This window comes from Ctenopharyngodon idella, chromosome 2 (genome assembly GCF_019924925.1).
Source record: "Ctenopharyngodon idella isolate HZGC_01 chromosome 2, HZGC01, whole genome shotgun sequence".
Taxonomy (NCBI): Eukaryota; Metazoa; Chordata; class Actinopteri; order Cypriniformes; family Xenocyprididae; genus Ctenopharyngodon; species Ctenopharyngodon idella.
The window spans coordinates 523,774-667,952 of NC_067221.1; the positions used below are offsets into that span (position 1 = coordinate 523,774).

Genomic DNA, 144,179 nt, shown 5'->3' on the forward strand with positions numbered 1-144,179 from the left:
TTTTCAAAACTCTTCACACAGTTCTCCTAACCAACTTTCATCTTGGCACAGAGGTTAACTTCACATTCAAAATGCACCAAATCTACCAAAACACTTCATGCATGTCTCAAATCAACTCATTCTTCCAGAACACTAGCAAAGGTTTTCACTGAGCAAACACACTTTGTCACTCATAAAACATCGACCTAAAAACACTAACATCAGTTAGCATTATACAATGACACTCTCTACTGCTTATAATTCACTGCACTGATGTTACATGGCCCATGTTTACATTACAGAACAAAATGATTCCTAAGTTTCCCCTTTTGAATTGATGGTGATGAAATTGAAAGACTAATGCTTGCGTAGGTGTTCAGTTTCATCTAATTGTTTTGATAGTATTTGATTTTTTAGATTCAGAATATATTTCATAACTATATTACTGTAGAAATGTAGCAAATTTCTGTCTTATTCAGTTTTGTATTATGTTATTGTTTTAAACTTTAGTTTAACAGTTTTGAAAACAGTATGTAAGCATGTGCAAATTGGCCTGTACGTACGAAGAGTTTTGGCAGTTGTTGTGTCTGAGTGAGAAAAGAATTCATGAAATTTGAGAGGTGTAGTCATTGAATGCATTTTGTGCCAAAGCAATGATAACTGATCCTCAGTTTAGCCCACATAGACTTCTGTTGTGCTCACTGTGTGAAGAGTTTTGCAAAAGTGACCTAAGTATTGAGAAATGTGTCCTAGTGTCTGTAAAAAACTGTAAGTTTGGCTCTGATGGCTGCACCACTGCTGGAGGGCAGCACATGAGGACCCTTTTGCAATGTTGATCCTGTGAGACAAACAAATAAAAGGCAAAACATTGCTGTTAGGTGTCACGGTTTGAGTTGTGTTTTGTTCTGTTTAGTTGTATACTGTATGTCTAGAGTTTGTTTTTCTTTAGTCACATGTTCTTCTTTGTTCTTAGTTTTCCCGCCGCTGGTTTGTTACTATGGTTACTGATTTGATTAGTGTTTGAGTTCAGCTGTGTCCTAATTAGTCTCATTAGTCCTTCTGTTCACGGTGTATTCAAACATAATAAAACCATAAAATAAAGTCCAGGCCTGGTCCTCTCTCATCCTTCACTGTCGTCGCTCCCCTTTTATGCTTCCGGAGCTCCTCCGTGAGAGATTCGAGGCCGGTGCGACTCGCAGCTGATCCTCGCGCTGTTCCCTCACGGCTCTCGCCCGCCCTGCTCGTCACAATCTCAAAGGAGATCAGGTAACACTTTATTTTAAGGGTCCAGAATTATGCATGTGTTAAGCACAAACACACTAGTAATTAATGATTAACTTAATATATAGTAAGGGTATATTAGACATTATTTAAAATGTATTAAACATTTGAAGGATCCACATTAATGCAATAAATAAGCCAAAATATACTAGTAATTCATGATTAACTGAATGTACAGTAAACGCCTATTATTTTTGTGTAGTGAAGGGGTGGATTCTGGAATCCACTGCCCCTTCAATAAATATCTTTTGAGTTGTTAATTTAACATTTATCTTTCTTAATATTAAATTATTTGAATGACTTCTTCAACTTATGTTCAAGCATTTATTTTCCTTTTCAAGCACTAGAAAATAATTTTGAATATTGTCTGTACCTCTCACTGAGAGAAAAGTACAACTTATCAGTATGTTTTGGGAAACTTTCCTGTTTATAGTTGGAGCCTGGGCCAACTTCAGCCTTGAAGAAGCTGTGAATCATGTGTATCTGTGTATGTGCGCTAGTGTTCTGTGTGTAGGTATGGTATTGGTATCAATGGACAGATGGCATTTGGCCGGAGACCTGAAGACGTCATGTCATGACCCAACAGGACATCCAGTACCTGAATCCAGGGTCCCCTCATCAGCATCCTGACGAATGGAGATATGCTTCTGACTATCTGTCCATGTGTGGAAGATTCCTAATCTTGTCTATTCTCTCTTAGCCAATCAAAATCACTTTTACCTGAGTAATGAAGTAGTTAGTTGACTCTGTTAGAGTATAATTGTTGTGGAAATGTGAATGTAAGCAGAGCGGCCAACGAACTCCTTGAGAGACTTGAAGCTGGTTTCTGGTGATGAAACTGCAAACTATTCTTCAGTAAATTTTTCGTAAATTTATTTTTTTTAAACTCTGACTCCGGGTCTTCATTCATCATATCTGGTCTTTTGGGTCTTTAACTGTAAAATTCCCATACAGTTAATGGTGGAGAATGCGGGCAATCATTCTTCGGTGATATCCCTGGATAAACAATAAACAAGGTAGGAAGCTGTTTTATTATTTTGTTAGGACTGTCTGAGTGGAAGAGATTGGGGAAGGAGAGCGGCAGAGCTTCACTTAGACGTGAGTGAGGAGTACCGTAGATCTGGATTCGGAGGCCAGGGAGGTACATTAATTATACTAGCTTTATGATTTTGCTGATCATTTAGTTTTGATGGTATAAGAAGTCGCTGAAGCCACTAAACGGCAGGCAGCGCATCGACGCACTCCAATACAGGGACACAAGTGGTGTATCTATACAGAGATACGCCTACAGGGAGTGTAAAGCACTGGATAAAGTAGATCCGGTGACACCGTGAACCTGACTCTCTCTTCCACATCAGATAGGGGTACCCCAAACTTAGTGATTCAGGCAGTTAGGGATAAAGCTATTAGTTAATTACAAGATATAAATAGATATAGGGTTTCTTGTTTTCCTGGGATACATCTGTAACGATTCCGAGAAAAGTAAAATTTTGTGCCCTAATTGGTTTGGACCAGTATATGTGACTGTGATTCTGGAGTATACTTTGCAGTTTCATCACGCAGAAGCCAAAGCTGTGTTTTTCAAAGATCACCGCCTCCATCTCTTTTCAGGTGAGTATTAACTTGGACTTAGATATGGCTGACAAATTGAGTAACTTGATCAGTAACTTGATCAGTCCTGATCCAGATAAAGAGACAGAAATTGTTAGTCAGGGTTTTGATTCTGATTAGAAAGTTAAACAACAACCTGACTGGCTACAAACAAAGAAAGAACCAGAAAAACTAAAATTTTTAGCTGTTTGTGCTTATTCATGGATTTGTAAAATGGGCGGGGTGCCATTAACCTCTGATGGAAAAATCCCAGAAGTAACTGAGGGATGGTACAATTTGATTGCCAAATGTGATAAAGTGACAGAAATTTCTGGTGTTAATGAGGGTTTTAAAAGTAGATCAATGTTATTGTGACAAAATTAATGTTTTTGTATGAGAAAGAACAAGAGAAAAATAAGGTCATAAGATTGAAGTCTTAAGAAATTCCTTTTGAAGAAAATATATATTATGATAATTTTTATATTGAATAGACATGTAGAGGTTGATGTAAAATTACAGACAATGACTCCAAAACATGTGAGTTGCAAAAATATATAAAAAGTAAGTAGGGATGATTGGATGCTCTGAAAGAAAATTTCACTTAATGGGGAAAATATTTGAACAGTCTCAAGTTTGTTTTCCATGTGATCAGCACAGCACTACTGTAGTGTAAAGAACTAAAATGATGTATTTCTAAATGTTTGGTTTTTGATGGTCAATGTGACATAAGACGGTTTAAATGGCAAAAATGAGACTGCCAGTGTCACTGAGACTCGACCAGATTGGAAATGTGTAATTTCTAAATCCCCTGATATGTGGGTAAAAGACAAATATAAAAATGATGTTTATTCAAAAAATGCATGTCAATTCTGGCAAAGTCTTAAGCTGGGCCAGAGTCAAAAGATACAGTGCCCTCAACAAATACTGGCACCCTTAGTAAATATGAGCAAAGGCAGCTGTGAAAATAAATCTGCATTGTTTATCCTTTGGATCTTTCATTAAAAAAATTCACAAAATTCTAACCTTTCATTTAAGTAAAACAATTGAAAATGGGGGGAAAAAGCTCATTATGAAATAAACGTTTTTCTCTAGTTCACGTTGGCCACAATTATTGGCACCCAATTATTGCAACATCCTTTTGACAAGATAACAGCTCTGAGTCTTCATCTATAATGCCGGATGAGTTTGGAGAACACCTGAAGAGAGATCAGAGATCATTCCTTCATGCAGAATCTCTCCAGATCCTTCAGATTCCAGCTCCATGTTGGTGCTTCTCCTCTTCAGTTCACTCCACTCATTTTCTTTAGGGTTCAGGTCAGGACTGGGACATTTTGTGCTCAGTGACACATTTTTGTGTTGGTTTTGATGTTTGTTTTGGATCATTGTCCTGATGGAAGATCCAACCACGGACCATTATTGGATTTCTAGCAGAAGCGGTCAGGTTTTGATATTTTATCTGTTGGTATTTGATATAATCCATGATGCCATGTATCTGAACAAGATGTCCAGGACCTCCAGCAGAAAAATAGGCCCACAACATTAAAGATCCAGCAGTATATTTAACCGTGGGCATGGGGCACTTTTTATCAATGTGTGCACCAAACCCATCTGGTCCCGTTTGAAGTTCCAGTCGTGTCTGACAACTGAATATGCTGCAGATTGTTTCTGGATGAGCGAGGAGGATTTTTATTGAAACCCTCCCGAACAACTTGTGGGGATGTAGGTGCTGTTTGATCTTTTTTTTTTTAGGCTTTCTGAGACTCAAGACTCAACTAATCTCTGCAATTCTCCAGCTGTGATCCTTGGAGAGTCTTTGTCCACTCAAACTCTCCTCCTCACCGTGCATTAGGACGATTTAGACGTGCTTCGTCTTCTCGTGCTCGTCTTCTGCTGGGTCGTCCTGTCTCCTGCTTTCTCGGTGGTCTCTCCAGCCTGTGTGTCTGCTGTCGTGTGAGCAGATACAGCGAGAGCCACCAAACAGTTTCCTCAAACTGTCACCAGTTACTTTGACTGTTATTTTTGGTGTCTCAGGTTTCACCCTGAATAAACTTGTTCTTTTGTTCACCGCAACTTGAGTCCTCCTTTCATTCACCTCATGACAGGGAGTGCGCTGTGATTGGATGATGGTCTGTGACAAATATACTTCAGAGATATTTTACTCATAAGAATTTCTAGGGGTGCCATTAATTGTGGCCAATATGTATTGGAGAATATCATTTATTTCATAATGTGAGTTTCCCCCCACTTTCAATTGTTTTACTTCGATGAAAGGTTAGAATTTTGTGAATTTTTTTGAATGAAAGATCAAAAGGATTAACAATGCAGATTTATTTTCACAGCCGCCTTTGCTCATATTTACTAAGGGTGCCGATATTTGTGGAGGGCACTATAGTAGATAAAGTCTGATGTTACAATTTTATGAAAATTCAGTGTACTAGTCCCGAATGCCTCAAGCCCCTCTCTCTCTCTCTCTCTCTCTCTCTCTCTCATTCTTAGTCAGCTAAATGCTACTGTCTGAGCCTGTGTCTTTAGTGATAAGCTATTTATAGTGAATCACAGTGTTTCAGTTGAAAATCATAGACATAGAGATGTTAAAGAAATGATTATCACGAAGAGGGTAATTTGTTAAATGTGTCAAAGTAAAACTGACTTTATGAGGTCTTCAAATACAAACCTTGAATGATAGAAGGTGACATTTTTAACTAATTTATAAATGACCAGTAACTTTTGTCTGATCTTTGTCACCACCATGTGCAGGGCCGATGGCTCCGGTCACAGATGTAGCAGAACACTACACTGAATGGACGGTTGTGATAACTAAATTCACTGAGTATAACCTCAGTACTGATACGTTTCTGCTTTGAAGATAAAATACATAAAACTCACAGATAGACACAGATATTGTGCAGATACTTTCAGTAGGAAACAGTAGACATTCATGTTATTTTAGAGGTGGTTTGTGACATACATAATGAATTAATGCTGATGGGAAATGAGGAAATGTGCGATCTCTACTGAATCTCTTAGTAACAAGCTTTTGAAAACAGAGTAAAAATCTCCCACATCCACTCAATCAGGGAAGAGTTTTCTAACGGCAGAAACCAAACCATTATGATCCTCAGTAGAAGTGCTTCAAGTTCAATCCTTCATGACTGAAACTTTAAAGAATGCATTAAAACTGTATTGTTTATCATTTCAGCTATTATAATCTTTTAAATCATCATACGTGAAATATATGCATCACGTGGCTTTTGTGTTCATGATCAACATGTTAATGAAAGTGTTCATTACTGTCATTATTTACCATTAAGATCAGATGTGTTTGATTATTCTGCTGTGAAAAACTCTAGTGTTCACCATATCTGAACATCAATTAGGTTTTCACCAATATTAATAGATATTAACAACATAATTAAACATTTGAAACACACATTTGTAATGATTTGTAAATCTTTAACAGAATTATACTTTATAATAAATAATTTAACAGAATTATAACAGAATTATACTTTATGATAATAAATTATAATAACAGTTATTATACTTTACATTTATCACTTCATCAAGTGTCAGTAATTAGAATCAGAGTTAAATTAGTGAACATTATTAAAGCAGAGCAGAATCAAACTAACTGACGGATCGATGTGGAGCTTTGAGATTTTGTTTTCAGTAGTAAAAGTTGCTGTAAGGTTTTGTCTTTATTTTGCTCTCACTGCATAATCATAATTATAATTAATTGGTAAACTTACAGAATGACAAAATCTGAGTATTATATCACTGTACACATTTTCCTTTCTAGAACACTTGAGGCTCTTTTTTTTTTTAAGTGGTTTTCTATTTTGAAGTTTGGTTTGCTGATTGCTGATGCGGTTGCGTGTCCATTAAGTGTAAATTATGTTTAATGCATATTTGTTTGATGTTTCCGGAGTGATTCAGGCTATAAAAGAGCGCTGAGCAGCTCATAAACACCATCATCTTCTGATGAGCAGCGTCTTCAGTCCACAGTCTGATTCCCGGTAAGATCATGAGATCATCTCATCGGTGAGTTTATATCATCAACTGTCTTTGTGTTTCAGCCTCTGGAATCACTGTGATCATTTGTGCTTAAACTAGTTTCCTTCAATGAACATTGTGTGTGATTTCAGTACAGCGGATCCAAATGGAAAAACTACAGTTTACTTCAGTTGTCGTAGTTGAGCCGAACCAGTTCTGAAAGTTAGACTGGTTTTTCACTCAAACTATCATTGTTAGTTAATCGTGTCCTTTCAGGTAATCACAGTTTCACACGTTGTATCAGATCGTTTGTCTGTAATCTCAGTCATTTCCTACATCAGATCAACAAGCTTTAAAATGTGTGTTTTTACAGTGTAGCCGAATGAAGAGCTCTTCAGACATGTGAAACATCTGTCAGTCTGTGTGCTGCTCCACAAACCTTCTGCTTCGACTCGCTTTGACCTGCAGACCAAACACACAAACTACCTGTCAGTAACGTAAGTTCTTCAAGATTTATTCCTTCATTAATAAACCATTGAACACTTACAGTTGAGCTGTACTGAATATTCACAACAACAGCATTCTTGTGTTATTGTTCAGATGGAGGATTTTCAATCTTTAATCTTACATTTAATGTATTTTTAGCATTTTAACATCACACACATCTCCTCTAAAGAAAATGTAAAGCAAACTGAGGAAACTGTATTTCAACAATCACACAGAAAACATGTTATGCCATATAATTTTTCCTATTGTTTTTATCAAAGAAAAATATATTTTTACAATAGGAAATGAATGCATGTTTTTTAACTAATGACTGGTTTGTTATTTAGTGCTGCCTGTCAAGAGTTCATCAAACAATGACAGAACAAAACACCAGCATCAACGGATCAACTGGAGTCAATAATCACAGTGAACAGACACGTGAGCAAAGGGAATTGATCAGGAAACTTCTCTTTGCAGAGCCATTATTCATCTGGATCATTTCAGTCATTGAGATTCCAATCATGATCTTAACTCTGTTGGCGTTGTGTGCTCTTATCAAATCTCAGCGCTCTGCTTCAGTTTTTGTTATTCATCTGATTCTTTCAGATCTGATTCAGATCATTTGTAAGTTAATGATGACAACTAAATGGACACCAGCACTGCAGGAATGGTTTAGTGAAATCAAGTTATATAAATTGATTAGTGCATATTCTTATAGTTTGATTGTGGGTCTGTATTTTATGGCTTGTGTTGCTTTTGAACGATATCTTCTGGTTTCTCATCCTATCTGGTACAAATCTCATCATTCACTAAAAGTCTCCTGTGTTATTTCTGTGATCATCTGGTTTGTTCCTCTGATCTTTGCAGACATAAACTCCGATTATCTGTATTCTAACTATATGCTCCGATCGATCGGCTGTTTTATCCCCTGCCCGATAATCATTCTGTGTTTTGTTGGTACTCGTCGCGGTCTTTCACACGCAATATCTCTTACTTCTCTAAAGCGACAATTAATTTTGGGAAGTTTGTTCCTGGTGCTGCTGACTTACTCATTTCTCATTCTCCCCTATGTAATCCTGCGTTTTATTGATGCGATTTTTCCCAAGTTGGCGGACAGTTTATTATTTGTTAAAGTTTCTTCTTTTTTTAAAAACCTCCTGTATCTGAACCCACTCGCTGACTGTTTGTTGTACTTGTTCATGAGGCCTGATGCTGGTGATTTAATGAAGTTTGATCACTGCTGTTGTAGAACTGACACAGCCGGGATGAACATACGATGCTGTAGGATCAACGTTCCCGCAGTAAAACAGGTCCAACAGTCTGCTGGATCCTCCACACACGAGCAGGTTTCAGTGTGAACACTGATCCAGCATCAGTTCTGATCACTACATCAGTGCAGACGCACACATACACATAAACACCCTTTATTCTGACTTCATTTCCCCGGTAGACTGACAGATGAACAACATAACGGATGAACAACCCTAACCACTTCCGGTTGAGTGAACGCTGGCGTTTCTGACTGCCGCTATTGGACTATTAATTGGACTCTGTTTCCCTTGGTCTTTTGGAGTTTTATTGATTTATTTATTTTTATATAAACATTTGGATTATGCACTGGCTCATTTCCTGGATACACTCGCTGTGCCGCTAAACTCTCGTCAGCACAGTTTGTGTGCTTTGCTCAGATACAGGACTGGTTTTCTACTTCGGGGATTTTACTGTTTTGGACTGAACTACTCAAGTAAAGTTTTCATCAACACTTCACCTGCTACAACCTCACTACCTACTGGCCTGCGAGCCCTCGCTGCTTGGATACTCTGTTGACTTGATCTGCTTGATATACCGGTGAGTAAGCCTCCACTTTCTGACCGGTGTATTCATAAAGATCAGTGGGCCGTAGGGGCTGGGTAGTTTTTCACCAAAGTCTGCTCAGTCCCGAACCCGACTGTCGACTGTTTTTATTTTTTATTTTTTGCAGTGTTTTGGTGTCGCAGTGTTTAACAGGCTGTGTAAATGGGTTGTTTTTGGCTGCTTTTTCATTTCATTGCCGTTTTAGCAGTTTTGCCGTTCATAAGGCTAAACTCACACTACTCATCTGCTCTGATGTGCATCGGCACTAATAGGAAGCATTCTTATACAACTTTGGAACTGCTGAGTTTAAATTCAACCTCCCGTTTTCCTGCGGAAACCTACGAACTTTGTGCTGCTCTAGGAATTGTACGCCGCCCTCGTTATATTCATCGGGGGTCCCGTCGTACCTATGAGAAGTCTTACACTTGCCATGAATCCAACAGCAGTATTACATCATTCTGGTCAACTACTCGTCGTCGTGCCAAGAGATCGATGGCCATGGGGGGCGGTAACAACAAGGACCATATTCGCTCGTTGGAATACTTATCTATAAAAACTTTATCAGCTTCATCTGAAACTCTGGCCTCCTCTCCTATTAATATGGCACTACTTAATGCCAGGTCTCTTTCTAACAAATCTTTTATATTGAATGACTTTTTTAGCTCCAAGAACTTGGACTTTCTATTTCTGACAGAAACGTGCTTAACCAGAGGGGATGTCATTCCTCTGGGAGAACTGACTCCGGCTAACTGCACCTTTAAAAATTCCCCAAGATCTGTTGGCCGCGGTGGCGATCTAGCTACTGTGTACAGAAATCAATATCATTGCAAACTTTTGCTGGTTGATGGTTTTTCAAGTTCTGAAGTGCAGCTAATGAAGATCAATCTAACATGCCCTGTGTTCTGTGCTCATTTACAGACCGCCTAAATATAATAAGGAATTTATTGTTGAATTCTCAAGTTGAATTCTCGTTTAATCTGACACCGTCTACTCATATAAAAGGCCATACTCTTGATCTTGTACTAACCTCTGGTTTTGATGTAACTAATCTTGAGGTATTAGAATCTGGGATCTCTGACCATAGTTTCGTTTTATTTCAATCTCTGCAGCTACATACCACCCTTTCAGCCCCTGTGTGCCGGCACCTTACCCGTGCTTTTCATTCCTCCACTGTCATGCAGTTTGATGAGATATATGCTTCTACTTATCAGTCTCAAATCACAGAAGTTATAACTAGTACTGCAGACACCGCACAGTTGATAGAAATCTTTAATACTACTTGTACTGACATCCTAGACCAGGTAGCCCCTCTCAAATCGCTGAGGTATAAAAACAAGTCAAACACCCAGCCCTGGATTAATGATCATACCCGTTCCATTAGGCAGAAATGTAGGAAAGCAGAATGCAAGTGCAAGAAAGATAAACTTAAAACAATATCAAGTCACTGTCAGGACTGCAAAATCTAATTACCTCTCAGAAATAACTGCTAAAAATGCCCATAGACCCAAGGTAATTTTTAATACAATAGATACTGTTATGAACCCTGCAATGGTTGGCCATCCTACTGCAACCCCTGGGACATGCAAAAAGTTCCTTGAATATTTTGTTGATAAAATTCAGGATATTAGAACACAAATTGTGGCCCCAGCTGTGACTCCTTCTGAACCTGCGTTGCCTCTAAGCTCTTTCAGGCATTTTGATCCCGTCTCTCTCAATTGGCAGACATAGTTTCATCATTGAAACCTACAAACTGTCCTATGGATGCCATACCATCGCGTTTTCTTAAAACTGTTCTTAGGTCTGTTGCCCCCATCATTTTGGCCATAATAAGCAGCTCTCTGGTGAATGAAATGGTCCCTGCGAGCTTCAAACATGCTGTGGTACAGCCTCTCTTGAAAAAAAAACTCATCTTGACCCAGATGATGTAAATAAATATAGGCCTATTTCAAAGTTACCATTTCTATCAAAAATTCTAGAAAAGATGGTTTATTTACAGCTCTATTCTTATTTGACCACTTTTAGTATATTCGATACATTTCAATCAGGCTTTAGGTCACTTCACAGTACTGAGACTGCTTTGCTAAAGGTGACCAACGATATTCTGTGTTCCTTGGACACTGGTGATGGTGCTATTTTAATTCTTTTAGATCTCAGCACGGCATTTGACACGATAGATCATTTAATTTTGTTAACTCATCTTGAGAGAGTGGTTGGTATCCAGAGGGTTGCCGTTTTTCTCGTATCTCAATCGGCGAACCTTTTCTGTCAGCATTGGTAATCACAACTCATCCTCAACACCGATTACATGGGGCGTCCCACAAGGCTCCATTTTGAGTCCCTTGCTTTTCTCTCTTTATATGCTTCCTCTAGGCTCTATCTTTCAGAAGTATGGCGTCTCTTATCACAGTTATGCAGACGATACACCACTTATCTTCCTGTCAAGCCTAACGATGGTAGCTCCTTAAACAATCTCACCTCCTGCCTTGAGGAAGTAAAGTTGTGGATGTCTGAAAACTTTCTCAAGCTAAATGGGGATAAAACTGAGACAATTGTTTTCGGCTCTTCATTGTGTACTAATATTGTAAATCAGTTAGATACTCAGTCTTTAACCTTGCACGACAGAGTCAAAAATCTGGGTGTCATTTTTGATTCTGACCTACTATTCGATAAGCAGATAAGTGCCGTTATTATGCACTTATCACTTCACGATTGGACTATTGCAATTCCTTATATGTAGGTTTGCCTAAATCCACTCTCCATCACTTGCAATTAGTTCAAAATACAGCGGCTAGACTCCTAGCGGGAGCAGGGAAGAGAGACCACATCGCACCTGTTCTCGCTTCCTTGCACTGGTTACCAGTTGAATACAGAGTCGAATTTAAGGTTTTACTCTATATTTACCAAGAATTGCATGGTCTAGCACCACAGTATATTGTCAATCTCATTCAACCATATTCTGCAGTGAGATCTCTTTGCTCATCAAACCAGTTGCTTCTCTCTGTTCCTCATTCCCATCTAAAGAAACCAAGGGCGAACAGGCATTTGTAACTTCAGCCCCCAAACTGTGGAATGCACTTCTTTTCTCTGTCAGATCCTCTACCACATTATCCACATTCAAATCTAGGTTGAAGACACATCTTTTCTCCCTAGCCTATGGTGTTGCTTGAGAGATAAAGGGTTTTATTTTTATTGTAGAAATCCAATCTGTATTAGTATGACTTGTTGATTTTAAGGCTTTTTTTCTCTCTCTCTTTCTCTTGTTTCTGTTACTGTCTGTGTCCTTTCTTTTTCTCAAATTGTACAGCACTTTGGTTCAACATTTGTTGTTTTTAAATGTGCTTTAAAAATAAACTTGACTTGACTTGAACATCAAGTAGTTTAATGTCATATTCCTGCTTGTCAGCTAATGTTCATAATGCATGTACATTTATCATATGCAAATAATTACTATTCATGCTATTAAAAAGATAGTTCACTCAAAAATGAAAAATGACAATTTACTTGTCCTCATGTTGATCAAAAGAATAACTTTTCTTTCTTCTGTGGAATATAAAAGACAACATTTTGAGATTTTTTAGTCCATATATTGTAAGTCAGTGGACAGTTTTGGGTGAACGATCCCTAAAAACACTTGATTTCAAGTGCATGAAGTATATCAGAAGTGTACTAAGTTTATATAAAATATTATCCAGTAGTTATTAGTAATATTGTTGTGTTTATAGAAGTGTTTCATATAGCTGACTGTATCATATCGAGTCAGAGACTGTCCTGTATTCTCTCTTTTCTATCATTAATATAATTAAAGAGCTCCAGTTCTCCTGTATCTGTTTCTGTCTGTGTTTGTTTGACTAATAACAGCTGATCTGAACTGTAAGTGGAGAAGATCAAACCACAGATCAAGATGGAAAGAAAGATGGCAGATGGTTTTCCTGAGAAGATCCATCTTCAGGTAATGAAATCCTGCTGGTCACTTGATGTCAGCTCCAGTACACTCACACTGGTCATCTCACACATGAGTTCCTCTATCTGCGCTCTAGACCCACTACACTTCTCAAAACAGTCATGAACTGCTTATTACCAGACGTCCTGAATATCATTAATCAGTCCCTACAGCAAGGAGTTTTCACTCAAATTGTTAAAACTGCAATTGTTAGGCTGAAGCAGTAATCTTGATTCTTCTGTGCTCAGTAACTACAGACCAATCTCTAATCTTCTTGGTAAAATAACTGAAAAATTAGTATCCATACAGCTCAATAACTCAAAATCTCATTGCCAATACACTAAATCAGACATTTCAGTCTGGCACCACTGTTTGACAAGTCAAGCCCCCTTTTCAAGGATACTTTAAAGAAAATGGACATGTGGAAAACAATCAGTCATACCCTTGGAATAAATGATTAAAAGTATTAACGATGAGATCATTATTCCAGGCTAGCAAACAGTGTAACATTAAATTACCTCAGGTATCAGCGCTAGTTTCCACAACATTGTCTTCTTTTGAAACTGCAGTGAAAAAGACCAGGTGTTGTTTTTATTCCACTATATTGACTTCATCAGCTAAATTCACTGTTAGATTAGATCGATTACACTAGCTATTCACTGGAATCACAGCACGCTGAGGACATCTGCTGGTTAAAGCATGTAAATGTAAAAAGAACAGCAAAAACATGTTGAATGACGTTCGTTGGTGTGGACGCAAATATAGTTATCGTTCTTGGTGTGAACGGGCCTTAAGACTATTCTCTGCTCTTCAAATACAAAAAATGTCAGCCTTTATGAACATAGCGTTTCCTGAGAAAAGAAAACGCTGTACTTATTCAAACATCAGTTCTTTATGTAAGCAATAAGGTACGAGAGGCTGTGCTGTATCGTGAATAAGTCAGTGCCTGCAACCCCTTCAGCCGTGACTTATTTAAGATACTGCACAGCCTCAAGTACCTTATTGCTTTTATAAAACGGTTACCACACAATACAAATACTAAAGCCAAAAATATATGTGTATAAATGAAACTTTCATGAAGTAAACTTTCACTAAAAGCCTTCCTTCCGCCGGAAAAAATAGTCCCTGACCGTGAACAGCAACAGAAGTTACATTATTACTCCATTAGATGGCGGCAAAGACTGTCTTTATGAGTGTGTCAGTCAGTAGTGAAGACTTTTATATTGAAAAGACTGAATTGTTTTGAAAGCAGAACAAGACGCAACTGACAAATACTTTGACTAGCGCTGTTAGTCACATGAAAACCCCTTAACTGTTAAAAGGACGAAATGATACATCAGACATTTAAACAGATTTTTTATTATGAATATAGGACTGACCTGAAGGAAAATACTAAATCTGAATGCAGGTATAAACTCGCTCACTCAATCTCTTTCTCACTCTTCTACATAATACTGTAAGATTCAATGAACAATATCAACTGAGAACATACAGTTTATGTTGCTAAGGGTGGTTGCTAAGGGTGTTGTGTAGTGATACACATAACCGTTGGGTGAAGCAGTCATAGCCGTGTTTTATCGTGAATAAAACAGCTATTGACCAATCAGAATCAAGGACAGGAACTAACCATTTTACATTTACCCTTGAACTGCAAACAAGCAGAGATCTCCAAACTGTGTTCAGCTCATTCTAAATGGAGGTGGGTGGAGTTATGAGGTTTGACTGACAGTTTGAGGAGCCAATGGAGTTTAGTCACAGTTTCTTTCAAATGCTTTTTATTTGTAAAACCCACATACAGACGTAAAGGACACCAATAGCATTAATTTTATAAAACAAAAATGACGAAATATAGAGATACAAGGTTTCGGCCCGACAGCGGTGAAATATTTTTATTTGTAGCATATATATATATATATTTGTTTATTTGTATTTCCTTCTCCCCTCCTTTGACTCCAGAGGGAGCAGTTTGAGCTGAAACAAGCAGAACAGCAGCTGGTGAATGAAGCCTCATGAAGAACTGAGGCTTTCCCTGATTGTTCCAAGAAAAGATTTAAAGCCTCGAGCGTGTCGAAAACAGTGCCATCTTGTTTAGTAAAAAATAAAGCAGCCAAAACCCTGTGAAAGAAGCTTCGTCGGACGAAACAGCCAACACACACTCCATTGATAGTGTCATGTTACATGCACAAATAAAAGCCTAAAAGTGTGAGTGTGTGTGTGTGTGTGTTGAATTTCTCTGTGATAAATTAATTTACCCATTAAACTGTGGCATTAAATTGCATTTTCTGGTGCAAATAAAAACACATAACTGATGAGGATAAGAGGGGTACGGTGGCTCAGTGGATCCCACAATCCAAAGACTCCAGCTGATCTTCATCTGAGAGCCTGATTTCCATAAGCTCTTTCTGTGTCTCTTGTTGAAGAGGTGTTAATGCCTGCAGTCATTCAGAGTCCTGCTGAGATCCTCACACATCTCACCAGCCGCTCTCCTGCTCAAACACTCCCTCAGCAAACATGATTCTTCACTTAAACTCATTAAATGACCAACACACGAGAGAGGCGAGGCGCAGGAGTGTGTTTGTGCTCTTCACAGCTGACACCAACAGATGCTTATTAGATGAGCTTATGATTGCAGCTTCATCTCTTCTCTGATGATGAGGGCGGAGCAACCTGTCACTCACATGAGATCCACCAATAGCAAACCACAACCATCCAATCAATTCCCCACGGACAAAGTTGACAAAATCAAGCCCCGCCCTACATTTGTTCTTGTTTGAGAAGCGTTTCTCTCAGATATACGACACAATAGAGAAGAACAGACTAGCGTGACTTCTGTTTCATCCTGACTTTAATGTAGTACACACTGAAACTAATAGATGTATACTTGAACTAGTATGGTTTGCTACTCCACATTAAAGAATGACAGACTTGTGCATAATCTGACTGACTAGTAGCTGAACTGATGAAGACTGATAGAGACACGCCGCTGAAGAGGATTGATCTGTCCAGAAGATTTATGAGTATAAATATGACTGACCACATGGAAAAAGATTGATTGATGGTGACCTTTGACATTGATCACCCAAGCTCAGCTCGCCTTATGACCTCAACTCCCCCTCCCCTGCTGACCTTTGACCTCTCACATTCTGAGTTCCCATGCTGACCTTTGACCTCCCATATCCGGTCACATCTGTGCGCCTCAGGCTTCACATCTACTCCTCAGTTTATGAGCTTCTGTCGCTGTGGTCATGTGAGAACGGTTTGGAATGAGTTCAATGAAAAACTGCTGAAAATAAGTCAAGGAATAAACAAGAAAATTAATCACAAATTTGAGTAAACTTAAATGAACTACATCAGTATATGATTTTTGTGTGAGTCCCCAGAGAATCAGCCATAAGGTTTTGACTCACTTTCTGAAGTGTCGTTCTGTAAAAATCTAGAAGTAATCATTTACAGCGCAGTCGTTAATGAACACTTTCCATTAATGTGACGTAGCCCTAATCTCCGAGCAGGACTCTAACCCTGGTCACCGGCAAGGGAGGCAGGCACACTAACAAGGAGGCTAAAGACCGCACTCTCTAGTGTTAGTCTCTAGTGCAGCTCTGAGGTCGGGGAGTGAGGTTTACCTGCACAACTCTCTGCCAAATGACCTCCGTTACCATAGGTGGAGAAACTGCTGTTTCTGTCTTCTTTTTTTGACAAAAATTGTGTTTATTTAAACGCAGAATCGTCTCTTTAAGACCACAGAAATGGGAGACTTTTCAGACGTGCACTCCAACTTTGCCTCAGTGTCAGATGCAAGTCAAACGGGCACGGAAAGGGTGGTGCAGAGCCTTCAGCAGAACAACAGTGAACGAAGAACAGAAGATAGAGCCTATGTCAGTGTTATCAACAAGACCGTTTTGAGTGGATCGCATTGTGTGCAGTCAAAGAAACAACAAAGAATGTAATTCAGTTTTTTCTGATTCCACTTTTATTTTGAAAGATGTGCGTGAAAGCCGGTGACGCTTCTGTCAGATGCTGAGAGAAACGCCTTGTCCTTATTCAGTATCTGCGGTCAGTTGAGATGTTGTTAGGCTATATGTCAGTAAAACATGCTGATTTGTAATTTTTTAATGCACAAATAAATGTGAGCACTGTGCATTTGTACTAAAAGATAGGTGCTAATTTTGGGTCAATTTGTAAAGTATACAAACAAAAATATATTTAAATGCATAAAATAACTAATTTTACATTCTGACATGTGCTGTTGACTTCCGCCCTTGTTCACAGAAGAGAAGACATGTTTTCCTTTGTTTAATTTAGGATGCAAATGATTATTTTGATAACCAACATAGAAAGTTAAACATTCAGTGTTTACTTTTTTCAGTTTCAAGGTTTCGAAACAGACAAACTCAGAATTGTTGAAGATTTCACTGATTATAGGCTATAAAATTCAATGAAGATTGAATAATCTTTGAACTACAGCATGTAGTTATATTTATATGTCTCATCCATGAACCCCCAAACTATTGGGGGTTTTGAGGACCAGAAGCAAGAAATGGGCAAGCTGAACTTAGTTATAACTTCAGCTATAGTGTGAGCCTCTTTAATATGCCTGTGGAGGTGAGGATAAAAAATGGTCAAATTCACTCAGAATTCCATGATCTAATTCACTACTATCTCAAATACAATTGAGTACAAATTAACCGTATTCACTTGTGTTGTAGGCACTAAAACAGTCCAGTACATTATAGTCAAACTCATTTTTATGTTGAAATAATGAAGATTATGAAAAAACACCTCTGTCCATTACACTAGTCCTGGTCATTGATGGTGTCCTCCCCCACAGTGTCCATTCACACACCAGAGGTTCAGCTGAGCTCCTCCCACTGACCATCATCAATGAACACTCAGAGTCAGACTGAGAAGAAGCTGCTGAAATGGAGTTTGTTAAAGAGGAGAGAGAAGACATGTGGGATTCCTGCAGAGTAAAAGAGGAAGAAACTGAGGAACACAGAGGTTGGTGATCATTCTGAACGCTTACAGTGACTGGAGCTGGTGTGGATGTGATCGTGAGTGTGTTAAAACAGAAAGAAACACATATCGGTCGTATAAACAATAGCAGAATGTCCACGTGTGATTTAAATCAACATCCTCTAACAACTGCGTTCTGTTTTTGGAGACAAAAGACACACACAGAATATTGTTACTGATATATATATATATATATATTGTTTGATATACAGATTTCTGTTGGCTTTAAATCTGCGCTGTGATGAAATGTAAATAATATCGCATGTGATTCTTCATGATTTGTGAATTCAGCTGACGCGATTCTCCGAAATAATGCTCATGTTTCTCATCTGCTTCCAATAAACACTAGACCGAGTCAATACAAAATGAAAACTTTCACAATCGCCTATTTTTCACAGCTCTGTCCCTTTTTTCTTGTGCAATAATGACAAGACGATCCAAACAATTAGATAAATCAGTTTATAAGATTAAAAATAGCTGTGGCTGGATGTAACCGATCGGCGAGAGTATATCTGATGTTTCAGAGACATTTTCATTCAATACTTTATGTCCTGCTTACAGCGTCTGTTCTTACAAGAATAAAGTTCAACATAAGAATATTTTATATAAATACCAATAGGGTCTACGTTTTTTTTTTATCAGTTTCATTTTGATAAACATGACACAATATAACATCGCGACTACATGAAAGAGCTTTAACTGTTATAAAAATACAGATTTGTGAGCAATACAGTGGAACTGAAGTTTTCAGAATAAACACGAAACACACGTGATCGTTGTCATGCGGTGAATCCGGCCAATCGTGAAACAGCTGTGTCGTCATCAGAGCTCGTGCAGCCGCTCTTGAGATACTGCGCAAAATGAACCAGCCGGCTGCTCTCGAATCGCTCTCGCGGTACTTTGATGCCATACGTCACAGTCACATGGCGTAGGACTGTCTCAAGTAGGACAAAATTCTTAACCGGCATGCACTGCTTCAAGTCAGCCGCCGATCGGTCTGTGCAGCGCTGCTTCAAGCCTCTTAACTTCACTGAACAAGTGTAGCATCAGTTCTGGCAGCTCACGTCAGTCAAGCTTGCATCAGCTGATCCAAATCTGCCTATAAGAATACGACGCCTATCACAGCGTCCCTATATAAGGTCCATCAGTATTATCAGCGGCTTTGTCGTGTTGCTGACAAGCTCATTACATGGCGAATAAGATGTGCAGGGCTGGTGGTACTCCAGGACAGGTTTGACAACCACTGCAAACTGTGTGCTAATCGTCTGTCATATTTGACGATAGTGATCCTGACAGAACTGTGTGTTTTGACATCTTTCACACTACAGTTTCGGTCAGTTAACCCTTCCTTGAGCGCCTGACTTCTCTTTTCTGATATGTGGAACTGTTCATAAATCTGAATAGTGAAGTACTACAACTGTGTCACAATTATGTTTAGTTAGTTTCTGTTGTCCTTTGTTCTATTTTTCCCGCCTCTCTTTAGTTGTCATTGTAATTCATTAAATCAGCACAGGTGTTCATCATTATTTCATTCTATTTTTTTGTACTTAAGTTGCTCCTTGTCCTCTGTTCGAGGTCCGGTCACTTATGTTTATAGTGTGTTGCTGCTACCTTTTGGATTGTTTAATTGTGGATTACTATTAAATTTGTGTTGGAACTTTATTCATTTGTCTGTTCACACACACCCGTGACGACTCATAGAAGGGTTCATCGACTGAAACTGCACTGTGAAAGTTTCCGGACATCAGACTTGATCTGAAACAAGTAATTTTGTATTAATGCAGTTTACTGGAAATAGACGTTAAAAATGAAAAATGTTTATTTTCCAGATTCTTGACTGATGGACAAGGTTTTTTTTTTTTTTTTTTCAAAATCTTTTTCAAAAATCTTGCTGGGAAAAATTCACAAATCTAGCAGATCAAGGTGACACTGGTTTCAGTCTTCTAACTGACCAACTTTTGGAGCTATACATGTTATAAATTTAAGAGTCATTATAAAAAATAAATTGGTTTCAGACTGGAGGACTGCGTCTCCTGAATTCACAAATCATGATGTGATACTTTCTGCATGTCTACCACAGCGCACCTAAGATTTATAGTCAAAAGAAAGTTAATTCTCAAACTGCAGTTTGGGTCACTTATTTAATCTTTATTTCAATTTCCAGTTGAATTGATTTTTGAGAGAGTAAATTTAATTTCTTCCTTTCAGATCCGATGAAAGTGGAAGAGGAAAGTGAAGAACCGAGTGAAAAGGGAGGAGAAGAATTGAGTGAAGAAAGTGAAGAACCGAGTGAGGAAATGAGTGAAGAAAGTGAAGAAAGTGAAGAATTTAGTGAAGAGGAAAGTGAAGAACTGAGTGAAGAGGAAGAACATCAGAAATCTCAGAATGTCACAACTAGAGCAAAATCTTCTAGCTGCTCAAAGACTAAGAATGTGTCACAGAAAAGAACTCAAAGAACGAACGCTAAAAGGTCATCATGCACCTGCCGTCTGTGTGGAAAGAGTTTCACATGTAAAGGAAGCCTGAAGGATCACACAAGGATTCACACTGGAGAAAGACCTTTCACATGCAGTCACTGTGGACGAGGGTTTAAACAGAGCGGAAGCCTTACAGAACACATCAGAATCCACACTGGAGAGAAGCCTTACACATGCAGTCAATGTGGGAAGAGCTACAGACAGAAAGGAAGCCTTGGGATGCACATGAGAACTCACTCTGAAGAAAAACCGTTTACGTGCACTCAGTGCGGGAAGAGTTTTACACTGAAACACAACTTTAATCTTCACTTAAAAACTCACTCCAGTGTGAAGCCGTTCATCTGTCTTCAGTGTGGAAAAGCTTTTAGTCAGGTGTCACACCTGAAAATGCATGAAAAAGTTCACATCGAAGTGAAGCCGTATCACTGCGCTCCATGCGATAAAAGTTTCTTAACGAATTCTGATCTTCAAAGACATTTAAAATCATTCAAGCATACTAAATACAGGTCGCTAGAAAGATTCATGCTCCAAGCTCAAGCCTCAGGAGCAAATGTGTTCAATTTCTTCTAATAGTGTCATTGCCTGCAGTGTGGGGGACGTGGGTAATGTGTGTTTTCCACTGTCTTCCGTTCGACCTAGCTTCCAGTCTGTTCCATTGATTGTTATCCACCTGTTGTCCATTAATTATGTCTTTGTTGGATCTCTGTACTTTTTGAGTTTTCTGCCTTTCGTTGTCCTGTCATCATCAGTGTTCAAGAACTGTGAAGTCTGAGTTTCTGCGAGTGAGTTTGTATTATTTAATATTATTTGTATTATTTTCTTGGGTTATTTGTCTCTGTGAGCGTCATGTAGCAACATGAATGTGTTAGTTCAGAGTTTTAACAAATAATTAAACGTGTCTGTTGCTTTTTTTAATGTTCAGGAGTAACAACACTTTTAAATGAATAAAGTTACATGTATGTTACAAGATCAGTTTCTTGTTTCTACAGCTTAAAAGTTTTAAGTCCAAAATCAAACACACACCTATCCTACACAATTGGAGTTAAATTAAAACAATATTCTGGCTCTTCCAAGCTTTATAATGGGAGTGAATGGGGCTCCAGATTTTGAAACCCAAAAAAGCACATCCATCCATCATAAAAGTAATCCATACGACTGCAGGGGGTTAATAAAGACCTTCTGAATGGGGTTTTTAAAGAAAAATATCCATATTTAAAACTTTATAAACTATAATAACTGGCTTCGGGCAAACGTTCGTATGCGAGTTGAGTTCAACGGGAAACGTGACCGCTGACCCGACACATGACTCGACAAACTTAAGCTTGTTTTTTCTTATACTGATTTCTCTTTAAAAATCCTCTTGTTTTAGACTTGTAATTCATGACTGGTGTTTTGTTTTGCTCTATATACTGCGCTTCCACATTCGTCATTAAGTTCCAGAGGAAATCGTTCGACTGGAAGAGATGCCCACCAACACTGGAAAAAAATGGACAACTAGTGGACAACATTAGTATTATAGCCTTCATCTTTCAGTTGAAATGGCTGACAGTTCAGAATTTGCCGTTAACATTCTGAGCTTTGTAGATAAATTAATCTAAGCTTGTATGAACTTGAAAAGTTTGGACTTTGTGCACACAAGATTTAGGCATAATAAGTCATGGGCAACACCCATAAAATATGCCAGATTGTATCTGCTTAGGAGTCAATGACCAATAAATCTTAAAAAAATAAATAAATGCAGTCTTTATTAAATGGATAGCTCAATGGATAGAATGTTTGTAACCAAGCAGATCTCGCCCAATATTGAGTACCACAGTATTTTTTCCCTACTATGATAGTCAATGGGGGCCGAGATCTGCTTGGTTACAAACATTCTTCCAAATATCTTCTTTTGTGTTCAGCAGAACAAAGAAATTCATACAGGTTTGGAAGTAAATGATGACAGAGGAATCCACAGTCGTAGAGCACTAACAGGCACAGGGTGCTGAACCTCAGTGTCGTGTTCAGGGTGTGCTGGAGGAGACTTTATGACATTGTCAGTACAAGATCTTGACCAAAAACTGATGCACCTCTCAAGGAAAATAAATATTGTGATGTTACTTTCATCAAGAGGAGCATCATTTTGTGTTGTTTATGTGAGTTTTCTCTGTGTAAAGTTTGTTCTGTTCTAATGATGACTGATATTAAGAAGCATCTGCATAAATTCACAAATCAGCCTGATGAAATGAAAACAGAAGGAATGAAGTATTTTCAACAGAAGAAAATGTGAAGTGAAGTCAGACTTCCTGTGGCACTTTGAACGAGAAACTTCTGTTAAAATGAAAAGGTTTCAGATGCTGTTCAGACCTGGGTATCCTACACAGAAGGATTGATGTATAAAATATCTCTGTCAGGGGCGAATGAGTCCGGCTCTGTTAAAGCTCTGAACCCCAGTGTTCACACCAGATCTGCCCACAGTCAGAGACAATCGGCGCAGTGTTTCTACAGTCTGCTGAAGGCTGGAATACACCGAACAGAAGAGAGAACACTAGTGTCTTACACTCTGACTTCATAAATGCTTACAGCTCCAGAGAAATAAACTGGACCCCCACAATCCAAAGACTCCAGCTCATCTTCATCTCAAAGCCTCAGACTGAAAGAATGTTTCAACATTTTCAAAATGTGTTTTAAGTTGCTTCAGATGCTTTATTTTATTTATTTTTTCAGTGTTTGGGTAGTTACTGTGTTTCTCAGCTCCTGGGTCAGATTTAACCCAGCGGTTGAGTTATTTATCGTGGGCTTTTCACATCCTCTTCAGGAGAAAGATTCTCAGGTGCATTTCTTCAGTAAAATACAGGTTTGTGTACATTTTATTTTATCTGTAAAATTGTTACTGTGCTGGAAATCATTTTATTTAATGCAAAGCAACGTAATCGTTAAGCGAGTGTTGCATTAGTTTTTTTGTGTGATGGAAACACATGATGCTTTGCATGAAATTAATTATTTTATTCCTAAAGATGGTAAAATTAAACAGTTTGGATGTTAAATATGTTGTTAAACATGAGTTCTTCTCTGGAAACGGGATAACAGAGACTAGTCGATTACACTTGAATTACTGTTTTTATTTATACTTCTGATGTTTGTTAAACGAGTTTAAGTGTAGGCAATGTTGTATAGCCTACATCTATAAAATGTGCTATAGTGTAAAATATGATACTCACTGAAAATAAAGGAAGTTATCATGCTAACCAGTGGTTGTGTGGAGTATTTTACAAAAGATTCAAGATCTTCTGAGCACTAATTCATGTATAAAGTAAACAATAAGCTAGTATTACAGTAAAAATGAATTAATAAAACCAATCCATTATAATGGGTTAAATAAATTTGCTGGGTAAAATTAATGTGTTTTGTCCAACTCAGATTGGGTTGTTTTTAACTCATTGTTTTTTAAAGTGTATAAGATGATTTTTGTGTGTGAGTCCAGAGAAACACAGAAGGTTTTGACTCGTTTTCTGAAGTGTCGTTCTGTAATCATCTAGATATGACGTCTACAGCACCTCTTCCCTCAGACCAGCAGCACGTAGCGGGGTGTAAACTTCTTCAATTGACTTAATTCTAACCCTAACCACATTACTGTAACTCACCCTCATAAAGGTAAACTACAGTATAGATTCAGTCATGTGGCACAGTGAGAACATTTACTGTAATGACAGCAAACTTTGTTCTATAGCATAAAACCTCAAGGCCGTTTCATAAATTCATCACAACTTTGAATAACACACTGAATAGATACTATTACAAACATGGATTTATGTTATGTGTCATGCACAGAAGAGGACAGACGAGGTGAGTATAAAACAAACAGTTCTTTATTGCTGGCAAATAGTATGCTGAGCAGGATGTAAACTGGAAAAGGAAACAGGCACTGAAACTGGATGGTGAACTTAGCTGGAGTGGACCATGGTGGAGCTGGCACTTCAGGAGGCCATGGTGAAAGAAAAGTACATTTCTATAATGTGCTTAAAGTGCTCTATTTTCGTGCACTAATTTTGTACTTAATATACTAAAAATTCTTACTTCTTAAGATAATCTTAAGGACATCTAAGTGTATTTTGAGACACCATGAATATGAACTAAAATGTACTTTTAATATACTATCTCTGTATTTAAAAAATGTATTTAGATACTACTTATAGTACTACAAGTGCTAACTAAATATATTTTTTAAATACAGATACTTTTAATCCATTTTAGTTCATATTTCATGGTGTCTCATAATAGCACAGACATCACAATGTGTCAATTCTGTCTGAAATCAGAGATGTTACTACTTGAAATTAAAGCCATACCCTATTTTTCCTCAACATCTTTGCTTAATTGACTGCTAATTAAATTTGAAAAAATGTTAATATCTTTTTATTGTATCTTCATTAATACTTTTTGATACTTGCTTACTCTCACTCAAAACAAAACATACCAATATTTCAATCTCTTACTTTCAAATGCTACAGCATGTGCCCGGGCATCAAACTTTTCGACAACCAGGTTTTGTTTGTTTTTTTTCACTTGCGATAACTGATCATATCTTCATTAATACTTCTTGAGAATTGCTTATTATTGTTTAGAACAATACTGACCAATATTTCTATCTCTTATTTGCCTTTAAACACATAGGCATGTGCTGGAATCACTGCGGCACTGATGTATACTCTACAATTACACAGCACTATAAATACAATATAGCTAGATCTAAATCTGGAGGATCTCTTGTATCATCGTTATATATATTCATATAACCCAGCCCTAAAACTTGCCATATGGTAATGCATTGAGACATAACGGTATGACTATGTAAATCTGCTTTGACGGTATCAAGATCCACCGCTCAGCGAATTCTGCATCGAGGTGGTCTCCATGGACATCGCCCCAGAAAGACACCACTCCTTACCCAGAGACACCGGGATGCGCGCCTGGCCTTTGCGAGGGGTCATACCCCAATGACACCATTGTATGTGGTTCGCATACAATGGTGTCAATGCAGGCAGATCAAAAACATTGTTGAATATCAAATGTCAAGTGTCCCCAACTAAGCAAGCCAAAGGCGACAGCACCAAGGAACCCAAACTCCATCAGGTGACGTCAGGTGATAAACATGGTGATAAAAATGGAGAAAAAAAAACTTTGTGAGAAACCAGGCTCAGTCAGGGGTCCAGTTCTCCTCTGGCCAACAGCGGACAGTGCATGATTATTAACAGTGCAAGCTCAACCTGCCAGAGAACTGGACCTACCAGCAGGATAATGACCCGAAGCATACGGTGCGAGTGGTCAAGCAATGGTTCAGGGACAACAACATAAATCTTCTGGAGTGGCCAAGTCAGAGCCCTGACCCGAACCCAACTGAGAATTTGTGGAGAGAGTTGAAGATTCGGGTCAGGGCTAGGAAGCCATCCAATCTCCAACAACTGGAGGCTTTTGTGAAGGAAGAGTGGGAAACATTCCACAGCAGACCTGTAGAAATCTTGTGGAGACCTACAAGAAGCGTTTGCAGGCCGTCATTAAGAACAAAGGCTTTTCTATTGATTACTGAAACATTGTAATATAAAGGGCATGAATAATTCTGAACATGGTGATTTTTGAATATTTGTCAAAAACCCATGAAATGTCATATTTCTTGAAATATCACGTTGTTATTCTCTCAGTTGTTTGTCACATAATAAATACATGAAAGTATTATGAAACTCATTCATCACAGAAGACAACTAAAAATACCAAGGATATGAATAATTTTGATCACAACTGTAATTCAAATGACTTGTCAAGGTGATAAAATAATTATGTAAATAATACAACTTGAGTGCTGGGTTCTTGTGATGTGCTGTGCAATGTGAAAGAAGAGAGCTGGAACTGACAATACTCTGTTTTCACATTCTACTCAACAAGGTGGAAGTGGGCGCAGAAAACTCTCAATGATTTTAACTGATACAGAGGGCTACTCTAAAATCTGCGTCCAACAATGGCAAAAATGTTCTCTATGTGGTTCCGATTCAAGAAAACCTTTCAACAGATCCCCTACCCTATGATGCTCCTGATGATGATGATTCAGGTTACAGACACTGAGGAGTCATTTGGGGTAATTCATATTTTTATACTGCTAAATATTGTAAAATTGTCACTTACATTTTTTAATGTTAGGTCTTTTAATCTCTTAAATGTTTGTTTTACTTACAGACTTGCCCCATTTGATACCAACTGATTTACTCCCAACCCATGCAAATGTATGCATTGACAGGTTGCATCACTTGCGTTTTTGCAAAACTTTCCAAAAATGTTAAATTTGACAACATTAAACTTCAAAACCTGACAGTCACTTTGTTTTTGGAAAAAGAAATAGTCCCAGGGATGACACCAGTAACAGTCCCCATCAGACAGAGGAACGTCCTGGACCTGTGGACTCATCCGAACAAGCAGGAGCTAATTCAAGCGGTATCCTTTTATGAAGTGTAACATTTATTATATTATACTTACAGGTATAATGGAACAATGTAGGGGGCTTATTTATTCATGTTCACGAGAGAATGGTTGATGTGATTAATATTTTCTTTTTTCCTGATCGCAGAATGGGTGAGGATTTTAGATCCACGCATGGCGTCTGTATTCTTCTGCAGGATTTTGCTGAGAGAACAGAGCCAGGCAAGTTTCCACTCGGATTTAAAAGACATCCCTGAGGACCAAGAAAGATCCATATTGTCTTTTTACAAGGCACAGGGCGTGAACTGAGCTACTCCACTGATTTATGAAAATCCAAGCCTTTCTCAGGTATTGTCTTTCTATTTTAGATTGTTGCAGTATTTCTTAATATATTCTTTCATAATATGTATTTGCAGAAAGTCATTTCACTCATGTCACTTATGTTTTATAGGAGATGCTGCAATTGGTGACGGGGTCAATAGACACCTCCTGAGTGTGACTACTGAGAAGTTGAGGACTGGTTTTTCTCTCAATTTAGGTATCCATTCTATAATTGTGTTCAATATCATAATTTATGAAAAAAATGTCATGAATATTATTAGATTACCATTGAAATTTTTTTCCCAGGTGTAACACTCCTGTTTGAGGGTGAACAGGATCACCTTATTCCATTCTGCACTTAAACTTATTTGTTGTTGCTGGTCACATGATTGGCCACTCATTTCTTCAGTGGCCCTCTGCTGCCTGGGATTAGCCCTGCCATAATTCATGTGTTGGTTGGTGGTGCCATTGAGACTGCAGAGATTCATCTGAAGGACTGTCCTGATCTGGATCAGAGGCATACTATCCAGTTGGTAGGTGCAGAACATTTCTATCATTGTAATCTGAAAGCCACCGGAAATGGGATTTCAGTAGGATGCTGCAACATGCTGTGAGTGTGTTAAACTTTTAATACCTATATTATTTCTTACCTTGTTCATTTTGACTTCACTGGTGTTGGATACACTGATTGCTGCACTGCAGGTGTTTATTCACACATTAGAGTTCAATCCATTCAATCCATAGGGTCTCAGATCCATTAAAGTGCCCCTATTATGGATTTTTCAAAATTACCTTTCATGTAGTATGTAGGGCTGGACTTGGATATTTGATTATTCGTTCGGTGGGTTGGTATTCGATTTTCAATTTTGGGATTCGAATTTTCAGATTTTTTCTTTTTTTCCGCACACCTGGCATCCCCCTTGCGAAATGGTTCTCATTCGCGCTTGAATATGTTTGCACTATAAAGTCTGGCGAAATACAATACTCTTTTTTACAATTATCTTATATAGCCTACCTGTTTTTAATAGGATGGACAGTTAAAGGAACCCAGCCTCGTTATACTTGATAAATATATTTGCTTCTTCTTAGCCTACTAAAGTATTCCCTGCAACTGGAGTATTCTGTCTAGAGCGCACAACTGCATGAGCTTGCATGGACAGAAGAGACTGAGTCCGACTAGAGCCAACGGTGTGGAAGACATCGAAAAACTAAGTCGGATGACACTCAAAAACGGCCCAACACTTCCTAACGCCCTGACCGTCGGCTTGATGTGTACAAAACTTTACATTTTTTGGGCATATCTCAATTCATTTTTTTTTGTGCAATTTGAACCAAAAAACAAAGAAACAAACATACTAAATCAATTAAGTTTACAATCCCAATTCAAACCACATCCATATGTGGTTTTCTGATCTAAATCCAGAATACATCTTAGTCTGACTCTGAACGCTCAGATCAGGTTTCAAGTATTTGTATATATCGCTTGTGTCATTACTGTGGCAAATAATGTAGATGCACAAGATATTGATAACACTGAATTAATGTACTGTATTTCATCACATGCAAAATGAACAGTCAGTCCTCATAAATTATATTTGAACCCAAATTGGATTTGTGTACGGTGTGAACAAAGCCTAGGGCATTAGGACATTCAGGATAATTTTATCTTCCTCGAAAGTTTTAGTACATGCTTAAAAACCCTCAAGCAGCCTTTGGGACAAGTGTGGGCAAAATAGTGTTGTTTTGTTTTTTTTAAAATTACTTTCCTTAATCTGAGCGTTACAAGACTTGGCCATGTGAATGGGCACCCATATGAAATGAATAGGAAATGCTATAATTCAGAGCATTTTTTTTTTATTTGTCCAATAAAAATCAATAAATCCAACACAATGCAGATCATACATACACATAAATGAAGGGGTGAGCTATACAACATTCTCAGTGTGGCACACACACACACACACACACACACACACACACACAAAACATGTTGTACATTGTTTATTTTTATCAGTTTGTTACCATTTACTTTTATTGTGTTATTGTTCGGTTTATTGTTTATTCTTACCTGTTTGGTACTTTTTTGAGTTATTGGAATTTAATGTTCTTCTTGAAATAAATTATTGCTCTGTCTCCTACTTTGTCTTTTCCTTATAGCATGGTCATATTTGTCTGTAAGCATATTTTGGCATCTCTGTATAGTCTCACTCAACACAAATGTTTTTTTTTTATTATTCTACAATTTTAACTTGTGATAAAATCTAAAACTTAAGAAGTTAAGTTCGTTACAACAATGGTTTATAGAGTTCAGCCTATATGCAGCCATTGAGCACTACTGCCATACAGTGGCCATAGATATTTTTGCTATTTTTGTTATTTTTATACCAACATATGACACTGTGTAATGATTCGTCACTCAGGCTGGGATCCATTTGCAGGCTTTTATTAAAGGAAAGCGTGGTTCAACAGGCAAGGTCGGACAGGGCAAACAGGAATGGCAAGGGACAGACAGAATCGTAGTCAGGGCAGGCGGATATCACTCACAGTCCAGATAACAGTCAAAAGGGTCCAAGGGCAGGCAGCAGAGAATCGTAAAAGAGAGGCAAACATTATCAATAACAGGCAGGCAGACAATACAAGAAAACGCTCAGAAATGTACACCGTGGCAATACAAGACTTCGCGAAGATGAGAAGTGAAAGAGAGTCCCCCCCCCCCCCCCCCCCCCAAAAAAAAACAAAACAAAACAAAAAAAACAAACAAACATAAATTGATAGTTTTTATTTTAGATAGTGATATGACATTTATTTAAAAAAAAGAAAAAAACTGGAATCACACCTGAGACCTTCGTGCCCAAATTTGTCCATGAAGGTACAATAAGGGGTTCTATGCGAAGGCTGCTCGAGGGTTAAGAGCACAACTGTTTTATTGCATTTTGCCCTGCAAAACCTGCATGATAGCAGACTCATACTCAGGGTGGATGTGGTAGAACTTGATATCTCTGTGGCTAGAACCATGATTGTGATCATGAGCTTCAACCACAATTGTCAGCTTCTCAACTGATCTATAACAATATACATTTACAACCATATACAAACATTTACAAACATATTTTATGATGCATTGTAAAGTTACAAACAATAAGCTCAACTTTAGCTTTAGTTTAAGAATTGTTTGAACATTTTGGGTTCAAATAGTAATTGGTGAACTCCCTAGAAGTCATCTACACACTAGGTTGGGTATCATAGTATGTCATTGTGAAAGTAGTTACATCAATTGAAGACCCTTTTGCAGCCATCTGGGACTCTTTGACTCGCAATGAAATTCTGACTGAATAAAAAAAAACTCTGTAAAGCAGCATGAAGCTGTCAGACACAATGAAGCCACCGCATATGTGTTGGATATTTCTTTGTATAGAAATCATGTAGGATCTTGAATGAAGTCTGGCTTCCTGTGTCCCTTCAGATCAAGTTATGAAGTGTACTGATAGCAATGTTAAAAATGCATAAAATAAACATTAAATGCACAAATTTATGGTAAATGTAGAAGACATATGCAATAGAAGTCGGTAACACTTTAGAATACTGATCCTTCATTAATGAATAACTACACAGGAACAAATGAGTAACACATTATTAACACTCTAGTAACTACTATTAACTAACAAGAAACTCTGATTAATGAATTAGTAAGTAATAGTGACCAGTTGAAGGTGGTAGTTCACTATTAGCTAATCAGTAATTACTGTTTTTTTTTTCATTTCTCCCAGAGAACTACTAAGAACTACTACATACAGGTTCATAATTAATGTGAATAATGCATAATGTATAACTAATTTTAAAGTAAAGGTCATGGTAACCTACTAGTAATGACAGAAGTATTACCAAATTACTAATGATTTGGATCAGTATTACAAAGTGAGAAACATGATAACTCTCTAGTAACTACTGGAGTCATTGTGAACTTTTGAGGTTTTTGTAAAGTATTGGATAGTAATAACTCAAGAGTTACTATATAACTCTAAAGTAACTACTAATTATTTGGATCAGTATTCTAAAGTGAAGATCATGGTAACCCACTAGTAATTACTCAAGTGTTACCAAATACATCAGAAGGAATTACTGTACAAAACTGTACAAAAAAATACAAAAACCTCAAAACAATGACTTCAGTAGTTACTAGAGAGTTATCATGTTTCTCACTTTATAATACTGATCCAAATCATTAGTAATTCCTTCTGAAGGATTTGGTAATACTTTAGTCATTACTAGTGTGTTACCGTGACCTTTACTTTAGAATTAATTATACATTATGCATTATTCACATTAATTATGAACCTGTATGTAGTAGTTCTTAGTAGTTCTCTGGGAGGAATGAAAAAACAGTAGTTACTGATTAGCTAATAGTGAACTACCACCTTCAACTGATCACTATTACTTAATTCATTAATCAGAGTTTCTTGTTAGTTAATAGTAGTTACTAGAGTGTTAATAATGTGTTACTCATTTGTTCCTGTGTAGTTATTCATTAATGAAGTGTTACCTAGAAGTCTGTCATGCCTTACGAAAAAGAAGTTTATTCAAGTGTGCTATTAGTATATTTCTTTTAAACTAAAAAATAAGAAAGTATACTTTCAGTCTACTTTTTATACTTCTCAGAAATATACTTAAAATTGCACTTAAGTATACTTGACTTATACTGACAGAAAGGTCTAAGTATATTTGGCCTATACTTATTCTCAGTCTTTTGATTGAGATATACTTAAAAGTATAATTAAGTATAGTAAGTATACTTGGCTTGTAGTTGTGTTTAATCTCTTGATTGAGTAGCCTGTTAAATAGTTTTTTCACATAGTTTTACATACTGTCTGATAAACTTACATTGTTTAAAAAAAAATTAACTTATAAAGAAAACATATTTTTATGTAGGTTAGTCCACCGGTAGTGTACATAGGAATTTACCTGCCATTGACTTGTGCTGCATCCCAGTTAGCCTACTTTTGAGTGTGTGGCAAAAGATTAGACAAGCTTTGGGACATACTATCATGTCATACAATTGCGTCTTTGCTCTCTGTCACATCCTGACACACATCCTGTCACCGTAAACTGGCCTGTCAATCATCTTAAAGCGGACCTATTATTTTTACAATATGTAATTTAAGTCTCTGGTGTCCCCAGAATGTGTCTGTAAAGTTTCAGCTTAAAATACTTCACAGATCATTTATAAATCCACATTGTAAATACCCATTTCTGACTACAGTCAAGATCATGCTGTTTTCGCGCATGTGCCTTTAAATGCAAATGAGCTGCTGTGCCCCGCCCCCTCTCTACGATCACAGTTCCTGCATCAATCTGATTCTCTGCCAAATATTAACAAGACATCTGCTTGGTTTTGAATAACATCTATATCACGAACACTCTCATGGATAGCATAGTTCTTCTTTCATCATTAAAGTTTATTATTTCCACGCGTTTTAAAGCTTTATCAGTTTAAACTTCTAGTGGATCGTTTTCTGAGCGCACTTATCTGAAGCACACGCACACAGACAGCTGGCTGTCAGACGTCAAGTCTCGTGAGTAACTTCTCTTTCACAGTTTTTGTTGTTTTTAAACTGTCAAATACACACAAGGTTCTTGTTCACTGTTGTCGCTTGCAAAAACAAAATGACAGCACCGTGGGTATTATAATAAGGTCCCCTTCCTACGTCACTAGGGGAGCGAAATCTGAGCGGCTCATTTTTTCACACGCTTGCAGAGAAAGGCTTGCTAAAACAAAGTTACTGGGTTGTCCTTTTTCACGTTTTCTGGGTTGGTAGATGCACCAGAGACCCGATTATAACACTTAAACACAGAAAAAGTCAGATTTTCATGATATGTCCTCTTTACATCTTCCACATTTCATTTCATTTCCTACCGTATCAGAGAAATGCAGTACTAGCACGTCTGCAGTCGCGGGTCTTTCATGCAGAGAACTCTCCTCATATTAATCCATAATGATGCATTTAAAGTCGGCATGAAATCAAAATTGACAATTCTTATTTTTTTATGGAATATTGTAGTATTTATTATCAATAATTTATCCGTGCACTTCATTATTTTTTTAAAATTCATGTGCCCTCATAATCTTTAATCAAAAACATTAACCTCCCCTCCCCCTTCAAAATGACTCATCGTCTCTTCCTGTCACATGCTATGGCGTGAGGGCGGAGCTATCTGGAATTGCCAGCAGATCCAGTGACGTATGGGGTAAATGCTGTCGGTGAGGTTAGCTTCAGTTGAGCGTCACACTTAACTTACGCACGAGCGTAAGGGTCAACTTCCATAGGAACAAACCAAAAACACTTGCTCTTACCTGCTTGCTCCGCGCCAACGGACACGCACCGTCAGTCAGTCACTCTCGCGCGCACTTTCTTGCTGTTTAGTGCCATTAACCATCCTCCTCATCCTCAGTAAATAAAGTTCTTACAGTAACGTGAGGGTGCTGCTCAGAGTGAGTCCGGTGGAGATAAATCCCCCACAGCTGACTGCAAATGGGCATTCATATCTGCCTCCATTTCGTTAGCAACGCCCAACTTCCAACGATCCAATCAATTCCCTAAGGACGAAATCAAGTCCCGCCCTCTCATTTCAGATGCCGTTTCACTCGGATAGACGTCACAGTAGAGAAGAAAAGACAATTGCAACTTCCGTTTAATGCCAACTTTAAAAGCCAATGGCCAAACGGATCTTAAAGGTCCCATGGCATGAAAATTTCACTTTATGATGTTTTTTAACAATAATATGAGTTCCCTTAGCCTGCCTATGGTCCCCCAGTGGCTAGAAAAGGCGATAGGTGTAAACCGAGCCCTGGGTATCCTGCTTCGCCTTTGAGAAAATGAAAGCTCAGATGGCCCAATCTGGAATCTTCCCTATATGTCGTCATAAGGGGAAAGGTTACCTCCCCTTTCTCTGCTTTGCCCGCCCATGAGAAAATGAGCTACTGGCCTGCGAGGCGAGCGCAATTTTTTTTTCCCTCGAGAGGCATCATGGCTTGCAAACGAGCGAAGCATGGCAGTTGCTCAGTGTTTGGATGTACAAATGAACACCAAAGTATTTTTTTAGTTCCTTCATCCGAGCCTATGAAGAAACAGTGGGTTAATTTTTTATTTTTATTTTTTTTTTTACGTTTTACAGCAGAAGCCGACAAGCGCCCTTGTAGTTTGTGTACAGAAACCGATAAGTCTGTTTTAGCGAATCAGCACACAGTATTCAGGTCAGGTGACAAGGCTTCTAGTCACTTCAAAAAGACACGCTAGCTGAGGGAAGTTTTGTCAAAAAGGTAGTGCTGGAGATCAACTCAAATCCTGGATTCTTTTCCAGGACTGTTTTTATTTTATTTTCATATTTTATTTTGACCTGTCTGAAAAAAATAATTTCATAGAATGAAATATTATTTCATAATAGTAATAATAATAATAATACATTTATATTAATTTAATTTATTAATTTATTATAATTGATTAATATTATACATTTTATTTTTTTATATATACAGTTTATAATCATTCCTGTTTTTAATTTTTTTTTTTTTTTTTTTTTTTAATTACTGTCATTTTGACCAACACTTTGGGTATTTCAGTTTTTCCCCATTCAATGAGATACGAGTCTACAGGTATGACTGGAAAGTGAGGGTGCTGCCTAATTCATATATGGTTATGACAATGAGAACACTTGGACTAAAACTGATGCTTGCCGTGTGATACGTTTATTGAAAGAAGGTTTATGGAAGAATTCAAGAAAAACATTTCTTCCTTTTTAGTTTCCATGAAGTCTATTAACATTTCCAATTACATTGTTGATCCAGTTGATATATGCTGAAATCTTAGTATACACATTAGGACTGTTATGTGAATTGCAGAGATGGCCACCAAAAGATGTGACACCAACAGCAGTTTCTCCACAAACCAAAGGACCTCCTGAATCCCCCTGTTAAGAAACACAGGTCAACACGTCACTAGTGAAGCAAGTTCCCGCATAACCATAAAGTCTGTGAATCATCTTTTGTACATACTTTGCAGGTTCCACCATGGCCATGTACACAGATCATCTGTTGTTCAAAAAATTCATGTTCCCATTTTTTCTTACATTCTGCCTGATTTAATACAGTCGTGTTTGCCTCCATTAGACAATTGCTTGTGCCTTGGCCATTGGTCTTCATGCTTCCCCAGCCGGCAACAGCACAGAGAGTACCTGCTTTGATGTCTTCATCTTTCTTTGGTAATGATATCTTTCTAACTTCTTTTTTTAGTTTGACTTTTTTCTTTAGCTGTAATTAAAAAATGCAACCATTTTTAATAAACAATCTTTTATAAAAATCTTTTTAGTTCATTGTATTATACTGTTGTTTTTGAGGTTAGTACAGAAGCTATAAAGGCCAAGTTGAGGCTTTTTTCCCCCCTATTTTCTGCTGAGAATAACCACAAAAATGATTCAGTGATTTTTCAAGTTTTCTGCTTTTTTGCCCATTTTTTGTTGCTACATAGAGCAATAAATTAATAATGTAGGAAACAGACTCAAAGAGGCACTTGGCCATTTCCATAAAAAAGGATTCAAATCCCTTCATTAATTTTTAAAGCAAGAAATTGCAATAGAAATTAAAGATAGTGGTTTGTGGTACTGTTTCATGACCAACAACTAAATGTATTACAGGTTGGTACCTTCAAAAGCATGATGTCATTCTCATCAGTACTGGTATTATAGTTTGGATGTGGGATGGTGGACTTCACTTTGATGTGATCTGATCTCTTGCTGTTCCTCAAGTCATGAGCACCAACCACAACCGTCAACTCAAATCTGTTGAAAGAGCATATTGGAAATGGTCATTTATGTCATAACTGATATGCTGGTTGCACGTCAGTCATTATCAGTCAAAAGTCATTTTAAGTCAACATTGCATTTCACACTAAACGAGCTCTTACCTAGTCGAGCAATGTGCAGCAGTCAAGACATACTGATCAGAAATGAGAAATCCACCACAGTGATGTTGCCCATTTTTCTGAAGAGAAACCATGTAAGGCCTGGAATGGGGTATGGCTTCTCTCCCATTCACTATACCCACATTCACATGAGCTGAGAGAGAGAGAGAGAGAGAGAGAGTGAGAGAGAGAGTGTGCTGTCAGTCAACTTAATCAGCACATACCAATTAAACCTCTTAAAAATCATCGTCATATGCTGTTAAATAATCAGTCTCACCAGTGAAGGTCAGGTGTGGCAGCAGAGAGGCCAGCAGGAGCAGAGAGATGATGATGATGGTCATGATGAAGAAGACAATCAGTGAGCTTTCACTGGCTAAACACGGTATAAATACACGTTAAGGGTGGGTGGAGTTTCTTTAAAAAAAAAAAAAAAATGTTGTATGAGCAACACGATTAGAAAACATTGTTCATGTTGTGGTCTCATTGAAGCCACAGATGGTTTGGATGATAAGAACTGAGAATGTAAGCATGCATTTTGAATATTGTAGAATAACCGTATATATCATTAACTGATATAATGTTAGTATACGAACTAGGGGTGTAGCAGTACACAAAACTGACGGTTCGTCACATACCACAGTTTTAAGGTAACGGTTCGGTACAGCAGGGATTGAAAACTAAACATAAAATTGTCAGAAAGTGTCAGATGTGTTTATGAGTTAAAATGCACATGATGTTATGGAACACAGACTCACAACAATGTTGTAATGAATGAGAGAGTATGTGACGAACCGTCAGTTTTTTTTTTTTTTGCCGCACAAAAAAATATTCCTGTCACTTTATAATATTAAGGTAGAACCACTGTACTCACATGAACTGATTTAAATATGTTTTTAGTACATTAATGGGTCTTGAGAGAGGAAATGTCATTGCTGTGAATGCAGGCCTCACTGAGCCATCGGATTTCATCAAAAATATCTTAACTTGTGTTCTGAAGATGAATGAAGGTCTTACGGGTGTGGAACGGCATGAGGGTGAGTAATAAATGACATTATTTTCATTTTTGGGTGAACTAACCCTTTAATGCCCCTGGTGCAATGTGTCAAGGATTACTAATGGAAGAACCTCTCTGTGAAATGAAGTGTGATCACACCCGTGGTGAACAGAATCGCAGTGAAGCGCCTCTTTGTGCTTGTGGTATTTGCAAAATGTGTCACTGCATTTTTACTACTACTCAGACCTATTTAAGATGTCTTTGCAAACTAGGATATTTCTCATAGGGCGTCTGACCACATTTGATGAGATCGGCCCCCACAGGAAACCAACCCTGCTGAGAAGGGTCGATGCATCTTTCCACTGAAAGTGTTTGGTGTTTGTCACATCTGACTAATCGATCAAGATGTCAAATTATAATATGATCTTCAAAAATCCACACATACAATCAACAGAGTGTGTTAGAAAATAAAATGTTTATTAATCAAGGTCTTGCTTCACACCTTCAAAAATGCATTTTATCCAAGGCAGAAATTTGGAAATTTTGGTGTAGAAATTCAGCAATGTAGGTGAGACACTAGCTGCAACTTTGCCGAACACCACAGGTCCTCCAGAATACCCTGAGAAGTGGAGAAAGATACAGGCTGTGAATACATTTGAACTGATACACTATTTGTGATTTGTCCAGAATATATTTTATACCTGACAAAATCCTCCACGACCACCTGCACACACCATTCTTGCTGCGGACAGCACGGATGCGGACTACTTGTATTTATACTGCTGAAAGTGTACAATTTCTTCTTTGCCCAAACTCTGGGCAATTTCCCTCCACGAATTATTGCACATCTGGCTGTCTTTATGTTGTTTTAACGACGGACTGTAGAGGTGCGGGTAGAGATGGACTTCTTCACACAGCCTCGCTTCAAATTCGATGTCCATGTTGTTTTTCCAGCGCATGTGCAGTATATTACAATATAGTACAATATTCAAATCATACATAATTTTTAAATCAAGGTCATGTCTGAGAGAGTGCATGTATATTTATCAAAGAATCTTGAAAGAATAGTTTCCTCAAAAATCTAAAGCAGCACAGCTGTTTTTAACATTGATAATAATCATAAATGTTTTTTGAGCATCAAATCATCATATTAGAATGATTTCTGAAGGATCATGTGACACTGAAGACTGGAGTAATTATTCTGGTATTAACTGGTATTTTTCTCTGCAAAAGGGAGGCCCGGCCCACTACTAGTTACTTTATTTATATATTTTTAAATGACTGCATAAGACGTGAATAGTTTTACTCCAATTCTACAATCAGATTGCTACAAAACTCTTATTTTTGGCATATCTGATTTTAAGTCACTTTTTTTCTGTAATTTGAACACCTCAAAAACATTCGAATTACATTACTATGTGAAATTGTAGATACAACAGATATCTGACATCACTGTCTGAATGATTGCATTTCATCACTTGCAAAATGAACAGTCAGTCCTATAAATCAGATTTAATACCATATTAGATTTGTGTACAGTGTGAAAAAAAGCCTAGGCCCTAGGGGATTAGGACATTAAGGATCATTTTCTCTTTTACATTTTTTAAATTTTTAATACATCATTAAGAGCACAATTGTTTTATTGCATTTTGCCCTGCAAAACCTAGCTAAATCATTAACCTGAAGTAGCATGATGTAATTTAGCAGACTTTCAGCCTCAGGGTGGATGTGGTAGAACCACAACTGTCAGCTTTTCAACTCTGTCAAGATGATGAAGAAAACATGTATTTTAGAGGTAAATACCCTAGTAAAAAATAAATATACTAAAATGTATTTGAAATACACTTATTTCATGTAAAAGTATACTACATTTACATATTTATGTAGTTAATAAAAATACCCTGCAATTGTACTTTTGGTATACTAAACTGGTATACTTAAAGTCTGCTACATTGGAACAACTAATTTTGTATTTAGTGCACTTTAACTGTGCAGAAATAGTACTGAGGTCCAACTAAAGATATACTGAAGTGTATCTGATTGTGCTAAAGTGGAACTATTGCAAGTATAATTTAGTTACACTTTAAATATCTGGCATTTAAAGACTGATATTATACAAATATCATACAATCATTATCAATATTGACATACAGTTTTTTTCAACTGCTTACACACAAAATCCTTACATGTCACACAATTTCTGAAACCTGACACTCAAACACTGGTGTCAAAAGTATTCACATTCATTATTCAGGTATAGATATTCAAGTATAGATACTGGGGTTTAAAAAGACTTCTGTAGAAGTTGAAGTATCAACTCAAGCTTTTTAATCAAGTAAAAGTGTAAAAGTACTGGTTTCAAAACTACTTAAAGTATAAAAGTAAAAGAATGTAAGGAAAAAAATGCCATTAAGGACAAAAGCTTAGGCCGCGCCACAGGGGCCTATTGTGCACTACCCCACCTCCTCCAAAAGACATTTTTCTAAAGGCCATAATGACTATAATGTTATATTAAAATGTTAATGTTGAAAAATTTGGGATGCACTAGGCTACCCGTTTTTACCAACCTCCTCGCTGGTGCTTGGTTGGGACATTTCGCTCGAGTTCTCTTCTTGAGTCTCTGCCACGGACATCTTCGTACTTGGCTACATACGTCTGCTATGTCCAGTGTTGGGGGTAATGAGTTAGTATAGCCTACTTATCACAACATTGTCAATCGCATTGTCAATCGCAAACTCTAATTTATTCAAACGTCTCTCTACCAAACTACCTACTGTAGCTTAATTTGCGGAGGACGAAGAGAAAGCACCCTTTTGATAAATGAGCCAGTAGTAGAGAAATAATAACTTTTAAGAAATAATCTTTATTGAGTAACGACCCCAACACTGGCTATGTCCTCCTTGCTGGAGTGTAACGTGATTTGTGTCATGTGCAGGTGCGATGGATCGCGTACAAACCAATAGGATTTCGGAATGGTATATGTTTATACTTCTCATCCAACCACAATCAAATTCACTCTATCCGGATGGCGCAGTTTATCTGGATAGGTTTTTTTTTTTTTTTTTTGAACGATGACAAGCCGGAATGAAAACAAGCCGAAGAAAATAGGAGTAACAAGGCTATTTTGAAAATGTAAGGAGTAGAAAGTAGGCTGAAAAATAATTACTCCAGTAAAGTATAGATACCCAAAATTTCTACTTAAGTAAGGTAACGAAGTATTTGTACTTCGTTACTTGACACCTCTGCACTCAAACACCAGAAACACACACCAAATCTGCAAAACCATACACCAATTCTCGACCTTTGACTCAGTTTTCAATTTCATAAAACACTTTTTACAAAACACAAAATACAATTCTCTATGTAACACACAAAAATCTAACAGGAAGTATATGATTTCCTTTTTCAAACACAACCAATCAAAATGCCACACCAATTCATCAGTGCCTGACATGTGCAAACACTTATTGCATTACTTAATACCAACCAATCATGGCTTTAGAATAGGCCTATAAATAGGCCAAAGGTCAAGTTATAGATTTTGAACAATGGATGCAAACAATGCAAACAGAGTAAGGGGAGTTGGAGGGAGAGCCAGAGGATGAGGCAGAGTTCGAATTAGAGGAGAAGGAGTACAAAGAGGAGCAAGAAGAGGAGGTGGAAGGGGAGCAAGAGGAGGAAGAGGACGAGTTGGACAGGGAAGAGGAGGAGGAGGACAAAGACACTGTTAAATGTGGCTAAAGTTAGACCTACGTGATCTGATATGCTGCATCACAAACAGTTTGTAATGATCCATTTTGAGAGTTATATTTGCTCTGTGAGCTTCTCCTGCATTGTTTATGCCTCAGTGTGTTGGAATGGTGAGCTTGGGGGCAGGAAGCACAAGCTCATTTGCATTGAAAGGTACACACACCAAATCAGCGCATTTTTTTCAAAACACCGCTCTTCCGTTCCGATTAGAACATCAAACAGGTTCTCCCCACTCAGTGACGCACCCACTGAGAATCCTGTTGAAAGTGCTCTAGTTATTGGCGATTCTATTACACAGAACGTGAAAATAGAGACACCAGCCACCATAGTCACATGTTTGCCGGGAGCCAGAGCACCTGTCATTAAAGCAAATTTAAAAGTGCTGGCTAATGCTAATCGTAAATACTCTAAGATTATTATTCACGTCGGCACTAATGATGTCCGACTTCGCCAGTCGGAGATCACTAAAATTAACATTAAAGAGACTCGCAAGTACAATGTCAGACACTGTAATTTGCTCTGGCCCCCTTCCTGTTCGTCGGAGTGATGAGATACTTAGCAGACTATCATCACTCAATGGCTGGCTGTCTAAGTGGTGTCCGCAGAATAATATAGGTTTCATAGACCATCGGAAAAGTTTTTAGGGCAGACCTGACCTGTTGAAAAGAGATGGTATTCATCCCTCCTGGGATGGTGCTGCTCTTCTCTCTAGTAATATGGCACATAGTCTTAGAGCTGAAACATGACAAACTGGGGTCCAGGTCAGGAAGCTGACAGACTGGCTAAACCGACCGTCAGCTAGCTGTCTCACGTCACAGAAATCAGATAATTCCCAACACATATTATCACATAGAGACTGTGTCTGTACCCCGAATTAGTAAATACAAAAAACTCCCCAACCCATTTAAGGGTACAAATTTAATTGATGTTCAACAAATTAAAAACAGAGATAATACTAATGAACAAACAATAAAGCTTGGGGTTGCTGAATATTAGATCCCTTTCTTCAAAAGCACTTATTGTAAATGATATTATCACAGACAATAATCTAGATTTGCTGTGTTTGACAGAAACTTGGCTAAAACCAGACGATTACATTACTTTAAATGAGTCTAGCCCTCAAGGTTACGATTATTGACACAATCCTCGTCAGAAAGGCAAAGGGGGAGGTGTTGCTGTAATTTATAGTAATATCTTCAGTATTAGTCAAAAGTCTTTCAAATATAATTCCTTCGAAGTGATGATGCTTTATGTAACGTTATGTAAGTTGACATTTGTGCTGGCTACTGTATACAGGCCACCAGGACACCATACAGACTTTATCAAAGAATTTGATAAAGTCCTTGTTGTTGGTGATTTTAATATCCATGTAGATAATGATAAAGACGCTTTGGGATTGGCTTTTATAGACATTCTAAACTCTATTGGAGTTAGACAACATGTGTCAGGACCCACTCATTGTCGTAATCATACTTTAGATCTAATATTGTCACATGGAATCGATATTGATGCCGTTGAAATTCTGCAGCAGAGTGACGCCATCTCAGATCATTATCTAATCTCGTGTATACTACATTTAGTCAAGGCTGCTAAACCGCCTCCCTGCCACAAATATGGTATCACTTCTACCACTAAAGATTGCTTTATAAATAATCTTTCTGATCAGTTTCATCGCCTTAGCATACCAGATAGTTTAGAAGACCTCGATGTTGCAACAGAAACTATTGACTCTCTCTTTTCCAGCACAGTAGACTCAGCTGCTCCTTTGCGCTTAAAAAGGATTAAGGAAATTAGTCCAAAAAGAGAGCAGCCAGAAAAATGGAGCGCAACTGGAAGAAAACAAAACTAGAGGTTTTTCGCATTTTATGGAAAGAAAGCATTTTTGCATACAGAAAGACCTTAAAAACTGCTAAATCTACTTATTTTTCAACTCTCTTAGAAGAAAACAAACACAATCCTAAGTATATTTTTGATACAGTGGCTAAATTAATGAGAAATAAAGCTTCAACTTCTGATGTTTCCAAACAGCACAGCAGTAATGACTTTATGAACTTCTTTACTTACAAGATTGATAATATTAGAGAGAAAATTATAACCATGCAACCGTCTACTACAGTATCGCGTCAGACAGTGCATTGTAGTGTCCCTGAGGAAAAATTCAATTCATTTACTGCTTTAGGAGAGGAAGAATTGTCTAAACTTGTTAAATCATCAAAATTAACAACATGTATGCTAGACCCTATACTGACTAAGCTATTGAAAGAGATGCTTCCAGAGATCATAGATCCACTTCTTAATATCATTAATTCATCTTTATCACTAGGATATGTACCAAAAACTGGCTTTTAAGCTGGCTATTATTAAAACTCTTATTAAAAAAACACAACTTGATCCTAGAGAATTAGTCAATTACTTTAATTTGAGGCCGATCTCAAATCTACCTTTTCTGTCAAAAATACCAGAAAAGGCAGTATCATTACAACTATGTTCCTTTTAAGAAAGAAATAGTATCTGTGAGGATTTCCAGTCAGGATTTAGACCGTACCATAGTACTGACTGCTCTCATTAGAGTTACTAATGATTTTCGAATCATACCAATTCACAAAATTAACGGAATGCATAGCTGATATAAAAAATTGGATGACCAGTAATTTCCTACTACTAAATTCAGAAAAAACAGAGATTCTAATTTTTGGACCAAAAACTTCTTCACGTAATAACCTAGAATACTGTCTAACACTTGATGGCTGCTCTGTTAAGTCTTCGTCGTCAGTTAGGAACCTGGGTGTGCTCTTTGATACCAATCTTTCATTTGAAGGCCATGTTACTAGCATCTGTAAAACCGCATTCTTCCATCTTAAAAATATATCTAAACTACGACATATGCTCTCAATGAAAAATGCAGAACAGTTAGTTCATGCGTTCATGACCTCAAGGCTAGATTACTGTAACGCTCTACTGGGTGGTTGTTCCGCTCGCCTGATAAATAAACTACAGCTCGTACAAAATGCAGCAGCTAGAGTTCTTACTAGAACCAGGAAGTATGACCATATTAGCCCAGTTCTGTCAACACTGCATTGGCTTCCTGTTAAACATCGTATAGATTTTAAAATCTTGCTAATTACTTACAAAGCACTAAATGGTTTAGCTCCCCAGTACCTGAGCGAGCTCCTAATTCATTATAGTCCTTCACGTCTATTGCGATCTCAGAATTCAGGCCAGCTGATAATACCTAGAATATCAAAATCAACCGCAGGCGGTAGATCCTTCTCCTATTTGGCACCTAAACTCTGGAACAATCTTCCTAGCATTGTTCGGGAAGCAGACACACTCTGTCAGTTTAAATCTAGACTAAAAACGCATCTCTTTAACCTGGCATACACATAACACATTACCAATTTATATTTTCAAATCTGTTAAAGGATTATTAGGCTGCATAAATTAGGTCAGCCGGAACCGGGAACACTTCCTATAACACCTGATGTACTCGTTACATCAGAAGAAGAATGGCATCTACGCTAATATTAGTCTTTCTGTTTATCCCGAGGTTTACCGTAGTCAGCCGGATCCGGGCCATATCCAGATGAGATGGAGGACCTGCGCCTTGACACGACCACAACGCAGCCCTGAAGTATCAGCAGAGATTGAGTCAACTAGATCATCCACTGTGAGGGCCTCATCGACACAACAGCCAGTGGCACAGATTCTCAAAAAACTGTCCATACCGGCGTGATGAATACGATCCTCAACTACATGGAACTGTGTTAAATATTTTGACTGTTGCAATTCCAATCAGACTTATGACCTGTAAAGCTGCCTAAATCATAATAAAGCACTGTTCGCTGTTGGACCCCCGACTAAGCCTGGATTCTCCCAAGGTTTTTTTCTCCATTTTTATCACCTGTTGGTCACCTGATGTCACCGGATGGAGTTTGGGTTCCTTGCCGCTGTCGCCTTCGGCTTGCTTTGTTGGGGACACTTGATATTCAACAGTGTTTTGATCTGCCTGCATTGACACCATTGTATGAGAACTGAACTGAGCTGGACGATGACATCACTGTTTTCTCCAGTGCTGATATATAGATAAATTAACTAAATTTATAACTTGATTTTTACATAGGAATGACTCAATACTGAATTTATTGGACAATGACACCATTTTCTTTAAGAGCTGCTGTGCAGCCAAAATGATATACCAGTTATCACTGTAAAGCTGATTTGACACAATCTGCATTGTAAAAAGTGATATATAAATGTGACCGACTGGATAGATAAGACTCTTATTCCCCGTCTGGGATCATGTAGAGCTTTTTGAAGCTGCACTGAAACTGACATTTGAACCTTCAACCCGTTGAACCCCATTGAAGCCAATTACATGGAGAAAAATCCTGGAATGTTTTCCTCAAAAACCTTCATTTATTTTCCACTGAAGAAAGAAAGACATGAACATCTTGGATGACATGGAGGTGAGTAAATTATCAGGAAATTTTAATTCTGAAGTGAACTAATCCTTTAATTGAAGAAGTCATGCTGTTTGAACTGGAAGTAATTCGCATTTATTAAGATTAGGATGTAAGCCTGAAGCTTTAGAGAAGTGCTGGAGAGTACATAGAGCTGCTGGTATTTGGAGAGAGTCATCTAAGAGCAGAGCTTTATCATCTGCTAACTGACTATAATAATTATCTCTGTATAGAGGTACTATCACTTACCTTAATGCTATTGCTGTTCACATCCAGCATTTTGACCATATTACAAAAGGGGTCACCAAAGCCAATTCTCTGCAGTGCTTGAAATAGACATTCATGTTCTAGCGTATCAAACTCTATATAATCTAAAAATAAAATGAAACTTTCTTTTTGAAGTAAATGTGAATAATCTAACATATCTAACTTTAAACCTATGTTGTTTGAAATATGTCTGTTAGGCAGAAATCCTGACTGTGTTTCATCAGTAATGGAGTTTAAGCACATTTTAGTCTTTTAGCCAGAACTAATGCTATTATTTCGCTGTGTTTTCCCTAAAAACCTCTAGTAGAAGGACTGGCGGACTTCGGCTGTGTGTATATATGCCTCGATCCTTTTAAGCTGATTAGATAGACCATTTGAATGTGCTTCTTCTGAACTTCGTTTATAAAACATAATTTGTCGCTTGAATTCTGCAATCTATCGAGATGCAGACATGTAAGAGGCTGACAATTAGCTGAACATATAGCCTACTAGTTTAATTAGTGACACTTAGCCTACATTTTAAAATCTGTATTTGAATATGGAAACATGATACCTTATTCTACAATATTTCTATGATTAAATCACTGACAGAGACTCCTCCCCCATCAGCCAATCACTGTGTGCATAGCGTGTCAACATCATAATCCACCATAAACAGGCACAGGGTCAAAAACACAGGCAAACAATCCAAACATAAAACAAGGTCCAAGAAACACAGGCAAACAAGGTAATCTATAGAACTGGCAAAAGATCAAAACCATGAAACTGGGAACCAGGAACGAACGCTCAGACCCAGTGAGGCAGTATCTGGGGTGGAGTGCCCTCTGGTGGCTGTTAAGGGCACTCCAGCGGGTGATCATGACAAATAAACCAGAATTGTTTTCTATAGATCTTTTCCTTATTGCTCACAAATGCATGCTAAGATTTTGACTGCATTTACTGTAATTCTTCAATTCTGACAGAAACTGAAAATGTGACATAAACCATTAAATATGATCAGAAACTACTTGAAACGGTTTAAAATGTATTGGTATCAGACAGATGCTATTCCACCGAGTGTGTGTGTGTGTGTGTGTGTGTGTGTGTGTGTGTGTGTGTGTGCGCGCGCGCGCCTGGACTTAAACATTGACAGAATTAATTACATCCTCGGTTTAGAATTCTGAGACCCACAAGACTGAATAGAAGAAATAACTAAATGCTCACTAAATAACTCAAATTAAATGACATTTTTCTACAGCTTTTTAAAGTAATGCAATGTTAGCCTAAAACTTCACAGTCTTTTAAAAACACTTGTTTGATGTTAATGAGCTCACACGTCTGTCTGAAACATTGATTCACATTTACTTTTTCTGATATTGTTTTAAATAAAGCTTGAATACATCTTGACTTTTTTTGTTTTTAGTGGTTATTTTTAAAAAGGTTTTTAAAGTTGTATGAAAAACTTTCTTTGATAAAAACCCTTGATCGCTCTGTTTACCAACCAAGACCTTGTTTCAGGTTTTAAAGCTGCACTATATGTAACTTTTTTGTATTCAGATTTTACAAAATTTATATGAGCAAGTACATCATTAATCCATTTTCCAAACCGTGTTTTTGCCTTATCCTGAATCACTACGGTACACCTACAATAAGTGTTTATATTGGGACTATTTCAGACCGGTCGGGTCGGCTCCGCTGCGGAGTAGCACAGTACCTGCGTGACTCGACATAGACATAAACAGAGAGAAGTAGTTCCGGCTACAATGTTCTTCCGCAAGACGCATGCAGTTCTGTTTATCAGTCGCTAGTTCAATGGTGTTGCTTTAAAGTTTAAAGCACATTGTTCCAACATTTTCCCTCCAGAACACATTCCAAACCCGGGGTCATAAATTCCTCCATAGGGGGTGAATGGAATAAACAGGTGTCCAGAGGGAGGGAGGGAGGGAGGGAGGGGTGATGCATGGTTTATGAGGGTCATCAATCAGATTCAGTGTCCTTTAATCTCTGTCAGAGGAGCTCATGTTCACTACAGATGAAGTCTGAAGAGTTTATATCAGTTAACCTCAGACACACAAATAAACCAACAAACAATTATATGATTAGTCAGTATAAACTGAAAATGACATTTCTTATTTATTTATTTATGGAATGCAGCAGTGCTTTTTTTTAATAAATGATTTATTCATCATCATCATCATCATTATTATAAACACTGAATTGTTATCTTGTGTTTGAATGAACAGATACAGTAAAACACCAGTGAAGGACTGAAGGTGTTGTGAACAGACCCAGTGTGAGTTATAGGAAAACACACTCCTGAAACTGGCTGGTGTTTATGAGTGTGTGAGAGATATCTTGATCTCTGATCTCTGGATGAGAGCCGTAGATCCTCACAAACCGTCTCTTGTTTTCCCACTTGTAAATGCGTCTCTTATCAGTCCGTTGACACTCTTTCTCCATGTGATCCATCTGTTAAACATCAGACATGAGACTCTTACTGCATTACAACACTGGACCTGCTGAAGGAGAAGAGCTTCACAAACTACATCTGCAGGGTTTGAACTTCTTACACTTAGTGTTATAAAGAAATCAACCCTATCTGTTAAATACCAATATGTGATCTTTTCATTAATTCATCGTAGACTACATTTTTTTCCGTTATTTACTTGGAAAGAAGGGAAATGAACCTAAGAATTTTATATATTCTGGTGCGATTGAAGATGAACATACAAAAAATATAAAATATTTAATATATATTATATGTTTATTCTAATTAATGTTCTCTTTTTAATTGATGTTGTCTTTTTATATATATATATATATATATAATTGGAAAGGCAGTCCAGGAAGAGATTTCATTGGCTAATCGATCAGTTTAGCCCCTCCCACAGCCGCTCGTCCTAAACGCAAACAGATCCTGATCATCAGACTGGAGAAGGAGCCGCTGGATGAGGAAGATCCCGGAGGAACACCCGAAACTCTCACTGTAAGATGGAGTTTGATAAAGAGGATCGTGAAGACACGAATGACTCTGAATCATGCGGAACTACAGATGAAGAAACTGAGGAGGAAGAAGGTTGGTGGTCCATTATTGACTCTTCGTTAGAGAAGAACATTCAGAGGAACTGTGAAATCAGTTTTCATGTGGATTTACCGAAACACGAGCGATAGATAAACGTACGCGTAATCTCTACAAGTTTAATACTTTCCTTTCAGCAATATTATAAGTCTTTTTTTTTATGGCTGAATGTGATCTTCAGCAGCAGTACATTGGTAAATAAAGTCATGAAGTATGTAGGCTATTATTGAAGTTGTTTGTTTTTGTGCGTTGAACTCTGAGGAAATGTGAGAGTGAAGAACATCTGTTACAGAAATCCACATCTGTTTCTAACTGATTCTTGAGATACACAAAAAAGCCCTCTTTATGTTAAAAATAAATAAATTCATCGAAATAAAAATACTTAAGTTACATCTAAAGGAAATCTGGATCTCAGGACATTCATTGCTTTTATTTTTAATATATTTTGTTAGTACTATTTAAATAAATGCTCTATACTTGGAAAACACATGTAATTTAGGCGGTCACAATATAAAACTGCCAAAGTGTTTAAAAATGGAACAAATTCAAAAATACACATTTAAATTGAAATGCAGAGATCTGTAATATATCAAACAATACATAAAGTAAGTCTTGAATTATATTTTCCGTAAAAAATGCCTATCCAAGTTGTGTCCTCACTTTGCGTCAACTTCGTCAGGATTTTTATAAAAAAAAAATTATTTTTCCTGCTCATTGTGGATCTCACAGTAGGACACACAGTTTATAGTTTTTTATATTTTATACAAACCATACTGAAGTCTCTGCAGTCTCAGCTTTAACATGTCAACTCCGTCATCCTGGTGTAATAGTTTCTGTAAATAGTTGTGGGATAAATCTGGGCATTTTTGATATGTTTATTAAGGCAGATACAACTGAGAAAGAAAACAAAATTGCTCAACTGTACAACACATAGTTAAGGTGGAAAAAAATTCAGTTTTGCCAACTCCATCAGACGTCAACTTTATCAAGTTTTATGTCTGATGGTTGATGTGTTCCTCTAATGTTGTTTCATGATTCTGTTTACATATACTCTACATCTGGACAGTATGTGTCAACTCCGTCAGTATTTAACACCATCAGGTGAAGGTTTTTGTTATTTTTGAAAGTAATGTCTTATTCTTTTTTCAATTTATTGTGTTAAAGTATTAAAACTTCAACTGAACTACATGATATATGTCTGATTTATCTAAGAACATTGGTTATATATGTTTAATATTATAAAGGAGGGTAGAGAATTAAGGAATTTAGGAACTGGATTGTTCATAATAACCCAAGAAAAAAATGTAGAGAATTTATTTTTAGTCACTTGTCTCCTTTACTGAACACCATTATTACTGAAGACTTTACACTGTTGTTGATGATCAAATTAAAATAGCATGTTTTTTAATGCGTCTGACAGAGTTGACACAAATTAAGTTTCGAAGTGAATAAATGTACAATTTTAGAAAAATATTTTCAGAAAACCTGTTCCCTTAGATGGTTCATTAGCTGAGACCTCTGTCTACAAATAGTTTAAAATCAGTTTAAAAATGTGTTATTAAATAATAAAAATGAACTTCTAAAACATGTTTTGTCCCTTATCTCAAGAATCAGTGTTCTAACAGTTTCTCTAGAGAAATAAGCGACCCGGTGTGATGACAAATCGTATGGAATGCCAAAGCTGCCCAAATAATAATAAATAAATATGCAAAGAAAACTTTATTCATAATCAATAAAACTGCATTTGGCTTTTATGTAACGCTCATGTTTATTACTCGTTCTATCCTTAACGGCAGTTTCTAAAACACTTAACGTGATTTAATGCATTAAGACAGTGATATATTCAGTACATAAATAATATACAGGCAAGCAGAAGAGCCCCGAATATGAATGAAACATGCTAAGCTCTTTGCTTCTGCTTTCCTGTACATAATAGGTCTATATCTTATTTACACACATACTTTAATCCCCATTTAAGAACTTTAAGCCACGTTAAGCATTTTTTTTATGCAAGGAAAATGTTTAATGTGCAGTTGAGCTTGTTGTGTTCATATTCTGGGCTCTTCTGCTTGATTGTACATTAAGCTTTTTTAATAAGTTGTGTACTGAATTCAGTTTATTTATGTCTGCTATCAGATGCGGTTTCTGTTCATGTGTGCCAAGACATTTTAGAAATCCCAACCAGATGAATTTTTAACTCCATGTCTGAGATAAAGTGTATGTATGGTCACCATATTTACATACAGTTACAGTGAAATTAAAGCTGCTGTCTGTAACGTTTTTTGGTTAAAAATGATCCAAAATCAGTTTTTGAGCAAGTACATAACCAATCAGTGTTCAAATCTCCTTACCTTAGCCCGATTCACAACGGTAAGCTGTAATAATGTTTTCAAATTTGAGTGGTTCGGGTCAGTTTCCGCGGGAAATACGAGTGTGCTGCCGTTAGTCTTTGCGTCATTACATCACGTCTGTTTACATAAAGAAGGAGTCGCAGAAGCTGCAGGTGGCGGATCATTTGTAGCCTTCCGAGCTTCACGCTCAACTTCAGTAGGAATGAATTGAAAACACTCGCTCTGCTCCGTGCCAGTGGACACGCACCAAGCTTATGTTTTCAGTGTGTCATCGCCATCAAATCTCTCGGTCTGATGTGTGTATCTGCATTAGTGCCAGACACGTAATCCAAAGCTCAAATCTTATTGGCTGGTGATTTTCAATGCAGGAGTAAAAACATCAACACTCAACGAAGAAAAAAACTTGTTGAAATTGTATTGTGGAATTTGGGGTCACTTTTGTTATCTTAATTCTGTTTCACCAGTATTTTCCTTGAATCGATGTTTAACTTTATTTTCTTCCTTTCAGATCTGATGGAAGAGGAAAGTGAAGAACTCAGTGTAGATGAAAGTGAAGAATTGAGTGAAGAGGAAAGTGAGGAACTCGGTGAAGAGGAACTTCAGAAATCTGAGAATTTCAAAACTGGACAAAAATCTAAAAAGAATGTGTCACAAAAAAGAGCTCGAAGAACAGGAGCTAGAAAGGCATACACCTGCCGTCTGTGTGGAAAGAGTCTCACAACTAAAGCAAGCCTCAAGGATCACACAATGATTCACACTGGAGAGACGCCTTTCCCATGCAGTCACTGTGGAAAAGGGTTTAGATACAAAGTAGCCCTTAAAGAACACATACGGATTCACACTGGAGAGAAGCCTTTCACATGCAGTCACTGTGGGAAGAGTTTCAGACACAGAACAAGTCTTAAGGGCCACACAAAAACTCACACCGGAGAGAAGCCTTTCACATGCCCGCAGTGTGGGAAGAGTTTTGCCATTAAACAAAGCTTTACTAATCACTTAAAATCTCACTCCAGTGAGAAGCCTTTCTTCTGTTTTCACTGTGGAAAAGCTTTTAAACGGCAGGAACTCCTGAAAATGCACGAGAGCGTTCACAGCGAAGTGAAAGTGCAGAAAGTGAAGCCGTATCACTGCGCTCAGTGTCATAAAAGTTTCGTAAAGAATAGAGATTTTCAAAGACATTTAAAATCATCCAGGCATAATAAATACAGGTCTCTAGAAAGATTCATGCTGCAAGCTCAAGCCTCGGGTCATGGTTTGCCCTCAGGAGCAAATGTGTCCCAAAAGAGCAATATAATAGAGTCATTCACTAAAACACATTACCTGCAGTGAGAAAGGCAGTACAGGGACATGAATGTATTGGTTCAGAATATAAACACGTCTGGTGACGTGAAGGGATGCTAATCTTTAGTGTTCAGGAGTAACAACCGTCACGTATAGTTTGTGTTGTTTTAGTTTAGTCTTCTTACCTGTGTTTAGTTTTCATAGTTACTCATTTGTTAATTGATGAGCCTCACCTGTTCTTGTTTTATCCCTCATTTATTCTGTTTTCATCTATATGGTTTGGTTTACTGTACTGCATTTTTCCAGTGTTCCTGAGGGTTTTCATTTAATAAATACCACTTAGTCCAAGACAAGGAGATCTAGAGACAAACTGTGAAAACAACACTTTTTAAATAAATGAAATGAGTATATCCCTATATATTAACATGTATATCCTGAACAATTAAATGTCCATAATCAAAATTGTTTGAAAAGGGATGTACTGAGAACTAAAAATACCTGCTTGTAATATTAAGAGCCTAAAAGAGTGTGCTAAGATGTTGGACGCTAAACCAGTCAATTCCCAAAATGTTGATGAAAACATCAAAATGTAGTTTTTGGTCATTACAGTATTTTGTGTACTTTGAAAGTTTTTATTACAGATTTTGATTAATGTGTAGTGTATCATGATGGTGTTTTATAAGATTATCATACTAGAAAATAGCAAAATATTGTATATTTACTGATTTATTTGAATACATCAGACACGTGTATCCCATATGCCTGACATACTGTTTTATTCTGCTCGATATCATTATAATTATTCTAACTATGGTGGACTGACAGTATAGTTTTAGATAATTAGAGTAGATAGCAATCTGTGAAATGATATAGTTTTAAAGTTACTAGACATGATTAAATATGAGTGAAATTAAATTAAATATGAATTTTATGTCTTTTTCAGCAAAATATATAAAACAATTTCTCTAAAGACATTTATTTTTGTAGTATGAATAATAAAAGAAACACTTATGTGTTAAAATGCTAGCATAAGGTTAGGAGGGAACACATATAGAAATAAATTATAAAAATGAAAAGGTTCTTAAGATAAATGCTTTCGATAAGTATGTGTATGAGCTGCAAATGATATCTTCACATTCATTTGAAATTTCTGTGCTGTTTAATATCATTTTGTTGTATGATTGTGATTACGCAGACTGGCGTCCTCGTCTCAGAGTTTCAAAATTCGCTCACTAATGCCAAAATACTATTTAGGGCGGATCGTGTACGCATTGGGACACAAGTTCAATTCCCAACATACTCCAGTACAGCAGGTGGCGCAACGCACCTGGTTAAGTTGATTCGCAACCTGCCAGTGACCCACCCAGAAGAAGAAGCTGTTCTGAAGCGAAATAGAGCTGGACGGTGATGAGGATTGGTTTACTGGTAAGGAAACTATAAACTAGTTTTTCAGTGTCTCACACAGATGTTAATGATGCAGCAGTGTAGTGTGAACTGTTCTGGACTGCGTTTTATCATTGTAAACATCAGTAGATGCTAGAGACCATTCTACGCTGTACATACATCCTCATCCAGGTGTGATCAGATTTACAGTTTGGCGAATTTTCACGATCGAAATCAAATTATCACCACAGAACTTTTACCCGCAGGTGGTCATTTTGTGTCCTAGTTCGGGACAAAAACACTGTCTCTGACCGCTGGCGTTTCTGTCCGGCTGTTGACAGCTGTGGTTATTTTCAGATTATTTTTGACAGCATTACAGCTCCATATGACTAATTTAAACAGGTTGCTTTGGAAATATATTCATGGTGAAAAGTGATACATCTGAAATTAATGTTTAATTTTATGCAAGTGGGTGGTTAAAAATAACTTAATATGAAATAAATATTTCCAGATAATATTTTCTTAAATTTGCTTTGGCATTAGTGCAGTGGCAATATAAAAGGCAATTATTAAAGGGTGAAAATAGTTATATTCTTTTAATCATTTTACCTGCAATGCTCCAGAGTGTCTTCGAGAACAAGACAAGGTTTTTATGCAGTTGGCCTATTTTTAAGAAATGCTCAATGACTAAATACATGGCTAGAAAAATAATCTGCTGGTGCATTTGAAATGTGTTACAGTGCACAGCATAAATGAGTACACCCCCTCTGAAACTTCTGAAAGTCAGCAATTACTCAGTTACTTAGAAGACATGTTAGGGTTCTTTAGAGATATAATGTTCCAGCAAGTCTGCTTAATCAATTACCAAAGAAGCATGTCAGAATTATTCAGGAAAATAAGATTTTCTTATCAAGGTGATAAAATGTTGTGTAGCAAAAATGAGTACACCCTCCTAAAAAAGCTACTAAATAAAACAAAATAAAAATTTTCTGGTGTAAGTTTAAGGCAATGTTTGATCTACAGGTAATTATGTTGAACCAAAACATTTAAAGAGAAGTAATTTCTTGACAATTAAAAGTGTTATATAGCCCACTGAATCATTCTCAGACTTAATGCTGACAACAACAGAACGCTTTCATTTAGTGATGAGGGATTTAATCTTATTACTAGTCTTCTCCACTAGATGGCATCCTCTTATTTACCTTGCATGATATTACAGCGGGGCCGGTGTCATTCATTTAGTGCTGAACATGGCTGATGCAGCTGCGCCTTCCAGCGTGAAAGACGTTCCGGACAATTGAAGGAACTGTCAGTTTCCCGATTGGGCCAGCGCTGCATGGTCATTAAAGTTTATCATTTGCATGCATTTTCAAGCTTTGCCAATATAAGCATTTAAGTGAAAGAGAACTCGCGCGCTGTGTGAAAAGTTTTGTGTGCCCGTCACACACACCCGAAGAGCTCAGAGCTGCATGCCTCAGACAGCGTGCAAATAAGAAAATTATTTCTTTCACCTCTCCTTGCGTCTAAACGGACAAATTCACACTAATTTATCTCAAAATCTCCGCCTTTGCGAGTATCTCGGTAAACATAGTCGGTTACGGTAGAGCAGTAGAGAAAGAACACATGCGTGTCATTATAGTATCAGTGCATTAGTTTTAAAGTGACAGCCACCTAAAATTCCAGAAGCTGTCTGTGTTTTAATGTTAATCAAACTAAAGAGAAAATCACTCCGATCTTCACTGAATAATGTTTTTGTAACTTTAATAAGGATTAACCTTTATTTATTTTGTACAGTGAAGATTATATACAGTGTTTATTTGAGCTATTGCTTGTAGTTTAATTATTTGTTCTTTTTTATTAATGACTATTTACTTGTCTTTAATAATCTTTGAAATTTATATTAGTAGTTTTAGCTGTGGTCTCAAATGGAATCAAGAATTGTTAAATTTCACTAGTATCTAAAATATTGAGTGTCATAACCTTATTACAATATAGGTAGGCTATTCATGGGTCAAAAACAACAAAAACAATAACTATTTTATTCATTTATTATTTTTTTGTGGTGGGGCCAGTGAAAATGTATTAAATTCATTGAATAAAAAAATCAAATCGAAATCGAATTGAGACCTTGAAAATCGAAATCGAAATGAATTGGGACATCTGTATCGATACTCAGCCCTATCACAGAGTAAGATGCATCCTGCAGAAATGACATGCATGGTTGTTGTTCTCACTGGAACTACCTACTGTAGCCAAAGCACAATAAAGTCAATTAGCCATTTCCAAAGCCCATATTTACAAAATATAGATTCTGGGAATCAATACTCTGGTCTCATGAGACCAAATCAATCATTTTGGATCTAACAGCATCCAAAATGTTCTGGTGTTGCTAGAGGAGGAGTACAGTGAGAAGTGCCTGGTTCCCACAGTAAAGTTCAAAGTTTAATACACAAACTTGAAACAGAACATGTTACCCTTTCCTTATTCCCTCCATTGTTGGGTATTTTTTCAACATGACAATGAGGATATGCATTCTCCCAAGGTGAAAACCCTTCTGTGGACATGTATTGCACTCAATCTTAACACTCTTGAGCACCTGCGGGGGATTCTGTAGAGACGATTTGAGCAACACTCCCCATTAAAGATCAGGGCATTTAAGGAGCTCATCATCCAGGAGTTAAACAGGACAGATTTGACAGATTTGTCATGAACTTGCAGGGCTCGACAATAAGGACTGCCCTATGGCCCGGGGCCACTGTGAACGATGCCTGGGACAGTAGACGGAACCGTCACTTGCCCGATCGGGCCAATGCTGTAGTGTGTGTGATATATATCGTCTATGATATCGTAATTGTTGATTTAATGATCTGAAATGATCAAGTATGTCCCTCACTTTACAAAAAAACAAAAACAACAAAAACATCCTTTGAGTGCACGCATGCACTACGTGACGTAGTCTAGTAGGTTAGACTAGTGCGCGTGTATATTTAGAGTGTACGCATTCACTGCGTGATTTAGTCTCCTAAAATGCCTTTAGAATGACCCCGAAAGCTCTTTCTGATTCTGAATTCAAGATAATGGGCAAAAATGACCCTGTATATCTTTTATATTTATATAATTTAATATAGTTAACCAATATTACACAGAGTGCTGTTTTTCTCCAAATATCAGCATGATTACAAATGTGATATTGATTTTATACAGCGTACAGTTTAATAAACAAGAACTTAATATCAAGTGACTTACATTTTAGACACCAAATCGCTTGTTTCACTCTATTTCTCCAACGAAAATAGCTCCAAACAAAGTCCACAGAATTTTTTTGCGTCTCTGAGCAACACTTCCTGAATGAATCAGCCGTTTGAAAGAATCGGTTGAATCTCAATGACTCGCTCATTAACAGTGATTCGCTGCCACCTACTGGCGGGTTTAATTTCACATTTAAAGTGTCTTCATTTTTTAAATAATTTCAAATAACCGTAGGCTATTCAACGTTTTTTATTTTCAACATTTCAAAACATTATTTATGCATCTGTAACTGCTCTTGACTGATAAACTTTAATAAAGTTTAATCTATAGCTACATAGTTACACATTAGATTACAGTTCCTGTACCTGAAAATCTCCTGTTTAAACCTACATGAAAAACTTGAAAAGCACTGTTTATTTCATTTATATGTTAGTTCTGTTGTATTTATTTGTGCTATTACTCGTAATTTGAGTATTTGTTACTATTTTATTACTTACTGTTTATTTGTCAAATAACAATAGGCCTATTTAAAATTTAAGTGAGTTAATCTAGTAGCTTTTGGTGTCATAAACTAATTTATTAAGGTTAAATGTAACAAAGACAACAAAAACAATAACTGGGCTTATTTTATAGGCCCATTTTCTTTTCTTTTACTTTATTAATTTTTTGTTGTGGGGCCAGTGAAAATCTTGGCGGGGCAAGTAAAAATTTGAACCACTGGCCCAATCGGGCCAGTAGAAAAAATCCTTAGCGTTGAGCCCTGTCTTGTACACTCCGTGCCAAGAAGGGTCAGAGCAGTATATTCAAAATTATCGAGGGCATACTAAGTGCTAGAATATTATACATTTGTTGAATTAAATCTAGGGTGTACTCATTTCTGCAATCCTTAATTTAAACAAATTTGACTAATTTACTTATTTTATGGCTATTAATGACATATATTTCTCAGTTTTTATTATGTATATGTTAAATACATTTTAGTTTTGCCATCTTTCCATGAATTGTATTAGTGATCATAAAGAAAATACATCTTTTGTATTTGTTCAGAAGGGGTGTACTCATTTATGCTGTTCACTGTAACTAATAATCTTGTAATGAATGTCATTGCAGTTCTACTTTTTGAGTGTGAATTATCATATGTAGTAAAAGACAACAATACTCAAGCCCTGTAAAAGGTTTTGCCACAAACTCAACTGACTGCTTCTCTCCTGTATAATTTCATACGAGTCTCTTCAGACCTTACTGTACATGATTTATGAGCTTCTACAAGTTCTGACCTCCTAACTGAACTCCTTTCCACAAATTGATCATAGAAATAAAAACAGTATTAAAAATGAGTAACAGTTTTTTCTTAGTCTTATTAAGTGCAACCATAATCAAAGTACTCTCTCAATATTCAGTGCAAATAGAGAAGAATTTTTTCTTCAATCATGATACAGAGCTGAGAGATGGTTACAACTACACAGCCCAGCCTCGGATAGCTTTCATATTGGCAGATATTTGCATCAGGGAGCCGTTTAAAATGCAGGGTATCGAAGTCGTGATTGAATGCGCGCTCATGTTTTACTTTCTTTTCACTTTCGACTCTGCTGCTTGTGTTGGATGAGCTGGATGGGATAGAAGTGAACGTTATCCAACTGAATTAAATGGTTTTGATTTCTATAAAAAGCAAAACGACAGTGGAGGCGTAATGTAAATATAGTGGTGATGTATTCTATCTAATTTCACCCTCACACTCAGTCATGCCAATATCACGAGACTGCTTTTCACCTTGACGAGAAATCTCGTCACATTTTAATTTTACGGCATGGCATGAGATCTCGTCACACCTCTACTCGATACCATACTTCTTATTTCTTTCCCTGGGCAAAAAGTAAGTTTACGTGCGGAGCGGGGATATTTCAGAGCAGGAAGTGCAGAGCATCTTTCTTTATTACTCTGTGTGACCAAAAATGCAAGTGATTGCACCGGTGCCTCCATGTCGTGCAGTAAAGTGCGCTGTACTTCAGCTTCCACACAAACACTTGGATATGCACCTAATAATACATTTATCTAGGTTAACGTTAGAGCGAGCAGCCATGTAAAGTTGCTACTACTTTCATGTTTCAAATTATAAGCCATATTTGAGGTCAGTGGAAGATAGGTGAACATTTGGATTTCCTGCCCGACATACTGTAATTACCACAAAGATCCGCCGTTAATGATCTGTCCCTCACGGACCATGTGATGTTGCATTCAAATCTGTATTCGTACTGCCGCGCTGAGCACGAGAGAGCAGTTTTGAACCAAACAGTAGTTATTTCTTTTAAAAATATTCAAATTATATCACAAAAGTACTGAGATAAAAGTTCAAAGGATATAAACACTGATGTCTATGATAGCAATCAAAATAGAGCAAACCACCTTTTGAAACTAACTTGGTGCTTCAAAGAACGGTTGTATCAATTACATCTTATGCCACTAGGTGACAACAAGTGACTGTTAAAGGGAACCCCTGGTGTTAAGACTTGTATGGCTTAATATAACGTAAATTATGTCTCTTACTGAAATATGTAATAGAAAACCCATGAAAGATTTACATTATTTAAAAAATCCATGACATATTTGGACAATGGGCAGCGCCATTTTGTTTGCGTTCTATGTCGGTGATGTCAAATGGTTGCACTCACTGAGCTACTGACACTGTCCTATTGCTATTTTTAATGCAACACAATTCGGAATATAATATACGATGCCACATTGTGCAGCTTTTGGTTGTTATATTAAGCCATACAAGTCTTAACATCAGGGGTTCCCTTTTGTATATGTGTATTTGTCATTGAATCATTCTTTGAAAAGATTTGTTCAAAAACACTGATTCATCCAGTAATGAAACATGTATTTATTAATGAGTCATTGAATTGATTGAAAACCATTTTTTTAAATAATTCATTCAAATTAATTAAACATTTTTCCAGCAATTAGAGTCCAGCAATTAATATTTTGCAAGAACCTCTAGTAAATTACACGCTATTTTGTTTAGTTGTATATTCAGAATCGTGGTAGAATCGTGATCTCTATTTGAAACTGTCTTGATTAATCCAGGATTAGACCTTAGTTTAATTAGGATATTTAAGTAGCCTTTACCTTAGAAAGAAAATGAATCCTGAGACAAAACAATGGCACTGACATACTTTAAGACATGCTTTCGGTTAAAACAGCTCAAACATGCACTGTAGTCTGGGACTAGACTTAAGCCTCGTCTGTGAAACTGTGTAATGAGTAATAAAATAAGAAGCTAATTACAAGCAATAGGACAAATAAACGGTGCTTTAAGTTTTTCAGGTAGCCTAGGTCTAGTATTCAAGTAAAAAATAGTACAGAAATTGAATAAAACAACAAATGTAAAATAAAAATGACATGGTCTTTACTGTATGAATTAAATATGTTACAGAAGTTATTCAGTCAAGAGCAGTGAGGGATTTTCTCATTTTCTTTTGTTGTTGGATTAATATTATTGACACAGACAGCAGCAGATTTATTAGGCTGCTGTCTCTTTAAGAGTGCCCGGATCCAATATACTGAGTCTGACACTAGGAACAATGACACTACTGTCTTTTTAGAGCTGCTTGAATTCTGTTTTGCATTATTATTTTCCTGTTCATCCCTGTAAAGCTGCCACCTAGCGACAAAAAAAAAAAATAATCATATTTTTCAAAACTCCTGCCTTGATCAACACAAAGTAGGTGTCATTTGAAAGCTTAGAGTCTGAACTTTACAATGAATGTAGCCGTTTTGATTAACTCCTAAATACTGCTGAGTTATTTGCTGAAAAAAAAAAAAAGTTTTCATAATTTATGAAATATTTTTTTTTTGTACTATGTACTGCAAAAACATACAGCTCAGATAATCATGTGTCATATATCATTTGAAAGGTCTTATGGAGTAGAATACAACAAGCATAATTGTTTTGGGCTTTGACTAAACTTGAGCGAGTTTTTGTATGTGAAGCCCCGCAAGACCCATGTGTAAATAATATACCAATGCGGCATTATGTCACGTTTTTGCTCGTAACTTCATAAAACATGCTCCGATTGTTGAAAATTGGACATCATTATTTACAACATTCTCACGATTAAAATGAGTCCAACATCAACATAATCCAATAAGTCAATCACGAGATATTCCTCACAGAATTACGGCACATAAAAGGTGCACAGACGCTAACTAAAATCAGATGTTTTCTCACTTAGAACTTAAGGAAACATGCATAGATTGTAGAAAATAGCACATCATTACTTACAGTGGATGCTCCCGATTGAAATGAGTCCAAAATCAACATAATCCCTTGCTTCAATCTCGAGATACTCCTCATGAAGTAACGATTTTAAAAATGCCCATTAGGCCGCGTCAAGGGCTAAACAAAAAGGCTACTTTGGTTCCAAATGTTGTAACTTTTGATTTCTTTATGCGATCACCACAAAATTTGATCCAGATACAGCTTGCATATAGGGGAACCAAAAAAGAACTATCCCCTACCTTATTTCCTTCCTGAGTTATTACATGTCAAATAAGAAAGTTATGTAAAATTTCCCCGGAACACTTTTATTTTTTGTCTTTTATCAGCAGTTTCTTAGCATGAGAATGTCCAAATTTATTATTATTTTTTTTTTATTTAAAAAAATAAAACCTTTTTTTTTTTTCAAACAATACCAAGCTTTTGTCTCTCATTGTTACAGATTTGGAGTTATGAGTCATTCTTTTTGAGCATGCCACTCAGAAAACAATTTTTTTTTAAAAAATGCCTACCTTTTTTCTAAATTCTGTAACTTTTGATTTCTTTATGCGATCACCACAAAAATTGATCCAGATACAGGTCACATATAGAGGAACATCACCAATCAAGACTGATCCTCCTACCTTATTGCCATCATGAAATATTGCAAAGATATGTAAAATTTCCCTTGAACACACTTTTTTTTGCCTTTTATTAGCAGTTTCTCAGCATGAGAATGTCCAAATTTGATTTTTTTTTTTTTTTTTTTTTTTTTTTTTTTTAATTTTAAAAAGTTTTCTTTCAAATGACACCAACCTTTTGACTCTCCTTGCTAAAGTTTTGGAGTTATGAGTCTTTACTTTTTTGTATGTCTGAAAACTCTGAAAATGCCTTCAGGGCTTAAGGGGTTAAAACAATCTGTATTGTATAAAGTCAGACCTGCGTACAAGTACTAAATTCAGTTCTCTTGAGTGGTTTATTGTGCTTTTAATAACTTATCAAACACATCCCACTCATTTTCTCATTCACAGATTCTCATTATCGCTCTACATTTACATATGTGATAAAAAACAATATAGCATAATCTCTATCGATTGACACTTCAAGTCACCTTTATTTATATAGCACTTTTTACAATGCAGATTGTGTCTCAAAGCAGCTTTACAGTGATAACTGGTAAATCATTTTGGCTGCACAGCAGCTCTTAAAGAAAATGGTGCCATTGTCCAGCTTAAGTAAATACAGTATTGATTAATTCTGTTGTAAATCAGTAGTTGTCTATAGGATACATAGCACTACTCCGCGCCTCCGCTGACATACTCTCACGCACCACGCTTTGAAAAACATTGGCTAATTAAAGACATTTCTTTAGTTGCCTAGTGTAAAATTTGGTCACATGCAATTGTAGAGGGTTGTAGAAGGAAGACTTTTAGATTGAGTTTGTAGGATATGGACAGTATTGCTTACTAAATACTAATAATGTCTTTCTAACTTCTTTACATCCAACAGTTCAAATTCATACAGCGATTATGATTTACGTCTGCAGTGAAACCATAGAAGTTCATCGGTAAAGGCAGGAATTTTCCCACCTTTTTACGAGTGAATAAACCACTCGGATGTGCTGTGAAGAAGAAATAAGTCCAGGTCAACAAATATTGAGGATATACAATTACAAACATGGAAATGAAGGTTGTCAAAGAGGAGAGTGACAACATGAGTGAGCCATGCAAAGAGGAACAAAGAGGTTGGTGTCCATTCCTGATTTCTTCTTCAATGACTGCTGAGGAACAGGAGTTTCATTTAATTTCATTTAATTTTTCGGCTTAATTTGACTTGTATACATCTTCATTTTAGACCTGGTGGAAGTCAAAGAAGAAAGTGAAGAGCTGAGTGAAGTGGAGAAACATGGATTTGTCACTGGAGAGCATTCTTCTAATAGCTCACAGATAGAAAAGCCTGGAGATGTTTTCACCTGCCCTCAATGTGGAAAGAGTTTCAAAGTAAAAGGAAACCTTAAAGCTCACATGAGAGTTCACACCGGAGAGAAGCCGTTCAAATGCCCTCGTTGTGGTAAGGGTTTCAAACATAAAGGACACGTTCGCACTCACATTAGAATTCACACCGGAGAGATGCCTTTCAAATGCCATCAATGTGGGAAGAGCTTCAACGAAAGAGGAAACCTTAAGGCTCACATGAGAGTTCACACTCGAGAGAAACCTTTCAAATGTGAGCAGTGTGGAAAAACATTCACAACTAACAAGGGCCTTAAGACACACAAAAAAAACTACACTGGTGAACGTGAAAGGCCGTATAGCTGCCGTCAATGTGGAAAGAGTTTCTCAATAAAAATAAACCTTAAAAATCACATACTAATTCACACTGGAGAGAGAGCTTTCACATGTCATGAGTGTGGAAAGAGTGTCAAAAGAAAAGGAGAACTTCAGGGACACATAAGAATTCATTCTTCTGAGAGACCTTACACATGCAGTCAGTGTGGAAAGACTTTCAGATGGGCAAAGACTTTCAAAAATCACATGGTCTCTCACGCTGGAGAGAGTCAGTTTAACTGTGATCAGTGTGGCGAAAAATTTAGTCTGGCAGAAAACTTACAGACACACCTGAAAATTCATGCAAATGAGAGGCCTTACTTGTGTTCCTTCTGTGGAATGAGATTTCCACGGCTGGACTATTTGAAAGAGCACCAGAAACTACATTCAGGTGTGAACGCTCACGTGTGCTCTGAGTGTGGGAATATCTTCGCTAGTACCACCTGTCTGAAAGAGCACAGAAAAATCCACATAGGAGAGAAACCTCACAAGTCAGGAGAAAAACCTCACAAGTGTTCACAATGTGGGAAGAGTTTCTCTCAGTCAGCACACCTGAAGACACATGAGCGAGTGCACACAGGAGAGAAGCCGTACCAATGCCCTCTATGTGGGAAGAGTTTCAGCACATCGAGTGCTCGACTGAGACATAGCACAAATAACTGTCCAAAGCTGTCAACGTGAGCACGCTTCATTTTCAAGTCTGAAGTTTGTCAGTGCAGAGGTTTAAATTCAGATAAACTGCTCCTAAATAATAGAGAGTTAATGCAAGCATTGAAGTTTTTGAGCATTCAAAATTATTTTGTTTCTGTTGAAGGGATATGCACAAAGAAATGAAAAGTGATCATTCCAACGCAAAAAGAGTTCTGTGCCCTGTTCAAAGCTTGACCAACATCCATTACAGTGTGCATTTTACAGTCATTCCTTTATACCAGCTGAAGTGGTTCCCCACATAAAACTGAATTGGTTGGAACATTTTGTGTCTTGATCAGAAAATCTGAGACTATTTCACAGATTGAGGTTCTGCAGTAAACAGCACAGTGAATCAATGATCTGGTCGTAGTCGCTTTGAAAAAATGTGCTTAACAGATTAGTTCACTTTCAAATGAAAATATATATATTATATTATTTGAAAATATATATATTAATAAATATCTGCACGCATCCAAGCTTTATAATGGCAGTGAACAAGACGAGTATGCGCTGAAGAAAGTGCCTCCATCAACATCCATCCATCATACACGGCTCCGGGGGGTTAATAAAGGCCTTCTGAAGCAAAGTGATGCATTTGTAAAACAAAAAATCCATATTTAACAAGTTATAAAGTGTAATATCTAGCTTCTGCCAGACAACCTTCCGTATTTAACTTACGAAGAAAGTTGAACTGGAGTCACATCAGTTAAGCTTTTTCCGTAAGTTGAATAGGGAAGGCGTAGGATGTAGCACAAGCTTTTTGAACTGCGAGAGGCGTTACACTTTCTTCGTAAGTTGAATACGGAAGGCGGTATGGCGGAAGCTAGATACTTCACTTAATAACTTGTTAAATATGGATATTTTTCTTACACAAACCCCCCGGAGCCGTGTGGAGTACGTTTATGATGGATGGATGTGGATAGAAGCACTTCTTTCTTCTCATATTTGTTGATCCCGTTCATTGCCATTATAAAGCTTGGATGCATCAGGATATTTATTAATATATCTAGATTGTGTTCATCAGAAGGAAGAAAGTCATATACACCTAGGATGGTTTGAGGATGAGTAAAGCGGTAATTTTCATTTAAAAGTGAACTAATCCTTTAATGCAAAAACACAAATTTAGCTCTGTTTACAGTCAGAATATGCACCTCATGCAGTTTGCATATGTATTATAGATATGTCCTTAGACATTCAATGGATGGATAAAAATGATGAAATATTATTAAAAAATATGTTCATTTGTGTTCTGAAGATGAAGTCTTGTGTTTGGAATGACTTGAGGACAAGTTTTCATTTTTGGGTGATCTATGCCTTTAATATAAAGACCTTCAACCTGTAGAAGAGAACAATCCTGTCTGAATGAAGTGTATATGGACAGTGATTAGTTTTTCTTGATCTATGTAAATGACGACTGATCAGCAGCATTAAAGGAATAATCCACCCAAAAATAAAACTTATCTCATCATTGACTCATGGAATCCCCGATATAAATGACATGATGTTTCATTAACAAAGTTCAGGAGGAGCACGTTCAGATAATTAACCTAATTAGCATGAGAGGAGCACATTCAGTTAATCAACTCAATTAACGATAAGAGGTATATATACAGCAGACTTGCCTCCATTCGTTGAGTTTATCAGCATCCCTTTCCCACCCCATCTCCTCACTTCTAGTTCTAACTATTCTTATCACAGCTGGGGGAGTACTCTGGGTTCGGCCCAAAAGTCCAACTTCGGACCCCCCTGGACAGCACACCAAATACACATAACCTTTACTCTATCTAATTATATGTAAGTGTGAACTCGTGAATTTCAGATGAACGATCCAACAATCCAAAACAATCCATCTCTGTGTGAACATGTAATGCAAGTGTACAGAACTCCCAAAGTTGATGCTTCCTGGTCCACTTAAAATCAACAAAGGTGATCCACACAAGACGAGTTGATGAATCAATGGTAAGATAAATACTAATATTTTAAACTATAAAGAGCAGATGGGTCGGAGGGACGAGGTGGAGTCTGGGGCTCGATGGCTGGAGGCAGAGACGGGATCCTCATGCTAAGATGGAGCTGGGGACTGTAAAAACAAAGGCGGATCTGCAACCCTGCAGAAAGCCAACTGAGGATGAGCCGAGGGACTAGCAGGAACCAGCGGTGGCAGGGCTGGGGATCTGGCTGGCTTTGGTAGAGGAAGTAGGAGAGGGAGGCTGGGAGAGATCTCTGTACACAGGACAGGACTTAAATACACGGAGGAGCCAATGAGCTAATTCATTGGACAACAGGTGACCGGAAACAAAAATCAAAGAAGCCAAGAAACTAGGCCAAATGACATGGCACACAGGCAAAAAGTAACAGAACCAAAATATAATGAAAGCCAAAACAGAATATAACACAATATAAGCCTTCACAAATCACAGTGATTTCAGGAATTACACATTTAAATGTTTGTTTTTGGTGACAGTGTCACGATACTGTACTGCTCAATGCTGTACACAGAAGATCTGAGGATGACACATGAGCACTTCATGCCACAGTGATTGACACCTATCCATCAAGACCATGTTAATAGTTTACATGTAACAAAGAATATTTTAACACATATCAGACTTGGATCAAATATTTGACAGCAGCAAGCTTGTGTTGGTTTCTCAAACTCCGCCCCCCACTTTACTCACGCAATTTTAAATGCACAGGGCTGCGTTTCCTAAAGTCAAATATGGCCACAAGTTCCCTTGAATTTTGTTGGTAACGACAGAACTTGCAACCATAGTTAGCTTTAGGAAACACACCCTTGTTAAACTGTATTAGCTTTTCTTTACAGAGAGATACAGCATATGAAATTGTGGTATAAAATCAAAAGATATGATTCACAGAATATAGAAGCAGTATAAATACATAGTTCAGTCATGAAACTCTAGAGGGCGCAGGCTGATGATAATTATAGCGTTAACTACTGGCACAAGCTGATTGGTCCATGTCACATCTGCAGCCAATGAGCTGTTGCTCACACATTTAAATGGCTGGTTACATTCACTATAGCAGTTTGCAGCGTGCTTCAGAGTTCCTCTAAAACCCTCCACCTTCCCCAGCTCCAGCTGTATAGATCTGCACAGACATGCACAGACAAATCCAAATTAAACCCTGCGGCTCGCAATGACACATTGATGTCCTAAGACACGAAACGATCGCTTTGTGCGAGAAACCGAACAGTATTTATATCATTTTTTATATCATTTTTTATCTCTAAAACACCACTATGTCCAGCTGCCCTGCGCATCTGGTTAGTGAGGTCTGAATGCACTCTGACAACGGAAGTGATGTCCGTCATCAGAACGTGTTTTCTGACCTCACTAACCGGATGTTTTAGAAGTAAAAAAAGATGGGGTGTGGGTGGAGTCTCTCTGCAAGCGCACTGCACTCGCAAAAGGAAAGAAAGGCTTAGCTCTGCTATATTCACATTTGTATATATGTTGCCTGAAGAAACATAAATTAACTTTATAGTACTTTCCTTCTCTTTCTTTTGAGTAATCAAACATTCCAAAAACACATTTAAAACTTAAAGATTGTTTTTGACCAAATTTCTGCATATGTTCTGAGACAAGTGAGCAGTATTTGCAGCTGAGGAATTAATACAAGCAATTTACATCAATGCCTGATTTATATCTCTTAAAAAAAGCTTTGGCTGGACAAAACCTCGTTTAAATGGGCGCAAGACAGAGAGAGCCCTGACTGCATTATGATGCAGAGACGTAAAACATAAACACCTCTCTGCGGTCAGACCACTGATATCTGATGTCTTCCTTCCAGATGATTCTGTCTAATCAGAGAAAGATTCATTATGATCAGAAATATTTCACACATTTCAGTTTGTCAAATTGACCCAGAACACCTTCCGTCAGTCTTTGATTATAAATACACACAAATATTATCTTTACTTTAGTTAGCTTTAGTTTCAGCTGAGGCACAGAGGCTGGTGTGTTGCTCCTGTCATATAAAGCTGTTGTGCTTGTGGAGACATAATAAAGAATAAAAGACAATCATTTCAAAAGAAGATTTTCTAGTGATCAAGGCAGCAGATTGAGCTCTGAAGCTCCTGGAATTACTTTATTACTGTGTTTTGTACAGAAGAGTTTGTGTGTCTGATCTAGATTAAGTTCTTCTGGATGATAATGAAAAACATTAATTAAAAATGAATTAATACAAATGTTATTATGTGAGATTTGATGACTTTGTGTGCATGTCAACGTTAGATGATTTTCAAGTGTGTGTCTGTTGTTTAATCTGACACAGAGACACTGAAGAATTATCAAAAACCCTAAATCCAGCACAGAGGGCTTCAGTGAATGTTGTGTTGAGTGTGTGTAAGTGTGTGAGTGTGTGTGTGTCAGAGACGCTGTAGAAGGAAAGAGTGCCAGCTGTCACGTCTATATACACTCCTGCTCTATTAGAGGATGAACAGAAGGCAGGAATATCAGTCTTGTTATTATCGTGCCAGACAGTGAATCCTTTTTTGGAGCAGTACAGACTCCAGGATTTGTCATTCAATCCAAACGCACAGTCTTCTCTTCCTCCTTTCCTGCTGATTCCTTTATATGACACTGATAAATAAGCTTCTCTGCTCCATTCAGCCTCCCAGTAACAGCGTCCAGTCAGACTCTCTCCACACAGAACCTGAGGAATCTCATCAAATCTCTCTGGATGATCAGGATATGAATGCTTCTCTTTCACATATGTCACCTTCCTGTTCTCCTCAGACAGAATGAGATAAGTGTATGCTGTGTTTGGATCCAGTGTGAGATCACAGGCATCTGAACACAAGAAGAGAGAAACATCTAGAACAACAAAACAACAGTCACTAGTTTTTATTTGAATCTAGTGTTTTGCACATGTTTCTGTGATGGGTAGGTTTAGGGGTTGGGGTTGGGTTAGTTAGGCCAGAGAAAATCTCATTAACCTGATATAAAATCAGTGGAAGACTATGCAATGTTCTCAGTAATATAGTGAAATATTTGTGATAGTGTGTGTGTGTGTGTGTGTGAATGAGAGAGAGAGAGAGAGAGAGAGAGTGTGTGTGTGTGTTTGTGTGTGTGTGTGTGTGTGTGTCAGAGAGAGAGAGAGAGAGAGAGGGTATGTGTTTGTAGACGTACACTTTCGTAGTCCTGCTGTCATCATGATCTCTCCTCCATGATCCACACTATAAACACACAAATTCATATTAATGTAGATGTGCATCATGCACATATACATGTTCAGTATGTCAGAATTAGACATACTCAAGTCTCTGCAGTGAGCAGTTTGGATGGTCCAGTTTGTCTGAGAGCAGCTTGACTCCTGAATCTCCTGGGTGATTGTAGCTCAGATCCAGCTCTCTCAGGTGTGAGGGGTTTGAACTCAGAGCTGAAGACACAAAACCACAGCCTTCCTCTGTCACCATGCAGCCAGACAACCTACAGATAGATCAAGCCTCATCATCTACAAAAATGCACATCAACACTCAACATTTGAGTAAATATCATTCATAGTGTGAATATACAGGTGCTGGTCATATAATTAGAATATCGTGGAAAAAGTTCATTTTTTTATTGTAAATTATTTTTAAAAATGAAACTTTCATATATTCTAGATTCCCTACATGTAAAGTAAAACATTTCAAAAGTTTTTTTTTTTAAATTTGTTGATTAGAGCGTACAGCTCATGAAAGTCCAAAATCCAGTATCTCAAAATATTAGAATATTTACATTTGAGTTTCATTAAATGACCATCCCTACAGTATAAATTCCGGGTATCTTTTGTTCTTTGAAACCACACTAATGGGGAAGACTGCTGACTTGGCAATGGTCCAGGAGACAATCATTGACACCCTCCACAAAGAGAGTAAGTCACAGAAGGTCATTACTGAATGGGGTGGCTGTTTACAGAGTGTATATCAAAGCATATTAAATGCAAAGTTGACTGGAAGGAAGAAATTGGGTAGGCAAAGGTGCACAAGCAACAGGGATGACCGCAAGCTTGAGAATACTGTCAAGTAAAGCCAATTCAAACACTTGGGAGAGCTTCACAATGAGTAGAATGAAGCCGGAGTCAGCGCATCAAGAGTCACCACACTCAGACATCTTCAGGAACTACCAAGCCACTTCTGAACCAGAGACAACGTCAGAAGCATCTTACCTGGGCTAAGGAGAAAAAGAACTGGACAGTGAACAGTGGTCGAAAGTCCTCTTTTCAGATAAAAGTAAATTTTGCATTTCATGTTGAAATCATGGTCCCAGAGTATGAAGGAAGACTGGAGAGGCACAGAATCCAAGCTGCTTGAAGTCTAGTGTGAAGTTTCTGAAGTCAATAATGATTTGGGGGGGCCGTGACGTCTGCTGGTGTTGGTCCATTGTGTTTTATCAAGTGCAGAGTCAATGCAGCCATCTTCCAGGAGATTTTGGAGCACTTTATGCTTCCATCTGCTGACAAGCTTTATGGAGATGCTGATTTCCTTTTCCAGCAGGACTTTAGCACCTGCCCACAGTGCAAAAACCACTTCCAAGTGGTTTGCTGAGCATGATATTACTGTGCTTTATTGGCCAGCCAATATGCCTGACCTGAATCTATGGGATATTTTCAAGAGAAAGATGAGAAACAGTCGATCCAACAATATACAGATGATCTGAAGGCTCAATAGTGCCTCAGCAGTGCCACAGGCTGATCACTTCCATGCCACACTTCAGTGATGCTGTAATTTGTGCTAGGAGCAAGTCATTTGCTGTAATATGTCCTGCCGATCAAGTATTGAGTGCACAAAAGAACATACTTTAAAGAACTTGAACTTTTCTGTTTTGCAAATCCATTTTTTGATTGATCTTAGGAAATATTCTAATATTTTGAAATACTGGATTTTGGACTTTCATGAGCTGTACGCTCTAATCATCAAAATTTAAAAAAAAACTTTTGAAATGTTTTACTTTACATGTAGGGAATCTAGAATATATGAAAGTTTCATTTTTAAAAATAATTTATAATAAAAAAAATGAACTTTTTGATGATATTCTAATTATATGACCAGCACCTGTATATATATATATATATATATATATATAGTTCTCTTTATATTGCTCTCTCTCTCTCTCTCTCTCTCTCTCTCACACACACAAACAATTTAATTTTCTCTATTAGCCACATCAACATTCACTGGATTTTTAAACACCAGCAATAATGCAACTCAATCAAGTATATCATCAGTAATTTAATAATAAACACATGGTTAGCGGATTACTTGCAGACTGGATGAGGAAGCAGCCGAGGAAGACAAAGGATGAAGATCGGTGCAGGTTATGGACAGTCAGGTAAGTCGACAGGTAAGTATCAACGAGACCAGACAATGAGATGTGTGAGGAGGGCTGCTTATATGTGGTGAGGTGGATGGTGCAGGTGTGTCCAATTAGTATCTGGGTGACTGTGAACAAGTGGGTGGAGCTTTTATTTGTGTTTATTTGTGTACACTCACAATAAAAACAAAATGTTGTGCTTTTGCAAAATAAAGAAAACAAACATGATGCGTGATCTGCCATCTCTCTCAATGAAGTCCTGTTCCTGCGTGAGTCCACACCTGTTCCTCGTTCTAGTGTCGTTCCTGGCCAAAACCAGGGGAGGACTACTTCAGGGAGCAGCTTGGGTGACCTGAGGATTATGGTGAGGGCTACCTCTCCGAGGAACGAACCTCCCAGGGCTCTCAACCCTCTAGTGCATCGCAGCCAGTTGAGATGTCCGAGGAGCACACTAGACCTTCTAATCGAAGTGTACCAGCTATGTCCTTTGGGGCTCTGCCCAACGAGCAGATGAATGGAGACTCCATCCCCAGGTGGTCCAGCTGATTTGGAAACGCTTCGGAGCCGCACAGGTAGACCTGGTTGCCTCTCCAGAAATGTCTCTTTACCAGCTGTTTTACTCCCTGACCAAAGGGATACTCGGCACAGATGCACTGGTGCACAACTGGCCCCAGGGCCTGTGCAAATATGCATTTCCCCCAGTGAGCCAGCTCGCACAGACACTGCAAAGTCAGGAAAGATGAGGAGCAGGTCTTGTTAGTGGTGCACCTACTGGCCCAACTGGACCTAGTTCCCAGAACTGATGCTCCTTGCGACAGCCCTTCCCTGGCGCATTACTCTGAGGAAGAACCTGCTTTCTCAGAGACTTTCTCAGGGCACCCCATGGCACCCGTGTCCAGACATCTGTCTGCTCTCTGAATGGGACACGGAGGTTCTAGGTGACCTACCCCAGAAGGTAGTGGACACCATCACTTCGGCGCGAGCAACGTCTAAGAGAAAGGCTTACGCTTGGAACCTGTTTGTCGAGTGGTGTTCTTCTCACCGAGAAGACCCCCGAAGATGCTCGATCAGAGCCGTGCTTTCCGTCCTGCAGCATGGGTTGGAGCGAAGACTGTCTCCCTCCACCCTGAAAGTATATGCTGCTGCAATATCTGCATATCATGACCCAATAAGAGATTAATCGGTAGGGAAGCATGACCTGATCTCCAGGGGGTGAGAGCACTTCAGAATGTCTCATTCGAGCCCTTGCAGTCAGCGGAGTTAAAAGTTCTGTCTAAGAAAACTTTGCTACTGGTTGCATTGGCTTCCATTAAAAGGATAGGGGACCTGCAGCCATTTTCAGTCAAGAAATCGTGCCTGGAGTTTGGGCAGACTGACCCTCACGTGATCCTGAGACTGCTATGTGCCCAAGGTTCCCACCACTTCCTTCAGGGACCAGGTCATGAACCGGCAAGTGCTGCCATGGGAGGAGGCAGACCCAGCCCTAGTTTTGCTCTGTCCCATTCGCACTCTGCAACTGTACATGGACCGAACGCGAAACTTCAGGACCTCAGAGCAGCTCTTTGTCTGTTACGGATGCCAGCAGAAGGGAAAGGCTGTTTCCAAGCAGAGGATGGCCCACTGGGCGTCAGATGCAAATATCGCATTGTTTAGTTCAAAGTAGATTGGTCTCTCTAGTGTGATTCCTAATTCATCAGTTCACTCGACGTGATGTCTCCGTTCCCTTCTTCAGGGAACGAGTATTACATATGTAATCGAGACGTTTAGTTTACTACACATACATTAGTAAACACGCTATATTGGCTTTTCCGAACTATATTGCTATACTGAGTAAAATTGACTGAAATATGTAATAAATACTGAAATAAAATGTCTTCGCAACATATTAAACTGCAATATATAAAATGTCATAGACATAATATGAATGTTTAGACAAGATTTCTTTGGCCTGTTTTGGACAGATTATGAAATGCTTACTGTAAAATAGCCTAGTGCCACATCAATGAAGCTTTTATTCACATATTTCTGCTCAGATGCTAAATACAGTACCAGTCAAAAGTTTGAACACATTACTACTTCAATTAATGTTTTTTGAAAGAAGTCTCTTATGCTCATCAAGCCTGCATTTATTTGATCAATATATACTACTATACTGTAAAATATACTAATATACTGTAATATATACTAATATACTGTAAAATATAATTTATTTCTGTGATGCAAAGCTGAATTTTCATCAGCCATCACTTCATTTATTCATCAAAGAATCTTAAAAAAAAGTATCACAAGTTATAAAAAATTTTAAGCAGCACAGCAGTTGCCAACATTGATAATAAATCAGCGTACTAAAATGATTTCTGAAGGATCATGTGACACTGAAGAATGGAGTAATGGCTGATGAAAATTCAGCTTTGCATCACAGAAATATATTATATTTTAAAGTATATTGAAATAGAAAACCTGTTATGTAACCAGCTACCCCTCCCCTCACACTTTCTTTCCCTAGTAAGCTGTCAAGTGTCTAGTCACCATATACCCAACGGAACAAGAAGGTGTCACCACCCGCACAGGAAAGAGAAAGTTAACCCTCTGGGGTCTGAGGATTTTCGGGGCCCTGGAGAAGTTTTGACATGCCCTGACATTTGTGCTTTTTTCAGTTGTTCATTAACATATTAATGGAAAAAGTGTCATTACACTGTATTCAGCACAAACTAGGCTACAATAATATGTGAGGAACATGTATGTACATGTTTGTGTTTTTGAAGGAATAACGTTTATGCGTGGTTATTGAAAAAACAAAAAACTTAAGTCACTGAAATAAAGCCAAAAAATATATATTAAATCTGTGTTCACAAGACTTCTGGGTATTGGAGGTTGTAGACTAGAGTTTTTGCTTCAAAATGATGTAAAAATTATCCTGCATACTCGTTCATTTATAACAATATATTGATTTAGTTTTTGTAAGACACTTTTTGTCAAGAAACACAGTATGCGTGGAGGCATGAATCATCATGAATAATGGGTGATTTACACCTGAGAAGACAAAAGAATCGCATAAAGAACCTCTAATGAGCTGCATATTAATGAGGCCTTTCAGTCAGGTAGGCTGTGAAAAAACCCTCTGTGATCATGTCTCAAGCTCATCATGGTGTATATCCAACATACAGAAAAAACAGCAATACTGTGAAATATTATTACAATTTAAAATAATGGTATTCTATTATATACATTAAAATATAATGTATTTCTTTGATGCAAAGCGTCTGAACATTCATGTTACCTTTTCATATAGTCTTTTAGCTTAAAAGCATGCACATTTGGAGAAATATTGATGGATTCTCATATGTTTATGTCAATTTTCTATACAGAGGAGTAATATTTATTCAATATTTATTGTCATCACTGTGAGCGCTGGATACTGTGTTTTCAATTCATACTTGCAGCCGGAGGGCGCTCTGTACCCCTTTAGTCCACAAATTAATCTAAAGAAGAACAGGACATTCAGGAACTAACAGCATGTCTTCCAGAGATCGCTAACCATGGCTTTAACATACAGATAAACACTTTTCAAGACAATAAATGCACGATTGAGATGATATATACATGTATTGCCTCAGAATTTGCGTCTGAATAGCACTCGCTCCGTGGGCGTGGCCGCATTAGCGGATAATGAGCTGAATCACGGGCGTCTGACATGTGCCTCTTTTCATACAGATTACATAAACACAGAATATTTGTTTTCGATTTGACTTACACGATTTAAAACCTGACATTTCAACGTTTTTTTAGACATAAGTCTCATTTTTGTGTCATTAGTATTCACTAAGTTACAGTTCATTTTCTGAGAACTGTCGGATTAAACTTCGTTCAGAGGGAGACGAGACATCACGCATCATGTTAGTTTTCTTTATTTTGCAAAAAGCACATCATTTTGTTTTTACTCTGAGAGTACACAAATAAAAATAGATATTCCACAAATTTTTATGGTGTATAACTCTTAATTATATGTGCAACATTGACGGAGTATTTTGAGTCTCTTTCACACTGGTAAGAAAAAAACCGAGGTGGTATCGCCGGCGTGACCGCCGACCCGAGGGAGTTAATACGTCATACAGGCACAGGATGTAAATAGGACCTTTATCTAGTTTAGACCAGTTCCCTTTTGATATGGTTCACTCGCACTTCGTTAGTTACTGACGATTATGAGGAAAACTGAAGTATACTAAAGGTTGATAGAAAAAGCCTCAAGCAGCAGATTAATGATGGTTCGACAGCTGCAGTTGATCCAGTGCTTCTCCCTTATGGCTTACGGCGATTATTCAAAGGAAAATTTTCATGTCTAAAAGAACAAATTCAAGCAGCATTTTTTCAAAATGACACACCACCAGTAGGGTTGGATTTCGTTTGAATTTTAATGATTCTGATTTTGCAAATATATTGTGACGGAACGGCTGCCTCTCCCTTATTATCAGCGCCACCCTGTCCTTTTAGTCGCCGCCCTTCACCAGGTTCCCGATTGGAGTGGGTGTGAGAGAGAGGAGGGGCGCTGAAACAACCAGGTCTGGCGACGTGTGATGAGGCACGTGTGATGAGATAATGAAGCCTCGTCACCGCCGCTGTTAAATGCTGAGCGCGCTTCTCCTCGGGAGACCGGTCTCTTTCCTCTGTGCATGCATGCTGGTGTCCTAGTGGGTCCAGGAAGGGAGCGCGGAGGGAGTCCCGCACCGCCATAGATGTGAGTCACCAGACCCGCGGCCCGGAATGGAGAAGCATGCGTGACGCCGCCAACAGGTTAGGACGCTGGGCCGCTATTCCCCTCAGTTGTCATGGCATAAAGAGGACGAGCTGCTGTGCTGAAGCCGCCGCCCCTCACGCCTTGGACCGAAGAGAGAGAGAAGCGCGTGCGGCCGCCGGACCCCGCCCCTTACCTGGACCCATCCTATCTGCTCACTACCCTTTCTTTACGTTTCCCTGGCACAACGAGGACACCAGGTCCCCTGTTTGTTTGGAAACTTTATTTCCTGGTTTTGATCGTTTTCTGTTTATTTCTGTTAAATAAAAGCCTCTCCGAGGCCTGACGCCACACCCACTGTGTCTGTCGTTTGCTCCTCCCGCCACAATATACAGTTGCAAAAAAAAGTATGTGAACCACTTGCAGAATCTGTGAAAATGTTAATAATTTTAACAAAATAAGGGAGATAATACAAAATGCACATTATTTTTTATTTAGTACTGTCCTGAGTAAGATATTTTACATAAAAGATGTTTACATATAATCCACAAGACAAAAAAAATAGCTGAATTTATTAAAATAACCCCATTCATAAGTATGTGAACCACTGATTCTTAATACTGTGTGTGGTTACCTGGATGATCTACGACTGTTTTTTGTTTTGTGATGGTTGTTCATGAGTCTCTTGTTTGTCCTGAGCAGTTAAACTGAGCTCTGTTTTTCAGAAAAAATCTCCAGGTCCTGCAGATTCTTCAGTTTTCCAGCATTTTTTGCATATTTGAACCCTTTACAGCAGTGACTGAATGATTTTGAGATCCGTCTTTTCACACTGGGGACAACTGAGGGACTCAAACACAACTTTCAAAAAAGGTTCAAACATTCACTGATGCTCCAGAAGGAAACATGATGCATTAAGAGTCGGGGGGTGAAAACATTTGGAATTTGAAGATCAAGGTAAATTGTATTTAATTTGTCTTCTGGGAAACATGCAAGCATTTTCTGTTGCTTCCGAAGGGCAGTACTAAATGAAAAAAAAAAAAAAAAAAAAATGATATTCAAGCGAAATAAGAAAAATTTGTACCTCTTCATCCTGTTCAAAAGTTTTCACCCCCTGACTCTTAATGCATCGTGTTTCCTTCTGAAGCATCAGTGAATGTTTGAACCTTTTATAATACTTGTGTTTGAGTCCCTCAGTTGTCCTCCATGTGAAAAGATGGATCTCAAAATCATTCAGTCACTGTTGTAAAGGGTTCAAATATGCAAAAGATGGTGGAAAACTGAAGAATTTTTGGGACCTGGAGATTTTTTTCTGAAGAACAGAGCTCAGTTTAACTGCTCAGAATAAACAAGGGACTCATGAACAACTATCACACAACAAAAAAACAGTCGTAGATCATCCAGGTAATGACACACAGTATTAAGAATCAATGGTTCACAAACTTTTGAACTGGGTAATTTTAATAAATTCAGCTATTTTTTTTGTCTTATGGATTATATGTAAACATTTTTTATGTAAAATATCTTACTCAGGACAGTACTAAATAAAAAAATAACATGCATTTTGTATGATCTTTCTTATTTTGTTAAAATTTTGCACATTTTCTGCAAGTGGTTCACATACTTTTTCTTGCAACTGTATATATATATATATGTAGGCTAATATGGCTTGGCAAACGATATGTTCAGATCAAGCGTGCCGCATGAGTCCTGAAAAGTGAAGCCAAAGCAACTCGATCTCCCCCAGGTGGCTGGATGCAGTACAGGTCATAAACCCTGCCCTCTCCATGTAATGTTATGATTATGTGAGACAAACTAAACAGTCAAATTACACGTCAAATATTTTTTCTCCCAAAGATGGTTTCTGTCATTTTAGGCAGTTTTTATCACACTGATGTTAGTGTTTGATTAAGTGTTTATTCTTTAAATAAGTTTGTTTTAAGTTATTTGATGCTATAAAAATGAGGGTTTTGATGTCATGATTGACAGCTGAGATTACAGCTGAAATGAAAAATCCTACAAATACATACGCAATAAAGTCAGCCGCAAAATAACTCAGTCCACGCCTTTTCAGCGCTAATTTTGCACTGCGTGTCTTTAGTAAATCCCGACAGTAGTTTTTTAATGCCAAAAGAGGGTTTGCGCTGGCACAAACTGCTATTAAATCTGGCCCTAAGGCACAATTTTCAGTAAAACAGCTTGGAAAGAACATACACATACAAATAAATTGATTTGACATTGCTTTGTTTTTGTTTGTTTTTTTTTTTTTGTTTTTTTTTGTTTTTTTACATTTTTGAATCTGAATGTGAAAATCAAACCTCAGTATCTGCAGCTCACAGTTTCGACTCTTCAGTCCAAGCAGCTTCACTCCTGAGTCCTGCAGGTCATTGTTACTCAGGTCCAGCTCTCTCAAAACACAGTGTGAGGATTGAAGAGCTGATGACAAACTCTCACAAGACTGACCAGTGAGATTACAGCCAGAAATACTAGATGAGAGCAAAATACACATATCAACAGTTGGATCATCTACAAACACACATCAACATTATGACCGGCAGACTGTAAGTTATCTCTTGTATGTTCTTAAATACTTTAGTATCTGCAGCTCACAGTTCGGACTCTTCAGTCCATTTGAGAGCAACTTCACTCCTGAATCCTGCAGGTCATTGTTCCTCAGGTCCAGCTGTCTCAGGACACAGTTTAAGGATTGAAGAGCTGATGACACTCTTTCACAATGCTGAGCAGTGAGATTACAGCCAGAGAGACTAGAAGAGATAAGAACACACACATTAACAGTTGGATCATCTACAAACACACATCAACATTATGACCAGATGACTGTAAATGATCTCTTATGTTATTAAATACCTCAGTATCTGCAGCTGACAGTTTGGACTCTTTAGTCCATCAGAGATCAGCTTCACTCCTGAATCCAGGTCATTGTTACTTAGATCCAGCTCTCTCAGGAAACAGTTTAAGGACTGAAGAGCTGATGACAGTATTTCAGAATCCTGAACAGTGAGATTACAGCCAGAAAGACTAGAAGAGATTAAATATAAATGAAATTAAAGCAATACTGAAATAACAATAAGGAAATGTAAATTAAGTTGCCGAGGAAGAATGCAGCGACTCACAGCTCCAAGTGTCGGTGTGGTGTGTTATGTTTGTTTGTTTTGTTTTTCCTTTCAAATGCATTTCTGAAAATACACTTAGATGCAGAGATTTGTGCCATCCAATTCCACAAATGTATCTCCACAGAAGTAACAACATAAATGCTCTGAACAATATAATTCATCATTTAAAATACGAAAGAGGGCCCGAAAAAGAAGGTGTTTGTCAGAGACTGAAAAATATTTCTAAAATTCCTCTTTCTACAATAAATTTGGCAAATGTGCAGTCAATACGAAAAACAAACAAACAAACAAACAAAAAAAAACAACAAAAAAAAAACAGATGAGCTTCAAGCTTTGGTGAAATACCAGCATGACTTCAGGAACGTTTGCGGATGGATGCCTAAATATTTTTGGTTTTGTTTCATGTTTTATTTTGAAATTCTCTATGATTGGCCATCATTGCAATAATAGTTTATGTATAGCCTCCAAACGATTGGTTTTGGAGGCTGATTGCTGTCTGAAGCTATCATCAATATAGATATTGTTTATGATAGCCTTCTGATGTAGCATCTGTTTGTATGTCTATATACGACTGTGAATGAATAGCAATTGACATACTTTCCAGCATTGTCAAAAGTACTGACTTCAGTACCTATCGGTACTGAAATTTAAAAAATGTGACGCTTTGAGCGCTCTTGAGCGGATTCGTAAACACCTCTGATTGGCCATTGTATTGACGTGTTCATCGGATATATCTGTGTTTGGCTTCAATGATCAACGCGCGGCATCGTTTGAAAGCACATGGAAGTGTTTGAATTTGAAAGCGTTTTAAAAGCACGAGCGGGAGTGCTTGAAAGCAGGCGTCTATCAGTGGACTGGTCCACGATAGACACCTGCTTTCAAATGCTCCTATGTGTATCTGTGTAAGCGCTCGGTGTAGAGCTTCATTGATGACTTTTTACTACGTTTTTTACAGCGATGATCATTGAAGCCAATCACAGACATATCCGATGAGCCGTGAACACAATGGCCAATCAGAGGTATTTACAAATCCACTCAACAGCGCTCAAAGTGTCACATTTTTTAAATTTCAGTACCGACTAGGTTCCGAAGTCAGTACTTTTGACAACTCTAGTACTTTCCATGTATGGAGACAAAAGCTGTTTAAAGGCTGTAAAAAGGTCTCTTTTTTCTTTCTTTCTTTTGTATACAGCTAGGTTTTGTGTGAATTTAGTAATACAAGCACTAAAATTATGTGTACAGATTTAAACTACCAAATTTTAACATCGTGAAATTGTTTGTAATTATTTTACATTTTTAAAACAATGGTTTAGTATATGTGGTACATGTAAAAGTAACTGTAACAGTTTCTCTAGCACTCAGATCATTTTTCCTACCAAGGGGCAGTTTAGAGCTCCAAGTGGCCATTTTTGAAAAAGGCACTAGTCAGAGAAAAAACCTTGCAGGAACCTCATTTTGTGTTATATCATCCTCAAACCTGAAACATAACTTCTGAAGACTTGTGGCTTTTGGGGTATTTCCAGTTTTTGCAGGCATCTTTATTATTATTATTATTATTTTTTTAATGATAGAAATAAAAACATTTTCTTTTCATTTCATTTAACTCCAGCTTGTCTAACTTTTTTTTTTACTAACATTAATTCTGAAAGAGAATAAAGCTTAATTTGTCTTCTTTCAAATGATACCACAACTATGCTCATACTCCAAATGGTTTAGGAAAGACAACAATTTGAGTTCAAGCATGTCATTTTCCTGTTTGGGGCGCAAAGGGGGGTGCACTGCAAGAGGTTAAATCTCACACTTTAATCATATTTATAGCTCCTAACTTAATAAAACAAGCTGTGTTACTATGATGAATGATTACCTCAAAATGTATGCAGGTATAGTGTATGCAGGTGCGATGTACTTTATCTGAATGAAATACATACACATCTCTCGCTTTTGCTCACGTGCCAGCAATTACCCCTCCACTAAGATACTCTCTCTTCTATTATGCTATTACGCTCTTTGTTCTCTGCGGTTCCTAATTTCTCACTGTGTGTCTTTAGTAAATCTTGACAGTAGTTTTTTATGCCAAAAGAGAGTTTGCGCTGGCACGAGCTTGTTATTTAGAAGAATATATCTGTTAGTAAATGTTTCATTTTAAAGGTGCTTGATTCATTATTAAACGATTCTTCGTTTGTTAATAATTAACACTCACAAAGCTTTTCTGCAGTTGATCACAGCTGGTATCAGTCTTCTTCTACCCTCATCTGATGTGTTGTATTTTATGGAGTTCAGCTCATCCAGCACTTCCTCTGACATCTGAAGCATGTAGGCCATTGTTGAGCAGTGAGCAGGAGTGAGTTTCTTCTCTGAGTGTTTGTCTAATTTCACAAACTCCTGAATCTCTCTGGACAGAGTCTGATCTTTCACTTCCAGCAGACAGAGGAACAGATTTATTGATTGGTCAGATGAAAAATGATCATTTGGATCTTTGATCTTGTCTTTAATGTACTGTGTGGTTTCTCTGATGCTCTCTGAGCTTTTCTCTGTGTGAGTCAGTAGATCCTGTAAGAGTCTCTGATTGGACTCCAGTGAGATGCCCAGCAGGAACCGCAGGAACAGATCCAGCTGTCCATTCTCACTCTTGAGGGCTTTATCTACTGCTGATGTTAGTAGATCATAAATAGAGTCTTCATCAGATGTGTGCTTATTATATCCATATTCATGGTCAAAATCATATTCAAAGTCATAATCACTGTCAGAGTCATATTCATGGTCATGTTTATATTTTTCACCTAGAAACTGCAGCGTTTGCTTGTTATTTGTTAAATGGCAGTAAAGCACATAGAAAGCAGCGAGAAACTCCTGAACGCTCAGATGAATGAAGCTGTAGACTTTCCTCTGATGAATCACAGATTCCTCCTTAAAGATCTCAGTGCAAATCCCAGAATACACTGAGGCGTCAGTGACGTCTATGCCACTCTCTCCCAGGTCCTCCTCATAGAACATCACATTGCCCTTCATCAGCTGATTAAAAGCCACTTCAGCAAGTTTCACAATCACTTCTCTGTTGGACTGCAGGAGTTTCTCTGGATCTCTCTCTTCATACTTCTGAATCCTCATCTTGATCTGAATCAGCAGGAAGTGGATGTACATTTCAGTCAGAGTTTGAGGGATTTCAGCATTCAGATCTTCTTTCAGGAGTTTTTGAAGCACAGTGGATGAGATCCAGCAGAAGACGGGTATGTGGCACATGATGTTGAGGCTTCTTGCTCTTCTGATGTGTGAGATGATTCTGCTGGCTTGATGCTCGTCACTGATTCTCTTCCTGAAATATTCCTCCTTCTGAGGCTCATTGAACCCCTGAATCTCTGTCAGACGGTTGATGTATTTGGATGGGATCTGATTGGTTGCTGCTGGTCTGGAGGTGATCCAGATGAGAGCAGAGGGAAGCAGCTCTCCTTTCATGAGCTTTGACATCAACACACCCACTGATGAAGTCTCAGTCACATCAGAAACTTTCTGAGCATCTGAAAACATCAGTGTGATTCTGCTTTCATCCAGACCATCAAAGATGAACACAACTTTACTCCCCTCATAAATCTCCGAGTCCAGATCTTGAAGTTCAGGATGAAAGTCCAGCAGGAGTCTGTGAAGACTGTACTGATGATCTCGGATCAAGTTCAGCTCTCTAAATGGAAGCACAAACATGAAATCTACATCCTGATTGGCTTTGCCCTCAGCCCAGTCCAGAATGAACTTCTGCACAGAGATGGTTTTTCCGATTCCAGCGATGCCTTTAGTAAGAACAGTCTTGATTTGTTGTTTCTCCTCACATCCTGGTTCAAGTGAGGCTCTAAAGATGTCATTGCAGTAGATTGGAGTGTCTTGTGAGACTTGTGTTCTGGCGGTTTTCTCCATCTGTAAAACCTCATGTTGTTTATTCACTCCTTCACTCTCTCCCTCTATGATGTAGACCTGTGTGTAGATCCTGTTCAGGAGGGCTTCATTCTCTTGGAGTTTCATTCCCTCAAATAATCTCTCATACTTCTTCTTCATGCTGGTTTTGTGCTGGTCTTTGACACTCAGTAGTTTATGTCTATCCTGGGACGTCCTAATGGGAGTGAAGGTGCTGGTCAGGCGGGGGACCGAGGGCCTGAACTGTAACGGGGAGATGCTCCTGTCTCTATCCACTCTACTGAAAAAAAGACAACATACCAAAAAAAAAAAAAAAAAAAGGATTTATATCTACAAAATAAAATGAATCAATACAGATGTCAATCTTTTATTTCCTTTATAATTGATGTAGTGTACAACAACTACAGTTTCAGTTTATTTGTATAATACTTTTTGATATACATAATCTTTCAGAGCAGCTTCACAGATAAGAATATACTTAGAAAAGGAAAACAGTGCCTTACAATAAGCCAGTGAGCAGCTAAAGGTGACAGAACTAGTGAAGCTTTTCTCCCCAGACTGACACCAGAGGTTCTGTTAGACAGTCATTTATATCGTTTTTCCCATAAATCACCTTGACTAATGTGTCCCTCTAGTTTCATAATGAATCAAAATATTTTAACACTTCTCATAATAACAAAAGATCTGTAACGTATTAGGTATTGTGACATTGTTTTGGCAAAGAATCTGTCAATTAAACTAAAATCAAAGTTGTGGTATAGCTTAGTGTGCTTATCAAATGGCAAAAGGTACATAGTCTGATGTGCTGTGTGTTTCAGAGCAAAGTTTGTGTTCATTTACAAATGAGCATCTCATGATCCAGAGTTTTCAGTATCTCAGTTCATATCTGCATGTGGTGTGAGTTTAACATGCACTTAAATCATTTTTTTTTAAATCATTATTCAAGACATTAAAAGATCTCCCTGCAGTTTTCCGGTAAACTAAAAACTTGAGGGTTTAACTGTTGCAAGTGAAGAAATTCAGACACAAGTGTAACATGTTAAAAAATGTTGCTGTGTTGCAGATAAGGATGTTTTAATGTTAACATTTGTATTTTATTCATTTGGTGTTGAGGAACTGTTATTAAATGTTAAAGTTTAATATGGTAAGGCTCCACCCCCTGTGTTGTGGTGAGGGGGGACTGGTAGAAGGGGAGCAGAAGAGTACTTCGCTGGTTCAAGTGCGGTTCTTTGAATAAGTCAGGGTGTGTATGATGTGGGCTGTGGCCGACAACAGCCTTTAATAAATACCCTTTGCCATCGAAACACCTCGTCCTTGTCTTGAGAATGCAACAGTATTGTACATTTTATACTGTAAAGTAAAATAATATACTTATTATTATATATGTTCATGCTCACCTTAGGTCAAAGGTCACTGGTTCATCACTGAGGTCAGGAGGATGATGTATTGATTCGCCACTCTTTATAGACACACAGCTGGGTTCTGGAGATGAAGCTCTCTGACTCCCCCTCCTGGAGATACTGAGAAAACATACAGAAAAGCTTATCTTCCTTCGGTTTCATCTACCGTTATTTAACCCTCTGGCATCTGAGTTGTTTTCTGGGCCCTGGAGATGTTTTGACATGCCCTGACATTTGTGCTTATTTCTGTTTATACTTATAAAATGTTCATGACTAAAGTCTGATTACTCTGTATTCAGTACAAATTCTGCTACAATAATATGTGAGCAGCATGTATTTAAAAGTTTGTAGTTTTGAGAAAATTACTTTTATGTGTTTGTGAAAAAAAAAATCTGAGTCACTGAAATAGGGCCACAAAACTCATACTGAATATTTCTTAACAAGACTTTTGTGAAAACTGGATCATGCAGGCTAGAATTTTTGCTTCAAAATGATGTGAAAATCATCCTGCCTACTCATTCTCATAAAACAATATATTGATTTAAAATTTGTAAGACATGTTATGTGTAAAAAAGCCTGTATGTGTGGAGGCATGAATCATCATGAATATTGATGAGTTTCACACCTGGGAAGACAAAGACCCCTCCCCTGATGGCCCTATCAGCTAAATGACTAGAACAAAGAATGTGAGGAGATTAAAATAATGGCTTTTTTGATTGTTTGTATTTTATTTACAACACAACATAATCCAAATATGCATAACTAAGGACAAAAAGGCACATCATTGAGCATACAGATCTATACACAGAGACTTGAACAGATACACACCTTTGTGCCGTACCTGAAACAGTTCCTGTTTAACATATCTATCATTTCCAAGGTGTTTGCTTGTTCTTTTGCCATAAAAACTGTCACTAATTTTAACATATTCAACTTTTGATTTTAATAATGCCTTAGTAAATGTTAAAATTAACATTAAGATAAATGAATGCTACTTGTTGTTTGGTCATCTTTCTGAGGTATATAACAGAACAATAAAGCCAGATCCTATCATGGCATTGTTTGGTGTGGTGACACCAGAAGCGGGGCTTGACAAATATGGAGCCCAAGCTTTTTCCCTCAGTATGTTACTTGCAAAAAATCTGATTTTACAACATTGGAAGTCTGAAGCAGTACCTACGTTTGATACGTGGATCATGGACTTAGGAAAGATTTTGCATTTGGAAAGGATTTGTTTTATTAAGGAAAGGAAAGCGCATGTCTTTTTGAGCATGTGGGAGTCATTTACTAATTTGATGGGTAAATCTGTGGATTGTGCTGGTGCATCACAGTTGCTGTAATATTTTTTACTCAGATATCTTCTTTTGTTGTTGTCATTGTTTGTTTTTTTAATTGTTTTATTTGTTTTGTTTGTTTTATTTTCCCTGTCATGTTAGTGTGTAACCACCATATGTAAGGAATGGTATTATAAAAAATTAATAAAATGGAAAAAAAAAAAAAAAAAAAGTTAAATGAATGTTTTAAAAGTATTATTCATTCTTAGTTCAAGTTAACTAAAGTAGTTAACTAATAAAATCTTATTGTAAAGCGATGCCCAAAGTTTTGAATCGTAGTGTTGAACATGGAATGATACTTTTCTTGAATTTATTTAATTATTTTTTTTGTATTAATTGATGGGTTGTGTGTGTGAGTGAGGTACTGTGTGTTTGTTTCTGAGATTGTGTGTGTACTGGTATTCCCTATATTATGGGGACCAAATGACCCCACAAGTATAGTAATACCAGTAAATTTTGACCTTGTGGGGACAATTTTTATGGCCACATGAGGAAACAACATTATAAATCATATAGAATGATATTGTTTGAAAATGTAAAAATGCAGAAAGTTTTGTGATGGGTAGGTTTAGGTTTACGTACCTTTGTATGTGAGGGAGAAAATGATTGTGCATATAAGCCTCACTGTCCTCCAGACTAAGGAGAGTTAATGTGTTGTAACTGTTTGTGTTTGTGTAAAGTGTTTCTTGGGTTTTTCTTGTGCAGAGAGATTGTTTTATCAATAAATCTAGAGGGTTTCAATTTTGAATTTGTGTTGATTGTAACTAGGTAATTAAGAGATTTTAAAAATAAAATTTGAAATATACTAAATTGCAACTTCATTATTAGAAAAATGTAATTACAAATATATTTAATTATACAATAGTGTACATGTAAATGACAATAAAGTATATTTTAATTCACATTAATTACTTGTCAGTACATTGAGCAGTACACTTCAACTATATTTTAAAGACACTACAAGCTATTATGAAATTACACATTCCCCCGGTTTCACAGACAAGCCTTAAGCTAGTCTCAGACTACAATGCATGTTTGAGCTGTTTTAACTGAAAGCTTATCTTAAAAAATGTCAGAGCCATTGTTTGGTCTCAAGATGAACACCAGTAATGTTTTTTTTTTCTAGGGTATGTTTAAAAAAGCTACTTAAATCTCTCTTGTGTGTATCAGTGCATCTCTCTCTGAATATAGTATCAGTGCAGTGACATTAATGTCCGGGACAAGTGGATTTATGAACGGGCAAGTGAAAGAGAATTTTACTTACCTGACAGGAAAAGTAAACATCAATAACAAAAAATAACTATGGAAGCACCCAAATTTCAGCCACCAAAAATGATTGTGACTTCATTACATTCGGTGTAAATGGTGATTAATAATGGATAATGTACTGATACATCTAAATGCCACTTCTGATGCAGCTTCTGTAAGTAAGAGCTGATGAGAATAACAAACTCAACCAAACTCAAACTCAACCTCTCAACAAATTCAACCAGCACTCACACTTTTTTTGTTGTTGTTATTTATTATGAATTGCATGCTTCTTTTTATGTGTATTTATGTGTTATGCAGTGATGTACTGTGAAGCCAGAGACAATTTTCTACAACGTAGATAATACAGTAAAGTAAAATGATAGTAAATCATGTGACTTTAAAGTTTGACCCTGAGCTTGCTTTACCCTCCAACTGTGACACTATGAGCCTCACTTTCAGTTTCAACAGCAACAGGTGAAATCAGTCCACCATCTGTAAAACTGGATAGAGTCTCACCTGGGGTCAGAGATCACTGCTTCATCACTAAGGTCAGGAGGATGATGTATTGATTCGTTACTCTTCATAGACACACAGCTGGGTTCTGGAGATGAAGCTCTCTGACTCCAGATACTGAGAGAAAACACAGAAATATTCTTCCTTTAGTTCTGCCTGCTGTTTCACTGATTATGAGTCAGTCTGTAAAACTGGATATAGTCTCACCTGGGGTCAGAGATCACTGCTTCAGCACTAAGGTCAGGAGGATGATGTATTGATTCGTTACTCTTCATAGACACACAGCTGGGTTCTGGAGATGAAGCTCTCTGACTCCAGATACTGAGAGAAAACACAGAAATAATTCTTCCTTTAGTTCTGCCTGCTGTTTCATTGATTATGAGTCAGTCTGTTGTCTGTAATACTGATAGAGTCTCACCTGGGGTCAGAGGTCACAGGATGATGTTTGGGTCTTTGAGATGCTGCTCTCTCACTGCTTCCTTTATTCTCCATCATGAGAAACTGATACGAGGCCTGTATATGGAGAAACAGAAAACTAATGATCCATTATTTCTACCTTACTATGATGCTTAGAAGAGAATTGCACTGAGATAAATGATAATAATAATTACCTCTACGCTTCAATCACAGTCCTAAAGTTCAGCTGATTTAGGCAAACAATGATGGGTCAGGCAAACACGAGTCCTGTTCCTTTACTAGTGAAACTGTGAGAAGAGAAAAGAGACGAGTTTAAGATGAGTTCAGATTGCAGTAGCTTGTGCTCGTCCACATTTCCATAATGAAGAAACAAACGCATGTTGCTTAATCATGGATGATACTTTAGTGACAGATATTTCCCCACTGACTGTTTATCATTAGTGTAGTATCAAATCTGAGACATTTGTCACAGAAAACAGTGTGAAAAACAGGAAAGCATGGCATATGCAATGCTGAACACTATCACTCGTGGTAGGGATTCTTTTGTTTGAGTTCATTTACACATTCATTATAAACTGAAACATACAAATACAAATACTTTTAACAGTCTAGTGAGATAAATATTACACATCTGAAGTTTGAAGTTGTAGAAATATTTCACCTTTCAGAAACATGATAAATGTAACTAGAGCAACATCTGCAGCTGAAACAGGATGGCATCAACCTCAGCTCTTTCCATCTCCACTGTGAAAAGGCTTTTACTCTAAAGGAGAAAAACGAGGAGGAGATCAGATGACAAGCTGTTGAACAATCACTAGTTATGGACTTGAAATTCCTGCCCAGATCAGATTTCAGGAATCGTTAGGCTGAACACTCATTTCATTTGCCTGAATTTAAAAAGATAAACAAGGCTGTATTTTTTATATGAGACAGAGGTGTGTGTTTAGTGGCTATTCTGTTTTACAAAGAAAAACTAGTGATCCAAAGGTACACGGATCTAACAACACACATGCGATAATATGACATGAAGCAAATAACTGACCGTCAAGTGACATCTGTGAAAGTTTCTGATTCTCCAAAATGGCCGTTGTTTTTGATCTGAAGAGTTTCCTGAAGTCGCAACACCTGTTCTACCTGCTCATCTGCTCCGGCTGCAGAAGAACACTGAAGTGGATCGACTGAAGAGATTCTACACGGATAGTGACTGTTTAGACGCAGCGAGTCAAAGTGAACGTTCTAAATCCTTTCCTTGCTAAAAGTAACACAGAAGAATATGGGAAAACTGTGTACACACACACACACACACACACACTATCTATCACTTCCATTATAGCAATTCATAGTAGGTATACAATTTATATTTTTAATGTTTTTGAAAGAAGTCTCTTATGCTCATCAAGCCTGCATTTATTTAATCAAAAATACAGGAAAAAAAGAGAGTAATATTGTGAAATATTATTACAATTAAAAATAATGGTTTTCTATTTTAATATACTTTGAAATATCATTTATCTCCAGACTTCAGTGTCCTTCAGAAATCATTCTAATATGATGATTTATTATCAGTGTTGGAAACAGTTGATCCTGTGATTCTTTTTTTCAGGATTTTTTGATGAATAAAAAGTTAAAAAGAACAGCATTTATTCTAAATAGAAATCTTTTCTAACAATATAAATCTTTACTATCACTTTTTATCAATTTAACACATCCTTGCTGAATAAAAGTATTAATTTCTTTCAAAAAAAAAAGAAAAAGAAAAAAATGACTAACCCCCAAACTTTTGAACAGTAGTGAATATTGTAACAAATATGTGTATATAAACAGTGATTTCCTACATCTTGATCTGTGTAAATGACAACCTTCACTTCCACTATTTACGTTCATCAGTACAATTTCTGTTGTGTTCTCCGTTTGTGTTCCACAGAAGTGATGAGAGAAATGATGAGAGAATATTCATTTTTAGATGGAGTATCACTTTAAATGACAATCATGTGATTAGAGTAACAGCACAGATGTGCGGCTTTAGTGTTAAAATGTGAATACTGTCTGCAACCTGGAAACAGATGAAATACATGAACAGACATTCAGTACTGCAACACATTACTGCTAAAACAACACACTAATCTTCCTTTTATTTATGTTCAATATTCAGAGATTGAGTGTGTGTGTGTGTGTGTGTGTGTTCAGATTGTGAAATTCACCAGTGACTTCAACATGGTCAAGTATAAATAATCAGAGCTCTTAAAAGTTGTTTGTGTCTCATTGTAGTGTGTGAAGAACACAAATCATTAAACCAAGCCCAATTCTCAACAATATCATATAGATATTCCTTTACATCACATAACCAAAGCTACATGACAGTAAAATCCTCTCCTTCTCAACTACTGTTATCACTTTATATAAAAACAGCATATAAGAAGAAAAGAAAAGGACTCAAATGCCTCAGAGCTGAAAGGCTAAAATCAGAGTTCACAATCACAAATATTCATTTGATCAAAGTGAGAAATCAGATGAAGCAGATGTTGTGAGGACTGATTCTGTTGAACATCAGTACTGAAGACACTAGGAAAGACTTGCATTGAGAAACTGTAGATTTTAAAATATTTTATATGCATATCTTTTTTAGATATGAAGTATAAACAGTTCTGACGTTTTTCTCTAGAAAACAACTTGGCAAATAGAAATTTGCAATTAAAAAAGTAAATAAAATACTAAATATATAGACATCTAAAACACAATGACATTATAAAGATGTTTTTGGTTTATGTCATCAGTAGTAGAAAACATCTAAAATACAAATAATTTTAAAAAGCATTACTGTTCATACACATATATCCAGATTTATTTTCAATAAGAATAATTCCTTTGAGTCTGTGTACACGATACATACACTTTCAATACATAAATATACAAAATACTGTACATGTTTAGTTTCAGAAGGCTTGTCATGTGATCAAAAACAGTCCCAGAGTCCCACATCATCCTCGCTTTCAGCTCATTGGAGGAAATCTGTTGATCCTGTGGCGCTCGACAGGTCACGCCCTTTTCATGACATCACATCTTCTGTGAGCCAATCATGACTTTAGAGACAAAGTTAACGATGGCGCTGGCGGGCTGCTCAGGGTCGTGCTCAGCAAACAGGTGGCACACGTTCTCCATGCTGCTGCCTGCTTTCCGCGCCACAAATCCAAAGATCCTGCCATGGAAGGACAGTTTAACTTTTACTCTGTTAACCACCTAAATAGTCCCATAATAAATGTCAGCTGAATTTCCAACAGTTCTGGGTTACACCTGAAACACATGACGACCGTACTCACTTTGCTGAGGTGCAGCCTTCTCGTTTCCACCTGTAAATGAACACAGAAACGCTTATAGAAACACAAGATCACTGTAAATGATATGAAAATCATGATCTGATCGAGCAGAACGGACTCACTTCCTGTCCTGAGGGTCCAGAGCACAGAATATGACTGTGCTGACAGCATAGTGTCTTCTGAAGAACAGTCTAGAAAGACAACGTGTTTCATCAGCTCCATCGACATGTATGAATATTATTCACAAACAAGCGTTTGCTTGTTTATATGTTCTTCTCAAACTCGCGCATCAGTGCAGGGCAGGAGCTGTTTTCACACTCATCTTAAGCCATGCACAACTACACAGACCATCAATTAAGAAACTGCACACGACAGCAGCTGTAGATCATGACGCTTGCAACACCAAGGTCATGGGTTCAATTCAGTTCAAGTAAAAAGCTTGAATGCAATATAAATCGCTTCAGATAAAACGCATGAATGTAATGTAAGGTAAGATGTTTGGTAAGAATGTAAGATAAGAGTGAGTTACTTTCTCTGGTTGTCGGTGAGCGTGATTCCCTGCGAGGAGACTTTGAAGTGCACTACGGTGGAGGACGGGAGTGAGTCTGCACTCAGGATCTCACTGGTGGCCTTCTGCACCGCCTGATAACCCGTCAGAGACTCCATCTCCACCGAACCCAGAAACCACACGTTACAGGCTGGAAAACACACATCACACAAGCAATCTGTAGGTGGAGTCAGAGAGACTGAGGAATCGGCCACTGGTCGATGTTGTCAGTGGTTGTTATCGCTCTGTTATCATTACTGCATACTGCCTATGGATGTGTTTTGGACGCACCTGCTCCTTGTTTCAAGAGTTCAGCGGCAGAATTGGTGATGGACTGTGAAGATGCACTAACAGCGTCCTCTAGAGGATCTGAGGAGAAACAACAGTTATGTGATCAAACCAGCCATTATTCCAGAGTAGTGATGATGGGTGAAGCTTCGAAAACATTGCAAATTATTTGAGTGAACCAGTGGCAATATACAAAATTTCAATTTAATGTTTAATTTTAATTACACTTTATTTCAATCAACAAAATGATTTTTCACCATTTTAGTCACAGTTTAAAAATATAAATGAAGCTGTTCTGCTGTACCTCTGTCAGGGATGATGAGTTTACATGGAAGAGCCAGAGGAGTGATGGAGTGCTGACAGACCAGAGCCGTCAGACTGCCTGTAGAGTAACACACACACACACACACTGATGTGAGCAGTACTCCTGTATATATGAAAATGAATGATTCCCACAGCAGGACTCTCAGAGTGACCATCAGTGGCGGGTTTGATAGACTTACCGAAGTAGGGTTCATTAGGGCATCCCTTGAGCCGAACGCCCCTCGGCGTGCACTCGATGAGGAAGTGCCGCACCAGCTCGCTGGACGGGTCTCCTCCTGAAACATCATTGGCCCCTACTGTATATTACACTTTAACTGTGTATATAATGAAAACACCACACATCCATCACATTGGTCTCTGCTCACCTCTCTTGCCCTGCTGCAGTGCCGATGGAGGCGCTGTGGCCACTTTCATGGCCAGTCCGTAAGCGCCGCGAAAGGAGTGACTGTCCCGAACAATGAAGGAGCCAGGCTCTGTGTCCTTCAGCACCGCTATAGCTGTGTGTGGAGGGAGAAATCACAAGAGAGTCAGATGAGAGTCAGAAACAGAAGTCAGACGTCACGGGATTCGATCGGTACCTTGGTCTCTCGCGATGTCTGGCTTGTACCAGTATTTGGAGGTGTCCTGGACGAACTTCACCGTCAACTGCTTGCTTGAGAGCACATCTGCAACATCAGCACAGCGTTCAGTTTGGATATCAAGCACACACGTGAGCTCCAGTGACCGCATCTGCTCACCTGGAAGAGGCAGGGAAGAGCCGCCGTTGGCTCTGGTCTGCAGCTCCGGCAGCACGCTGGGAAACGGGATACTCAGAGAGCTCCCGCTGTGAGGACTGGAGAAGCCGCTGGGAGACGTGGACGCCGAACCCTGCGAGTTCTCGCCGTCGTACGCCGTCAGCAGGGGGTTCTGAGGTTGTGGCTGGAAGTCGAGTCCCTCCAGGCTGAACTTTTCCTCAAACATCTGCTGGAAGACTTTGGCTCTCTGACCGCTGAGTGGAGAGCTGTGGGCGTTCGGAGCAGGAAGGGAGTGTTGTGACGGGACAGAAGACACTGTGGCGAAGCTCACTGAGTCCGATGTATGAGCAGAGATGGACTGTGGAGACCTACATGAACCATAACACACTACTGTTATCCTGAACTATAAAACAAACACTACTGGAGCTATTTAATTACCTCGTCTATGTTTTCACAGTTAAAATCATTCAGAGCGGTACCGCGGTACTTTTCATGCATGACCTTTCCAACATGATTACGTAATGCGTGGAGCATCACGGAGCAGTGCAAGACGAGCATTTGTGGTTAAAAAATATATAATTTTTTTTTTTTTTTAGAAAATGTCCGATGGTTTCTCTAGATAAGACTCTTATTCCTCGTCTGGGATCATGTAGAGCTCTTTGAAGCTGCACTGAAACTGACATTTGGACCTTCAACCCGTTGAACCCCAGTGAAGTCCACTATATGGAGAAAAATCCTGGAATGTTTTGCTCAAAAACCTTCATTTCTTTTCCACTGAAGAAAGAAAGACATGAACATCTTGGATGACATGGAGGTGAGTATATTATCAGGAAATTTTAATTCTGACGTGAACTAATCCTTGAAAGCATAAAATCCGCTGCAAAGTGTTAAAGCTCATTTAAAGTCAGTATAAAATTATTATGATAAGTGATTTTAAAACAATTAATCAAAAAATGGCAGTAAGATGTTTACATGACGTGAGGAAACTCTTCACTCCGGTCTTATGCAGGTTTCATTATTCTTACATTATTAAAAAAGAAAAATCAGAGATTGAAACACCTCACTCGACTATTATTTGTTATAGGCTATTCGCTAATATTAATGATGATTATTAGTGAGTCATGTGCATGTGTTTGTAAATCTATTTAATTACTCCGTATATGAAACCATGATTCACACTCACAACTTCTTTAACCTTTAATTTGACATTTTTCAGCAGGAGGACAAAACACAGACATTGGGTTTTCTTCAGTGCGTGAGTGCGAACAAAGTGCGAATCGTGGTTTCAAAACAGTGTAATTTGAGCTATTTGAGTTGCCGTAGATTGCTGTAGTTCTCAAGAAATGAAGGGTAATGTAGTCTTCCAGTGAGCGCCGGCGGTAATAAAACTCATGTTCAGACGAGCGTCTCACTCGTTTGTGATAACGCGATATAATAACTTATTCCGACTCAACAAATCGATCTGTGGAAATGAGTCGGACAGGGTCATACAATGCTTTAAGAAGTGTTCAGTCCAGATACAATTTGGTACGCTAAATCTGGATATTAAGTGCATATGTTCGCAAACACTTTGGGGAACAACACGAAGGATGTGGAAACGTGTTTTTCTGAAGCTACAGCTGTGCAACTCCAAAACTTCCCTTCGGATTAAATGATTGCTTGCTTTACAAACTAAATGACACGAAGGTTACCTATCACAAGGTAAGGCTTTGCTACTATTTGTTTCTAATTTATGTAACAGCACTTTTCCAATGGGTAATGAATATGCGTGCCTTCAAATGCGTTCCTCTCTGGCTTGGTGTTTATAGAGATGATTTGTGATATTTGCTGTTATTTCATATCGTCATGCCATAACGACTTGTACTTGACTTGTCCGATCACCCTGCTGTTAGTGGGCAATCTCATGTGTTTGTTTAAGTTATGAGTGTGAAATATTGTGCTTATTACAGCTGGATAGAGAGCAACTCTGACCTAAAAGCCAACTAATCCTCGTGTTCGGGGTTGTCTGCAGAACTGAAGACTCCTCAATCATTTAAAGTCCCCATGAAATCAAAGTGGAAAATTCTTGTTTTTGTTTTTTTATGGAATATTGCAGTGTTTATTATAAATGATCTTTCCGTGCACATAATTATATTGTTAAATTAATTCGGCTCAAAGGGGTGGAAAGAGTATAAAATACATAATGTAATATACTTAGGGCTGGGCGATTTTCTTTCAGTTAATTAGAATTTAATGTTTTGCCTTGATTTTATTATTTTCAAATCGAGCAAACGCGATTTTGATTAAAAATGTCGGCAAACGTTACTCTTACACATGTTGACAATACAGCAATGATAACCGTGAAGAGAAGAAAATGACCCAACCACAAGATGGCGCTCCTGATTAACTGCTCTAGTGTGACCCTCTATGAACACATCGCTAGTCTTAAGGGACGGTTCACTCAGAAATGCTTTATTACATTGAAAAAAATTAGATGCGGGCAGCGGAATGGTAAAAAGGAAAGTTACTAAACTTTTGCATGATGGTGTTGTTTTCTGTTTTTACGAAGCATTTTCTGTTTATAGCCTATTACTGGTGTTATTTATTTGCTATTACTTTTTGGCTAAGAAATATTTAGCATTTTTCTTTTATATTATTTCTGAGTGTATAGGATATGTTTAAGATAAGGTTCTACAACATTTGCCTTCATATCTCATGCATATTTTCTGCACTTGACATTTGATATTCAACAGTGTTTTGATCTGTCTGCATCGACAGCATTGTATGCGAACTGAACTGAGCTGGATTATGGCATCACTGTTTTCTCCAGTGCTGATATATAGATAAATTAACTAATAACTACTGATTCTTACAATGGAATGATTCAATACTGAATTTACTTAAGATGGATAATGACACCATTTTCTTTAAGAGCTGCTGTGCAGCCAAAATTACATACCAGTTATCAATGTAAAGCTGCTTTGTCACAATCTGCATTGTAAAAAGCGATATATAAATAAAGGTGACAAAGACATTTAACAAATAAGTCATTTGTTTTACATTTACACCATGTTGATCACTTGGAAAATAACTTTTTTTAACCAGCATGTTAATAAAGAGAATGTTACTTGAATCATATTATAGTTACGTTTTTAAACAAACAAAAAAAAAGCGAAATCGTGAATCAGTCAATCGTTCTGAAAAAAAAATTGATATTTTTTTGCCATATCACCCAGCCCTAAATATACATAATATAAACAATTATCTTATGTACATTATGTATTATAGCAAATGCCTGCAGAGGGCGCCAACGGCCTGGTGATTGTTGTTGTTGACTTTACAGCATGATCCAATCCTTGTTTAATATTGACCAAACAACAAAATGTTTACTTGATCTTTAATATTTGGACACTTCTGTACGATAGAAACACTACAGCCACTGTCATTTCTTGAACAAGAATATGTGGACATCTCAGAGCGAGGGTTTAAACTATTATTTTGAGATCGCGATGAACAACAACTTGCATATTAAAAAAAATATTAATGTATTCTCCTGTGTTGGCGTAGGTTTATAAATGATTTACATTACGAGTCTGGTGAAATGACGCACCCAGATGAACGTTATAAGCAGCCAAAACTCACAGCATATGCAGAGATGGAGTTCTGGAAAAAAACGGCAGGCTCCGGAGCTGAGAGAGGAATCATTAATCTAAGTTACTTTTTGGATATTTTCTAGTCAATGCTTAATGTAGCCTTGAGTCACAACCTCCAATATCTCCGCATGAGTGGGGGAGAGGGATGGCGATCCCTCTGATTCCCGCCTCGATGCTGAACACATTCATCTCCTCAGAGCCAGACAGAGCAAACACTGAGCCCTCAGATCAGAAGAAACCGCCAGGCGTGCTTCTGGATCTGAAACAAGGGCTTCTGGGTTGGCGGGTGAGAAGTGAGAAAAGGCAGAGCCCATCTCAAGTCCATTTATGACCCCCACGATCTGAGATGCTGAGTCTGCTGGACCCTAACCACGGGGAACATGAGCTCGGCTTTCCTCTTCAGAGAAAAGAGCCAAGCGGGAGCGAAGCACTCTCATAGAGAGACGCTCACAAACAAACAACACAGAAGTCATGTGAGTCACCAGCCGTAATGTAGCGGTCACAGAGACACACACTTCTTCAGCTGCTGGCTCGCCATCTTTCCAACCTTTTTCTTTAGACAAACAAACAATAAATAAGACAGACAGAATGAATGAATGTACCTGTAGCTGTCGGAGAAGGACATGACGTCACCGATGGCCGGCTGGACGTACGCTCTGACAGCGGGATGCTGTAAAGCTTCATCTGAAGCCGTGTGTCCCATAAACCCTGCGTTCTCTCTCAGGTCTGAAAGAATAACATGTGCACTGCTCTTTCACATCTGCTTACATTAACATAAAACAATTAAATGTGAAGTGTCGACAGTGAAATCACAGCTCACATGATCAACCACATTTATGAGCAGTTTTTGTAGGTCAGTCATTTTTGATCAGGAAACCACAAGTATAACAAGGTGGAGAAAATAAAACTCTGGGTCAAAATAAAACATCTCATGTTAAAACAAAGTGAGTGAATCATGTGATTTACCGTGTTCAGCTCTATAGAATCCAAATGAAGGAGACGGAGTCTGTCTGTACGGTGGAAAGTTCATCACGCTCTTCACTGCATCAACACACACAGATCCATCACACTTACTGTACATACAGCTGACATATGGAACATGGATGTGTGTGTGTGTGTGTGTGTGTGTTACCATATGGAGTGGATGGTGAGATGGGGAACGCTGGTGTTGTGGGCATCACGTCACTGCCAGTGTCCAGTTCAGTGTGAGAGGAGTACTGCCCTCTGTCTGCTCTGAACACTGCTGCACACTGACACACACACACACAATCACTGGAGTTAACAAGCAACTCACCTAATGCAAGAGGAATAAAGATTTTATTTGACTGTGTTTGTATTTTCCTGGTTGCTTGGAACTGGAGTTTCTGTTAAATGAATCATGTGATTCTGCTGAGCTAGTAGTGAATCACAGAGTGTGTTGAGTCACCGGTGTGTAGTGTTCATTTCATTAATGAAAACTATGACGAAAACAAGATGACGAGACGACATACTGTAGACCTCATTAAACACTACCTGTGACTAAATCAACATGCAGTATTGTTGATGAAAAAAGATGAGACCAAAATCTCTATATTTTCTTCAACAAAACAGAGTAGAAAAAATATATATTTTTTTATAAAGTCTCTACGAGCTTTCATGCTTCTGGTTGCCAGATCTCAAAAGTTTAAATCTCCCAATCGGAGCTTTTCTCTTAATTGGACACATTTTCTGCCTGGTGTTTTACTTAATCTTTGCAATCTGTCAGCCCTGCGCACGCGCTCTCTCTACACTGAGCGCAGATGATCTGAAAACATGACAAACACATGCGCTGGAGTTTATTGATCTCCACTGAGATATTCTGATCAAATGAAAGTGTCTCTCAGTCAGTCTGTGTTCGTCTCTTCCTAAATCTGACCTCTAACCTTCTCAGTGGGAATTGCTGTTTGGTACCTTTGCCCGCAAATTACCTCAATTGGATACACCTGTGACAGTGCTTCAGACACTCCTTTAAAAGAGATCACCAACTGAGCCAAAGGAGGGACTTCGGGTTTTGGACTTTGCTCGTGTTTTGTTGTTTTTTGCATTTACATTTCAACACTTTCAACCATGCACCCTGCTCTACACACTGATGGATGCAGAAACACTGTTATTTCCATTAATTGTTTTCATTCTATTATTTCATCGTTGCTGTAAATTGGGGACTCGTCCTCACTTAGTTTGTGTTAAACTTTTGGATGCTTATAGTTTGATGATTGATTATTTTGGACACGCAAATGAATTCATACTGGAGTCAATTTGTTCACCATGTGAAATCATCAGTTGGTAAGTACATTTGTGCAATATTGTGTTTTGAACGCGAGTTTTCCCTGAAGGTATAGCGGCATTTCTTTTGAGACGTGTCGGATTTGTTATTTTTGAGCAAAATAATTAAGATTTTCAGTTTTACCATTATATAGCATGACTAAAAGTTTCATTGGTTAAAACTAGAGTAAAATGCTCAGTCTTTTAGCTAACTAAAACTCGACTGAACACTGGTTGACTAAATCTGATGAAAATTAAAGGGCATTAGACCGACTGAATGAAGCAGCAGACGGGACGAGCTGTACCTGTGTGTGAGGATCGCGGTCAGCGCTCGGCGTCAGTGTGTGTCTGTGATCCAGAGTCCAGGACGAGTGTCCACGAGCTCCGCTGAGCTCCGTCACATCACCGTCCTCTGAGGAAACACAGAGGAAACACAGTTACAGTGCTGCTCCATAATCATGAGCCATCAACACATGAACAAGGACAAACACACGACAAGGTCAAAGAGACTGATCACACTAAAAATTCATCTGACTTCACTCGTCGTTTGATTGCTTCGGCTAATAGTGTATCATGAATAAAAATAAGCATGTGGTGCAGCTGATACACACGAACTCTGGAAATGACAAACTCATGTGGTCTAATAACAGACAAAACTCATGTTAATACTGTCGGTCAGTATTCAGTGGTCAACAGCTGGATAAACACATCACAGTAAATGCGAAGACGACTGACAGCCCAAAAGCAGTGACTGCGCATGTCTTCACACAGAATAAAAATCGTTGTATTTATTAATGGAAGTCATCTGCTTGATGTTCCCGATAACTATTATTTCAGGCTTATTTTGTGATATATAAATTATTCTGTGCTTATTTGTGTTACACTCCAATACACCGGTTCACTGGTTAAAGATCTGAGCAGCTACTCAAACGTGTCCAGTTTAAACCCCTGGCAAGATATGTTTCACTAATCTGATCCAAACTACGAGTGCAGCAGGAAGGCAGCAGCATTTGATCAGTATGATCGTACCCATCTGATGACTCCTCTCTCTGCCGCCGTCCTTCTGCACGGTACTGTTACTGTCCGGAGCTCTGGCTCTCTTCAGTGAGCTGGATTTGGTGGAAATGGGCACAAAAGTTGGGTCCAGATCCAGAATGAGCTGGTTGAGTTGATGAATGGAGTTGTCGATGTCCAGCGTCAGTGAGCTGAACTCATCGTCATGTATCTGGTCAGGCTCTTGGCTTTGAGGGGTTTCAGGACTCGCTGGAGGCTTGTTCTGCTCTGAAAACAGGCAAATGACCGTGTCATTTATATTGGTCTAATCGAAAACCATGTTGTCTTTACTATCCTATGTACACTACCCCCCAGATGCTTGTTCCAAGATCCCTTTAATCTGTTTTTGTCTTTGCAGATTTTTATATTAATATTAAAGCAACATTTAAAGTTTTAACCAAAGCATAAATATGATTATAGAAAAATGAAGTATTGTGGTTGTAAGTGTGATGTTTTCCGGTGTGCTCACCGGCGGGTTTGGGCAGGAGCTCCTGCATGTCATTGTGGAAGCGCTGCTCAACGGCGTCATTCTCTGGCAGGTACAAGTACTGCTGCGCAGCGACCAGCTGCTGCTGATGGACCCACGTCTGCGTGGAGTATCCGCTGTGCTGGAACAGATTTCTGGGACCCGGAGAGCTGACAGGGAGGGACGCACCTCTGTGAGCGAAGCCGGCTCTCCGCTCATACTCGTCCATGGCCGTCGTGTGCTGCTGTGCAGACTCATCCGTACGGCCGGGACTGCCGAAGCCATCGGACAGCAGCGAGTTCTGGCTGCTCTTGTGATAGGACGAAGAGAGCGTGCCCAGACTGTCCACGCTGTGCAGGTCGTGCCGCGAGGTCAGGACTTCGTCGTCCAGGATGTCAGTCTCACGCTCTTTCGGCCGAGAGCGTCCGTTTATATGGATCTGCGGAGGGCCGATGGTCAGTGCACAGCCTCGGCTCGCCTCGTCCACACCGAAGCCGCTGAGCAGCCGCTTGAGCTCCACTCGCTCCTGCTGGCTGGGCTGCGCCGCTTTCGGCCCGGGCACGGGCCAGCAGTCGGTGCGCAGCGAGGCGCTGGAGAGGCCGGAGTCGGTGCTGGCCGAGAGTGTGTGATCGGGGCTCCGCTGGGATCTGGAGGGCGTGGAGACCCTGCTGGAGTCTCTCTTCACCAAATATCTGTCCAGGAGCGGAGCCGCTGGGGAGGAAGAAACAGACGTGACTCACTGATTGACAAGATAAACACTGCATGAAGGAAACAAGCAATATGACATCTCACTCTGCTTATGCATTTCGTGGCACTTTGTTACATGAAATTAAACCACATTCACCCTAATGTGAACGCAATTCAACTTTAACTGCTTTTTGTCATGAAATACTGTATTTGATGTCATCATCAATGAAATTACTTGTTACACTTCAGTGTTATTTTACTATCATTGCTGAACTCTTAAAGTTTTTGATTTATTGATCTAAACGACAGTGTTTCTTGTGCTTAGGAAGACTCCAGTAATGCGCTTCTCGCCTTGTTTTCCTCCAGAACTGCTGAAGGTGAGTTAGTTGACTGAGACTCAGGGGTCGGACTGTTCTTCCATATATGGACATTGGAATGTAAACACAGGGGCGGAGCATGAGAGAAGAGGGCGGGGCTGAGGATGTGTTATCTGACACTATGGCCCATCTCTGAAGGGATCAGTCAAAATACATCATACAGTCATATACTGAAAACACTGAAAGTGTTGAGACATCCAGTTCAGTCCAGGGGCTCAGGGTCTGACTGGTACACTTATCCATTGACAGCTATTCAAAGTTTCAGTGTATTCTGAGAAATTCATTTTTTGTAAGCAACATAAAACATCTAATATAATTTAAACGTTAGTGTTTAATCAGTGTTTGTCTATACGTTGTTCTAGTATTGTTCTATTGTTTTACAGTGTGCAATAGCTACCTGAACTGTTGTTTTACTACAGAAAGTCATTCCTTACAGAGCAGCGGATCATTCAAAACATTGATTGGTTCATGAATCAGACGTCACTGAATGGGACTGTAAAATGAGGCTGTCCTGAAAACCCAAGATGAACCAGGGTTAGTAAAAAAAAGTCGGACGTGAAATGACAAAGTAGAACAGTTCTTCAATCCAAAGATGAAAGCAAACTTCTCCACAACTAACACATCATACAGGCCTTCAATTAACAGAGCCTAAGATCACTCTCTCATTGCTAAACGACACAACTGGCCTGACAGAGGAGCAGATGTGCTCAACGCTTGGAGGAATGTCCGGGTTCAGTGTGAGTTCAGCTCCATCAGCGTTCATTAACACAGAAAATACCTTTACAAGCCACTGACAGCTGAAATAAGCACAGTCAGCAACTCAAAGCAGGAATGCGAAGCTCAGATTTGTAATAAAGCACCCAAAATGTTAAAATGTTAATACAAGATATTTTTGTTAGCTGGGATTGAACCCAGAATATTCTTCAAGGAACCATCTCAGCAGTGTTCAATTAGAGTCAGTCTAGCATTTCACCTAAAGTTTGCAAAACTCTGCATTCTTTCTTGGCTTTTCAGACGCATCTTGAGGTAGGCCGAGGGAGGAAGTTATATGGTGTTTTCTTTATGGTGTTTTGTCATCAGAAGCAGCCAGAATTAGACAGCAAAAACAAAACACTGTAATTACAATTCCAGTCCCTCTTCCTGCCAAAGCCTCAGCATCACAACTGTGTGAGTCAATAACACCGACCACAGTTCAGCTAAACCAACACTGACGAACACTGCTGTCACTGCGTGAAACAAGACTGGACCTTATCAAAGCCTTCATTACACGTGATACTGTGTTCATAATGTCTGTGTCGCAATACGAGTCAACAGAACTAAATAATATTTACATTTTATAGAGAAAGCAACATTTTCATTTTTGCCCCACCATGACGCTCAGTTGTTGTGGGTGGTTGCCAGGGCATTGCTATGTGGTTGCTAAGAAGTTCTGGGTGGTTTCTAGGTGTTTTTTTGTCCTGTCTAGTGTGTAATGAGTCACTCCTGATCTTCTGATGTGTAGATGTGTCTCAAGTTCCTCTTTCAGTGTGTGTTTGTGGGGTTTTCTGGTCCAGCAGGTGAAATCGATCACTTATTAAAGCAGCTGCTCATTCTCCTCAACAAGCATACTGGGATTCATACTAGGTCTGGTGGTCTGTTCAAATCACTTGCTCGAACTATGAGCAATAGTAATGTACTTGTCTGAGGAAGCAGCACTAAAATCAAACTTTTCAAACTATATATTTACTTGTGCTAGTTCCTCTAACCCATGGACTGGCATATAAAGAGATGCAGAGCTCAGAGATGTTGAATTCCTGTGAGCTTTAAGCGTTTGCGTGTGAAAACAAGGCCTGAATCTGCCGCAGGAATGCACAGTTGTCTGTTTGTGCTTGATCAAACCCTCTTTATTAAAGGTGCTGGAACTTGTTTCCATGAATATGTTTTATGCAAAACAGCTGTAGGGGACCTGTGATTTTGGCCAAACTATTCCTGTGTTTGCGAGTTAAAGAAGGGTGTGAATTCTGCGGGACACATGGAAGTCCTGCCATGAGCCTCACCACAGTCAGAAAAAGATGCTGGACTTCTGGGGTGGTTTTAGTGTGTGGGTGAGGGCACATCCCGTGTGTGTGTGTGTGTGTGTGTGTGTGTAAGTAACGGCACAGCCACAGTACAGAAAAAGACACAGACAGAGTTTTGCCCAACTATGCAAAACAAAAATATGAATAGTGCTCAGGGGCAACACATGAAGATAACATGCTTCAGTCAGGACCGAAAGAGCCACACAGTAACAATACTAGTATCAGGAATTGCACCTCAAAGGGTTAGTTCACCCAAAAATAACATTTCTGTCATTAATTACTCAACCTCATGTCGTTCCACACCCGTAACAAAAACAAAACAAAAAAAAACATTTTTATTCAACAATCTCTTCTCTTCCCTGTCATTATCTTACGCAGGTGATGCAGTGAAAGCTTCTGTGTTTACGTCCGAATGCTGGCTCAGTATTGGCAAAAGCTGATCATGTGATCAGCACGACGCATGCGTGTGATGCTGACGCAGGAGCCGGCCAATAATGAGTCAGCGTTCTGACGTAGAACCTGGAAGAGCTGGACATAAACAACGTATGAGAATGACACAAAAGAGAAGAGATTTTTGAATAAAGTCGTTATTTTTGTTTTGTTTTTGCGCACAAAAAGTATTCTCGTCTCATTAAGGTTGAACCACTGCAGTCACATGACTGTTTTAACGATGTCTTTAGTACCTTTCTGGACCTTGAAAGTGTTGATTATATTGCTGTCTATGGACGAGTCATATACGTCTCGGATTTCATCAAAAATATCTTGTGTTCTGAAGATGAACGAAGGTCTTACGGGTGTGTAACGACATGAGGGTGAGTAATTAATGACAGAATTTTCATTTTTTGGGTGAACTAACCCTTTAAATAAATATCAATTTAAATGTCCCTCAATAAAAGTCTCTCTTTCACTGTATGAGTGAGTCGTTGAATCATTGACTCAGCTGATTCATTCAAAAAATATATGGGGAAGTCACTGAATCATTCACTCAACCACATTAGTGTGTTTGTGTAGCCAGAGCTCCTTCAGCATCATATCTCCCATTACAAATAAGCATTCAGATCTTTCCTACCTTCACTGCAGATGTTCCCATAGGAGTCCCATTTAGAGAGTGAATCTGTGCTGGTGTAGTCGACGGTCACATCTGGACCGTTCAGCCAGCGCTCTGAACCTGTCAGACACACAACAGACTGATGGATTAACTGTTCTACCGCCGTACGTGAGATGTGCACATCACTTCGACAGTCAATCAGTTTTATTTTTATAGCACTTTATACAATACAGATGGATTCAAAGCAGCTTCACGGTGAAAAAACAGTTGCAAAATTCATCAATTATAAAATTAATTCAAATTCTGATGTGGAGAAATGTTAGCATTCAACAATTTTAGCATTAGCTACCAACAGTACATGAAAAACGAACCTGAAATTCGTTCTGGGCCATCAGAGAACACTAGCTCCACTTTGCCATAATCTGGAAACCTGGCGTCTGAAATTGAACATCAGAATATCAACACAACAGATGCTGAAACACACAGAAAACATCCTGAAACCCTCTGATACTGTTCTTAACTGAACTCAAACCTCATTTGAGACCAAGGACTAATTATGCTTCACTAAAGGCATCTTTACACAGAAAAAGCGGCACAGAAAGCAACTCTGAAGCGCCATAAAATCACAAAAATGTGCATTTACACAGACTGTTTATTGCTTCTCTGAAGCGGCATAAATGCATTTACACAGGAATTAAAATCGCGGGAAACAATGCTTTGAACATAACTATTTTAAAACTACAGTTTTAACAAAATGAATTTAAAAATAATGAAATAATAAACAATGAAATAAAACTCAATTAAAAAATACGAAATTTTAAATTAATTTCCTCTGCATGCTATAGCTATCTCACGCTTTGATGTTTGTCATAATTCTGTGGTACTGATAGTTATTTTCTATTTCTTAATAAAAATTGTTACAGTTGGAACAAATGCTACAAAAAAATTATTTATTATTACACCGGGTAGATCACCACAGGATTAAAAGAGGTCGAACATTTTTTTTTTTTTTTTCAAAGAGCCAGAAACAACAAATGATGCTAGCGTTAGCGTGTCAGGCAGGACAGCAGATGTCACCAGACCGTCGTGTGTGGGTGAAGTATCATCCTCAAGGAGATGATTTTTGGAATATAATATAACAATGCACAATCACAGTGACGCCAATTGTGTTAAGCATTTACCTCATCTGAGAGAAATGTGGCAGCACGTTGATCTGACAGTCTCTTCATAGGAAAATTACAAACGGCGAAAGCCAATTGATGACACACGACGATTCTCTGTTGTTATTTTAATGGTTTGCTTCATGATGTGAGTACAGGACTCTTTTACTTCACTGCCCCTTTTTGGTAGACATTTTTTTTTTAATTTGCCCTATATGTTTCGTCTCCTGCTTCTTGAATCTCGCGCCGCCTGAGCTGACTGGAATTTTGGTTTTGGTTGTCATGACAATGACGTAGTTTAGGGCGGCTATATTTTGCGTTCATTTACACTGAACCAGAACAGTATCAGAGTCGCCTTTGATACTAGGGCCTGAGGTGGGTCAGACCCGGCGTATTTTAGGTCTGCTTTAATGCGGCATTGCGTCTTTACACTGAATTCTGAGCAGACACAGACCCGCTTTAGAGCAGCCTTAAATCGGCTGTGTAAAGATGCCTTAAGAAGACACTCACTTTAACATTTAGACAAAGACGTTGAATGAATGCTTCATAGATGTAATTCATATGTTTGCACCTTAGTTTTAGGCCTTCACAATCCTATTCAAGATGGTTTTCGCCATGAAAATAAAAGATAAAAAAGGTATTTGAGACTTTTTATTTTGCAATTCTGACTTCTCGCAATTGTGAGAGAAAAAGTCATGGTAACGCTTTATTTTGATGGTCTATTTTAGACATCCTACTAACTATAAGTTTGCAACTACATATCAACTTATTCTGATTGCCACTGTCTACTAATACTTTAATGAGAGTTAGTTGACATGTAGTTGCAGAGTTACTATCCAGCAACAACACGTTTTAACGTTTCAGCATTTTATGAACTCATGGCTACAGCAAGCGTCTGTAGTGGTCAGGTGACCTGCGCTGACCTTTGTTGGCGTGCTCCATGTCGTCCTTCTGAAACACGAGGCTGTAGGCCTGAACCGCTCCCGTGTGAAACTGAACTCTGAATATATCGTCTCGCTCAGACCGGCTGCTCTGATGGAAGCACTTCACCTGCAGACAGACGGGCGAATATTAATATACATTTTTGTTCAGTATGCTAGCATGTTGAAATGGTGCATAAATTCTTTCTATCACTCACTTGTTAATGACAGATGTATATTAATAAGCTAAAAGTGTGTTTGGGGTTTGTTTAGAGGCTTGTCAGTACCATGATGTCTCCCTTCAGCAGCTGTGCCGGCTCCAGGGCCATACAGATCCTGTCTCTGTGACCGGCTCCGACGCGGCTGAGAAATATGGCAATCAAACCAGGGTTATCATAAATAATACATTTTCATTATTACTTGAAATGAAATATGTATGCAGTGATGCTGATGATCAGATCAGCTGAAGTGAATAAACTCACTAGATTCCTGAGACGTACACCACCTGCATCGCCTGATACACCTTCACATACGGCTGACACCCTGAAAAACACCACGCAGGAGTGACAACAGGGTTAGATCGTAACCCAAGACAACACAAGTCGAGTCAGCGCCACAGTAATAAAGAGGAAATAACAGTGTTAATGTTGTAAACTTCATCAGATATGAGACAAATTCAGATTCAGCTGTAAGTCTGCTGTTATTCAGCTCAGTTGAGTTAGTGTTTTTGTTCTGATCCTGTGGTGTCGGTGCAGTAAAGCAGACTGACCCACGCTGGAGTCGAAGCTGGGGACGCCGTGAAGGATGACGCAATGCAGGAAGAGAGGAGACGTGTTCATCTTGATGGAGCCGCTCAGGAGACTGTTGAGGATCCACACGTACCTGAAGAAACACCAGCAGAAAGAGCTTCATCTGACACTGTGATGATGGAGATCACCACTCTTCTGTCCTGTTTACTTACACACACGATCCTGGTGATATAAAGCCTGCGGTACTCTACATGACCAACACAATCTCCTACACTCCTTCCCTCAAAAGATTCATAGTTTAGACTGTTTTATCAAGTAAAAGTCTATTAGTATAATTGCACAAACGTTACTCACAATCAATAATACAGTTCATCAAGGCTGAAACGCAAAGAAATACTGCTAATGTAATAAAAACAACAGAAAGACATGTTCATATCTCAAACAGGATGACAAAAATATCAGTGGAGGAACTCATTATCTGCAGATCTACATGTGTTGTCTCACCTCTTCTGAGACGGCGTCATGAGCGCAGAAACCTTGTCGTCGTAGAACTTCCTCATGGCGAAGCGGTCTAAGGCCTGATCTGCACTGTCAGGACGAGAGGATTCACATCAAGACACCTCTCCATCTACAGAGTATGCAGCCCTACATCTGATTTAGTTATTTAGGGCGATACTGGCTGTGAGTGAGAAGCACGTGAAGAGCGCTAGTACCTGGCAGAGACGTCTGTGAAGTGAACGAAGGAGGAGATGATGACTCCGATCCTGCCCTTCCCACCCTGGTGAATCAGAGAAAGGTGAAGCGTTACTGACACACACTGATCTCCACAGCATCTCAGCACACGTTTGAAGGCGTCTCACCCTGCAGTGAATGACCACCACGTGCAGCGGGTCAGTGTTCAGCCAGTTCTCTATGGCCTTACAGATGGTGCAGATCTTGTCCAGAGGAGGCGCGTGGAAGTCCGGCCATCCCGTGTCCAGAGTCTGAGGAGACCAACCCACACGCTCATTTATAAACATGCGTTTGACATCATGTTTCAGAGTTTGTATGATGTCATGCACTCTTAAAAATAAAGTTCTTTATTGGCATCGATGGTAACTTTCCAAGGTTCTTTATAGTGGAAAAAAGCTGCTTTAGATTATTAAAATGTTCTGTACATTAAGAAAAAAAAAGGTTCTTTTAAGAACTGTTAACTGAAATGGTTCTTCTATGGCATTGCTGTGAAAACCCCCTTTTAAGAGTGTGTGTGAATTCAGTTTGAGTACGTAGTGAAGCGGTTCCTCCACACTACCTTCGGGTTCATCTTAGTGAGCTCTTGCTTTCTCTCTGACAGGTTGATCACCTGAAAAACCAACGATGGAGAGTTAAAAACACCCAGACCCTGCTGAAGGTAATGACAGAAAGCTCTTTCTCTGGTTTGTAAGTGTCATGGCCGCTCTCACCAGATAGTTGTCGGCGTGTTTGGACTTGAGCATGCGTGTGACGTCTCTCAGGTTGCGCAGGTATGTCTCCTCGAAGCAGTCCTGAGGGAAGGACACCGCGATAATGCGCTCCGTCACATAGGTGAGGTCAAGTTCATATCCCTCCTCCATCTGCAAACCGAGACGGTGGAGTTAGTCTCAAATCACTGCAGCTGAATCTCCACACCAGCAGGACATGGAGAGGCTCATAAAACTACTGAAAGGCAGTGTGAGAGGTCATGAGGAGATCACTGGACACAGATGAGATGAGAGATCAACAGCCTCATGAGACACAGCGATCAGAGCCTCAGTGTCTGCACATTTAACTTCAGAAAACCTGAAGTCACACCAGACCAGGACATACTAAATAATGTTTTAACTAATGTGTAAAAATGCAAAAGGGTTTTGGTGAAGAATCAGGTTTAGGGTTAGAAAGTATCATTAGCTTAGTAGAAGAAGAAAAAAAAATCAACAGAGAACCACTTTGTACCTACTTAACCATCTTTTGGAGAAAAATTTGGTCCCAGAAGTGAGCTAAATCTGACAAAAACTACCAAAACTTTTTTTTTTTGTGAATGGCCAAATATATTAAAAAAACAAGAAAGGGTTTTCTGTGAGTTAGTATGTGAGTTAGGGTTAGTTTATAATAAGCTGTACATAAAAACAATAGAAGCCTCTGGAATGTCCTCATTTAGATAGCTGAGTAAACGTGTGTGTGTGTGTGTCTGTGTGTGTGTCTGTGGCTCATGTGTTGGGGTCAAGAGGTCATTCAAATGTAACAACACTGGACTGTTAAATTTAAATACGCATTTTGCTTTTGTAATGTGATTAAATCAGAACTAAGACTGACACCTGACAACACCTCATGCCGACTCAAATACTTTTATTTCAATTATGACAACTCTAAATAATTTTATCATGTTGTTCAATATGGCAATGTTAATGTATTTGGTGTTGGTGGTCTAGATCTGCATGGACACACTGCTATGATCATATAAGATCACACATCAGTCCTGCAGCAGATCTAGGCAGGTGGAGCTGGGGAGGTGGAGGGTTCAGAGGAGCTCTGACAGATTACAGCAAACACTGAACCTGAATATTTAAATGTTGAGCAAGCAATCCCATTGGCTGCAGAGGCCAATCAGCTTGTGTCATATGGTAATGATGTGATTGCTTGCAGACTGCATGTAAAGCATCAGCCTGCGCCCCCTAGAGTTTCATGACTGAACTAGTTATTTTATGAATACCAATAACTCATGATCAAAATACTGTAGGTCAAATCATTCAGAAGATCAGAAGACGAGTCCACTGACAGCACGACGTGAGATTACTTGATCTGGCTTTGAAAACAAGCTTCTGTTTATGTTCGCTGATCAATGTTTGTGAATGAAATACACAAACATTGTGTGTTGTGAAAGCCTAAATTCAATCTGTTCATCATATAAAGTGATCGAGTCTCTTCAGAAAATTATACTAAACCACTCGATTCATGTGGATTAGTTTTACAATCTCTTATTGATTTTTTTGAAGCATCAAAGTGGTAGTTGTGTAGACTGTCAATGGAGGGACAGAAATCGCTCAGATTTCATCAAAAAGATCTTCATTTGAGTTCCGAAGATAAACGAAAGTCTTGCGGGTTTGGAACTACATGAGGATGAGGAATTATAATGTGCAGCACATTACATTTTCATCTCAAACATGCCATCAGGATGCTAACAGTTTATCACAGTGCAAAAGTTTTTCACATTCATTTTTACTCCTAGGAGAAGTACGAATAATAACTTTGCCATGAAAATATCGCGGCCTTAAGAAGACTAAAGCTGAGCTATTTGATCTGAAACATCATCTGCCTGTTTGTATATGAAGCAAAATACAGAGAAATCACAGAGGAGGACCTGACTGATGTGAACTTCTGCTGAAGGACTATGTTCAGCGTACGGAAGAGAACACTTCTGCTAATGTGCTTCAATCATCTACCAGTGTTGTGTCACTGACAGAACGTTCTGATCTGAAGGTTAAACAGGAGTGTTTGTTCTGTGACGCAGCGACTCAGACGTGTCTCCGCAGGCCTGCCGTGAGTGAGCCGCACATGCCTGGATGAAGGTGTGTCGGCCTCAGGAAGAGATTCACCTCCTGCAGGCACGAGAAACACAGACCACGTGTCGCTGAGATCCGGGCCTGTAAAAACAGGCTGCTGCTGGATCAGGTTTCTGTAGCCTTCAGCAAGATGAAACGCACAAGAACAAACACACACACGACTGAGCCGACGAGAGTCCGAACCGACAGACTGCAGTCAACACCGCGACATCACAGCGAACACGGAACGCTGGAACGCTCAAAGTTATGAACAAACGTTCTTCCAGTAACATTAATAGAACGTTTGTTATCTGGTCTTTAATAATGTTCTCAAAACGTTAGCACAAAAACGTTATTAATACATCGTTCATGGAATCTTTTTTCCTGAAGCATTTTAGTTGGATGTTTTGCTAATACTACTACTTGTTCAGAAAACATTCAAAAGTAACGTTCCCATAATGTCTGAAGAATGATTAAATGGAATGTTTCCTTAACGTTGTTCATGTAACCAAGAAAAATGTTTTTAAAACATGTAAAACTCTGGACATTTGAAACGTTCAGAAAACATTCAGAAATAACATTTTTATAAGAAATGTTAAAAAATGTTAGAAAAACTCAGTTTTGTTAGCTGGGATGTCCAAGAAGACACTGGGAGAAGCATAAAGAAAAGAGGACATCATGACGCAAACACACCTCGATGCATCAGACGAGATTTATATTCATTAGAAACAGCAGAGCAGCAGATGGTCAGATCACACACAGATGCTTTGATTGACAGCTCACAATCCTGCCATCCTACTGGATACACACCTGAAGCAGCTGAGAGGACAGGTGACCACACACACACACACACACACACACACACACACTGCGTTTACATCTGTGCCTCTGACACACACTTACACTAGCGGTCAGTTTGGGGTCATTAAGATGATTTAATGTGTTTCTGAAAGAGTCTCTTCTGCTCAAGCTGCATTTATTTGATGAAAAATACAGTAAAAACAGTGAAATATTCCAGTGTAAATCAGCTGTTTTCTATGTGAATATATAGTAAAGTGTAATTTATTCCAGTGATCAAAGCTGAATTTTCAGCATCATTACTCCAGTCTTCAGTGTCACATGATCCTTCAGAAATCATTCTAATATGATGATTTGATGCTCAAGAAACATTTATGATTATTATTAATGTTGAAAACAGTTCAGATCACTGCATTGGTCATTTCAGGGACAGAAACTTAACTGGAGAAATAACTGAAAGTATTTGTAGAATAATTCATTAATTAAAACTTTAAGCTTTGTAATATAATTGAGCTGTTTTTACAGTATATGAGGCTCATGGGCTGAAGGAGACTGAACATTGCAGGTGTGAGATGTGGAAGTTCATCAGATAAACTTCATTCAGCTCATGATATCAGGTTCATCCTGTAGAGCATCCCTGATGAAGCACAGGTGACGGACAGTTCTGAGTGCTTTGTGTGTAAATATTATTTTACTGGTCACTTTTAGTTGTTTCAGTGTTAGTAACAGTGTGAGGAGGAGCGAGGTGAGGAGACGTGCAGGAATGATGAACACATCCAGGTCCGTCTCAGAAACAGAGCGCGAGCGGAAACCGTCCTGCTGGCTCTAAATCACTGCTCAAGAGCTCTTTAACCCTCTGTTCTCTTTCTTTCACATCCGCTGCAGTTCATCTGTCTGTCTTTTGTGTGAAGCGTTCCTCTCTGTCCCGCTGTATTGGTGTACATGTGTTCCTCGTTTATGTGTGTGATTTATTACTGCAACACAAAGACTCAACAGAGCTGTTCCTTCTTGGGTCACACTGAGGATCTGCAGTGAGAATTATCAATGAAAGTGACTGTGAAGGGTGTGTGTGTGTGTGTGTGTGTGTGTGTGGATGGGTGGAGACACACTGAACATTCCTGGAGTAAAGCTTCACGCAGCACTTGTCATTAAATGCCCAACCCTGAGGACAGCAGACGCTTCAGCCACACATCAACAACCAAACCTCCGTTACTCCTTCAGCACAGCGGTGAGACTCAGTGAGCGCAAACTGAGACTTCTGTGAATGTCTCAGAAGTTGCTCCTGAGAAACAGAAACTTTCCTCCTGCTGAGTTTCCAAACAAACAACTGCTCAGATTCACCAGGATCTCAATGACCACAGTCACAACTCTAAACTCTGGACGATCCCAGCAGGGAATGATCTCAGAACTTCAGCTAATGTTCTCTCAAGGTTCTCTCAGAGTTATAAACAAACATTCTTCCTGTAACGTTTACAGAACGTTTCTTCAAAGTTATCTGGTCTTTAATAATGTTCTCAAAACATTAGAACAAAAACATTATTTATACATCATTCATGTTACTACTTGTTTCAGGACATTCAGAGAACATTCAAAACTAACGTTCCTGTAATGTTTGAAGAATGATAAAACGGCGTTCCTTTATTGTTCACATAACCAAGAAAAAAAGTTTGTTTTTAAACATTTAAAAAACTGAACATTCACGTTCAGAGACTATTCAGAAATAATGTTTTCATAACTTAATGGGAACGTTAGCAAAACGTTCTTAGAACATATTTTGGTTGGCTGGGAATCTACAGGCTCATTTGAGATTTTAGGGGGGAAACCCTGTGATACTTGAATGAGACATAAGTGAGAAGCCCATGAAGATCTGGAGGAGAAAGTTGTATGAAAACACACACACAGACACACACACACACACACACACACACACACACACACACACACACATCTGAGCCATTCAATACAGCTGTCATCAGAATCAATAAAAGCCCTAAATGCCGTGTGAAGACTGATTCATGAGAACGGAGAGAGAGAGCTGCTTACCTCGGCTGGCTGGAGAGTTTGTTGGTCTTGTGTGAGAGACGAGAGGGAAACTCACTTCACGTTGTCATAGTTTAGCTGTAAATCTGCTGCAGGCTGCAGGAACGAGAGCGTCTGTGCTGAAGACTTTAGTCCAGGATCTCCGAGCAGCTCATTGCTTTCTCATTAGTCTCTCCTCAACTCAGATCCAGAGTTAGTGAAAAGAAAGACGGATCCTCCCTCTGCTCTCGTTCTCCCTCCACTGCTGTTCTCTGGCTGTTCCCATGAGCCTCTCGCCCTCCCTCACACACACACACACACACACACACACACACACACACACACACACACGAGGATGGGGGAAGGGACTCCAACAATACCAGCAGATTCCTCCACACACACACACACACACACACACACACACACACACACACAGACAGACACACACACACACACACACTCAGACAGACACACACAGACAGACACACACAGACAGACACTCACACTGATCGGCCGAATAGGATATTCAAGACAAACACAAGCTCACTGAACCATCAATATGATGTGCTTAGAAACACACAAGCTCTCATTGTCATTCAACAAAAACTGACATCATTTCAGCAACACATTCAAACTAACATCAAACTAACAGGAAACAAAAAGTACAATATAACAAAATATTTCATTTGTAAATATTACTTTAAAATTGTAAAAATTTTAACTAAAAGGAAACTAGCAAATTAATAAAAAAATATATAACAACATAAAAAAAGTTAAAATATATTTAAAAATATAAAAATAAAAGTATAACAACATATTTAAAAAAAAAAAAAGAAAAAATATATATATATTAAGAATAAAAATATAACAAACATATTTTAAAAATATATTTAAAAAAATAAAAAATATAACTTTTTTTTTTTTTTTTGTACTTTTCCTACACTAAAAAAAAATGTTGGGTTAAAAACAACCCAAGTTGGGTTGAAAATGGACAAACCCAGCTATTGGGTTACACCCAACTATTGTTTAAAAATTACTAATTGGAAATTAAAAATCAGGCAACAACAATAATCAAAAGGTGAACATTTATTAATAAGCAATTTAATACAGTAAATGTTTATTGTTTAATTATTATTCATTAAACTTATTAATAAATGTTAATTTTCAACTTACTTTGAGTTCATTTTAAGAAAGCAATACAGTAATTTTTAAACAATTGTTGAGTTAAATGAGACTACCCAGCAGGTTGGGTCAAACATTTAACCCAATCGCTGGGGTTGTCCATTTTCAACCCAACTTGGGTTGTTTTTTAACCCAGCATTTTTTGAGTGTACAAAGAAGAAAATCACAAATGATGTCTCTTTAACATTTCAGTTGTTTCTCATTGCTGAGATCATGTGGACGTCTCAGATGTTTCTTATGAAAATATAATCTCACGCAGGAGAAGAAGATCTCAACAGTGTCTCAATCTGTGCTCAGATTCAAAACTCACTATGAACTCAAACGTTTCCCATTAAATGAGAATACATTCATTTATAGCTCTATCCACTGAAAAAATTATTTTTTCTCTTCGGTATTTTTGTTTACAGTACAAACATCTAAACATTCCTAAATAAAGACTTGAGAAGCAAATTTCTTAAGATATTGGGTTTTGAGTGTTGAAAAATTGATTAAAACAAGAACAAAAAAAAAAATTGTCAGAAAAATAAACTTGTTTTTTCCCTTTCTTTTGAATTAGGTTTCTTTTTCTGACCCCATTGGCAGATATTTGTTCTTATTTTAAGCATAAACCTTTTTTCCCTCCAGAAAACAAGTCTTAATATCTTCAGTCATTTCTCTTCTCCAGTAAATGTATCTTGATTGAAGAATGTTTAGATATTTGTGCTGGAAAACAAGACAGAAACACTGAGGAAGAACATTTTTGCAGTGTAGATGTCATCTGGATGTCAACTTTTGTCTCATTTGTGTCTTTTCTTATTTCTTCAAGGATTAAGTCTCCTGAGCTTTTAATGAGCATCAGTAATACAATCTTGCTCTGGCTCAATATAACTTTAGCGTTCACATTTTGTTCATTGTTGTAGGTGTAACCGAACGCTGTTAGTCACATGAGCTCGGGCCAGACACTTGAAGACAGCCATTCATTGGTCTTCTGAAGGTGCAGGAATGTGGCATTACATAACATGGCTTTGTGTGTGGTGATCTCTGATAGCTGGTCAATGATTTACTGCGGTTCCTGACAACAGAGAGCAGCACGAGTGAATCACTGAAACTTCTGTGCATGTGAATGTCTCGTTCTTGCACTGTTTCTCCTAAAGTGAAATGTGTATCATTAATCTTAATGAATGGCCTGTCCTGCTTGTGTGCCCCACACGCCACCTACAGGTGAGCTGACAGCACTGCAGCTAGCAGATTAATGTATGCTGTGTGCAAGTTTAAAGGGGTCTTACTCTGCTTTATCCCATCTTCATCTTTCTTCAGTGTGTAATGTTGCTGTTTGAGCATGAAAAAGTTCCAGTTCTTCTCTATATCAGTGTCAGTGTTTCTGAACTCCTGAAACGCCTCCATCTTGAGTTTTCTTCACAATATTCCTCATTTAAATAATTCATGCGCAGAATAAAGGGGCGGGGCCTGGTTGAATTAGTTAGTAGTGTGTTGAAACTGGCGGTTATGGTAAGGGGCGGGACATTTCCCAGACACCAATCACAACACACTGCTCCAGCCGACCAATCAGAGCACATTGTGCTTTTCAGAAGGAGGGGCTTCATAGAGACAGGAAGTAAACAGAGTGTTACTGACAGACTGGGAAGAGAGGAGCTGAACAATGGAGAATATGAGGAAAATAATCAACATTCAAGCAGGAAAACCTGTTCTAGTAGAGCACAAAAACTACATCAGGACTGTAAACAGCATTACAGGTCCTCTTTAAGATATGCTGTGGTAAATTTGAACATGGATCTGAAACAGTACGTCATGAATATTTGCCTCAAAAGTCATGGAAATATTGGTAAAAATGTGTCCGAACCCTGGGATACATTTCTTTATTTTTATATCTAGCCTGAAATGTCCAGCTCATGGTTCCCCTCAGAATCTCTAGATGGCCGTGAGAAAGTCTGTGTTATGTCAGTTTCTCTGTTGATTCTGGGGTTAAAGGTGACCCGCGCTCGTTCAGCCGAACACTAGCGCTGCGATGGCGTCTGAATCTTGTGCTCTTGCTGTCAGATGTGGAGCAGCAGCTGCGGGACCGTCCGGCTCCGGGCCTGCAGGAGGTGTTCGGGTTGGACCGGGACCAGACGGACCCGCCGGAGGAGCCGCTGATCCACCGCAACTGACCTCAGACTCGCTCCGAGTGTTTGGTTTCTGTGAAGTAGCTCGAAATCCTTCATGTGACTGACAGGATTGATCACCTGACGCTCAGCTCTGTTTCACACACTTTCATCTCAGATAAGAGTGAATCTCAGTCCTGTCCAGTTCTAACATGAATAAAAGCTGATTTTATTGAAGTGTCCGTCTGTCTCTTGATCGATGAGCGTCGAGAAGCTCGTGTAGATCTCATGAAGCTCGTGTAGATCTCATGAAGCTTGTGTAGATCTCATGAAGCTCGTGTAGATCTCATGAAGCTCGTGTAGATCTCGAGAAGCTTGTGTAGATCTCATGAAGCTCGTGTAGATCTCATGAAGCTCGTGTAGATCTCGAGAAGCTCGTGTAGATCTCGTGAAGCTCATGTAGCTCTCTTGAAGCTCGTGTTGTTCTAACGAAGCTTGTGTAGATCTCGAGAAGCTCATATAGATTTCATGAAGCTTGTGTAGATCTCCAGAAGCTCCTGTAGATCTCGAGACGCTGTACTGCTTATTGCTTGCCATGTTTTAGATGTTGCAAATAGGAAAAACACAAAATAAATCTGGAACAAGAAGAAAAAGTGAGTTTTCCACTTGCTTTTACAACTCATGATGCTTTTACCAGGTTTCTTTGATGAAATTAAATGGCTGTGAACATTGTAGTTTAGATTGACAAAGACAATCATTTCTGGAGTCAAAATGAGAAATATTCCTTCATTGTCTTAAAGGGTTAGTTCACCCAAAAATGAACATTCTGTCATTAATTCCTCACCCTCATGTCGTTCCACACCCGTAAGACCTTCGTTCATCTTCAGAACACAAATTAAGATATTTTTGATGAAATCTGAGAGGTATATGACTCGTCCATAGACAGCAATATAATCAACACTTTCAAGGTCCAGAAAGGTACTAAAGACATTGTTAAAACAGTCATGTGACTGCAGTGGTTCAACCTTAATGTTATGAAGAGACGAGAATACTTTTTGTGCTCAAAAACAAAACAAAAATAACGACTTTATTCAATAATCTCTTCTCTTCTGTGTCATTCTCGTACATTGTTTACGTCCATCGCTTCCAGGTTCTATGTCAGAACGCTGACTCATTATTGGCCGAGGCTGACCATGTGATCAGCTTTGGCCAATACTGAGCCGGCATTTCGTAAACACGGAAGCCTTCACTGTGATTACTGCGTCACCTGCGTAAGATAATGACAGGGAAGAGAAGAGATTGTTGAATAAAGTCATTATTTTTGTTTTGTTCTTGTGCTACGAAGACTCTAAAGGTAGACCTTAACTGAAGATATACCTTTTTCTAGGTGTGTTCCCTGAACTATACCTTAGGAGGTTGCTTAAGGTACATCTTCTTAAGTGTGACGTTATCAGGTGCTGTCCATGGTAGTGGTGATGAACTGGTTGATGTCGATGGCTTTGAAGATTTTAAAATCTATACGATGTTTAACAGGAAGCCAATGCAGTGTTGACAGAACTGGGCTAATATGGTCATACTTCCTAGTTCTAGAGCGTTACAGTAATCTAGCTTTGAGGTCATGAACGCATGAACTAACTGTTCTGCATTTGTCATTGAGAGCATATGTCGTAGTTTAGATATATTTTTAAGATGGAAGAATGTGGTTTTACAGATGCTAGTAACATGGCCTTCAAATGAAAGATTGGTATCAAAGAGCACACCCAGGTTCCTAAGAGACGACAAAGACTTAACAGAGCAGCCATCAAGTGTTAGACAGTGTTGTGGCCGAGCAGCCACCCGGGATTTCGAAGAAACAGAAAGTTCATTTTTGGACTCACTGAAGCCATGGTTGAAGGAAACAAAACCAAAGTTTAATAATCGTCTTTTTAATATGCACCATGCAACAAAACAAGTTTGCCAGCTCAACAAAACACTCAGCCAGGAGGGGGCACTAACGCTCTACTCAGTTTAACACATACATAACCGATTGTCATAATTACAATCTTCCTGAATGACAACCTCTGCCACATGGCGTTTATATAAACTCAATAACATACTTTTGTATTTTTCTTAACATTAAATACAGCACAGACATTATTCTAGGTTATTACATGAAGAAGTTTTTGGTCCAAAAATTAGAATCTCTGTATTTTCTGAATTTAGTAGTAAGAAATTACTGGTCATCCAATTTTTTATATCAGCTATGCATTCCGTTAATTTTGTGAATTGGTAAGTTTCGTCAGGGCGCGAAGAAATATAGAGCTGAGTATCATCAGCGTAACAGTGAGAACTAACGCCATGCTTCCTAATGATATCTCCCAAGGGTAGCATGTACAGAGTGAACAGCAACGGTCCTAGTACTGAGCCTTGCGGTACTCCATATTGAATTTGTGATCGATATGACATCTCTTCGTTTACTACTACAAACTGATAACGGTCAGATAAGTGTGATTTGAACCATGACAATGCAATTCCACTAATGCCAACATAATCTTCCCTGATTGAGTGGATGTGGGTGATTTTTACTGTTTTCAAAAGCTTGTTACTAAGAGATTCAGTAGTGATCGCACATTATGCATGTCACAGACCACCTCTAATATAACATGAATGTCTACTGTTTCCTACTGATTTTTACTCTGTTTTAATCCAGTTTGACTGACCAGTATGTTAGTATACTCAATGGTGACTATAATCCAGCAGCCTGAGTCGTTTGTGAGAAGGTGCATCATTTCTACTGTTAGTGAAAATTAACCCAGCCGTGGGTTACTCCACTTACAGTTCAGATCAGCTGTTATTAGTCAAATAATCACAGACAGAAACAGATACAGGAGAACTGGAGATCTTTAATTATATTAATGATAGAAAAGAGAGAATACAGGACAGTCTCTGACTCGATATGATACAGTCAACTATATGAAACACTTCTATAAACACAACAATATTACTAATAACTCCTGGATAATATTTTATATAAACTTAGTCATATATCACCCAAAACTGTATTGTTTTTTGTTTGTATTTATATATATATATATATATATATATATATATATATATATAAACATAAATATTTGTTTTAATATTGCTTTTATGTTCCACAGAAGAAATAAAATTATTCATCTTTTGATCATAATAGCTGAAATGATAAACAATACAGTTTTAATGCATTCTTTAAAGTTTCAGTCATGAAGGATTGAACTTGAAGCACTTCTACTGAGGATCATAATGGTTTGGTTTCTGCCGTTAAAAAACTCTTCCCTGATTGAGTGGATGTGGGAGATTTTTACTGTTTTCAAAAGCTTGTTACTAAGAGATTCAGTAGAGATCGCACATTTCCTCATTTCCCATCAGCATTAATTCATTATGTATGTCACAAACCACCTGTAATATAACATGAATGTTTACTGTTTCCTACTGAAATTTTCCTACAATTGTCACAACTGTTTGATGAAACATCACAACTCTAGTGGGCAAACTCCATATACATGGTTGATTGGTTGATTGGTAAGATTTGTGGGTAACATTTTATAATAATGTTCAGTTATAAGTCATTTATAAATAATTAGTTAATAATGAACTAATCATTTACAAAACATAAATGATTAATAAGTGACATGCTAACGATTTACAAATGTATTGCAAGTTATCTTAAAAATGTTTAAATCATGAAATAAATGAAACAGATCATTATGGTTGATAAATTATTAGTTGATTATATTATTTATCACTTATAAATCATTGAATTATTTATTTCAAAATTGTTTTGTATCATCTCAATAAACAATTGTTAATCATAAACAAATGATTAATAAACCATTAGTAATTGATCAGTTTATGATTTATTGATGAAGTTGTAAGCTGGTCTGTGTTCAAAAGCACAAACATGCAGGTATGCTAAAGCACTATTTTTAAGAAGAGTAATTTATTTGTTTTGAAGTGGATAAACATGTATAAATGACTTACAGTCAGGTGATTGCAGTGGGTTATGTTAAATCCTTTCACTCATCAGCACAGACTTGTGTTCTGTGTGGAGTGTGTGGATCTAGTGATAACCTCTGAACCGGTTTTACCTTCCACTGAAGCTCACATCAGGTGCACAGAGTTAAAGACTCCATGTGTGTCAGAGAGGACAGCTGTCTATACCCTCACCAGTCAGCACTCACACTGCAGTACACACTACAAAGTGTTCAACACCTGTTATAGATGATGTGTAAACGCATAAATCATTTATAAAGCTTTCTGCATCCCCTAATCTAAAGAGTAAACTATCCATTACTTGTAAATGTGTTACACATCTTTGCAGATCTTCTTTATAAATTATGTACAAACTGCAATTTGTAAATTTACCATTTATTTGCCATATGCAAAGGTTCGGCTACCTTTCAGTTACAGGAAATAAAAATTCTTGAGCTTTCTTCACAATATTCCTCATTTAAATAATTCATACGCAGAATAAAGGGGCGGGGCCTGGTTGAATTAGTTAGTAGTGTGTTTAAACTGGCGGTTATGGTAAGGGGTGGGACATTTCCCAAACACCAATCACAACACACTGCTCCAGCCGACCAATCAGAGCACAGTGTGCTTTTCAGAAGGAGGGGCTTCATCGAGACAGGAAGTAAACAGAGCGTTACTGACAGACTGGGAAGAGAGGAGCTGAACAATGGAGAATATGAGGAAGCATTAAAACATCTCAGGTTGTGTATGCAACCTGGTTCCATAAGAAGGTGAACAAGACACTGTGGGTCCAAGAACAGTTATGAGTCTCAACCACAACACGGTTCATACGAAATATCCAATAAACTACACTTAGTTGCACTTACATTCATGTTGCACTTACATTTGCTTTAAAAAACAGTAGCATGAATGTAAGTGCAACTAAGTGTAGTTTATTGGATATTTCGTATGAACCGTGTTGTGGTTGAGACTTATAACTGTTCTTTGACCCGCACAGGACCAGTTCATCCACCTCTCTTATCACGTCCCACATTGATTCATCTCCACTGTCATGAGTCTGGCTTACGCTTGGGTTAGTCATTAACATACGCCAGCGAGAGAATCAGCTCTACATCAAAACATTCTGGGTCTCTGTCAGAAAAGATGTGCAAAAAACGACAGCTTGTCACTGGGGCAGAATCCTTAAAGCGACAAGTTTATACTTTATTTATCCTAAAAGTTCATAGTAGCACTTTAACCATATTTGATAAGCAAATTTCTAAGGCGTCTAAGTTACCAACATGATCAAAACTTCACGATAAATACATCTGTCGTCTGATTGTTAGGCTTTTTTATCAAGTAAAAGTCTTTTAGCACAAACATCTGTACTGATTTTTATTAAGCAAATGTAAGAATAACTTTGATATTGTTAGTAATATTTCAAGATGAACACACTGGACTTATCATTTCACATGTCAGGCTTTACAGGTACACTAAAGGTACACTTTTCGCTCGTTTTTTTCTGAGAGTGTATGACGGCTGGTTCTTTGCAGTATGTGCTGTTAAATAAGAACACTAAGTAGTCCCATAGGAGCATCTGGCAGGCGCTGGCCACTCTTTGCTCATGACTGTTTCCGATTCACTTCCATCCACAAATTCAAAAAGAGCCTGAAACTTCACGCTGGTGCATTTAGTGAGTTTGCACTGAATGGTTGCCGTGCCTTTGACATCATGAAGCGAGCAGCGAACGCCACCGCCATCATTGCCATCAACTGGGATCTCTGTAATGTTTGTGTCGGAGGAGCTCTGAAACTCAGAACTGGAGTTTTTCACACAGTCGAGACGCTCCTTGTCCACAGACACAACGCTGTGTCCCCGAATAAACTCGGGAGATTGACAGTAAACCCGTGTCACGTCCTCCACGTTCCTGAGGTTGTTCCTCAGCCAGTCGGAGAGATACCGTATCCCGCAGTCACAGTGCCAGGGGTTTCCGTAGAGCTGAACGATGCACTGGAAGTCCAGCTCATCGAAGAAGCCGTCCGGGATGCTCTGTAGGCTGTTCATGGACAGGTACAGCTGCTCCATGTCGTGCTGATCCTTCAGCAGATCCACTTCTAGTGAGATCAGTTTGTTCTTCTGCAGATGGATGGCTTTTATACCGAACAGTCCTTTGAAGACGGTGCTGGGCAGTGTCGTAATCCGGTTCTCAGACAGATCCAGCTTTTTCAGCAAGATGAGGTTCTGAAAGAGATCCGAAGAAACCTCAGAGAGCTTATTCTGAGACAGGTCCAGATAGGTAAGGTGATGCAGTTTGTGAAAGACAGAGGGGTGAAGCTGCGCCAGCGCGTTCTTCTTAAGGATCAGTTTCCGCAGGCTGGACGGAAACACGTCGGCGCTTAGGTCACTTATGTGATTGCTGCGGAGGTTCAGCTCCTCCAGGTGATCCAGGTGGGCGAAGATCCCTGTCGGAAGCTGTGGGATCATGTTGGCCTGCAGTGAGAGCGCTCTCAGGAGAGAGTTGTTCTGGAAAACATCCTCCGAGACCGAGCTGATCTGGTTGAAGGACAGGTCCAGCTCCCGCAGTTTGTGGAGATGATGGAAGAGACGATCGGGCAGAGATGACAAGATATTCCCCCTCAACTGCAGCATCTCCAGTTTCTGCAAGGAGTCAAAAATGCCGACGTCCAGAATGCTGATCTTGTTGTTGTTGAGAAGCAGTCTTGTAAGGTTGGTCAGCGAGCTGAAGGTCCGCACGTCAAACATCAACCAGTAAGAGTTTCCACTGATTTCCAGCTCCTGCAGCTCAAGCAGGCGGTCGAAGGCGTCGTGTGAGACCGTTTTCAAGACGCTGTTGAGGACGACCAGTTTGGTGAGTGTGAGGTTCTCTCTGAAGGAACGGCCGTCCAGATGCGTGACGCCCAACGCCACTACAATCAGCTCTCTGACCTGTTCTGAGATGTTGACAGGTAGGGTTTTCATGGCATCGTCTCCGCAGACGACCTTTGCGGCCGAGAAGCACTGGCAGAGTTCAGGACAGCAGGCGCTGCAGTGAAGCTGAATCAGGACGAGCAGAAGCGCAGCCCAGTGTTTGCTCATGACTTCTGGGAAAAGAAAAGCCACAGTTCAGTTTCAGTCACTGCGTCTCGTCGAGTTTGGGCTGTGTTCACATCCAAAAATAATAGTAAAACTATTTTCATATGCAGTTTTAACAGGTTCAAAGATCTTCTCTGCATTTACATGAACATTCATTACACTGAGTAGAAGAAAACTTGACGTCATCAAATGTACATTAGGTCTTGATCATTGAAAGTAAATGTAAAGTTACAGTACATTTGGCAGACACTTTTATCCAAAGCGTATGTTTTGTCAGCATGTGCGTTCCCTCGGATATCAGACCCAGTACTTTGACATTATTAGCACAGAAACAATTTACAGTAAAGTTTGATTTGTTAACATTAGATGACTACAATATTTAACATGAACTGGCAATGAAAAAACACTTCTAAAGCATTTATTAATATTAGTTAATAATATTATTTTCAACATTTACTAATACATTATTAAAATCAAAAGTTGTATCTGTTAATATTATTTAATGGACCTGAGCAAATATGAACAAACAATGAGTATTTTTGTTAACTAACATAAACAAAGATTAATAAATACTGTTTGCTCATTATTAGTTGATGTTTGTTAATGTTAATGCGTTTGTTAATGCGTTATCCTAGGCTAACTAATGGGAACTTATTGTTAAGTATGTAAACAATGAACATTAGTATATTTATGAATTGACATTAAACTAGATTAATAAAATCTGTAAAATAATGCTGTTCATTGTTCATGATTCCTAACTAATGGTAATGATTTTTTTTTCTAAGATCACATTTATTTGCTTATTTATTTAAATGAAAAGTATTTATATTAATATTATCCAGAAATAACATTTAAATTTGCTCATAAAATGGCTCAGGGGACTACAAAAAACTATCAATAAAATAACAAAATTAATATTGAAAATGTCTAATCACTGGCTCTATCTTTGGAAATATACAATATTCTCACTCACCGCTCTCGCACACGTCCAGCTCCAGGAGAAATGAGCGTCAGTGGCTCTCAGATGAACTCTGAGTCTGAGGACACTGATGGTGATTGGTCGGCTCTATCTGTGACATCATCATGGTTTAATCAGTTTCAGCCCCTCAAACTGCTGAAACACACTGACTGCATGCACTTATGCTGCTCAAATAATTATTCATTTAGTTCAACATTAATAATGAATTCTCCCAAATCCAGTGATGATGTGGAGGCAACTACAGGACAGAGGAAGGTTTTCATTGGACGTGTTTGTGCAGAGCGAGACTTATGGATTGACCCATACAGACAGTTGAGCAACACAAGAGGTGTATGTTTTGATTTATTTGCTTTTCTGTGGTAAACAGAATTCAGATGGGTTTCAGAACTGTAAACACTGCTCAACATAAAACAGCAAATAAATCAACATGATTTACAGACTCAATCATATCGCATTTTTACAGACCCGACATCTGTTAGTTTGTGAAAGTGTAATAAGAACACACAATCAAGTTGACAGGCCCCTCATCATGTCTACATTGATTCACACTAACATCTATCAGTCTATTCATATTTATTTCTTACATAAGAAACTTAATAATAAAGTTTGACTGGTTCTGTCATAGATCTAGTCATTTTATCAATCGCTCTTATTAAAAATAATGTTGTTTCAGGATCATGTTAAAATCATCTTCAGCATTTTCTTATGTGTACATCAACTACTGAAGCAGTACAACATTACAATATTACCCCAACTAACAAAAAACATGTTCAAGTAAAACATGAATTTACTAAGGTTCTCCTTAAAGGTGACCTATAACACCCCTTTCCTTTCACAAGATGTAATATAAGTCTCTGGTGTCCCCAGAATGTGAAGTTTCAGCTCAAAATACCCCACAGATCATTTATTATAGCTTGTCAAATTTGCCCCTATTTGGGTGTGAGCAAAAACACGCCGTTTTTGTGTGTCCCTTTAAATGCAAATGAGCTGCTGCTCCCGCCCCCCTTTCCAGAAGAGGGCGGAGCTTTAACAGCTCAACAACAACAAAGCTGGAGAATCTCACGCAGCCAAAATGAGGATTGTCAGTAACGGTGTTCAGCCTTACATTGTTCAAACCGGAGTCGACACTGATGGAGAGACTCAGGAAGAAGTTACAACTTTTAGACGTTTCTGAATGGTTAGTGGATAAATTAATGTAGTTGCTGTGGAGTTGATTCAACTCATCCACTAGCATGTGCCGTCATGTTAATCTTTTGTGCTAAACCCGTATGGACGCCCACTATACATAGCGTACCTGTTTGTCAAACAGAGTCATACACACCAGGCTAACGTTTATGATTGCTATCAAATGCTGTGAATGCTCTAATATTTTTTTTCCAAAATATCGCTCAGACAGAAACGCTCATCTTTTATCAATTGATATTGTCAGGGTCAACTTCAGGCTGTCCAAGCTAACGAGACTCTAAATAGTGTTCAGTGCTCGTCTGTACAGCCAACGACAGAACAGTTAGCATGCTTTGCTCCAACTTTTGTCATGGCGTTAGAACTGGTACACCGCTGTCGCTTGTGAAAACAAAATGGCGGCGCCGTGGGTGGAATCGTGCAGATTAAGGGGTGGTGATATTATAATAAGATCCCCTTCCTACGTCACTAGAGGAGTGAAATCTGAGCGGCCCATTTTTTCACATGCTTGCAGAGAAAGGCTTGACAAAATAAAGTTACTGGGTTGTCCTTTTTCACGTTTTCTGGGTTGGTAGATACACCGGGGACCCGATTATAACACTTAAACACAGAAATAGTCAGATTTTACTAGACAAACAAGTAGTAACATTTAAAAAGCGAAAGTGAAACTAAATGTTTCAGAAAACAATGTTTCATGTATAAATAATGTTTTTGTGCTAATGTTTTGAGAACATTATTAGAGACCAGATAACTTTGAACAAACGTTCTGTTAACGTTACTGGAAGAACAGTTGTTTGTAAAGTTCACAGAACGTTCCATGTTACACTGTACAAAGTGGTTCAATCATTTTACTTAATTTAACCCATAAAAATAAATTTTGTTTGTGTAGATTAATGTATTTAGGTTGATTCAGCAATATTAAATAATATTTTTGACTTGGATCAAACCTGTTAATTTAGTTAGGCTAATTTAACCAGTTAATGTTTATGTTGGCCTTTTAGGTTACCATTTTTGTTCAGTGCAGCTGGGACAGCCTACTATTTTATTTTGTTGTCATATTCTTTAATATACGTTTTGTTGTTGTTGTTGTTGTTGTTTTATTGCTGCAAGCTCATGAAAAAAGTGCCTGTGAAGTTCTGTGAAACTGCAGCCTCGAGCGGTAGGAGGCGCGTGAGGATCATCAGGTGGGGCTTCAGAGCTCGTGAGGATGATAATGATGATGATGATGATGCTCGAGGAGTTTCATTCATGTGTCAGCAGCACCGCGAGCGGCTCTCGGCTCATCTCACTCACTCCAGCGGTCTTTAACTCAGTGTTCAGGCGCACAGATGGCCAACGCTGGTCTGCAGCTCCTCGGCTACACTTTGGCTTCTCTGGGTCTCTTGGGTCTCATCGCATCTACAGCCATGGCCGAGTGGAAGATGTCCTCATACGCCGGAGACAACATCATCACCGCCCAGGCCATGTACGAGGGGCTCTGGCAGTCCTGCGTGTCTCAGAGCACCGGACAGCTCCAGTGTAAAACATACGACTCCTTACTGCAGCTACCAGGTACGGACGCGTTTATCCGGTCAGTGTGTGTTGTGTGTGAGAGAGAGAGACCACTTATTCCTGCGCATGTCCAGACAAGTCAGACGAATACCGCGAATTCTTCAACAGATGTGTAGAACGATCTAAACCTCGGGATGTGTTAGTTTAAGACTTTAATCTTGATCTGAGCTCGAACTGTATTTGTGTAACAATAAGTGAAGACAAAAAAAAAAATAAGTTTCGGTCTCTATTCACAAAGTTAACAGGGAACATCCTCTCAAAGTTATGAAAAAACGTTCTTCCAGTAACGTTCATAGAACGTTCATTAAAAGTTATCTGGTCTTTAATAATGTTCCCAGAATATTTGCACAAAAACATAATGTATACATCATTCATGGAGCGTTTTTCTGAAACATTTTCGTTTCTAACGGTTTTTAAATGTTACTAATTGTTTCAGAACGTTCAGAGAGCATTCAAAAGTAACGTTCCCATAGAGTTTGAACTGAAGAATGATTAAATAGAATGTTCCCTTAACGTTCACATAATCAAGAAAAACGTTTTTAAAACGTTTAAAAAACTAGACATTTTGAACATTCAGAAATAATATTCTTTAGAACTTTCTTCTCCCTGGGCAGCAGGTATTTTCCTTTCAGAGCAGCAGTGAATGTGTCAAATACATATGGAGTGGGTGAAAATTACTCTCTTTTACACTTCTATTTCTTCTGTTTCTTTTACATTTCATTTCAAATTATCAGCATTACCAATTGAATAAACTGAAAATGGTCACATGATCAGGAACTCATTTGATTAAAGTCACTGTGAAATCAAAATGGACAGATCTTATTTCTATGGAATGTTGTTTTCAGTCAGGTTTAATTGAACAAGCCTGGACTGTTGATGAATCAGCTGATGGGATGCGATACGATGATGGGATGCGATGGAATGTGATACGATGCAATGTAATGCGATGTGATACGATACAATGCGATATGATGGGATGCGATGCAATGGGATGGGATGTGATGTTGTGCGATGGGATGCGATACGATGCAATGGGATGGGATGGGGTGTGTCACGATATGATATGATGTGACGTGATGCAATAGGATGCAATGCGATGGGATGTGATGGAATGGGATGGGACGAAAAGTGATGTGATGTGAAGGGATGAGATGTGATGGATGGGATGTGATGGGATGCGATGTAATCCAGTGGGATGAGATGGGATGTGATGCGACGTGATGTGATGATGTAGTGTGATGTGACTCTGTTCTCTCTCAGGGGAAGTTCAGGGCGCTCGCGCTCTCATGATCATCGCCGCCTTCCTGTGTGGCATCGGTCTGCTGGTCGCCGCCGTCGGCATGAAGTGCACAACCTGCCTGTCTGACAACCAAGAGCAGAAGAACAAGGTGGCCATGGCTGGAGGCGTCCTCTTCATCATCGCAGATAAGTTGCTATTCACTTTTATTCATTCCAGAAACGACTAATGTGTGAAGACACAGAACAGCGCTCAGCTTAACCAGGTCAACAAAGTTATGAAAGTACTAAGACGGGAACGCAGCAGCATGTTCATGTCAAATCTCTTCTTATTTCTACAAGGGTTTGTGCTCTTTCTGCCACAAGCTGGTATGGAGAAAACATAAGACGGAAGTTCTTCGACCCGTTCACTCCAACAAATGCCAGGTGAGCGTCAGGAGTCAATGCAGCGTTTACTCTAGTACAGTGGTTCTCAAACCTGTCCTGGAGTACCACCAGCCCTGCACATTTTGTATGTCTCCCTCATCTATCACACCTGATTCAACTTATGATCTCATTAGTAGAGACTGCAAGACTTGAAATTGGTGTGTCAGATATAGGGAGACATACAAAATGTGCAGGGCTGGAGGTGCTCCAGGACAGGTTTGAGAACCACTGCTCTAGTAACATTTCAAATGATACTTTGGACCAGCTTAATGTATTACAGCTAAATGAGTTTTTCTCACATTATATTTATAGTTTGGTTCAAACCTTAAATTTTTTAATTAATATTTCAGTTTTTCAGCATGTGTGGCTTTACGTCTAATATCTTTATTTTTAATAACTCAACAATAATCCATCCAAAGATGTGACTTGGTTATAGTGCATGTTGTTATTCATTAATTGAATTGTGTCTTGAACAAGCCTGAACCATGGTGAAGTCATGTGACATACAGGTACGGCTCTAAATGGTCATGTGACCTGTGCTGTGGTTCAGTGGTCAGGTCTGATGTTGACTCGTGTGCTGACAGGTATGAGTTTGGCAAGGCTCTGTACGTGGGCTGGGGAGCGTCGGTGCTGGCCATCATCGGCGGGAGCATGCTGTGCTGTAACTGTCCAAACAAAGCTGCTGGGAAATCATTCCCGCCTCCTTCCCGCGCAGCAGGACGACCGGGAACAGACCGCGTGTGAATCCACAGGATCAGCAGTCATATGAACACAACTCTGTCTGCCAGTGATGTGCCAATCAGTTTCTGTATGTACTTGTACTACTGTATGTGTTGTAATACCAAAACTTCTCACGATGTTTCAAAAGGCTTAAATCAATGTGTTGCTTCATGAATACTTAATAAAATATTTTGATAATACATTTTCTGCACTGATGTTAATGAACAATTCATTAAACAGTTTATTCTTACCTTAAAGCTGAAGTGCGTCATTTCCACTAGAAATAATGGACTGCCATTGGTCAGTAAAACAGACAGCTCCGCTCCCAACTCTGAGTCAGTTAATTAAACTTGTGTGAAAAATTGGAATATGGCTTAAAACATTTGTGAATAAAGCAGCGTTTCCATCCCATGTGTTCGAGAGAACAAAATCATCACTTCCTGGGAAACTGGTGCAAAATATCAGTAATAAAAATATAAGTTTCTTCAATTGGGCTCTTTTCTCCTCCATCATAAATGAGTTGGTCTCAGAGCATCAGATGAAGCACAATAAACGCTGTTGTAAGAAAAAATGATGAGGACGCTGAAGATCTTGATGAAGAAGTTGATTGCAGCGTAGCAGTGACAAAGTACACGTAGCACCTTGGGTTCATCGGAGTCGGAACGAACCCAGAACATCCAAATCTCAAACCTTTTATCCTGTTACAGTTTACCGCTCTTCATGTAAATGTAGTTGCTCATGTATTAACAGCGGTGGTCTGTATGTTAATGAAGTTGTGACACACCCCATTGTCTGAGATGGTTCCCACTGTCCCACACCTATTCCCATTCTACAGTTGATGACCATTTGGTCAGGATGTGATCAACCCAAATGGTGCAGAAACAACATAACTGTTGACTTTCTTCTCTGTGATAATTAAGCCATTTTGAGGATGAACTCATTCTAAAATATATTTTGGAGTGGAATCTGGGTCGAGGCAGACTACAGTTTTTTTACACTGTCATGTGATCTTGCGTTCGGATGCTGGTGTTTGGGAACACAATCGTGTGAGACGCTTCTGGAGGGAATTAAACCAAATCATTCTGATGACAGACTTTGACTCGGGCGTTTCAGAACCACCAAACCAACATTTGAGATGCTGCGTTGTGATTGGTCCACTGGTTAGTCCAGTTATCCAATCACAGCCTCTGCTGAGGCAAAGTCACATGAGTTTATTGTAACGCATCGAGGGATTTATTCAGTAAATGTGTTTCCAATATAGTTTATGCATGTCTTGTTATCGGAAGAATTGAGGGCGCAAGTCTTTTATTCACATTTTAAGATTTCATGCCTATCTTGATGTTTCCATCCAGCGCTCTTTTATATTGCAAAATTCACATTAAAAGTGTATGGATAGAAACGCAGCTAGAGTGAGAGTGTCGGGCTGATGGAGTGATGGTGAAACAAACTTCAGATGACTCTGAATATGAAGAAAGTATTTAACAATCCAAAACTATTACACACTTCAGCTTGACTGCGTAGTTCAACTGCTGTTATAAATACATGATAATAGTGGAAGTGGAAGATTCATTGTTTTAACTTTCAGATGAGTTTGTCTGCTAAAGATTCATTCAGCGGATTGTGCTGTGAAGTGTTTGCTCTCTATCGTATGTGTGTGTGTGTGTGTTTAGACATGCTCCGGGTTGAACCTGTGTGGACCTGCACACATTCCTCCCACATTATCCACCAGAACAGAACAACAGCACAGAGTTAGGATGGAAATATCACCATGTGTTCATTACTTCATGGTTGTGCTCATAAACTCTGATAATGAAGAGCAGCACAGCGACGGAGCAGACAGACGAGAGGTGTGTTTCTCAACATCCTCAGGCTACAGATGAGTCTCAGCAAACACAATCAAACAAGCACACTACAAATCACAGTCAAGAATAAACACACAGTTTCTCAGGGCTGGAGAGCTTATGTAGCATTAGTTCACGCTCATTATAATGAGTTCAGATACATTAGTGTGTGATTCAATCACACCAGACTGTGATTGAATCATGATGAAATCTAAATCTCCTCACACCAGTGAATTTTCTCTTACACTCAACATAAATTACAACATTTATTTGGTGATCTGATTGTAGTAGTGTGTGTATGTTGTTTTGTCATGCACTGAAGACGATGAAGCTGTTTTTCAAACCCCTGCTGGCTGGTGAAGGAACTGCAGGGGGTTTGTAAGTTCATGAAAAGCTAATATTTAATTCAATAATTATTATTTATCATTCTGAATGTGGGCCCCAGCTTGGTTAAGGTGATCACTCATGTGGGCCCCATGAGGTTTTTGTGTGTAGCTCACCTTGGCCCCATTATTAGCACCCATTTGGGACCCAACTGAGCCCATATAATGAACATCTAAATGGGCAGCCCTGTCATGTGCCACTATAGGCTGACATACACGGGGCCCATGTGGAGCCGATGGACAGCCCAAGTGACAGCCCATCAAAAACCCACATGTTGGCTGGGTTATGAACAAACGTTCTTCCAGTAATGTTAATAGAATGTTCGTTCAGCATTATCTGGTCTTTAATAATGTTCTCAAAACGTTAGCACAAAAACATCATTCATGGAGCATTTTTTCTGAAATATTTAGTTTCTCTAACATTTTTTAATTGTTACTAGTTTCAGAACGTTTATAGAACATTCGGAAGTAATGTTCCCATAATGTTTGAAGAATGATAAAAATGGAACGTTCCCTTAACATTCATTTAACCCAGAATTTTTTTTAAACACTTTAAAAACAGGATGTTTTGAACGTTTAGAGAACATTCAGAAATAATGTTTCATAACTTGATGGGAACGTTAGCAAAACATTCTTAGAACTTTTGCAGGCTGGGTATGTGATAGAAATGAAAATATAATGTGTTTTTTACAGCAAGTTCATCTTGAACCTTCACTGATAGTGTTTGATGAAACATGCTACAGAAACACACACTGGTGTCAAGAGACACTGACTTCCAGAGGAAATCGCTTGGACTGAAGGAGAAATAAAGTAATTTGGGTCGCTGTGTGAGAAAATGTACGTGTGGTGCGAGCGTGAGAACAGCGTCAGTCATGTGATTGTGGTCAGCCCTGCGTTCAGTGATGATTCTTGCCATATAACCCACTGCTGTATGTAGACTGAGAGTTTTGCACAACAAGGTTAGAATCTGACAAAGATTAGAATCAGAGATTTTTCAGATGTTTCTGTGATATTAACGTCAACGTGTTCAACAAGAGCAGTTAGTTTTGATTAGTCGTGTCTAATGTAAAGAATTGTTTTGCATTTTTCAAAAAGTTTGTTTTACAATTGCAAACTAAGTGTAAAGCAGATAATGTGCCTGCAGTATTTCAGACTTGGTCTGAAGATTAGATACATGAGTGAGTGGTTTCATTGAGTGGGCCTCAAGGACCACATTTAGCATGTAAGCATTTAAAAAAAACAACAAAAAAAAACAACCTGTAAAGCTCAAAATATAACTGAAATTTTCAGGCTGAATGTTTAGATCCAAACACAAGAGGGCAGCAGATCACCACTCGATCCTTACTTAGTGTTGTTTAAAAATCATCTTTCAAATTCTGTTAATAACAGTTCAACAAAAAGTACAAGCAAAAATAAACAAAATACATTAAAAATATATCATCGTTGTCCAATACTTGGTTCAAGCATCAATGGCTCATGTAGACAATTCAGTATATTTTCAAATATATATTAACCAACATCTCAGAAGCATGAGCCATGTGCAGTCCAGTGTGTGTTAAACCCAGTGAAATACTTGAATAATTTTACCTGATTACTTTAATATTATTTTACGGGATTTGTACTTTACTCAAGTGAAATTTAAACTGAATAATTGTAATTTTTCTTAATTACATTTCTGAAGCAAACAAACAAACAAACAAAACAGTAGCCTATATTTTACTCTTACTTAAATTTACATTTTACTTCACTCCTGCAAATTATTTTTATTTGATAAGTACTAGTTTAATTTTGCAGCAGTGTTCAGAGGTTTTACGATCATGTCTTTATTATCCAACCAGGTATTTGGGGATATTTAGTCTAGCTGAGCAATATACAGCAACAATATGGTTCTGGAAGTAAAAACACAATTCAAACAATTCACAAAGAAAATACATTTAAAAATAGAACTTTCAACTTTACAACTCTAAATCTGCAAAACAATCCTCATAAAGTATAACATCACTGATATAGTGTTTGTCAGTATCATAATCTGGTGCTTCATGTTTTGTTTTGATTAATCTGCTCAAATCTAGATTAGTGTGGCTAACTAATAGAGAGCAAGTCTACAACTGCAGAATGGAGTGTAGACTGTGATCTGTTTACGCTGTTTCTTGAGAGATTATGTGGACAATACCACTAATTACTACTTACAAACTGGAAGCATTTTCTGACTGCATAAACCTCCAATCCCACAAACTGTGTCAGCACTAACATGGCATTTTCTTTGTAAATGAATCATAACTGAAGCAATCCTCCTACCATCATTCTTGCTATTCTGTGAAAGCACTTGTAAAGGTCTCACGGTAGAAGCACCTTAAACATTTCAATCCACAAGTTTTATTTCAAAGGTATTTCATTGAGGTGAATGTTTGGATGAGGATTCATCAGGTGTTCTTGCTTCTCATCAGCAATACTTTTATATACAACTAGGGTTGCAGTAGATGAACAGTGTCAGATTCTCCATGTCTGATGATTGATTGGTGTGTTTTGATGGGAGTTACTCTCTGACCTGCCGTCTGTGAATGTCAACACTGAAGAGCATTTCACATTTCTTCAGGCCTCACTGTATTTGAACGTCATACCGCGAAGGCTCAAGGTGGAGGATCATCAGACCAAGGCGAAGATGACGACGAAGAAGTCCAAAGCGGATCCAATCAGCAGGGCAGAACCACTGAGGGAGGAGCTGAGGTGCTGAAGCGGTGGAGAGGCCGAGGAACTGGATGGCTTTGGCAGAGGAGGATGGAGAGGGAGGCTGGGCAGGACCATCTTCGACAAGGGAGACTTGGAGCTGGGTGGAACCAGCAGAGACTGGAGACCTTGAAACAATTCATCATCCAGCTCAGTTCAGTGGAGACCCAGCTTATTGCACGCGCTTCAGTGATGGGAGTGTGGCCGGGGCTCCAATCCATATTGTCGAACTCCACTAAAATTCCCGCACTGATGGACTCACGCACCTGGAGCCAGGGTGATCAACAGAGATAATGGCAGTTGAACCTCATGAAATATGCCAAGAACACATCCAGGTCATACACTCACCGGCCACTTTATTAGTTACGCCTTGCTAGTATCGTGTCAGACCCCCTTTTGCCTTCAGAACTGCTTTAATTCTTCAAGGTGCTGGGCTGCACATCCATGATGCGAATCTCCCGTTCCTCCACATCCCAAAGCTGCTCTATTGGATTGAGGTCTGGTGAATGTCGAGGCCGTTTGAGTTTAGGGAACTCATTGTCATGGTAAAGAAACCAGTTTAAGATGATTTTAGATTTGTGACATGCGTGTTATCCTGCTAGAAATATCCATCAGAAGAGGGTACACTGTGGTCATAAAGGGATGACGTGGTCAGCAACAATACTCAGGTCGGCTGTGGCGTTTAAACAATCCTCAGTTGGGAATAAGAGGCCCAAAGTGTGTCAAGAAAATATCCCTCACACCATTACACCAGCAGCAGCATGAACCGCTGATACAAGGCAGGATTGATCAATGCTTTCATGATGTTTACACCAAATTCTGACCCTCCCAACTGAATGTCGCAGCAGAAATCAAGACTCATCAGACCAGGCAACGTTATTCCAATCTTCTGTTGTCCAGTTCTGGTGAGTCCGTGTGAATTGTAGCCTCAGTTTGCTGTTCTCAGCTGACAGGACAGGCATCCTTCTGCTGCTGTAGCTCATCTGCTTCAAGGTTGGACGAGTGGTTATTTGAGTTACTGTTGCCTTTCTATCAGCTCGAACAATAGACTGTAAAGAAAGATGTCTCCACTTCCTTCCACTGTAAACAAACAAATCCAAAATATCCCAGAAACGGTCCTGGCCGGTTACGTCGTTTGGAGCCCAAGTCTGTGCAGTATCATCTCCCCATCTATGCATTGAATTAACAAATGTTTGTTTGGACTTTCCAGCTTCCACAGACTCCAGAGAGACCATGAGGCTTTCCACAGCATCTCTCAGCTCTCCGTGTTGAGTTTTTTTCCACTCAACAGAGTCAGAATGGGTCTCTTCAGACCGTTTAGACTTGTGTGGTCTCTGCATGTGGGCCAAAGATGTCACCTTCATCCCACAAACACCTACTGAGAGACAGCAGTCACAGCGTCTGGTCAAACTCGTGCGACCGCCAGTCAGATTTCAGCCTCGGCTTGAACTATGCCAGCGCTGAAAGAAGGTTTTTACTTCACCCACAGGAGAGTTTCTGGAAACACTAGATCACACTGGCTCCCTGTGTGCTGGAGGCTCAACATGTTTATGTTAATTTGAGGTTTGCATTTATGTATGCAGACGCTCTATGTATATGTGGACGCTCTGAGTGTATATATGACTGTGAGCGTCACTTACATGCTGCATGCTGACAGGAGAATCATTCAGATGTACAATAGTGTCTCATGTGAAGAACATCTGACTGCGCTACAAAATCCAGAGTATGTTATGTTGTCCTCAGATCATGTGTGTTGTTGAGAAGAGTGAGCTGCTGCTTTACAAAGTGATCAGATGCATCATTTTAAGAAAAAAGCTGAAAAACCCCACAGACACACACTGAAAGAGGAATCAGAGTCACATATACAGACCAGAAGATCAGGAGCAACTCTTCACACACCAGACAGGAATAAAACACCTAGAAACACCCCAAAACACACACGGCACTGCATATTAAGCACCCAGAGATCCCTCTAGTCTTTCTTTTAAGAAGTTTTAATGAAAAAAGAAAAAAATAACCTATAAAACTTTTTTCATGATTTTTTTCACCATTTATATTGCAATAAACACTCCATAAAGGCGTGTTGAAGTTTTTGTGGTCATATATTATTGGTCTCTTGGCTGTTTCTTTGTCCATTTGATTGTCAGTTTGAGAAGAAGCTGTTAAAATGCTCAAGTTTCATTTTGTTGAATGCATCTGTACTTTTTCCACATTTTCTGTGATTTTAAATCTGCTGTGATGGACTGGCCATCCATCTGTCCGGGGTGTTTCCCCATCGACAGCCTGAGACACTGGGATGGATGGATGAACTTTAAATCTGTCATCTTTCCATAAGTTTAACCCTTCCATGGCACATATTAAACCTTCATGTCTCTCTCACAATGCAGATCTGGATCCTTCACAGTGCTTTTCATTGCTTGAGGTTTCCTTGCCAAGCAACCAAGAGTTTCTTTGCATTCTGAAAGTCAAAGAATGAAAAATGAATGAAAACGAATGGCATGTTTTTGTATTTTATACTGTGTTTGTTGGATCAGATTATTCACCAAGAGTTAATCAACTACAGTTAGACGTATTGATGCATTAGCCAGTAGCTGGACTGATGGAGGAAAAGGAAAACACACAACAACCACAGACATTTGGCCAGTTTCCATCCCAGCGGCTCCTCTTACCCACTTTCCCCAGGGCCGTCTGGATCTCAGCAATATGTTTCTCATTGTGCTTCTGTGCTTGCTCTGTTCTTCTGTTCCTTACGTCTATAAAGCCACCAAAATAACCTCCGATTCCTCCAGACAGGAGACGGGAGAAACTGGCATACAGACGGCTTCATTTCACATATATGTGTATTAAAGCTCATGTCTGGACGTTTCCACATTCTCTGTGTTTGATGAGAATGAACAGTATGACACAATGCTGACGGCAGAGAGGAACGTCAAGATGTGAGTTATGATGTTTTGAAATCAATGCTTCCCCAGCTAACAAAATAAGTTGTAAGAACATTTTGCAAATGTTCCCATTGAGTTATGAAAACATTATTTCTGAATGTTCTTTGAATGTTTTAAAAATGTCCAGTTTTTAAACGTTTTTAAAACGTTTTTTCTTGGTTATTTGAACGTTAAGGAAACATTCCATTTTTATCATTCTACAAGCATTATCGGAATGTTACTTTTGAATGTTCTCTGAATGTTCTGAAATGAGTAGTGTCATTTAAAAAATGTTAGACGAACAGCCATCCAAAATTTTTCAGAAAAAAAATTTGAGAACATTATTAAAGACCAGATAACTCTGCATTAACATTATATTAATGTTGCTGGAAGAACATTTGTTCATAACTTTGAGAGAACCTTGCCAGAACGTTTCCTGTTAGCTGGGAATATTTTGTTCTGTAGCAATAAGAACATTTGGATGAAAGTTTCCCATGTGAAGTCAAAATCTTCCTACTTTTTTTTCTTGGTGGAAAGCTCATAATAGTCTTCACAGATGTTAGAAATCTCTTTTCTTTTATTTTAATTTAATTACAAAATAGTGATGACATTCTTTCATCTCTCTGTCACATAATTTGTAAAACAAGTAAACCCCAAACATTACTAATACAAACTGGTTAAAACCTGAAGCACAAGGACAAATTAAAGCATCACTGATTTCCATGATGTTTCCCGCTGGACCCTGATGAAGTTGAAGGATGATCTCAGATCAGTAAGAGCGATCTGATCCACTCATGCGTCAGTCAATGGGCCTGATCATCATACGCACAGACTTCATGGAGTAAAAACCACCTCCGTAATCGGCCCAGAAGATGCCATCCTGAAACCTGCTGCGATACACTCCTCCTGAATACCACACGCCATTCAGATTGGTCTGACCGCAGGCGTTGTACCACCAGCCGCCCTTGTGGAAATTAGCACAGTTCCCTGAAAGACAGTAAAGAACCATAATCAATGAGGCAAACAGCACTGTCTAAATGACAAATGGACTGAAGCTGTCAGCATTGGTGTGGGCATTTCACTCATAAATGTGCTTTAGTCTCGCTTTATATCATAAAATGACCTCTCGAGCTTCACAAACACGAGACCAGAAGGCCACACCAGACAAAAATACTGAGGAAGAACATCATTTTTTGCAGTGTTATCCTCCTGTTTGGATGTACTTTGTGAAACTGAATGAACAGTGAAGCATGGATCTCAATGAGCCAGGGTTTATAATGACACCATCTCGCGTGTGAAAGCACCTGAGAAGGCATCGTTGTCGTGGTCCAGCGTAGTGAACTGTTTGCCGTTGTGGCTGGTTAAAGAGTCGCCAGCGTTGCCCTGGTACGTGCCCAGACGCAGACGGTACGACTGACTCTCTGGCTCCAGGTGGAAGCTGCTGTACGCCGCGTAAACCTTTTTACCCATCCAGTCCTCCAGCTCCACCAGCAGCTTGTAGTCCTCCTGCTTGCCCAGGTTGTAGATGTTTTCCAGACCCAGCCAATGTTCGCCATCCACGCTGCCAAAGCCTTTCTGGAGAAAAAAGGAAAAGAGAGCTGAACACAGGCAATCACTGGACGCTGTTTTCATTACCGTCACACTGGGCTTTGAAACACTGGACAGGCTTCTTTGAACAACTGAGCTGATGATGGATGTTTAAGATATCACCAGACTTACACTGCTGATTTCAGCTCATACTATGAATTATTATTATTTCATGAAGTGAATAAGCATGCACGAGTTCAGTTACAACTCAAACACACCTGAAGCAGCTCGTCAAGCGCTGGAAAGTGTGTTACGTTGAGGTTTAAGAGACTTCACTGTGTGTTTGTGGGGCTCGAGACGAAAGGACCGCTGGCACACGGGCACAAGCGCAATCAAAACAAACAGACGTGAGCAATCCCGGGAACGAGATCCAGCTGTTTATCTTTAATCTTATGCCTCTCCAAGACACGTTCACCAACAGTCTGATTCTCTGACAGCCTCTAATGATCGTGTGAATCGCAGCTCAGAAAGACGTGATCCAGTTCAAGCAATTATTGTTCTGTATAACTTTACCAATATATTCAAAAGACTTGCACTTATACTTCTGAAAAGCACAGTGTGCTCTGATTGGTCGGCTGGAGCAGTGTAATTGGTGTTTGGGAAATGCCCCCTTACCATAACCGCCAGTTTCAACACACTACTAACTAACTCAACCAGGTCCCGCCCCTTTATTCTGCGTATGAATTATTTAAATGAAGAATATTGTGAAGAAAACTCAAGATGGAGGCGTTTCAGAAACACTGACACTGATATAGAGAAGAACTCCCGCTGGAGGGACTTTGGAACTTTTTCAACATTACACACTAAAGACAGATGAACATGGAGAAAAGCAGAATATGGCCTCTTTAATGTTAATTACCAGTGTTGTTAACTCTGAGGGTTCTCCACCTCTAGTTTTGTATTCCTGGACAATTAATCTGTTACAGAATCATTCAAAAGAGCGTTTTCATTGGTGAATTAGCCATCGCTATACCTTATAGCTGTCCCAGTTTCTGAAGAAGTTGACCGATCCGTCCTTCCTCCTTTGGATAAGCGTCCAGCCGCCTCTGTCCACGTCGTGCTCACACCAGGCCTCTACAGGCTTCTCCGTCCCGTCCGGCTTCAGCAGATACGTCCCGCTGGTGCTGTGTCCAGCCTGCATCACCTGTAAACAGTCCCGGAAGGGACCTCGGGAAACAAGAACACACAAATGAGTGCTGATGAGCAAGGAAGGAGCAGAAATAATGCTCCTCAATACAGTTGAAGTATACAGTATTCAGACGCAGGGTTGGTCTTGGGTGCCTGAAATAACTGCCCAGAGGTGTTTCAAATATAGCCACAGTGAACAGACCTTCCTCAAAAGGGACTTTGTGATGTGATGTGTTTGGTGTGCAAATGAGTGTTTGGGAAGCCATTTTCCACTTTTCAATGCAGTTTACTGATGCTAATAATGTGTCCTAACCAGACGCTATGCGATAAGATTCCAGCAGCAAGCTGTTTGTCTGTCCACACCAGACGTGACACAACCATGAGACCAATCAAAAATCACAGCCAATCAGAAGAGAGTGTGGGCGGAGTCTCTCTGTAAGCGCACTGCACTCGCAACCAAATTAATCTCAAATCTCAAATTCACAAATATTACACAGTAACATTATTAAAAATACATACTGAGTGACTGAAACAATCTCTGTCAAAGAACATTTACAGTTTGAATGTTCTTGTTTCCTTTCATTTATTTTGAGGATCTGAGGTGAATTATTCATGGTCTCTTTCAGTACGGCTATAAATGATATCCAAACTCACATCAGATGCTTTTAACATTAAATGAACAAAGAAAAGACACTTTTGTCGTGTGTCATGTCGTCTGGTTATGGAAATCTCAATCTCCCAGGTGTCAGGTGTGTTTTTCTGTGTAATGAGTTCTTGTTACCCTCCAGACTGACGTTGGCCTGATGAGTTGGCCTGGGACTCCTGTCCTCTGGAACGGGCCAGCCGGGGCTCCTCTGGATCTCATTGGAGAAGCGTGGCACGTACACAGGGATGTTCTCCGGCACCACCTGCACAAGAGGCGGAGGCAGCGGCTCCCGTCTGTGATTCCCGTACACCTGCAGGCATCGGTCCTCCAGAGCGGCGATCAGCAGCGACTGGTTGTTGACCAGCGCGGCCAGCGCGGAGAAGCGCAGCTCCAGCTCGCGGTAGAGGCCGGACAGCCGCAGCGCCTCAGCCGTGCTGTTCAGGATCCGTCCCTCCAGCTGCGCCAGCTCCAGAGAATTGTCCCGCTTGCGGATGATTTCGTGCAGCAGCTGCATGTACAGCTGGGTGACGCGGGAGTTCATGTTGCGCGACTCTTTACGCAAAAGTTTCATTTCATTGACCATGTTTCCATCCACGTCCACGATCAACCGGAGCGTGTCCATTTCACGTCTCTGCTTGGTTAAGATCTCACGGACGTCAGCTACATCCGACTGCGTCACGCGCTCTTTATCGGGCAGAGACGGGCCCTGGCTGGCACAGATCGGCCCTGTGATCTTCTGCTCTGGGACCAAGAACGTGTAAGAGCACTTTTTCGGGGCCCCATCGTCTGTGTCATCTGCAAGCCTCCTCTTTCGGCTCTGGACGGGCCCTCTGGACACGCTTCTGCTCCGTTCACAGGTGAGGACGCAGAGAAGAGCGCAGAAGATCCAGGCATGAGGACTCATCGCAGCAGATCCGACGAACAACCCTGAGACAAACACACAACAGAGTCACATGTACAAAAGGAACATTATATTAGCTGTCTTTAACTAGTTAATCAAGACCTAATATCTTCAGTCATTTTGCTTCTCCAGTAAATGTATCTTGATTTAAGAATGTTTAGATATTTGTGCTGGAAAACAAGACAGAAACACTGAGGAAGAACATCATTTTTGCAGTGTAAGAAGCATCAGCGTGATTAACGTCACACAATCAGGTGCGACTCTTCGTTCAGACACAGATGAGGTTTGACAGCATGATCTTCAGTTCTTCACACAACATCTCCTCACAGAAGAACGAAGCTGACAGAATGCAGTGTTAGTGTCTGAGGGGAGGGTTTCTGAGCACACTATATTCCGTCACACGACAGCTCACGGTCAGGTGAGTTTGCTTTCCATCTTATTAGTGGCCCAGTTTTTCCCTTCTCTGCTCATGAAAGGTTTGGTTTCTCATAAGAAACCCAGTGACTCCTTCAGCAGAGGTAGCGTGTTGGTGTCATTCAGGGTAGTTTCAGCGCTGCTTCATTTATACAGTTGAGCTCAAAAGTTTACATTCCCCTTGCAGAATCTAGAAAAATGTTAATCATTTTAACAAATTAAGAAGGATCATAAACCTTCTATTTACATAAACTATTAAACTATTTCACAACTATTTCAAGTCCACAAGACAAAAAATAGCTGAATTTATTAAAATAACCCTATTCATAAGTTTGTGAACCCTTGATTCTTAACACTGTGTGTGGTTACCTGATGATCTACGACTGTTTGTTTGTTGTGTGATGGTTGTTCATGAGTCTCTTGTTTGCTCTGAGCAGTTAAACTGAGCTCTGTTCTTCAGAAAAAATCTCCAAGTCCTGCAGATTCTTCAGTTTTCCAGCATCTTCTGTATATTTGAACCCTTTCCAGCAGTGACTGAATGATTTTGAGATCCATCTTTTCACACTGAGGACAACTGAGGGACTCAAACACAACTATTAAAAAAGGTTCAAACATTCACTGATGCTCCAGAAGGAAACATGATGCATTGAGAGTCAGGGGTGAAAACTTTTTTTTATTTTGTTTAAAGAACATATTTTTTCATTTAGTTCTGCCCTTTGGAAGCTACAAAAGATACTTACATGTTTCCCAGAAGACAAAAAAAAGTACAATTTATTCTGTTCATCCAATTCAAAAAGTTTTCACCCCCCCGACTTGTTTCCTTCTG

At 38.7% G+C, this 144,179-nt stretch overlaps 11 protein-coding genes across 18 annotated transcripts in view; 6 read left to right on the forward strand and 5 right to left on the reverse strand.

The window, feature by feature from the left end:
- LOC127505019 (G-protein coupled receptor 4-like) overlaps positions 1-8,687 on the forward strand; it is a 104,696-nt gene extending 96,009 nt beyond the window's left edge. Inside the window, exons 2-3 of one of the 2 annotated variants that reach the window (XM_051880257.1) lie at positions 7,120-7,340; positions 7,677-8,687. In XM_051880257.1, the coding sequence (XP_051736217.1) occupies positions 7,704-8,687 (984 nt within the window). In that variant the 5' untranslated portion in view covers positions 7,120-7,340; positions 7,677-7,703. Of the gene's footprint in view, positions 1-7,042; positions 7,341-7,676 lie in introns of those variants that run through there. The other variant, XM_051880265.1, reaches the window with a different exon arrangement.
- Positions 1-8,775, forward strand: part of LOC127505046 (ovarian cancer G-protein coupled receptor 1-like) — a 120,551-nt gene extending 111,776 nt beyond the window's left edge. The window contains exon 5 of the transcript XR_007927554.1: positions 8,640-8,775. The gene's annotated coding sequence lies outside the window, so the exon portion shown is untranslated. The remainder of the gene's footprint in view (positions 1-8,639) is intronic.
- A 9,153-nt stretch (positions 8,776-17,928) lies between these two features.
- On the forward strand, positions 17,929-21,580 carry LOC127505063 (gastrula zinc finger protein XlCGF7.1-like). Of its 3 annotated transcripts, none has more exons than XM_051880332.1 (2): positions 17,929-18,121; positions 20,345-21,580. In XM_051880332.1, the coding sequence occupies exons 1-2, from the start codon at positions 18,043-18,045 to the stop codon at positions 21,181-21,183; spliced, it is 918 nt and encodes a 305-aa protein (XP_051736292.1). In that variant the 5' UTR covers positions 17,929-18,042; the 3' UTR covers positions 21,184-21,580. The 3 variants fall into 3 exon arrangements, with proteins under 3 accessions (XP_051736292.1, XP_051736311.1, XP_051736301.1); XM_051880351.1 differs by having other exon boundaries at positions 18,078-18,174; XM_051880341.1 differs by lacking the exon at positions 17,929-18,121 and adding an exon at positions 19,119-19,367.
- A 13,520-nt stretch (positions 21,581-35,100) lies between these two features.
- LOC127505094 (complement factor D-like) lies at positions 35,101-36,917 on the reverse strand. Its single transcript, XM_051880398.1, has 5 exons — positions 36,610-36,917; positions 36,336-36,486; positions 36,075-36,210; positions 35,429-35,683; positions 35,101-35,343 (listed from the first exon to the last, which is right to left on the reverse strand). The coding sequence occupies exons 1-5, from the start codon at positions 36,671-36,673 to the stop codon at positions 35,173-35,175; spliced, it is 777 nt and encodes a 258-aa protein (XP_051736358.1). The 5' UTR covers positions 36,674-36,917; the 3' UTR covers positions 35,101-35,172.
- Positions 36,918-48,706: 11,789 nt separating this feature from the next.
- On the forward strand, positions 48,707-53,249 carry LOC127505076 (gastrula zinc finger protein XlCGF7.1-like). The gene is made up of 2 exons (XM_051880364.1): positions 48,707-48,858; positions 51,721-53,249. Exons 1-2 carry the CDS (start codon positions 48,774-48,776, stop codon positions 52,539-52,541), a joined length of 906 nt encoding a protein of 301 aa, XP_051736324.1. The 5' UTR covers positions 48,707-48,773; the 3' UTR covers positions 52,542-53,249.
- A 574-nt stretch (positions 53,250-53,823) lies between these two features.
- On the forward strand, positions 53,824-65,651 carry LOC127504988 (zinc finger protein 160-like). The gene is made up of 3 exons (XM_051880196.1): positions 53,824-53,918; positions 62,890-63,124; positions 63,235-65,651. Exons 2-3 carry the CDS (start codon positions 63,058-63,060, stop codon positions 64,386-64,388), a joined length of 1,221 nt encoding a protein of 406 aa, XP_051736156.1. The 5' UTR covers positions 53,824-53,918; positions 62,890-63,057; the 3' UTR covers positions 64,389-65,651.
- Positions 65,652-65,814: 163 nt separating this feature from the next.
- LOC127504792 (NACHT, LRR and PYD domains-containing protein 12-like) lies at positions 65,815-89,476 on the reverse strand. The gene is made up of 14 exons (XM_051879817.1): positions 89,437-89,476; positions 89,056-89,157; positions 88,589-88,681; positions 88,396-88,490; positions 88,185-88,298; positions 87,981-88,094; positions 84,877-84,999; positions 81,777-83,759; positions 79,311-79,481; positions 79,034-79,207; positions 78,761-78,928; positions 69,674-69,847; positions 69,548-69,594; positions 65,815-69,208 (listed from the first exon to the last, which is right to left on the reverse strand). The coding sequence occupies exons 4-14, from the start codon at positions 88,470-88,472 to the stop codon at positions 68,658-68,660; spliced, it is 3,696 nt and encodes a 1,231-aa protein (XP_051735777.1). The 5' UTR covers positions 88,473-88,490; positions 88,589-88,681; positions 89,056-89,157; positions 89,437-89,476; the 3' UTR covers positions 65,815-68,657.
- A 1,507-nt stretch (positions 89,477-90,983) lies between these two features.
- Positions 90,984-114,672, reverse strand: LOC127504774 (tensin-3-like). 4 transcript variants are annotated; one of them, XM_051879796.1, is made up of 28 exons: positions 114,408-114,672; positions 109,473-109,622; positions 109,322-109,372; positions 108,891-109,013; positions 108,744-108,808; positions 108,535-108,618; positions 108,051-108,163; positions 107,764-107,824; positions 107,569-107,644; positions 107,285-107,411; positions 105,573-105,638; positions 105,223-105,321; positions 101,036-101,743; positions 100,543-100,794; positions 99,819-99,925; positions 98,366-98,483; positions 98,200-98,274; positions 97,836-97,959; positions 93,605-93,969; positions 93,446-93,532; positions 93,233-93,364; positions 93,047-93,160; positions 92,848-92,925; positions 92,547-92,624; positions 92,238-92,406; positions 91,831-91,899; positions 91,712-91,741; positions 90,984-91,590 (listed from the first exon to the last, which is right to left on the reverse strand). In XM_051879796.1, the coding sequence occupies exons 2-28, from the start codon at positions 109,620-109,622 to the stop codon at positions 91,449-91,451; spliced, it is 3,663 nt and encodes a 1,220-aa protein (XP_051735756.1). In that variant the 5' UTR covers positions 114,408-114,672; the 3' UTR covers positions 90,984-91,448. The 4 variants fall into 4 exon arrangements, with proteins under 4 accessions (XP_051735756.1, XP_051735738.1, XP_051735764.1 ...); XM_051879778.1 differs by having other exon boundaries at positions 93,047-93,163; XM_051879804.1 differs by having other exon boundaries at positions 93,047-93,142; positions 114,408-114,671.
- An 8,141-nt stretch (positions 114,673-122,813) lies between these two features.
- On the reverse strand, positions 122,814-125,939 carry zgc:153913 (carboxypeptidase N subunit 2). The gene is made up of 2 exons (XM_051880165.1): positions 125,685-125,939; positions 122,814-124,719 (listed from the first exon to the last, which is right to left on the reverse strand). Exon 2 carries the CDS (start codon positions 124,712-124,714, stop codon positions 123,194-123,196), a length of 1,521 nt encoding a protein of 506 aa, XP_051736125.1. The 5' UTR covers positions 124,715-124,719; positions 125,685-125,939; the 3' UTR covers positions 122,814-123,193.
- A 2,158-nt stretch (positions 125,940-128,097) lies between these two features.
- On the forward strand, positions 128,098-131,062 carry cldn1 (claudin 1). The gene is made up of 4 exons (XM_051880464.1): positions 128,098-128,423; positions 129,684-129,848; positions 130,001-130,085; positions 130,670-131,062. The coding sequence occupies exons 1-4, from the start codon at positions 128,201-128,203 to the stop codon at positions 130,827-130,829; spliced, it is 633 nt and encodes a 210-aa protein (XP_051736424.1). The 5' UTR covers positions 128,098-128,200; the 3' UTR covers positions 130,830-131,062.
- An 8,174-nt stretch (positions 131,063-139,236) lies between these two features.
- The window catches only part of angptl1b (angiopoietin-like 1b), a 7,103-nt gene continuing 2,160 nt past the window's right edge, over positions 139,237-144,179 (reverse strand). For both annotated transcript variants that reach the window (XM_051880179.1, XM_051880188.1), the window contains exons 2-5: positions 142,174-142,965; positions 141,238-141,431; positions 139,982-140,252; positions 139,237-139,664 (exon numbers count right to left, since the gene is read on the reverse strand). In XM_051880179.1, coding sequence (XP_051736139.1) covers positions 139,477-139,664; positions 139,982-140,252; positions 141,238-141,431; positions 142,174-142,942 — 1,422 coding nt within the window. In that variant the 5' untranslated portion in view covers positions 142,943-142,965 and the 3' untranslated portion in view covers positions 139,237-139,476. The remainder of the gene's footprint in view (positions 139,665-139,981; positions 140,253-141,237; positions 141,432-142,173; positions 142,966-144,179) is intronic.

Excerpts from the sequence above, each read along its gene's own strand:
- LOC127504988 (XM_051880196.1), top strand. The coding sequence starts at position 63,058 with ATGGAAATGAAGGTTGTCAAAGAGGAGAGTGACAACATGAGTGAGCCA. Across the intron at positions 63,125-63,234 it reads ATGCAAAGAGGAACAAAGAG|ACCTGGTGGAAGTCAAAGAA; the intron begins GTTGGTGTCCAT and ends TCTTCATTTTAG.
- LOC127504774 (XM_051879778.1), bottom strand. The coding sequence starts at position 109,622 with ATGGAGGAGGGATATGAACTTGACCTCACCTATGTGACGGAGCGCATT. Across the intron at positions 100,795-101,035 it reads GCTCCTGCCCAAACCCGCCG|AGCAGAACAAGCCTCCAGCG; the intron begins GTGAGCACACCG and ends GCCTGTTTTCAG. Across the intron at positions 92,625-92,847 it reads ACTCATCATCCCTGACAGAG|ATCCTCTAGAGGACGCTGTT; the intron begins GTACAGCAGAAC and ends GTTTCTCCTCAG.
- LOC127505094 (XM_051880398.1), bottom strand. The coding sequence starts at position 36,673 with ATGACCATCATCATCATCTCTCTGCTCCTGCTGGCCTCTCTGCTGCCA. Across the intron at positions 36,487-36,609 it reads GCCACACCTGACCTTCACTG|CTCATGTGAATGTGGGTATA; the intron begins GTGAGACTGATT and ends TCTCTCTCTCAG. Across the intron at positions 35,684-36,074 it reads ATGACATCATGCTTTTGAAG|CTAAAGAAAAAAGTCAAACT; the intron begins GTACCAACCTGT and ends TTTTAATTACAG.
- LOC127505076 (XM_051880364.1), top strand. The coding sequence starts at position 48,774 with ATGGAGTTTGATAAAGAGGATCGTGAAGACACGAATGACTCTGAATCA. Across the intron at positions 48,859-51,720 it reads AGAAACTGAGGAGGAAGAAG|ATCTGATGGAAGAGGAAAGT; the intron begins GTTGGTGGTCCA and ends TCTTCCTTTCAG.
- zgc:153913 (XM_051880165.1), bottom strand. The coding sequence starts at position 124,714 with ATGAGCAAACACTGGGCTGCGCTTCTGCTCGTCCTGATTCAGCTTCAC.
- LOC127504792 (XM_051879817.1), bottom strand. The coding sequence starts at position 88,472 with ATGATGGAGAATAAAGGAAGCAGTGAGAGAGCAGCATCTCAAAGACCC. Across the intron at positions 88,299-88,395 it reads CCTGTGACCTCTGACCCCAG|TATCTGGAGTCAGAGAGCTT; the intron begins GTGAGACTCTAT and ends GTTTTCTCTCAG. Across the intron at positions 83,760-84,876 it reads CCAGTGACCTTTGACCTAAG|TAGAGTGGATAGAGACAGGA; the intron begins GTGAGCATGAAC and ends TCTTTTTTTCAG.
- LOC127505063 (XM_051880332.1), top strand. The coding sequence starts at position 18,043 with ATGGAGTTTGTTAAAGAGGAGAGAGAAGACATGTGGGATTCCTGCAGA. Across the intron at positions 18,122-20,344 it reads AGAAACTGAGGAACACAGAG|ATCCGATGAAAGTGGAAGAG; the intron begins GTTGGTGATCAT and ends TCTTCCTTTCAG.
- cldn1 (XM_051880464.1), top strand. The coding sequence starts at position 128,201 with ATGGCCAACGCTGGTCTGCAGCTCCTCGGCTACACTTTGGCTTCTCTG. Across the intron at positions 128,424-129,683 it reads CTCCTTACTGCAGCTACCAG|GGGAAGTTCAGGGCGCTCGC; the intron begins GTACGGACGCGT and ends GTTCTCTCTCAG. Across the intron at positions 130,086-130,669 it reads TTCACTCCAACAAATGCCAG|GTATGAGTTTGGCAAGGCTC; the intron begins GTGAGCGTCAGG and ends GTGTGCTGACAG.